This window comes from Pyrgilauda ruficollis, unplaced genomic scaffold, assembly GCF_017590135.1.
Source record: "Pyrgilauda ruficollis isolate IOZ18807 unplaced genomic scaffold, ASM1759013v1 scaffold29, whole genome shotgun sequence".
Lineage (NCBI taxonomy): Eukaryota > Metazoa > Chordata > Aves > Passeriformes > Passeridae > Pyrgilauda > Pyrgilauda ruficollis.
This window is the reverse complement of record NW_024524266.1, coordinates 8,597,453-8,719,447: the sequence shown is the minus strand read 5'-3', so window position 1 is coordinate 8,719,447 and position 121,995 is coordinate 8,597,453. Positions and strand designations below refer to the sequence as shown.

Here is a 121,995-nt window from a genome sequence, read left to right as displayed (position 1 = left end):
ATTTAAAAACACCATTAATTTGAAGCAAAGTTATCTTCCTGCTAACACCTGATGTAGTCTTGCATGTCCACCTGGCTTATTTAAAAAATGTGCTTGTGCTGGCTTTGGGAAAAGATTTGTAGATGTGTAGCAGTTGGTTGCTTATGTGCAACACTGTGCATGTACAATTGGTTATGCACATGGACCTTCAGCTGGATGCATTTGGCATACATCCACGTTGTTGTGCACGTATATGTCAACTGCATGATGCTCTGCCTGTGAGCTCTGAGCTGGGGTGTTTATCACACTGCTTCTTCTCCTGGCCTCCTCGCCTCTCTGCTGGAAAAAATCATTTGTCCTGCCTCTTGCCAGCAAGACAAATTGGGGAAAATCAGCCATCCTGGCTGGAATTCAGCAGCTCTGATCAGGGAATCCAGTCATGTCCTCTGAGTTTGTTCCTGCTGGGTGTCGTGTCCCTTCACTGTACTTTGACGCTGGCCTCACGCAATTCTGAGGGGAAGAACTGATTTGTGGTGTTTTACAGCAAGGAGAAGTGGTGATGCTGTGTATCACACCCAGTTCCATTTGCCTTCTGGCAGCAGGGAAAGAGTGCTTGGCTTTTCTTCTCTCTTCTTAAGTCCTTCAGTGTTTCCCCCGAAGGTAAAAAAAAGTTCATGTGTTCACTGTTGAAGCAATGCACATGGATTTACCATAAAACTGACTGCATTCACATTCTTTTAAGATTTTTTTAAAGTTACAAATGCTACAGAAACCTGATAGTCCTTCATATATATGTACATTTTTTAGTGCGCTCTTTTTGATGTGCACATATACAGCATGTTAATTTAAGCTATCATTAGAAATGAATTCATCACTTTTTTGTTTTCATAAGTATAGATTGAACATCTAAGCAGATAAAGTATCCAATAGTTTTGTGCCCAGACTGGGTTGCCTAGTGAGAGCAAAGAGGTGCCTGGGAATCAGCTTGGTGAATGACTTTTAAAGATGGGCTATCAAGTCCTCTAACAGTGGCCTCTAAAAACAGTTTAAATTACTGAAACAGTAAGTTCTGTGTTACCCAAAAGTCAGAGTATCTAATGCAGTAAATATTGGTTATTGTTTTTCATAAATTCAGCCCACAGTTAAGTCGGATTTTCTTACTGTTTGTCATTCGTGTGAAGCTCTTTGGGTTTGCAGTCTCAAGACACACCTCTTGGTGCTAAAGGACCAACTGAAAGTAATTCTGAAATGATCTTCGAGGTGGGACCTATCCATTAATCAGAGTGGCTATAGGGGGAATACAGCAACGTAATGAAATAAAGTAATCCTGTCTTGCTGCCTAGATTGCAGACACTGTTCAAATACCTGCAATACATTTCAGTTTCTAAATTTTTTTCTCCATGTTTATTTAGTTGTCTTGGTAAACATTTGATTAATAGTGCAGAGTGCATTAAGATATTTTCACACATGTGTGTACATGTATACACAGTGGGTCATGTCTGCAAAATATGAATACATTCCTTTTCAACATGCTTCCTACTAAGTCCTTTATTGCACCTCTGCTTATTCTAGTTGCTACCACAATAAGCCTCTGACAGGAAAAAAGTATTTCTCCCTGCATATAACAGTTCTTTTCATGCAAAGCAATGCCTCTGATGTGGGGTGTTTGTGCAGAACAAGGCATTTTCTCTGCTGGGCTTGAGCAAGGACACAGGAATGGGGCTGGGATGGGGATGGGGAGACTTGCACTGTGCCCATCAGGCTGGCCCTTCTCAAGGGCTGTGAATTCAAGGGCAAGTGAGGGGCAATGCCTGAGCCCTGTTTTTTGGGTCCAGGTATTCTCTATTCGTCACACATTTCTTTTGGTGAAGTGAAAAGGGTGCCCAGTCTTCCCGTATCCTCAAGGAGCCTCAGTGGGGTGTCACTATAGGACACGAGACAACACAACACAGACACACTGCTGCTCTTAAGGCAGGAAAAAGGGAAGTTTATTTTCTGACTCCAACATTTATAGACTTCCAAAGGTGATAGTGGATTGGGGGATGAAAGTGCCACCTCTCCAATGACACCGGACAAACTAACAGTTCATCAAATTTTTCCTCATCCATGAAAGAATGCAAAACAATAAGCTGTTTACAGAAAGTGTGTGAGAAAGTTTGCTACAAGAATGCAAACATCAGAAGGCTTAAAAAATCTTAAAAAATCAGGGCAACTGTGGGGCCGGACAGTTTCCCATGGAAGACAGGTGGCAGCTTCCTTTGGGATCTAGTGGCAGCCAAGCTTCAGATTCACCTGCTGTGGGTAGCAGTTGCCAGCTGCTCTGGTGTGACATCCCACAGACACTTTGTGTGTCTGACACTATGCCTGTGAGAAAAAAAGATTGGCCTGGAACACTCTGTAAAATGTTGCATTTTTCTAAAAAGGAAGAAAGAAAATTAAATACTTGTTGCAGTTTTTTGGTTTTGTTGTTTTTGTGGGTTTTTTTTGCTTTTTTTTTTTACTACAGAGAAAGGTAGTAAATAACTAACAGAAGACAGTTGTTTCTAGTGCCTGTTTTTAGCTAAAATAACGGGGGTTAATTATTAAACCTTTTACTTGGTCGCTCACTTGTGCTCCTGATGCTTTAATCCTGGGTCACACAAAGTTTAAGAGTGCTTTAAAGGGGAAACTCACTTCTTTTTGCTTCAGCCTTTCCATGCTGACGGGATGTTACGGGCTTTGCTGTTTATAATTTCTGTAGCTGCCATTGCTCATGCTGAGCTCTGCAAGCCAGGTAAGATTGGGAGCTGATTGCCATCTTTCTTTAGTTAAAGTAGCTATCAGTTTAGACTACAAAGCTGCCAGCTTCTAAGATCTTTATTTTAACTGGTTGTCTTCAGTTTGAAAATTGAAATGCTGAGCATTCACTTCTTTTATGAATTTGCAAATTAAGTGTGGAAGTTGGTCGCACTTCAAGAGGTCATTGTAAACCTCATTGAGACTCTGTTGGGCTCTTTTCCATGCAAGTAACTTCTGTTCTCCTAAACATGTGATTTCTTAAGACACATTTAGAAACTGACATTTGAGGAATAATCAGGGAAGTAAATGATTTAAAATCCTATTTTTTGTGACTACCAATATATGTTTGCTTTTTTCTCTTTTGTCAGATGCACAGAATGCTTTCAAAGTGCGGATTAGTATCAAAACAGCTTTGGGAGATAATGCAGTAAGTAAAATATCTTCACATATTCTTCGTAACTCAATATCTGCCAAAATAGAAGTAATGTATACTATAAAATTTGTGAATGCAACACAAGCAATTTATTCTGCAGTGTTAATTGTAATAGTTTGCTCAAGTCATGATCCAGGCCTCCATTTCTTGACATTTGACTATCCCACTCCTTAAAATGTCATCCTTTAGGAGAAATATAAAGCTTGCTTGTTCATAAAGATAATTTTCTGGTCAAAGATTTTTTTTCCCCTGGAAAAGTGCTAGGGATGTTACACTTTACGCATGAGAAGTGCTGCATAAATGTAAGTCTGTATTTTGGGAAAAGCACTTCTGCTCAGGAGTGCCAATTGTAAAGTCAAGCATGTTTAGGAAGAGAAGCAGGAGAAGATTTTTAGGTCTTTATGAAATGAGACTATATCAGGCTCTCAGACAAGCATTGACTGTAGAGATCATTCAAGCATGTCTCATCAATTCCCTGCTAATGGAGGGCTTCAGATAGTGGCCTTTCTTCTCTGCCTGTGGTGCACAGGCTTGTCTCATGAAATGCTTTGGCTTAATTCAGATCTTTGGGCTTAATGTAGAAATACTGATGTGAGAATAGAGATATGTAAGAGATTGAGATATTTGATGACTGAGTGGTCCTTCCTGATCTAGAGCACTATTTAATACGTCAGAGCCCTGTCGTTTGTTAGTAGTTTTGAATACTTTGAGCAAATCTGCAGTATGTTAACAGGGCTAAGCAGAAAATTAGGTATGAAACATCCTGGACAGTCATGTCCATTGTAAGTCTGGTGTCTGATGATGTTATGAGCTCTGGGAAACAAAAAGCAGTAGGTCACATGTTTTAAAAGACTGGTGGTACAAGAAACTCCCTATGACTGGAGAAGCTGTTCTAAAATGACCCTGAAAGATCAGGTAATTTAAACTGACATTTGCAGGGACTGAAATTTCACTGGTAATTTTATAAACCAGACAAAGTACAAAGAAATTTTCAAGAGACCTGCTAAACTAAATGTCTCGAAATTCATAGTGAAGTCAATTCTCTCAAGGGTGGGAGACTTTAATTAAACAGCAGTGCAAGCCTAGGGTTTTTTTAAATTATTAAGAATAGAGTAATACTACAGCTGAAAATATGTTAAAATAATTATTAAAGCTCCTCTTGATGATAAGTGCTAATATTTTTATTTAATCTTGGTTCAACATAGTAGCAAAGAACGAAAATTGCAGTTCCTGGTAAAGCCCTTTTTAGTGCCTTTTCCTTTCCTGCTGTAGTAAAATAAGGGGAGGTTGTTTGATCATTTATAATTTTTTTTTTTTTCACTTAAAAAGGGTATGAGACAAATCATTACCCTTGTATTGCTGGGAAAAAAGCCATAACTGAGGAGTCTATTGTTTTTTTGTAGTTGTTTGTGTCATAGAACAAAGTATGTGAAAGCTCAAAGAATGGGACAGTCAAGAACAGCATTTTAGAACAACAGCTTGCTGAAAGTGATATGATGCCATAGAAAATCATCCACAAATAATAAACAATTTATTAAGTACAGAGATGGTAGTAGTTCCTTTTCATAGCCATTGCAGTCTTTTCTGTGAATGAAATTGAAAACTGAAACTACTATGAAACAGAAATTAATTTTTGTTAAAGAATTTGGGGCACTTGACTTCTTTGTGTTGTTTATTTTAGCAAAGAAAAGTGTAATACTGTCATCGTGTCATAGTAGGACATGATCAGCTTGGTTCATTTCCAGGTCACTTCAAGTTCCATGATAATGGAAAGCCAAGATACTGTGGGAATTTTTCCCTAGGAGTGGCAGGATAACTCCAGTGTACATTCAGGGGCATGGAAATAGGCTGGTGCAGCTTTTCTCATGGTGTAGTGCATGCCATCCCCTGTGTGTGAGACTGATGAAAACAGGACACCATTGTTTTTTATTTGTTCACCAGGTAAGCTGTACTCTGAGGCAGGGAGTTCCATTTGGTGTATTTATTTAGTTCTTATCACAATGGAGCTGGAAAGACCAGCTCTGATGCAGTAGGTATTCAGCCGTTATCATTTTATTTGCAAATAATGGGTGTACTTGACAGAGCTGTTGTTTGCTGATCTGTGGGAGGAAACACAGTGCCTGTAGGCCTAAATGGAGGGTGATTTATGGTCTCACTGAGGATGGTTTTGACTTTGTGAGTCAAAATGAGTGGCTTCTGGAATAGCTGCTAGTCACTAGCTGCTTTCTGTTCATGGAGCCAGCAGAGAGGTAGAGTGTTAATTCAAAAGGGACAGAGGAAACTAGAGAGTGAGAAGTGATGGGCACTGACAAGTCTGTATAACTTGGTGTCATTACTCATTTTCACCATCAGAGTCAAAGATCTGGCACCTCAGGAGCTGCAGCCAGCTGAAGTAGACAGTGCCCTTCCCTTCTGGCTTATGTATCCAGGCTGCTTCTAGGGTAGAGGATGAAGAGGAGGAAGGCTGACATACACCTTGTGTTTTGCCACCATATGGGATCCAGAAGTGTGTCTGTGTGTCTGTAGCCACTCTGCAGTCTGAATGGCTGTATAGTTAAGCTCAGAACCATTCAGGAGGGAAGAGATCTTGGATGGTCCCTAGTCCTCACCTGCTCAAAGTCAGGTCACCACTGAAATCCGGTCAGGTTGCTCAGAGGAATCTTTTTAATATTATATTCCCATATCTTAAATTTTGTCTTTTACAGCACTATTACAGCATTTCACCCTGTCAGCAACCTGCACTCATCATCTTTCATGCATTATCTTATCATCTTCATTCAGTAAGAGGCATTTAGGACTGCCTTTCACAGTTAGCTGTGTCCAATTCTGCTCCTCCTTAACATATAAAGAATGGCAAGTGCAACTGAGCCAACATCTTTGTGTTGGTTCCTCTGTAGCACAATGAAGATGGTAAATTTGACAGTTCTAATACCATCATGTAGTGTTTCATTCATAACAGTTATGTTTACAGCGTGTGGTTCCAAATGATACTTAAATATGGTTGCAGATGATATTTAATATTTCCTCTAGAGCAGCAGGAAGTGTGCATCAATAGCTGCACTGCACAGGGACATCCTCAGTCCTCAGCGGTGCTCCAGGCCTTCGCATTTAGAGGATAAAAATGAAGCTGATAAAGCCCCGTAGTAGAATGAATCAGGTCTAGTGGAAGGTGTCCCTGCCCACGGCAGGGGGGTTGGAACTAGATGATCTTCAGAGTCCCTTCCAATCCACCTCATTCAAGGTTTCTTTGCACCTCTGATCAGAGAAAGCTGCTGATTAGAAACCATTTTCTGGAAATTCATGCCCACCTGTCCTGAGTTCATACAGTTAGTTAGCTTAAAGTTGTTCTTGCCTTACTTTTCCTCCTCATTATGTTGCCTCCCCCTTGAATATTTCTGTATGTAGTTATGTACAGAGGTTCTTGTTTACCTGAAGCCCATAGCCATGTCCATCTCCTCTACTTCCTGTTTACTCTCCATTTTCTTGGGGCTTCTTGCCCTTCTGTGCTCAGAAGGTTGTCTGCAATATCTTCTCCTGACTCAGGCAGACCCTTGATTTTTGCTGAGCTCTCTCTGCCAGTCTCCTCCCCCTCTTTCTTGTAGTTTTCTGTTTATTCCATCTCTTTTCCTACTCTTGAAGTGCCTACTCTTTCAACTGGGCCTGGAATTCCTCACTAAAAATTATCTTCCCTGATTGGAGATACCCTTTTTGTTACTCTGACTTAAAGAAGTGCTAGGCTATTGCATTATTTATGAGAGCTGTGACAAATTGTGCATGTATATATGCATTGCACTAAACATAAACATACTGAGTACATGCACTTGGTAGTGCTGCATTGTATTTGTGTCCACGTGAGCATGAAATGGAGTGTGCTTCATCATTGTCTATTTTCAAGACAACTGATTAAATTATCTCTACAGCTGGTTTAATTCACTGGCTAACAAATTATGGTTTTTCTCTCCTTTTGGACCTGTTCTCAAAGACTGCAGATGGCATGAAGGGATTCAGTCAATAGTGCCACAGAGAGAAAAAACAGATATTCCCTTTTAGTAATGCAAATTGTGCTTCATGGTTTAAATACAGATATCTTTAAAATGATGATAAATAGTTCTAGGGCTCCAATCTGTATTAATTCCTTTACTACATGATCTCTTTTTCTTTCAGTACTAGTTGCTCTCATTACTCTCACATTTTCATCAGTGCAGTGGGATCAAATCACAGACTTTTATAACTTTTTTTCCAGAGTTTCTCTCTGGGTTTTTTTCAGTTTAAGTTCCCAGGTTGGCAAGCATTATCACAGTATGCTTACAACCCCCTTCATTCACGAGGCAAGAGTGGTGAGTCAGAATGCAGGTTCTCAGCAGTGCAGCTGCACTTCGGTGCTGCTCAAGTTGTCTGCTGCCTCAGCTTTGTTGTCCCTGTCCTATCTCATCTCAGAGAGCCCATTTCACTCAACATTCGTCTGGGAATGATAAATAAGATCACTTTCTGCCCTTTAAATTACTCCATCCTTCCCTGTTCAGTTTCCCAGGATGCCAGTGCAACATGAGGGCTGCAGATTCACTTTTTTTTTTTTTTGTGGAGAGGTTGCATTTCCACGCATCCAAAATCAGAATTTAAAAATATTTTAATTAAAATCAGAAGACTTATTAAAATCAAATCAAATCAATCAAATTAAGATTTGATTAAAAATCAGAATCAAGATTTGGCATTTTCAATGCTATCTACTGCTTTTTGATGTACATTGTTGGTTTTTGAATGTGTTATAAAGGATAATGAAAAAGTAGGTCCAATTGACAACAGAGCTAAGTGTCCACACCACTGGGTTTCTGGTTTGGATGATTACAGAGCAGATTATTTTTTAATTATGAAAGTTAAAGATTAGATTTGTGTTCTGACTGACTGAAGAAAGCTGTTTCTAACCTCCCTTAATATAATTCCAAGAAACTAATAATCTTTGTAATCTGCTGAAAGGGGAAGAAATTCAATCAGTATGCCTTAGTCATGGCTCCTGTTATAAGAATGTAATAGATGCAGTTCTTACAGGTCATTAGAATTGCATAGGTGAGTGAAAGCCCAGGGGAACCCAGTGAAGCTGTCTCAGAAAACTTAAATTATGAAAGCATGATTTTTCATCAAGACAACAGAGAACAGTTTTTGGAGCCTATATTCTTATTATTGAAGTAGTAAGGATGCTATTTTCTCTCTTTTATCTCACATGCAGTATAATATTTTTTAATATATTTGAGTCTTCTTGTAATCAGGACAGTGTGCAGCAATAAGGCTGCAATCTCAGTTTATTTCCTGGTGTCCTAATGTCCAACTCCCAGAGACCACCTTAAACAATGGTTTTTTATTATTATTTTTGGCCAGAGCCAAATAGTCTTAGAGGGTGGATTTAAACCTTCTACTTTAACTGAGTTTCTCCAGCAAAAGAGGAAGGGCTATGAGTGCAGCTGTGTGGGGAGAATTAGAGTAATATGCCTAGTCTTTGGTATAATAAACTTTACATCTCCAGTTTGGTCAGCTTTCAAAAATATTCAGTTAATTCAATTTTTGGAAACATTCTTTGCATTTTATATTATTTATATTACAGTTTGTATGGCCCTTTTTTTTCCATTAGAAAAAGTTCTTTGTCCACACTAAATAATGGGCATTCATTTTCTTAGCACAACCAGAGAATTTATTCATTTTCTTGATCAATACAGCATTTCAAGTTCAGCAACTCTTTTCCCTCTGTGTAGTGCCACCACTGGTGCTGAAACTAATTATTTTTCCTCTTCCTTTATAGTATGCCTGGGATGCTAATGAAGAGTACCTCTTCAAAGCAATGGTGGCTTTTGCAATGAGAAGATATTCCAGCAAGAGCACAACTCAGTAAGCATCTGCTTGGATTTACCTTATACTTATTAACAATGCTGCATGTAGTGACCTGTCCTCTGCTGTACCGAGCTGTAGAAATCATTATACAGAGATTCTAAAAGCAGGCTGTCCCACTGTACTTCTGACACCCAGATACATATTCAGCATCACACTGTCTCCATCTTCAACAATGTTCAATCTTTGAACCAGTGTCCCTGTGGATGTGAAATGACACAGCTGTGGATCTCAGTCAGATGTGCCAGCTCACTTTCAGCAGAAGGCAGTGGGAAGATTTGGCACCTTCTGGAGACCATACTGGGAGGAGGTGAAGGGACACCCTGGGAGGTCAGGAAAGGCAGCACAGATCTTTGAGTAAGCAGCTCTGGTGCATCCTTCCTTAGAGCTCAGCTTCAGCAGTGTGCTGGAGATGAGCTGACTCAGAGCCCTGGGAGATGGATAGCTATGCCAGTGCTGTGCTCTGCATTCCTATCCCTGATATCACAGCAGTTGAGTTACCTACCATCACGAAGTTTCAGATGTTGTAGTGCAGATAGAAATCAGCCTGTAATTGGTTTTGGGATTCAATCTACCCTGAGGTATTGAATGTTCTTTGCTGGCTTCTGATCCTGGCTACTCTATGAAATTAGATACCAGATTAGACAGAGCACTTAGCAAGCTGTATTTTCACGATGTTCTTATCTTTCTTAAAAGGAAAACCTTGTAAGTGCATTTCCATAGGCCTATTTTTTTTTATTGTGTTTCAATCTGAGATGAAAGATTGACAGTTCTGGTAGGCTAACAAGGATAAGCTTTTCAATTTACTTAAAGATAAAACTGCTTTGGGCTGTCATTGCATCAGGTGAAGCATATTCTACATTTGAAAATATATTAGTTAACTTCAGTCACATGATGATTATTGGGGCTGCTGCCTTTCTCTTAAATAAAAGGGGATTTCTCCCTCCATGTGTTTGATTCCTGCTGTTTAATTTTTATTCCTGAGAGGTGGTCTCCTTTGAGCAAAAGGGCTGTTATATCAAGCTTAATAAAAACAGCCAAGTGTGCTACTCAGCCCAATTAAAATGGCACTTAAAAAAATTAGTTCAAGATACAAGCTAATTACAGATGATTATGTAGGACTTTTCTCAGTTTTTCAAAGCAGCAGAGTTTCCATTCAGCATCTGCTTTATAAAGATTCACTTTTGTATACTTATTTTATTCCTGGGTCCTTTTTTTAAATTATTCTCTTCGTTCAAAGTCATGCTGCTTTCACACAGCAAAAATATGTGTCAGAAGCAAGTGATCTTTTTCCTCTTCAAGCACTGTGGTTTTCTGCAGATTAAAGTAAGGTTGCTGCAGGAATGGAAGGAGTAGAAGTTTTAATGGCAGTTATCTGTACCCACTCTGGGTAATCATAGAATTTATGCTCATTAATTCAATTTCCTATCTAGAGAGTTTTTCTTACGGACAAATATGATGATGCCAGTGTTACTTCAGTTTGGAGGTGGTGTTGCATAATTCCCTGCTACTAAGCTGGTCAGAGAAGTCAGTATAATATTTGGAATCAGCCAGCTGTGGGGATCTTTACCTCTTTTTAGGATCTGACTTTCTCATGAGGTATAACCTGGGTACACCCTTCATGGGGTGTATATTGGAGGTATAACTGATAACTCATGTAGGACTTAGAGACACCTTTGGGGTCATTATAGACAGCATGTCACCTAAAGGAGAGCTGTGCAGCTCTGAGATCTGGCACAACTTCCTAGGCAACAGGTTGAAGAGTCTCCTATGCATAGATCTCTCTCAAATTCCAACGGGCCTCAGAGCCCTTGTTTAGTGATGGAGAGGCTAGATGTACCTCCCAATACACCTCAGATAATCTGCCTATTACATGGGAGCAGGAAGGCTGTGAAGCCTCCATCCTGTTAGAAGTCCGGGAAATAACAATCCTTTCCCCACCCTTGGGGCTGGCAGCTGGAAGGAAGGAGTGCAGTGCTGCTCCATCCCCTCTGCAGCAGGCATGGAGGCATGGGAGCAGCCAGCATCCCAGCAGGAACAGCAGCATGCTGTGCACAGGAACAGCACCCTGGCAGAGCTGGTGAGGAGACTTCACTGTGGTGAAGAAGGAGGCACAAGCAGGAGCTTGTAGCAAATAAATTACATTGCACTGCTGGCAAATAAATTTCATTCCACTACATGAGCTTTTGCAGGAAAATGTCAACAGATTTTCTTCAGGAGATGTAAAAGACCAATGACCAATTATTCTGTCATATAAGGACAAACAAATTGCCTGTGACTGCATTCTGGTAGCATCTGAACTTAGGGAAATTTTGCATCTGGTTAATTGAAGTTTTTTGTCAAAATAAAACCTATGAAAAAGATCACTATTATTTTATGTAAATACTGGTTCTGCCAGGGTATAAATTATACATGTGGCCATAGCCAGGATGTGACAAACCTCCGCTTTAAAACCCTGATTATTTCTAACACACCCACAGCTTGAAGTAACTCACAGCCCCAACTAACTTCCATATGAGACACAAATGCCATTAACTTCAGCAAACTCTATCAAGCCCCAGAATAATTTATCTGGTGGATCAGGATAACCATTGTTGCAGTCTGTCCTGTAATTTTTAATATTTGAAGTCACCTCTTGTTAGGTTTCTGAAGGTGGATAAACGTCAGGCTGTGATGACAAGTATTTCAATGATGCTGTTGCTGCCCTTGTGTAACCGCTGAATGACCCAGCACAGAATGGGGAGGATTGCACGTTACATCTCGAGCTCTCTAAAGTTAATTTCCAAACTGAAATTTAATAAATCATGGAGCAGTGTTTAATGTTTGAAAGAATTGTCAGATTTTCAAGTTTGCACAAAACAGAAGAAAGGTACAATCAATCACATTACTCAGTAACTATTAATAGAGTTACAAATAAATATTTCCTTTTCAGTGGAGCATTAATACCCCATTATTTCCTGTTTTATATATGACCTTTCAATTGATTCTCAATTCATATGGTCATGAACTACGTAAGCCAACCTTTGATCTCTCAGTGTTAAAAAATTATTGTTGTAGCCTCTGTTAGTAACCCTGGTTTCTCTAAACTGTGACTCATTTGAAATAATATGCATCTCTTTTGGGCCTGAGACAAGTTAATCTTTAGAGCAGGAAGAATGTCAACACATTTGTTTTCATTCAAATAACAGAATCTACTTTTGGTGCATCTTTCCCCCGTTTATAGACAAAATACCCTGAAATTTTCCTTACAAAGGGACCAGAAAAAAAAATTCATCAACATTATCCAGCTTCCTAAGACAGGCTTTTTTGATGCTAAAAGTTATGTGACCATTTAGAACAACAAGAGTCTGGAGTAAAGCTGTTAAATCAAAGTGATCCCATGGCTGCTAGGAAGAAAATAATCTTCCTTTGCAGAAGCAGCTGTAGACCCCTGTGTTGGAAGAGGCGAGATGTTTTTGGGAGAGCTGGAGATAGGTACCTGGGACTTGGGGACTGTGGTTCTTCCATGACCTAACAGCCATTGTGGGCACTCAGCTCCCTTTGACTCTGACAGGTCTTTCTTACCCCTAAGCAATCATGTAAATCTCTATAAGGGGCAATGATGGTGTTTCAGGCCAAGGAATTGCCAGGGTTTCCTGCACTCTACTTACTGGTGCATTAAAGGAAATGCAATTTTGGACTTTTGCCATGGTGCCAGAAGGCCGAACCAGGATTTTGTCATTTTGATGATAATAGTCTCCTATAATCTCATGTCAAAAGTCTATCAACTGCTAAGGAAAGGAAAATATGTCCACATATATGTTTACAAATACACTTCAATGGTGCCTGGTGAAGCCAGGTTTCTCAGATCTATACAGTGTGATGGCATATTTGCAATTGTTCTCTGTTGTGAATCAAACCTGCAAGCAAATGGCATGGGAGGAAAAAAAAGTGCACCACTGCACAGAAATTGCCACACGGGTGCTTGTTGAACCAGTCTGTTTTGGTGTTAACTCATCCCCTTGGAACTTCTCATGAGTGCGATTATTCTCTTTGGGGCCTGGAACAGTTTGTGGTATTTGTATTCCACTGATGAAAACGTGGTGGTGGTGAAACCAGAGTCTGGATCCTTGTAACTGAGGATTTTAGAAACAACAGGGAAAAGAAAATAAGGCAAATTTACATACCCTAGTGCAATCCTTTCTGCCCTTGTTTCAGTGCTCTTTGTTCTACAGCGAGATGCTACCCCTGTGGTGACTGATTGCCTTGTCTCATGCTAAAAACCTTGGCACTTTGGGGAAGACCCTAGCTTGAAGAGTCAATGAATGAGGGTATGAAAGTCTGGGTGTTCTGCCAGTCCTTGTCTGCCTTTATCTTTCTTTTTTGGGATTAATCTTTCTTACCCCATTTCAAGAACATCTGTAGGGCAACACCAACTCAAATTTTCCACCTGGCCCAGTTTTTGATTACACCACAGAAAATGCAGCTTCAGGAACTTTGGCAACATGAAGTTTTGGGTCCTACTGTTATAAACACCTAGATAGAAAACTTCCTCTGCAGTTACAATTTTAAATGTTCTGTGAAGTCAGCAAGAGTTTGTCAGCCATCAGCCAAAAGTAGGCATTTTTCCCCTCTCCTGTAAATTTTGTGCTTTTTGTTTTGAAAGAGTAACTCTGCTTTCATCTTCTGACTGTTGCCAGAAACTGATGTGAACATCTTTTCAAATTCCAGAGGATGGTTTTCCTCTTTTATCCATAAAAATTCTCTGTAAAACTGATACTGTTCTAGAGAGGTGAAAGTGGTCATTTTGGCTCTGCAAAACCACTGCTTTCCATTTTATTGCATATCTCTCTGGAATGGGTGCTTATAGCCCAGAAACCAACTGCATCCTGGGCTGCATCCAAAGCAGTGTGGCCAGCAGGGTGAGAGGAGATTCTGTCCCTCTGTTCTGCTGTGCTCTGGTGAGGCCCCACCTGGAGTGCTGCATCCAGCTTTGGGGACCCCAGCACAGGAAGGGCAGGAAACTGCTGGTGCGAGCTCCAAAGAGCCAAAATTAAATCAGCTCAGTTGGTTGGAGCATGGTGCTAATAATGCCAAGGTTGTGACTTTGATCCCTGTGTGGATCACTCCCATAAGAGTTGGACTTAATGATCCTGATGGGTCACTTCCAACTCAGAATATTCTGTTATTCTGAGATTAGAGGACTAGAGCACCTCTCCTTCCAGGAAAAGATGTGACAACTTGGTTTGCTTAGCCTGGAAGAGAGAGAGTTCTGGCATGACCTTATAGCACCTTCCAGTACCTGAAGGGAGCCTACAAGAAGGATGGGAGGAGACTTTTGATAGGGGCATGAGACAGGACAAATGGGAATATCTTCAAAGTCAAAGAGTAGGTTTAGATTAGGTATTGGTAAGAAATTCTTTACTGGTGGTGACTCACTGGCACAGTCTGCCCAGAGAAGCTGTGGATGCCCCATCCATGGCAGTATGCAAAGCCAGGCTGGAGGGAGCTCTGAGCAGCTTGGTCTAGTGGAAGGTTCACTGCCCATGGCATGAGAGTTGGAATAAATCTCTAAGGTCCTTTTCAGCCAAAGCCATTCTATGATTCATGAGATAGACAGATAGATAGATAGATAGATAGATAAACAGACAGACAGACCTCTGTAAAATGATCTATCGCACTACCTGGGGCACCCAAAACATCACTCAAAAAAAGTTTTCATTAGGAAGTAAAACATTTCTACAAAATATCCATAATGAGGCACTGTGATCTGCCTTACAAGCAGATCCCTGGCTGGATGGGGAATGCCCAGGCATGGACATTCTCTCTCCCTTCCATCCCTCTCACCCCCAATCCCACCAGTCCCACCAGTCCCCCCCAGTCCCACCAGTCCCACCAATCTCCCCAATCCTCCCAGTCGCCCCCAATCTCCCAGTCCCATCAGTCCCACCAATCCTCCCATTCCCCCCAGTTCCCCCAGTCCCCCCAATCCCCACAGTCCCCCCAGTTCCCTGAGTCCCCCCAGTTCCCCCAGTCCCCCTCCCGCGGGCCCGGGGCCGTGCTGCCCGCGGCCGGCAGGTGGCGCTGCCGAGCGAGGCGCGCCCGGGCCCTGTCGCGGTGCTGGAAGGGATCGGTTTTCGCTTCCTTCGCTTAAATCCTCGCGATTGTGTAATTTCAGAAGGGTTTTCTGATGTTTCCACCATTTACCAATAGAAATCGGGGAAAAAATCGCGTTTAAAAGGCATTTTGCGGACTATTTTCTTAGTATGCCATGAGAAGCTGCCTGCCTGTGCCCTCCACATTTAACTTCACATAAAACTGAGCAATCTTCCTTTAAAATAGATAATATAAATATTTGATACAGCATAAGCTAAAAGGAAGGGACCAGTGCCAGTAGAATGACTAAATTTAGCTTGTTCTGTCCATTCTGTGCCTGGCTCTGTGAACAAAGATGTCAAAACCTATAACATCAATTCCACTGATCTTCCCTCCAACAAATGTATTTTGTAGAACTGCACGCACTTAACAATCACGTGGGCAATTCTCAATGACTGGTTCCTGTGGTATTTGCTGTCAAAACTAGAATTCTTAGTTCACCAATGCACTTGCTCCATTACATGGCCTTTGTCATAGCCAATGATGGTTGTTATTCAAATATGTATTTTTCCATTTGATTATGGTAAATGTATGTCCAAGACCGTGAAAGTCTGTAATAGATTTAGAAATTTGTTTGAAGACTCATTTGTTCTTCATAAGCTTGATTTCTTTAAAATCATATGGGAAATGGGAAATGCTGTGAGTGGTATTTCTTAACTGTTAGCATTTTTAAAAATAAGAAATTTTTCCTCCTTAGTTGAGAGCAATATTTTAAGAAAATCCAAAATATTTCAATAATTCCATCCATGCTTCTTTAATGATGATTTTTGTTTAAACTGTCTGCAGAATTTCCAATGTGCTGCTCTGCAATGTGACAGACCGGGTATCCTTTTGGTTTGTGGTCACAGATTCTTCCAAAAATGTGACAACTGTTCCTGGAAGTGAGGTAGAGGCAGCCATCAGGTACAGTCACTGCTCTTGCAATGTTTTCTTCCTTGTTTACCGAGGATGTTTTCTCTCTCTGGACCTTTAATGAATGAGCACTGTGCCTCTTTAAGGATGAACTAATGCAAGTTGCTAAAACACTGAGGGCACAGTACTCTTTAATGAATGCGAGATGAGAGGATGTTTAACAGTCCCACAGAATGCAAAGAATGTGAGCCTTGGGATTATAACTTTGGAAAGAGTCTCTGTTCATGCTGGAGACTGAAGAAATCTAGTCCCTTTCCAGAGCCCTACCTGTGATGTTCTGTCCAGTGTGTGGCACACTGCTCTGATCCAGCTCTCATCACATTTCCCAGTGAGACAGGTGATGGAAGGGCACACTTTCTGGGTGGGATTAATATAATTTAGCTTTTACTGCATGCTACATGCACATCTACACCTGGGCTAATGACTGTAGGCTCCCTTTCAGTGCTTCTCCCCAACAGTTCATCTGACTAAATTAGGAAGTCAGTTTTCACATGAGAAGAGCTCGTGTGAACTCCTCATGAGCAGAGCTGGCTGTGTCCCAGCTTGGCTTAAGCAATCTTATGCTCACATTCTTTTCATACCAGCTTGTTCTAGAATGCCAGGCAATATCCCAGTTGAGCATTGCTTGTACAAAGTACAGTGCACTACAAATCACTTTGCCTTCTACTGTCACATTCTGGAACAAGTAAAAGGAAGAATGTGGAGCTGACAGAAAAAAAAGAAAAAAAATGGGATAATCTGACTTCAATGGTCCAAAAAAAACCTGCACCAGGGGTTTATAGGGATGAGTCCCTCAAGCAGCATAACATACATATATTTCTCAAGCATGGAGTGGAAAATGGATCTCTTTGTTTTCAGGCATTCTGTTCTGTCTTGAAAATTTGTGTTATCACTATGGAGGTGTAATGCCTAATTCCTGATGAATGAGTATGCGTTCTTTTGGAAAGATTAATTTAAGCTTATGAGCAGATTAAACTATTTCCTACAGAGACACCAAACAATAGCTTCATAGCATTAGTGGTGGAAGCAGATTATTTATTCACTGAAGCTCTCTGTAAGAGTGGTGGAATGCGGGGGTTTTGCATTTCTGTTATTCTTTGATACATTCAGTAGCATAAGCTGATTTATTTAAGTCTTTTATGTGCCCTGTTTGGCACAGAAATTGGATGCTGTTATTGTTTGGTTTTTAACTGTTGTCTGTCACCTGATAAAGAATATACTGTTATGAAAAGTTTTAATTCCTACCTAATTTAAAAACAAGAAATAAAATGGTCTATAAAACTAAAATGTTTTTTGTTCAATTGCTTCTGATTGCAGGCTTCCATACAAAACCTTTATTATAATTCTTCATGCTAGGGTAGCACATAACACTAGTCATGGACTACAATTTTGTTGTATGAGATTTCTACAAAGTGAGAATAAAGAGGAAGGTAAACCATGTCAGAGCTCTATGTGATACTCAAGATTTTGCATAAATATATACAAGGTATAGTTATGCATATGCAAACATGAAATGCACTTGTAGTTAGTTACCTGCATGTATTTCAGCACATAATTCTGAAACTCAAGCCACTAGATGAGGGTAAACAATGCTTATTTCAGCCATTCACAATGATCCTTTCATATCAGTAAGGAAATCTTTTATAAATGACAGACAGCTTACGGAATTATGAGCCTTAAAACATTCCATGGTTTTCAGTCCTGTCCAGGAATGCTGACTTTCCATTAAGGCTAAGAACTTCCTGTTTAAGGGACAGCCAAACATTATGATTTCCAAGAAGAGAAATTGGTTAAATCTTACCTGTATTTCCCATACATCTTTTCTTAGGAAATACTTACTTTGTGGTAAAAAAAATTGAATTGTATACAAGAGAGAGCTGCATTCATTCATACAACTGCTATCAAAAAGAATCTCTCAAGACCAATGTATGTAATCCATTTGCTTAAAAATTTTTAATATTTTGAAAAAGCTAATGAAAGATACTTCTAAAACCTCTTAAGCCTGCTTAGATTTAGATTCAGAAATATCTTGCAGGCAGTGAAATGCTTGCTGGCAGTGAAAATGGGTGAAGATATTCACTAAAGGATAGCAGTTGTACTACTTCTGTGAAAAAGCATATTTCTCAGACTTACAGTTTCTCATATGGAAATGGAAAAAATATGGAAATTACAAATCCCTTTAGCTGCATCCTGCAGGGAAGAAGGACATGTTGGCAATAGGTGTGGATTCTTCCAGGCCAAATTGTATCCTGTGCCTCATGGATCTAAGAAAATCTACAGCAGCAGGGGCAGATGTACCAGCCCATAACATGCAAGATGGTTCAGTCTGAGGGACTAGGGGACAACTGTAAGTAAATCCTGCAAGCATTGAAGGGTAGATCTGCCTCTCCTGTGCTAATCTAGAATGCTGCATAAGCAAGGCAAGCCTGACAGCTTACAACCTGCTATGTCTTCAGGACATGGTTCAAAACAGACATAAGTAATAATATTGTACTTCAGGTCTCATCTTTCTCAGATAAATGCATACGAAAGTCTGGTGTTCGAAATGTTCTAAGTGTGGGGGTGTCTATGGATTACTGAGGTCTCTGTTACAGTCAAGGTCTGTGCAATCCTGCCAACATCATTGAATCACAGAATCATTTAGGTTGGAAAAGACCTTCAAGGTCAAGTTCAACCTTTGACCAAACCACCACTGTGTCAAGCAGACCATGGCACTATGTGCCGTGAACATTTGTGTCCTGAACACCTCCAGGAATGGTGACTCCACCACTCCTTGGGCAGAGTTTTCCAATGTTTAACTACCCTTGCAGTGAAGAAAATTCTTCTGTTGTCCAACCTGAACCTCCCCAGTGTAGTTTGAGGCTATGTTCTCTTGTCCCTGTTCTCTTGTTGCCTGAGAGAAGAGGCTGATCCCCTAAAGGTAGACAACATCTTTTTCTTCATCATGCTGGATGACATTCAGCCCTGCCTAACTTGCAGTACATTCATGAAAAATCCTTTTATTTTCTACTATCTTTTTAACTTGTAAAATACTTTTATAAAGAGTTGTGATGTTTTTCTGGGTTTTTTTGTTTTTTTTTTTCCCTGAAGGATGAACCGGAACAGAATCAACAATGCCTTCCTACTGAGTGACAAAACGCTGCAGTTCCTGAAGATAACCTCAACCTTATCACCTCCTGTTGAACCCTCTACTCCTGTCTGGCTTATTGTATTTGGTGTTGTTCTTTGTCTCATTGTGGCTGGGATTGTTTTCCTCGTTGTGTCAGGGATCCAGAAGCACAAGAAGTAAGCAGCCTAGCCTTTCTTCTGTTTTAATGGAATACCGATTAGTTAGGTCAGGTGAGCTGGTTTTGTGTTTCAGAGCGGCCTCAGACAGATTAATGCTGTGCATCCTTCCCTAGCTAGGTAAAGACAACCCATCTCTCCTTTTCTGAGGAAAAGACTTAAAATTTTTAACTGTAAGGTACAGATGCAATAGTAATTTTGGGGAGTATCGAGGAAATGGAGAGTGTAAGAATATGATGCTGGAGGCCACCTAACTAGAGATGAGCTTTAAAAAGACAACTGATGTCATTCTTGTGAAGCTTTATTGTGCCACGGGTGAGTCTCCTCTCACAGACCACCCACATAGCTACCAGGAGGGGAAAGGCTGGCAGTGACTGTGTCCCTTCCAGGGCAGTAGAGTCAAAAGCTGGTAGCTAAACAAACTGTGCTACTGCAGTTTGAGAAGACTCAGTAGAGCACACAGTAATGATTAATGTATGGCTGAAGAGGGCCTACGCACTGGAACACAGCAGGGTTTCACTTACCATTCATGACCTGATGAGCTCAAAATGCCCAGCCCTTCACAGTTTCATGGGTAGATCTCCTCATGAGCTTAGGAGTTTTTCTGGTGGTTGGGTTGGAGAGAGATACTCTCTTTTCCTCTACATTTCTGCCCTGCTGGCACTGGTGAAAAAGAGAAGGGTATTCATTCTTCCCTATTGTGAGCATGTGGGAGCAACACAGAGACCAGGTGAAGTTTTGATCCTGACATCTCTGCTGGCTCTGAGTTGAGCATAAGGAATAGAAATTTCTCAGCTGAGTTGAGATTCTGTCATAGAAGTTCAGCTTCTACCATGCTTTTGGCTGCTACAGAGTTTAGGTTTAGTTTTGTAGTTTAGGCTACAAAATTATAACTTCAGCCATAGATTCATACAGGAGCAGCAGATGAACTGAAAAAGGGTAAACTCCTGCTGATAACCAGATAATATCAAAATTATTGACTGTATAATGGATTGTATCCCCAAATATATCAGAAAAAGGAATTAAAATATGAAAAGTGGTATGTTGCAGAAGCTTCTCCTTCCTGCCTTTTTATTACCTTGAAAAATGTTAAAAGATCTCAGAAGAACAACACTTGGGAAGGTTAAGTGCTTGTCACAGAGAACCTTAATTAGTGTAGTCAGAATCCCTTCAGTTATATTTTGCAATCAGAGGAGTTACATGAATTTCCAAAACCCCTTTCTGTTTTCTAAAAAACCCCACAAAATTCAGCAAACAATCGATGAAAGATGCTGTTGGGGAAAGAGTCTGGGAAAGTGTCTGGAATCTGTAGATAGTTAAAACCCTATCACAGCCATGTTGTATGGACTGAATTATTTCATGCCCTAAACATAGGCAGCCTCTTCTGTAAAACTGAATGATGTTGCTACCTGAAGCCCATACCTGCTCTCTGTGGTATCATGGCTCTGTGTTTCTTTACAGTGCCTAACTTTAAGGGGGTCTTTGAACATTTCACGTAAGTGTAATAAAATAAACTAGGATAAATAGCTGGGATTTTTGCAGCTAAAATAATCACTAGTGCTTCATATCATGCTGAAAGACAGGATTTACTCCTGTCTATTATTTTCAAAATAACTCAGTTGAGCTTGAGCATTCTCCTCAAGATGGTGTAAACTGCATGCTCTTATTACCACACTGCCATTCATATGGCTTGCTGCTGCCTGCCTCTGTGCCCTTGGCACCCTCTGTCTCATGCTCTTGTCCTTTTAGTTGCTATGCTTTCTTCAGCTCTCCCTCTGTTTCCCTACTCTACCATTACATAAAACCTTTCCTCAGAGCAGGTTCATCTGTGGCTGAACTGTAACCCTCCTTTCACATCAATAACATCTGCAGGCAGGGGCGGGAAGTAAGAGAGTGGGTAAACCAAGCATATATTTCTTCTATCTACTGTTGCAAGGATGGAGAGGTAAAACGGATGGTCTGGGTTATTTGGCTTATTGGAAAAAAAATCAGAGAAAAGGATTTCAAAAGCACTGATCTCTTTGTCAGACAGTGAAGTGACCAAGTTTTCAAAGACTTCAGCATGTTTAATAATTAGTTTTCTTAGAAGTCTGTCCAGAGCTTACGTAATGGGAGCTCTGTTGCCTAGTAAGCTGTGTTGGAAATCTGACCCCTAGGATGGTGTTGGCTTCTCATAAATCTGGCATTTTGTCTTTAAAGGCCTTTAAAATACCATGTAAATACCTCAGTTCAGATAAGACCAAAAGCACGTGCTCCAGGCTGTCCATGCTCAGGGTGTCAGGGAAGGGGAGTTGGCTTACAGAGGAGTTTCAGTATTGAATTAGACTCATGCATCATTTATTGAACTGAGAGATTTGCTGAATTCAGTGCCCACAGTCAGCTGGGTCAGACACACTGTCTCCCAGCCTTGTATTTGTTTTCCTGTCCTTGCAGCAATAAGACACCTCCCTCTACAGCAATAGATTTGCCACATGCCCAGGGCAGGATCATCCTCTGCAGTCTATCCTGAACTAGCCCAAAGTCTCCCCTTATCCCCCAAAATCCCATCTGCAGCAGGGGCCATAAAAAATTGCCTTGGGAAGTGTGAAAACAGAGTAAGCACACAGTCTTTCTCTGTATCAGTTCTCCCAGGAATTAATTTGCAGCTGTGGGCCTTCCTGAGTTGGATTTGGTCTTCTTGTATGTTTTCTCTTCCCTTCACTTTCTCTTCCCTTAACTTCCCTTAAGGTGTTGAGTCACCCCTTGGATTCATGGAAATTTTTAGTTTTTCTGAATTCCTCTGGTAATGACTTTCACACAGCTACTCCTCTCATTTCTTTTCAACCTCCTTCTTAGTAACTTTTATGTTCTGTCCCCACAGTTTTGTATTACAGAACACTCCTTTTTATCAGTGTGAGAGCAGCCTGAGGTCAGAGGTTTCCGCTACTACACCCCAAGTTTATTTTAACAAGTCTGTAATGTGAAGAATCTCCCAAAGACCTATAAATTTTTATTATTGTTGATATCTCTGTCACTAGCAGTTACTCTGAGTCAGATTTTTACAGTTGTCCTGAGTCAGATTGTTATAGTGCACGTTGTGAGATAGGAAGAAGCAGTGCACCTGACCTTTGAGTTTCTTGTCCTCTGAAACCGCTGATGCTGCAGGCCATAAAGTACAGCTGGTTTTTCAACTATGAACTAATTGTTCTCAAGGTCAGAATAAATCTGGAATTAAAGGAACATCATGATCTGTTGACTGATATTTGCTTATTACATCTTCTAATGATTGTATTTTAGATAATATTTTTAGGGGTTTTTAAAATATAAATAATTTTATTCAACTACTATTATAATATGGTTTTGGAACAGCTGGAGTCTGGAAAAGTGAAAACCATGCAATTGTTTGATCTAGAAAACAAAAGTATAAAATTCTGGGTAGGAAAGTGGCTGCTAATGAAGTTTGAAGAAAAAATGCAGATTTGCAGCATCGTGATTACCTCAGAAAGTAATCATGAATGTTCTGAAGAAGGTAATCATGGATGTGATGGATGGCTCCACATTTGGAGGCTATAGTTAGTCTAAGACTGATCTGTTTCTAAAAAATATGGGGTTTGTTGTACAGATCCTGGGATGTGATCTGTGACATACATTGCACGGTCAGATTACATGCTTAGTGTAGACCTTCATCATGTAAAAATACCCAAACAGATTTAGAGATTTTTTCAAATTTTGTTTTGCCCCAGCTTTTCTTTTGCACCTTCTAGTCATGGTGCAGAATAAGGTGAAATAATATTTAAAACACACTTACAACATGTCTACTTCAGGTTTTCTGGTCTCCAATTCTGAGCTCAAACTGTTAAACTAGGGCTTCCAATCTGTGGATCCCCCAGCTATTGCATTTAGATACACCCATCTGGTATATTTACAACAGCAAGGAAGTACACCAGATTGTGCCTTTAGGAGCATAATCTATTACAAACTTCTAACTAAATATGCAGTTTTCTTTCTGTGGAATCATGGTGGAGTGCTGTAGGTCAACAGAATAAGATGATATTTTCTTTCTTGTTTTTAGAAAGAATAAAGAGTCAACAGAGAGAGAAAATTTAGAAGAGAAAGTTGAAGTGACACTAGAAAATGGGATTCCTTGTGAAGCACTGGATTTAAAAGCAGGCCACATTAACGGAGTCTTTGCAGCAGATGATGACCGGTTCACATCGCTATGAAATGCTGCCACTGCTCTCTGATGGTTTTCTGAAAGACTCCTGTGCCTGCCTTTTCTCATCACTACTCCTGAATGTCAAACATGAAGACAAGAAAAATGTCCTTTCACATAATTTCCCTTGAGAGAACCTTTTGCTTGGGTGAACCTCCATTACAGTTCTTATTCATGAGAAACGGAAATAAAGCGGCCTCAGATAATATCCAGAAAAGATTTCTAGAAGATGTGTGGTAGAACAGGGTTGGAACCTGCCTTGTGCCAGCCATCTCATTTTTAATGATTATTTAAATATGTCCATTGTTTGTTTTTCCCTGACATAAATGTCAAACTGCATTATTCCTGAATTTCACTGGGGAGATCATCTATCATTGTCAATTCTTGATGGGTTTTTTTTTTCAAGCCATATGCAAAACTTTCTCTGTAAAATTTCTTCTGTTTGCTGCTATGTAGTATGCCTTTAGATGGAACAGTCATCAGTGCATGAAAGTTTTCATTTATTGAGAAACAAAAAAGCTTTCACAACCTCTGTAAGACCAAGACAAAATACCTGGATCATGTATAGCTCTGGGGCTAGCAAAAATCTGGTACTAGAAGTGTTTGTCACTTAACTATCAAGGTTACAAGCTGTAACCTTGTTGTGAGCTGGAAATTAAATTTGCAAAACTCTGAAACTTGTTGAAATTAAACAATGCAACAAAGAACAGATTTTCCTTAGGTGCAGTGTTTTGTGGCCCAGCTCTCATTAAATCATAGAATCACAGGCCAGCCTGGGTTGGAAGGGATCTTAAGACCATCTCGTTCCATCCCCCTGTCATGGGCAGGGACACCTTCCACTAGACCAAGTTACTCAGACCCCCATCCAGTCCAGCCGTGAGCACTTTCAGGTATGGGGCATCCACAGCTTCTCTAATGCCTCAACAACCTCACAGTAAAGGATTTTTTCCAAATATCTAATCTAAACCTGCCCTCTTTCAGTTTGACGCCATCCCCCCTTGTCATGTCACTACATGCCCTTGTGAATAGTCTTTCACAGGTCTCTGGAAATGCCTTGCCTACAGTTTTTAATAATAAAACTAGAGTAGATTTCCAACACAGCCAGCCTGGTGTCAGATGAAAGTTCATGTGATAGGTGGACAACTTTTGAAAGGATTCAAGGTGTGAAACACCAACTGCTGAATTTGGTGCCCCTGATCTGGATAAGTGATACAATTCTGGCTGTCTTCAGAAGCTCTGGTCAACAGAAAAGGGGAGTTCTGGGTGTGGGTAAGTGTAAAAACAGAATGGAAATATGTTGAAGCAAAATACGACATCTGCAGTCACTAAAGCATCTGCACACATCACTGGAGGCAGGATTTGACCATTAACCATCCTGTTTCCAGTGTTGTGTCTAGAGGCAATATTAGAAAACATCTTTCTTTATTAGGATTATTTCATCAGACTCTTCACCAACAGGAACAGGCTTAAACAAAGTAAAAGGTGCTTGTAAAGGACCATCTAGTGTCCTGAAGGGTACCAAAGTTTCTTGTTTCCCAGGGTGGAAATCCTTCAGGCTTTTGGCTGTATTGAGCACCTTTGACTTGTCTAAGTACTGGCTCTTAGGACCAGTGTCAGCAGAAAGGGAGGAATGGGAAGGAGAAGGGAAAGCAGCAAGGGTGAAAGGGAAAAGCTGAGCAAGATTAGGGGAGGCAGGAGAGAGGAGAGCAAAATACAAAATAAAACCATGGAACCCACTAATCATTTGCATAATGTGGTCTCATTTGTCACAGTTGTCTTTGATGTCCTGCTGGTGGGTCCCTCTGGACAGGGACTGCATCATCTCTGTGTCCCAGTGTGTGCTGCTCCATTCTGAAAAGGATTAATAAAATTGGTTATATAATATTATATATATATATATATAATATCTCAGTGTTTCAAAATTACCATCCACAACATGTGGATGTATTTCTCACAGGAATGTTGAAGATGAAGCTTGCCAGTGTTGGAAGGGAAATATAGAGTACAGTGTTACTGTTACTCCCTCAGTTGTTGCTCCAAGGTCTCTCATGCGAAGTTTTATTGAAGTAATTCAGATCCCATAATTTCTAAACATTCACACTTTTCCATTCTTTGCATGACAGATAGCTACACCTCAGTGTGACCACAATGGACTGATTGCTGTGTCTGCAGCACCTCTGCAAGAACCTGTAAAAGATTTTGGTGAGAACAGCTTAGTAGTGCAAGAGCAACCTCAAGCTACAGATTAAGAATTGCTGTTTTCCTGTACTGTACTATATGATACTGAAATAAAATTCTCTTGAAATGAAAAAGGGCCAAGCTTATCTGAGCCTACTTCTCAATGCCTGAGTGAAGGTTCAGTTGAGCCCATGGCACTGGCCACCAATTTTAAAACAGATTGAAATCATCTGAACATGACATTATGCAATGTGGGCTGTGGTGGTAAGTATTTAATCACTGTCTTCCTGACAGCTCACCTTTTACAGCAGTTTGGCTTAATTTTCTGCTAATGATGATATGGGAATCACCCAGAGCATACATCTAGCTTGCCTCTCTGCTGACAGAAAATGGTTGGAGAGAAGCAAGTGATACATGAGCAGCCATATACTACATTTAGCAACATTTTGAAGGCAGTGTATGTATTATCTCTTTCACTGAAATAGGTACTACAAATGAGGTTAATCAAGGTCACAATGCTACAGAAGAAATAAATCTCTTTTCTAGTCTGTGCAGTAGGTTCTTATTAGAAAACAAAGGATATGTTGATTTGGTACAGTCTGTCCTCCAGAGCCTGTAAATGGTACAACAACAATTTATATCCCTTGAGGATCTGCCCACATGTTTTATGTAACTTCCACTTTTTTCTTTTTCTCTAAAGCACCTGCATCCAACCTGTGATAATAGACAGGAAAGTGAGTAACAAGGATTATAGACTATATGGTGAACTGCTTCCCAAAACAATGAGTTGGTTCTGATTTCAGTAACATTTTTACTGTGCCAATGAATCTTGAAAAAAAAGGTACATGGTGTGCCCAAGACTGAATTGTTTCAAGAGCTGTATTTAAGAAAAGAGAAGAAAAAGGAAAATTCAATTAAATGAAACAATAAACCCAGAGAAGTTCTGTGTGAAGAGAATCTGCAGTGTTTATCACTAGCTCCACATCCCTGGCAAGTCGACATTTCAGAAAGGACTTTCACAATTCTGTTCAGCTTACTTGAGAGAGAGCATTGATGCTTACACTAGAATGAGCACAAATCATGCACGAGTAAGTTGTTTACACTGTCAGTCATTAGCCAGACATTTGGAGTGCTGAAGAACATTGGTATAAAGCGTCTGTCTGTGGTACTCAGCCCTAAACATCTCTATCAGCCCACCTTGCATCCTGGTACTCACAACTGGACCCGGTATTCCCCTGGGGCCCAGCCAGTGCTGGAGAGCCTGCAGGGATGAGCTCACGGGCCTCATGCACACTATATGCTCCTGTTTGTCCAGGTACAACATTTGCTTCTGTCATACCAATCTTCATGGACAACTCTTTCCTGGCTGAGCCTTCATAAAGTAGCACCTTTATTCTACATCTTGAGGGAAGTCAGTCCATTGTTTCTGCTGTTATTCACAAAAGAGATGCGTGTAATGGGCTCAAGAAGTCTCAGGGCAGGAGTCAAGTCCTGTTCCTTCATCACTGTGAGTACGATATAATTCCCAAATTAATACAAATCACAGTATTAGCACAAGAGCTTTTGGTTTGATAATTTCTTTCAAGAACTGGATGCCAGTTTTGACCAACCAAGGAGACATCACATCTTGACAGAGTTTTTCATGTGTAAACTCCCACATTTGGGAAAACAAAAGAAATTACTTTTGAGGTCAGGGAAGAAGTGATCAGTTTTGACCAACCAAGGAGACTTATCACATCTTGACAGAAAGAGTTTTTCATGTGTAAGCTCCCACATTTGGGAAAACAAAAGAAATTACTTTTGAGGTCAGGGAAGAAGTGAAACAAAGGCATGAAACAACTCAGTGAAAAGTGGGAGTTTTTGATTCTAGATACTCTTGAAACATGTCTCAGATGCCCCAGAAATTTGGTCAGTTCATGAGTGCAGTAACCTGTGACTCATGAAATAAGCTGCTTTAAATATGCCAGGTTTTTATAGAAAATGCATTGACCAACTGTCCACAGTCCATTAGCAATGAACAATCTGTGCTTGGCTTTTTATGAGCAGCTCCTTTTGGCCTCTCATAGTTTTTGTTTCCTTTCAATGTGGCATGCAAGAAGAGAGGTGTGCAATGGAGTGACACCACAGCTTCCTACACAAACAGACAATTGCTAATGAAAAATTTGCACAGTTAGATATGCCTAATTTGATGGACTGAACTTCCTATTTTTCAAACTACATTAAACTAAAGTACATTGACAGTGATGAGTAGTTCTCTCTTGCTAGCACAAATGTATCAGTATGTTCAGTTTTGTGAATACATTAAGCACTGTGGATGCACTTTGCATGAAAGCCTTGTGTTTTAACTGGATATTTTGTGTCTGCATTGATGTTTGCATCAGTCCAGAGTAATTTTGCCCTTATAGCCCAGATCCAGCTTTGTTCTGAGCAAAGTAAACAGCTTTGTTTACTCTGATAGGAACTGAATTTGATCTAAGATCAAAAAGTAAAATTTGATTTTTGTTAGTCTGTCCTCTTCCTTCCTACCATGTTTCCCTTTGCCTTAGAGGTGGCAATTTGAAGCTGTCAAAGCATCTTGCTAGCTACAGCAATGACTAAATGGAAAGCATTTAATTTTGGAAAAACTGCAAGAGTGTTCTTGCATTATTTCTCTATCACCTTTGCTTTTCTCCTATAATGTGAATTAAAATTACTACAAATGACAGTATGTAGCTTTTATCAGTTGTGGACCAACAGGAATTTTAGACTTTGGACTAACATTCTTGATGATATTGTATCTAAACAACTTTGCAGGTGCTGATGTGCGAGCACATGGTCACTGTAAAATGAACTGGGACCACTTGCTTAGTAAAACTGAAGTGAGAAACACATGTGACCTGGATGCAAAGCCATGTTTCAGAAGATCAATACCTTACCTTCATTGTTGGGGCAAGGTGGATTTTTTTTGTAAAGGGCAAGGTGTAAGGGATGCAGAATGTTGTGCACCTGAGTAGTTGCCTCTCCTCTGCCTTTATAGTATATGGTTTTGATTTTTATCCTTCAAAGTAACACTTTATGCTATCCTGATTTAACCTGCCAGTTTGTACACTTATCTTCCTAAAAATCATTCAGCTTCCAAGCTTTCTCCTAAACTTTGCAAAAACACTTTGGTTTCCTGCTGCTTCAGGGAACTGACAGCATCTTTGCACAGCTCCAGATGTCCTCAGATCTGAGGCTGGCCCCCGTGCACTGGGCACTGTCCCCTTGGCAATGCTGAGCACTCTCTGACTTGGGAAACAGCCATCAGCCTGTGGCAACCTGGGAGTCCAATGGAGCTGTGTGGAGGTGACAGCTGTTTTAGGTCTGAAAAATAAAAGCAGGGAGCAAATGGGACAGGAGGTTACGGAGAGGTGTGGATTAGTTGTCCAAGGCATTGGTCCCAGGCTCGGAGCAGTGGGGTACAAAGCCCTCTGTGCTCCGGGAGGTCACTGGGCGGTGGCTGGCAGTGGAACCAGCTGCGGGAGGTGGGTGCTCTGCAGGAATCAGCCTCCCCTCGCTTCCTCCCCTCGCAGACAGGTCCTGAGCGTGGTGCAGCTGGTGGGGAGTCTCTGTGCTCTGCACTTGCTGCCTTTACCTCCACTGCTGCTGGGCAACAGGGAATTCATCCGGCCAGCCACTCATCTGCCCTTTCTCATTCCTGCAGAGGACGAGCCAGCTAAGCCCAGACTGCTGATGTTCGAGCTGGGGCTTGGTGCTGGTACGTGCCCTTGGTGGCCCGGATGGAGCTGGACAGGCGGTGCGTGCCTGCAGAGGAGGAATGTCCCCCCTCCGTGTCACACAGCTCGGGGCCCCCCAGGAGAGCGGACACGAGGATCTCATGAAAGCCTCTTCTTGCAGACAGGGATGTGTCCCAGCTCGGGCAAAGCCCCTGTGGCATGGGCTGAAGCTCGCAGCTGGGGAGCTGGGGAGCCCAGGAGACAGGGAGCCGGGGGGCCAGGGAACCAGGGAGCCGGGGAGACAGGGAGCCGAGAAGCCAGGGAGCCGGGGAGCCGAGGAGCCAGGGAGCCGGGGAGCCCGGGAGCCAGCATCCCAGTGCCAGCACTTTCATCTGAGAAAAGGCGGATGGCACGCATGCAGAAGAGTTAGTCATGTGGGAAGAAGGCTGCTCAGGGGATTAAAAGGACTATTTTCCCAGCCCCCGTTCGAAGCACGAGGAAGAGGAGAGGATGGGGGATTGTCCCCCAGCGATGCCCGGGTGCAGCCGAGGCAGCACGGCTCCTCGCCAGGCGCTGCTGCAGGGACACGTGCGGAGGGGCTGAAGCCACCCCTGGGCTGTTCACTGCCTCCACAAAGCCACTTTACAGGAGACCTCAGAGCAAGGATTTGCCAGGTATTCCACTGAAGCCAGCTGCTCTTTGGCAAAGGGCAGAGGAGTGGCCGAGTGGGGCGGCCGCGGTCTTGTGCAGGCGGTGAGGTGGCCCTGCCAGGGCAGCTCGGTGTCCCTGGGGATGCTCCAGGACAGGCAGTCCTGGCACCGTGCAGCCACAGCCTTTCAGAGCCCTTCTTCACAAAGTGGCCACGGAGTAACGCTTCTGTCCGTCTTTTATGCACTAGGCAGAATGACAAAGTGTAGCAGAGAGCTTAAACAGTGCTCTTGTGTGGAAAAATTGTCCTGATAATGGTATTTAAAGCCATTTTAAGGGTGTGTGGTGCCCAATACACAAGACAGAGGGTTTTTATTGAGGCATGTCCTAACTGCAATTCTCTGTTATTGCAGTCCTAGTTTCATAGCACAGCTCAGCCAACAACATGAGTGGTGAGGCAGAAAACTGCTCTAGCAGAGCCAGAGTACAGATGAACATCGGTGGGCAGCTCTTTCAGCAGATGTCAGACAGCTCGTACCCTGGGGACAGGACTGGGAGTATCAGGTAGGAGCTGGGAGCCACAGCTCCCACTGCAGGCGGGAGGGGCAGGAGGGAGAACTGACACACGGGAGGAGAAGGAGCCTGTGCCAGCATGTCAGGTTACAGGCAGCCTTTGTGCTGTGGCAGTGGCAAACTGACACAGCCCTTTGCTCCTGCCAAGCAGGCTGGCTGCCATCGCACACAGCAGTGGATTTCACAGAGACAGTTTAAACCTCCAGCTGCTCTTCTGTCACCCAAACCCATGGCTGCTGCCTTGCTGCCCTTGGAGGTTTGAATTTCCTGAAAAGGCTCGAGGTACTTCCCTTTCTCAGCTGTTTACTTTTCCTTTTTTGCTGTGTCTTCATGCTCTCATCAGCTTTCCAGACCAGCATGAAGGTCCACCACAAGAAATGCTCCTCATCCAAGTGTGGATGGCCATCACCATCTCTGGCTATATAAATCACTCACAGCTAAGAGCCTGGCCACTGCAGAAAGCCTGTTGTGATAGTAAGGCTGACACAGTCAATTCTCTATCACCCCAGGGGTGGTTGCGCATTGGAACAGGTTCTCCAGGGAAATAATCACAGTACCAACCCTGTCAGAGTTCAAGAAGGACTCAGATAACACTCTCAGGCACATGATGTGAGCCTTGGAACTGTCCTGTGCGGGGCCAGAAGCTGAACTTTGGTGATCCTTTGAATCCTTTTCAACACAGGATATTCTAGGATTTATGATTATACAAATCTAGTGTCTCTCATATGTCTTCTCAATGGGAGCAAATCCATCCCTGAAGGTTTGATGTGCTTGAGGCTCAGTGACTCCTCACTGTTCCTACACAGTTTTTCAAAATGTAGCTGTGTGCTAATTCATCTCACAGCTCATTTTTTCTCTTGTGTAAAGGCACTGGCAAGAAAGGTGGAGGGCAATTATTTTATTATTCCTCATATATGATACCAAGGTTTGCATTTAGGTATGCAGTAGAAAAGAACTTAGAAATAGGGCTGAGAATTTGCAGCATAATTCAGCGTGACTCTGCCTGCTCCATTTCCAGCTCACTGCAGTGCTTGCACACACATTTAAATGCAGGTGCAGAGGCAAACCCTACACAACATGAGGTGACACCCTTCTCTGCCCTGCTGGTATCCCCTAGAAGTATCCTGTTATCTGGGGGCTCCTGGGTCGTGCATGTAACCCTTGGGGTTCCAGGCTGTGCATGGACAGGTGGCTGCAGCAGGTGGGAGTGAGGAGCAGAGGTGACTCCTGCACCATAGCAGGGAGGTGACAGCTACCAGGGCTGCCTCTGGACAAGCAGAGCACTGTAAAGGAGGAAAAATAACACCTGCACGTAAAAAGGGAGTTTTGAATCAGCCAGCCCTGTTTCAGTACCCTAAAAATACCCAGTTCAGTGATTGTGCAATTAACTTGCCAGCACAGAAGAGAAAATAGGAGAGTTGAAGTGAAGGGTCAACATAGTTCCTGTTCTCTACTGAAGAAGAAGAAATCAAGGTAATAAAAGGCATAATTCTCTGCTCTGACAGGCGACAGCTGAAACAACAGCACAAAAACCTTTTATCATTTCACCATGTGACAGTCTCACTGGCAAACTGAGAAGTGATGAGCAAGAGAAGAATCACAAAAGGCACATAATTACTTAGAAAACCGGCTTTGTGGTTCTCAGTCAAGAATAGGGGCATTTTAATACCTTTCCTGGGCTTTACTGTGTCCCATATCATCTGGATGTGGGAAGAGAATATCCATCTATTAACAGGTTTTTGGGCATTGCCAAGCACTGCCAAGGGAGTCCTTCAAAGGATTACAATTCCAAATGATCATAAAATTTTGAAAAATGGACTGAAATCAGTGTGATGCGCTTCAGTCCAGACAAATTGACAATGCAGTAATTGGTGCCACCCTAGAGCCACATGTACAGAGACAAAAAAGGGAATGGCTGAGCAAGTAGCACTACCAGAAAGGTCTCAGCTGGAATATGAGTCGATGTTGGCTGATGTCACCAGAAAGAAGGTGTGTATCAGAGAGGCACTGCATGTAAAGTGTTCCAGGGATTGGATTCCTGGTCACTGATTACAGTTTCAGTTGTTTGCAGATATGGACACCAGCACTTAGGAAGTACAAAGCTTGGCAAGTCTGGATGACATCAAGAAGAGCAACATGAAATTTAGGGAACATGACCTCTGGGGAAGGGTTGAGCGAATGTTGTTAACTTTCACTCACGAAAACTGGCTATCACAAAAATGTGGCTACCACAAGATATTGAAGCCAGCTGTTTCCTCGAGGTCCCTGGTTTCGGGCTGTGCTTGCCAGATGCTTGTTGCTGGTGGCCCTGCTGGGGCTGTGCTGGATTCCCAAGGGCTCCTGAGGGCTGGACCTCCTCTCCAGGGTTTGGCAATGAAGGGCCAATGCCTGCTGCTCCCATGGAGGCAGACTTGTGGTGGTTTCACAGAAACTCTGCTGGGAACGGGAAACCAAGCCTGTGGATGTGGCTTCAGAGCTGCATCTCAAAACAAACCCTGACAAGACCAAAAACAAAACCATCCAAGTGATTCTGAGTAGAAATAGGCTAATTTAAAAAATACTAAGGCATTGTCTGATCGATAACACTCAACCCAAGCTGCATTTCCAGAGCTAATTCATGCATTGATTTTCCCATTGATTTGCAGTAACTGCTAGGTTCCTAGCTAGATTAGCAAAGGTATTTAAATATTAAGATGGAGTCATTTCAGTAGCCTTAGTCACCTTAGTACTTAAATCCAGTTGATTTATAGTTCAGATTAGGTCTCTACACAAGATGCTGTGACCCCACAAAGTCTCTTGATGCTTTTTGATGGCTCAGTGAACCCATTTAAAATTCAGGTTTTATATGCCCCAATTGCTTTGAAAATGAGGTCTGTTCCCCAAATCACCTGGGCTTTGCAAAGCTTTTAAAAACATGTCCCTAAGCACACAACCAGGTACCCTATCTCAGACTCACTGGGGTTTCTTCCTGCCTGGGAGTTAAGGTTCTTGGCTTGGTATTTCACTGAAGTTTCTAAATATTTTTACAGCTTATCACCAACCTGTTAAAGGATTGACAGATTCTGAGCTACCAGAGACACGGGTAGGCTATAGATAAAGTGACCAGCTGTATCATTGACAGCACATTTGGGAAACATTAACCAAAAGTAAAAGCTTTTTATAAGAAGGCCATAAAATGGCAGGAGTAATTATGTTTTTCCAAAGTTAATAATTGACTTTTGTTTATTTGGCTTTTTATAAAAAACTTTTTCCTTTCTCTTTATAATGAATAAAACCTATAAAAGGTCCAGCAAATTGGATTCAGCCTTTCTTCTTCACAGTGGCCATGCTTGAAGGCTGATGAGGCAGAGGCCAACAGAGAAGCTTGCCTGAGGAAACCTACTTTGTCGAGAGGTTCTCATCCTGAACATGAATATGTTGGTCCACTTCTGGCTTCTCTGTGGCCTGAGCGCTGTTGTGACCCCTCAGGATGTCACAAAACAAGCCCAAATGTTTTTAGAAGAGTTTAACAGGAGAGCAGAAGATATCAGCTATGAGAACTCCATTGCCTCATGGAACTACAACACCAACATCACTGAGGAGAATGCCAATGAAATGGTGAGTGCTCCATCCTGCATCCTTACTGTTCTCTTAGGAATGTGACACTTTCTGGTTTGTTTTGGTTCCACCAACTTGTCTGAAATTGGAGTGTTACTTCTCTGGTAGCTGTGCTTCATTTTGGGAAGGGTAGAGGAGCTTGCTTTATTGTAGAAATGCTCACTGGATGTGCCTGGGCCACTACCAGCCTCTGCAGCCTTGGGTTAGTACTTGGACTGCCTGCACTGCAGAGGGATGTCCAGAAGCTGGACTGTCCCTAGCCACCACTTCAGGTCACTCCAATGAGTGGAAGGAAAAGGCAAGGGAGCACTGTGTGTTCATCCTGAAAATATTTGTTGGATGGAGAGAGATGCTTTCTTCTGCTGAGTCCAACACCACTAGTGCCTCCTGGCGCAGTGTTTCTCTGTGGGGTTTCCCTTCCTAAGAACAAAGCATTTCCCTTTCCTCTTGGAGAGGGCATATCCTGAGGGTGAAGATCCTCTCCAAGGGCCTGGGGTAGGTGCTGTCTGTGGTGCAAGGAAACAGGATTTGAACCTTGCACTCACATGAGCTCAAGTCTCCCACTTTCCCTAAGACCGGACAAACACTGTGCTTTTTACTGACACAGGCGGTTGTTTTACTTCTCAGTGAATATGCAAATATTTTCTGGATGCAGGCATTCTGTTAAATGTTTGCTGATGGATTTATTGGCCCACACCAGTTACTCAGTGGTGGACATTTCCCCCTGCCCCCATCACTCTTCTCATAGTCAGGGCTGTTGGTAGACTGCCTGGAGGTATTAGACCGGGAAAAATGAAGTGAGATCACAGACTAGCAAATGCCAGCAGAGGAGATTCAATCGCAGTGGTCTTGCATGTTTGTTTGAAAGTCCATTTCTGTCTGCAGGAAGGACCATAGTACTTATATTTATGCTGTCTTCCAACACAGTTCTTGCTTCTCAACACCAGCCTCTGTCTGCCCCAGCCCTGGGGCGGTCTCTAGGCAAGAACTTGTCAAGAGCAGGCAACCATGGTCTGGCTGGTTACTGATATTGCTATGCCTCAGTTCAGTATCTTGTAAGCTCAAAGCCTTTCAGAATGAACACAACCATCTTGTATTTTGCTTTGTTTTGAAGCGTCACATTTTTTAAAGTTAACTCAAGCCGTAGAGAAAACAATTCCAAGCATAAAAAGCTGAACATCCTACATCTATTTTTACCTAATGGCTGGTCTTTCACTTTGTGGTCATATAACTTAATTAAAACATGTTCTAATTATCATATTTCTTAATTAAAGCAAGGAGACTGGTGGCTGGAAGAAATCCTAATGACTAATCATTGTCAATCTGGAATTTTTTCCAAGGCACCAGACACTTAAACTGTAATGTTTCCAAACACATAAAATGAAAGCCCTATATAGTATTTTCAGCATTAATGAGATGATAATAAAATACATGAGGAGATACCAGCAATAAAACCAATTAGTCTGGTATTCAGAGAGAACTTTTTCTCTCTCTTGATCTCTTCAGCAGCGCTGCTAATAAACCCACTGATTCCCCTCCTCCCGTTCTGCTGGAGGAGAGTTAATGAATACTGTCCCTTCTGGCTCCTTCACATCCATTTTCCTTGTAAATTGTGTCACAAACCCTATAACTATTCCTCTGACTTATCAACCAATTCCTCTAATTGTGGAAATATCAGACAGCAAGATAACTGCTTTCTCCTGGTTTTGTAGCCAGCAAGCCCCCTCTTCTGCCCTGCCACTCCTGAGGCACCTCTCTGTTCCTGCTCAGGACAAGGAGCTCAGGATCATACTGGCACAGCAATGCTTTTCTCTGGGTGCTTATCAAGCTCTTTCCCACTGGGCTCTGCAAGTTGCTGAGGAGTATCAGGACTGTTTGCTTCCGTGAAGGGGAGAGTTTGGAAAGCCTCCCAGTAATGGCTGCCCTCCTGCAGCTAGGATGGAGTTGTGGGGATGGGATTACCACAGCTTTACATCTGCCACCACCCTTTTGTGCTGGAGCCTGGAGCAGTGGGTTCTGTGCCCCTGTCACACATGGGGCTGAACAACTTGGGCACAGCCCCACAGAAAGTGTTGGTCTTACTGGTGTGTCTGCCAGGGGTGAAGGGTGCCTGAAAGCTCCTCAGGCACAATATGACATTGGAGTTCCCTGGTGCCTCAGCACCAGAGATGGGTGTTACAGGTGCCCTATCCACAGCCTGGGAAGCTCTGGTGTAAGCACAATTAAATAAAATCTCCCAAGGACCCAGGTTAATTAGTACTGTTCTTACTGCCATTTGGAATTGCTGCTGATGTGTTAAACTGTGCACAAACACATTAGAAAATGGTGAATAAGACAGTCCCAACTCCAAATTGTGTTCTAATGCTACTACTTTGTGAACTGAAATTTGGGAGTTTCACATATCATGGTCTGTAATTGCAGAAGTGTTAAAAGCAATCTCATGCAAAATGTTGAGATTTTGCACACCCAATTCGGGCACCAGTTTAGAGCCTCCTTTGCCCAGGTATAATCTTTTATTTGCCAGCATTTCAGAAGAAAGTGATATTTGCCTTAAAAACAGACTCACTATCTTGGCAGCTGAGTGTTCCTGCTACTGCAGCAGAAATGGGGATTAGCATCTGGGTCACAGATCTCTTTGTGCCCTGGCTTATTTCTTCACAGGTGGGTGAAGAAAAGCACTAAGGGAAGAAAAAGTGATTTAGAATAGCAGGAGACACAGCAAAGTGATTCTGGATCAATTATAACAACCAAGGTGTGAGTAGACAGTCATGCTTTTTGCTGTTCCCAAAGAAAAATGATTATCTGGATGTGTGAATAAAACAAAGCCAAAAAGCTCTGTAGCCCTTTCACCAGGTGTTGTAAGTGCTCAGCCCACAGTCCATGGGTGCTCTTCACAAATGAAGTTCTTCCTAGAAGTGATGTTTTTGTCCACTGAGTGCATCAGGTCACTCCACTCCCTTGGAGGGATTAATTCAGGGTTGTGTGACCCCCCTGCAGAGCAAGGCAGGCGCCAGGTGGTCTGCGTTTTACGAGGAGGCCTCCGGGAATGCCAGCAAATTCCCAACAGACAGCATCACAGATGACCTCACCAAGCTCCAGATCCAGATTCTCCAGGAACGAGGATCATCTGTTCTGTCGTCAGAAAAGTATAACAGAGTAAGTTGTTGAATGTAGTTCATAATTTTTGGGGGGTGAGTTCAGCTGCCTCTCACAATACCCTCAAGCCATGGTGCTGTCATGCCGCTGCTTGTTTTGGGATGATGCAGTGTATGGTATGGAAGTGTACCTGTTCTAGGTGTTCCCAGCAATACAGGACTATGGGTAGTCTGGCCTAGGAAGCTGGTTGACATTTCTGTCAGCAGTTTTGCCATGGAATAAATTTCAAACACGCCTCAGAGCAGTCCTTGCACTTTTAGCTGGATTAGCCATAAAACCAAAAAAGGACATGTGGTAAGTGCTTGGTGAAGTCCAGATCTAGGGCAATGAGCAGAAAGAGATGGGTACAAGGCCATTCGATGAGTCAGAAAGGTGGAGATGGAGGAAGTCTTTCTTTCTCTGAATGTGGTACATTATGACACTGGGAAAAAGGAGGAACGTTTCATTGCACTGGGCACCCTGGGATGCCTGGAAATGGGGAGGGTTCCACAGAAAGCTGCTGAAGGCCAGAAAGATTTGGCAAGAATCATAATGAGATTTGACATTTGCACTGATAAACTCACCTGAGAGGCAGATATGTGGATAATGACTATATGTGAAATTGGAGTGAGCAGCTATGCAGACTCAAAAGGGATTTATAACCAAACACTTGAGAATTAAATTACTTCCCTTTGCTGAAGATCAAATTGAAACAGCACTGAGTCATGGGTACCTACAGTCCAGGATCCTACAGTCCTAATTACAGAAGAATCCTGAGAGTTTTCTACTAAGGTCAGCAGTGCTAATCACCATGCAAAGGAAGCAGCAGATTGGCTGGATCTCTTGTCTGATCCAAATAAGATGCATTTCTGAAAAACAGATTGTCTTGGTTGGAATGCTGGCAGTTAATGCAAACAAGTATTTATTTTGGATCACAACAGTGCACTGATGGTAATGTTGTCTCTGTTGAGGAGATATGTATTTCAGTACCCTCCCTGTTTAGACACTTAGAATTTCCTAGATAATGGTCTTTGGGGCTGAAGTTGTTGATTCATGTTTGAAAAGTGACTTTTTTATACAGCCTGATGGGGTTCCATAGGAATATCTAAGTATTCTTCACTGACACAAAAATTTGCCTGGGCACTGATTGATTTTAATGCTGACAGAGGTAAAGTTAGATGTACTCACTAATTACTCCTCCCACTGACAGCTCTTCAGAGTTCTGACTTAAATCTCTAAGTGAGAACTTGCATAGTCCTAAAGGGAAAGATAAAAGTGGTACATGTTATCCTTGAGGCATGAAGACGTGGAAACATTGAAAAACATTTAAAGCCACGTAGCACAGGTTCTGAGATACAGCTGAATGATTTCAGGTGCATTTTGGCCTTCAGCTGGCCCAAGACATGAGTCTCTGTGATGGAGTCCAAGCAGATCCATGCAATGTGTGATATGAACACCCACAGGCAGCAGTCAGCCTGGCAGCACCTGCCAAAGGGGCTCTTTTTGCTGCCACTCAAAGCCACAACCTCCCTGCAAAGTTTATGTGTGTTCATGCTTATGAAAGCACATTGAGAATCTTTATTTTTTTATTGCTGCTTTATTTTTTTTATTGTGTATCGACAGCTCTCTCGTGGCAGTCAGTGCTCATTGAATCCAGAGCCCTATCTGACTGGATATTAAGAACCTGTAGGTTATATCATATATTTGGGAGATTATCTGTCTTTTCCAGCTAGATCTGGTTCAGTAATGCATTTAGGCAAATTCTTTCATTAATCTCTCCTGAGCTCAAACATATGCTTAAATATTAAGCTGGTGGGTGAAGTGTTGATTCTAGCTTTTAAAGAATTGGCATAATTGGCTGTAATTTTGCACAGAGTATGTTTCTAACAGGCTGTCTTGCATTTAACTTGCAGCTGGGCACTGTGCTAAATACAATGAGTACCATCTACAGCACTGGGACCGTCTGTAAAATCAATGATCCATCCGATTGTTTGGTGCTGGAGCCAGGTACGACACCAACCACTGCCCCTACTGTGTTCTTCACCCTGAGGGTGCAGAAGGAGAAAGCCAAAGGGTGGCTCCTGACTGCAAAAGAACAGGCTGTAATTTCAACAGATACTTCCTGCTATCTAAAGCTTAGTCATAATTTAATTGCACCTTGCATTCAGGCACCTCCATTGGACCTTCTGCCCACGAGACATACTGTCTCCTTTTGTGGAAAAAAAAAATGGGGAGGCCTGCTCAGCTTGTTTGTCAGCCTGCCTGTCACCTGGGGTTTGCCTGTATCACAGAAAATCAATTTTTTATTCCCCACCTTCAGTCGTGTTGGACTTAATGTTGCATTGAGGCCCGTCCTGAGAATTCTACCAACTTAAGGGAAGCTAATGTGGAGAGAGCATTTAAGAGACTATGAGTCTGTGAGACTATGGATGTGCTCCATGCTTCTTAAAGACAAGAGGGAAACCTTAAATTAGGAAAGGATGCAACGAAATAATGGGATCTTTCAGTATATCGAGTACAAAGTGTTTTCTTCTCTGTTCATGAATTTCTTTCACTTTGGTTTGTTTGCCTGTTATGAAAGAAAAATTCTGCTTTTTCAAAGCCTAGCACCTACTTTTTTGTTCTGACAGGTCTGGATGCTATTATGGCTGGTAGCACTGATTATAATGAGAGACTGTGGGCCTGGGAAGGCTGGAGAGCTGATGTTGGCAGAATGATGAGACCATTATATGAAGAGTATGTTGAACTTGAAAATGAGGTTGCAAGGCTTAATGGTAAGTGAATTTTTGTTTTCTTTTTGTTTCTGGGTTGTTTTTTTTCCCTTCTGGCTTCCAGAAACTAGTAAATATACTGCAGTCTTACCCAATTTTCCCAGGAATTCAAAACACATACATAATTTGCACATAATTTGCTCTTGGTGTGCATGTCTCAAAGTAAGAGACAATGCAGACAACTGCCATTGACCAGTTCAGAGGTTTCCTCCCAGCCTGGAGCAAGAGACACCTTTTTGGGCAAGTTGGCACTGTTCCTTGTTGGCACTTTTCCCAAAGGCCACAATGCATCAGTGATCCTCATTACCCAGCACCCAGAACTGCACCATTTGTGATTTATGGACAGGCACACTCCATTTAAACGGCTTCTGAGTGTTGCTGAGTTTTGACAACATCTCCTCTTTCCTATGGGCCCTGACCTTCTTGCAGCCACAGTCATTGGTACATTTATAAGCATTATTCCCTAGCTGGAATGATCAGATTTGGTAGGCCTGGGACACCAGGTGCAGCTGGATGTTCAAAAAGGATTTTGTACTAAAGGAAGTGTACTTCCAGAGATCTCCACACAAATCATATGGAACTGTCTTTTCAAGGAACAGTAGCAGCTGCCTTCTAATTTTCTTTTGGGGTCTTCTAAAGTAGCTTCTGAAGTAGTTTCATCATCTGTCTCTTGGCCAGACTGCAGCTGCATCACCTGCTTTCCCATCCTCCTTGTTTTGCAAAAACTGTCAGGCTGGTGCTGGATAAGAAAATATGACCCAAAGAGTAAGACAGGGAAAAAAGCCAAACATTAAGAAGGTCATTATGGCCTTCCTTCGTACCACTAAGGAAGGGACTTCAGCTAGGAGCCATTTTTACTCCAGGCTTGATGGAGCTCAGTGGACTGGAATATGTAATGGAACTGGGAACTGAATTTCACTTCTGGTGTCTGCATCTGTCCTGGTGGTTTAGTTTCTGGAAAAGGGGGCCCATATTCAATGTCCACCAAGTTATGCCTTCTGTGAGAACCCATTAGTGTCCAGCCTGAACAGAGGCTGCTGTCCCTCATAGCCCCAGGAGCTCCAGTCAGGATTCTTGATTTCCTTTGATCTCCATTTCCAGACTGAATGACTCTACCTAGCAGATAACCATGACAACAATTTCTGAATTTCTTGGAAATCTCCCATACCTGCATGTTCATGAGGGACACCCTCAGGGAGGCTTTTTCCTCTCTGCTAAACCCAAACCATCTAGAATTTTGCTGCTTTGCTTTAGGGGAAGGCTGCAGGTCTGCATGGGATCTGCAGGGAGCTGCACTTCTCCTGCAGAGAAATGCTGCCTTAGTGGCACTAAGCAGTGCCACTTGTGGTGTCCTCATGTGATGCATCCATGCTTTACAGGTTATTCTGACTACGGAGATTACTGGAGAGCAAATTATGAAGCAGAGTCTCCAGAAGATTACAAATACAGCCGTGACCAGCTGATTGAAGATGTGGAGAAGACATTTGAGCAGGTAGAGGCAGGAAGAGCTCTCAGCTGGGTTGCAGGGTTGTGTTTTGAAATGGTGGGCTCACGTGCTGATGTTATGAATGAAGATGAAACCTGCTTTAAATTGGCTGATTTCAGTCTATGTGGGTTTAACAGAAACAGATGTGAGGAGACACATGACTTTTCTACCTCTGTAGCTGTTCAAGGACCAGCTTGGTCCCCAAAGGATGGGAAAGAGGGAGCTCTGCAGGTCCATGTCTCTCCTCCAGGTAGGGTCCATGGGGTAGATGGCATCCCTGATACTCCAGCTCTAAAGTTAGTAATGCTCCCTCCCTCTTACCTGAGCAGGACTTCTGTGGCTGGAATCTGGACTCAGTGCCTGAGCCCTGAGGCAGGGGGCAAACTTAAGCTGCAGGTTTGGGGGTCAGTTACCTGCCAGGAGCTTTTTGTCAGAGAGAGCTTCAAGGTTCTCTGTTTAGGAGTAATGAGCAGAATAGAGCAAAGTGAAAAATAAAAATGGTTTCCTTCTCCTCCTCTGTCTCCAGATAAAACCTTTGTACGAGCAGCTGCATGCCTACGTGCGACACAAGCTGGGGCAAGTGTACGGCCCCGAGCTCATCAGCTCCACAGGAGGCCTCCCTGCTCACTTGCTGGGTATGTCAACACACCCATGGCGTGCAAGCCTGGCTTTATACACAGCACAGTCACCTACAAGGCACATGGGTGGAGAATAATCTGATTGTTTAATCAAGATATTAGCAAAAAGGTTACAGATAAAAAAAAAAAAGAAGGGTAGAGGAGAAATGGATAAATTCCTAGCAGAGATGACACAAATGCTTAGCAGCAGTAGCAAGAAGGGAGGGCAGGTATTCTCATCCTTGCCAAACCTCACATAGCACAAAACTCTAGCATTTGGCTGGGACATTTCCCTCCCCTCTGCAGAACTTGTCTTCCTTAGAAATGAGAGTTCCAGAGAGACTTGTTTTTTCTTTCAGATTTTACTCTAAGAACCCACATTTCATAACTTGGCTTTCAAATCATGCAGCATTAAGCTGCCATAAGTGTTGTGTACCTGAACATGGCACAACAATCACGTGGACTAAAAAAAGGATGTTCAGTTTTCATACACCTTTAGGAATGTCATCAGTCCTGAAACTGCATTATCCAAGAATTGCTGATATTGGGTAATAAAAGGATCCTTGATCTGAGTTTGACCTATGCATGACCTTCCAGAAGTGCTCCCCTTCACATCTGGATCAGGCCTGGTTAGATGAATAGGAGTCCCTATTTTTGACACTGCATGATTTATAGACCTGTCTGGCACCTTTGAGTAATACATAATAAATCATTCAAAGTATTTCTTTGTTTCTCTCTTTTTCTGAAGGTGATATGTGGGGTAGATTCTGGACAAATCTGTATGCCTTGACTGTTCCCTATCCAGCCAAACCAAACATTGATGTAACTTCTGCAATGGTTGAAAAGGTAAGACATGCCTTCATGCAATATGCATTATTAACAAATCTAGAAGGTATAAAAATTATGTACCACATATCGGCTGCTCTTTAGAAATCCATGGCTGCCCTCAGGCAGACACACTGCCAAAAAAGTGTTGCTTTTTGCATCCTGTTTTTGCTTTTCTCTTTTAAGTGTTTATGCATTTTTCACTGTACCCTTAGCTGTTCTCTGTTTTCCTCCACCCTCTTTGACCCCCATAATCCTGTCTTGAAGTCTATTTTCCTCAGAGACTCTTATCCTCTAAGAGATATATTTTGTACTTATAAATATTTCAGGACTCCTGAAATGGGCTGGTATTAAATATGACCTTTGCCAGTCATTACCATAATCAAATAGTTTGTATATCACAGTTTGTTTCTTTTTTGTCAGTCTTGTTTATTTGGTTACAGCTACAACATTGCAGAAACTGCAGTGCTGCCTGTTATCTTTTGATAACTGCATAGCAGCATAAGGCCTGTGTTTGAGATCTGCAGAGCTAACAGCTGTGCCACCACCTTTACCAGACCAAGAACATGGGTTCTTATCTTCATGTGGAGATAATTCCCTGTAGTCTTGCCAAAGCTTTACTCCTGTTTTAAACTAAAGGGAATTTGATGGAACTAGATGGAATATGATTTCTGAAGTGCAATTATTCACCTGAAATCTACTCTCCTCTCGTAGGCAGCACTCCATGAAAATGTTATACTGGGAAGAGGAGGAATAGTTGAATTTGATTCCTTAGCAGTTTGCACAAGTCTGAATTAATCTCACCTCTGTTTTACACCACTGACCCACTTGTAGTCATAAATATGTGTCTGTTGAAGTACCACTGCAAGAAGGGAAGAATTATTTACGTAGCCTTTGAGCAATGGGTGGGCTCATCCTTGTTGGTGGGTGTGCCCCATTTGGGATTTTCATCCAAATGAGCTGTTTGCCGCCCAGGTCTCTGTGAGAGCTCATCCCAGTGAATGCAGAGCTCCTGCTGGGTAGAATAATAAAACTGCTGAATGGCACAATTATCCAGAACATAACCATGCAGTTTTAATCTGATAAGCAACTCCCATAGATACATTTACCAAATTTTATGGTTCTGGCTGAAATCTCTCATGCTCATCTGCTGGGAATGTAGCTCCACTTCCTCAAATGTGTTGTCCCCAGGCTGACTTAAGTGACTGAAGGGTTGGATCACAGATCTAACATACGGGAACGCATTTTTTATCTTACTTTATCTTTTATTGAGAGCTTCTCTGGTCTGGGTCAGGTGCTATCTGCTGAACCTCTGAGTGCAGAAACCTATTTTGTTTGCAGGGAAAACACTTAATTCCAGTTCCCAGCAGAATTCACAGAAGTGCTAAAGGCAGACACTACTGACTTACTCTCGATAGGCCAGGTGCAGGTGTGAAGCTCCTGGGAAATACGAAGTCAGCTGCCCTGCAGCAAGGAGACCATTGGGAACAGGCTGCATGCAGAAGCAGAGGTTAATGGTGGCATTGTCTCTTTCAGAAATGGGATGCCAATAAAATATTCAGATCTGCTGAGGCCTTCTTTGTTTCCATTGGCCTTTACAACATGACTCAGGGCTTCTGGAACAACTCCATGCTCACAGAGCCAACTGACGGCAGGAAGGTTGTCTGCCATCCTACAGCATGGGACCTGGGCAAAAATGATTACAGGTACTGAAATTGCTATGAGCCCTTTTTGTACTGCCTCCTAGAACAAACCTATTTTCACAAAAGCTGCACCATGCTGTCTTAAGTTATAAATTCTCCTTTTTTTTTTCTGGCTGAAAAGAGGGGGAAGGAAGACAAGAGAGCAGGGATCCTGTGGGACTGTGAACCTTTCTGTATAACTTTTCCTGTGAAGATCTACTCAAATTTACTAGTAGATCTACTGAAGATCCACTCTCAAATTTTAGCTGAGAAGTGACTAACATTTTTATGAATTAGAGAAATAATGGCTATGTTCTAGGGCTTAAGGGATAAGCAGAAATCCAGGTGGATACCAGTGAGATTTGTGGACAACTGCACATTTTTGCAGCAATGGCAGCGGGTCCCTGGGTAGCAAGAGAAAATCTCCTGAAAGTCCACGGTCTATCTTTAGCAGAGTTATCCAGTTTAATGAAAATCCATCAGTCTCTTCCATACTTGGAAAAGAAGTGGGACAGCAAGTTCCCACGAAATGAATACTTGCAGAAATTCTGACCCCTCTTGCAGTCCGCACAGTTACCCAGGGAAAGAAAGAAGCTGGTGCACAGCCAAGCCTTAGTGAAACACATCGGTGTCCCACCTCAGCAGTCTGGGGAAGATGAAAAGAAACCCTGTTTGGAAGACATTCCTTTAGTAAATTGTAAATCCTACATGAGGATGAAGTAGTAGGAGTCACCAACACACAGCACTTTGTACATTACTAAGATTGGTGGTGGTTTACTCACTCCCACACATACAGCGAGTTTATCGCCGGGTTTTAGTGAGCAGCTGTTCTCACAAAACAGCAGTTTTCTCTTACTCCCTGGACAAGTTCAAGGTGGCTGAAGGTGTTTTGCTGAGTTTCCTATGAAGTATTGCTGCAGCAGGAGGATCTGCACTGCATACCAGGATGTAGCTGCCCAGGTTTTGCAAAGGGCATTTGCAAGCTCTGGAGGGGCTTAGCCCCATTGCTGTGGCAAACAGGGCTCAGTCAGCCTTTCTCTGGGCCACTCTCTCTCTAACCACAGACACTTTATTTTGGTGTGTAGGATCAAGATGTGCACCAAAGTGACCATGGATGACTTCCTGGCGGCACACCACGAGATGGGCCACATTGAGTACGACATGGCGTACTCGGGGCAGCCCTACCTGCTGAGGAGCGGTGCCAACGAGGGCTTCCACGAAGCTGTAGGTGAAATTATGTCACTTTCTGCAGCCACGCCTCAGCACTTGAAATCTCTTGATCTCCTAGAGCCAACTTTCCAAGATGATGAAGGTAAATAAATGCATAGATATTATGCATTTATGCGAAAGCACTTTTTGGTCTTATTTTGTAGTAGAAGATCGTGCCTACAAACTCAGCAATCAACTGACAGGCTTCTGAAAATCTTACTCCTCTAATTTACCAGAAATACTATTTTTCCCCAAATCGCATTGTGAAGCAAAGATCACTACTTTGCAATGCTGTTACATAATTTAAAAAGTAGCTAGCACTTCACTACCTTCAACACTGAACAACTCATCCTTTAATCTTCATAGTTCATTTAGATGAGTCTCCAAAACTCTTTTCAATTCTCTTGCATGAATCCATACATATCTCTATCAAGATGTGCATTTAGCAGTTCAAATGAAACTGAAACGTTGAGATTTACGTCTCCCACTTAAATGAATATTGAGTGACAACATAGACCTCATTATAATGCAGTTCATCTGGCTTCTGAGCACTACCTTAGATGGATGAAAATGTACATTTTATACATTTTGAGATGTCTTGAGCTCAAAATTCCTGAGAAACTGGAGAGGTTCTCAGTGATAGGTAACTAAATGTACATGTCAAAGGACTAGGTTATTTAAGGTTTGGGGGAAAGAGACAAAACAGTGTACAATCCTAAATGATGTTATCTCATTTTTTTTCAGTAGTATTCTTCCTTTCACTTTTTCCTTAGTGAAAATCTGTAATTCAAAAAAGATGTAAGCATTAGCTGTTAAAGGAAATTACTTTAGCCATCTAGTCAGGTACTAATTGCTACCATAACCATTACCTTAACTGCTTCTCTCTTCAGAAACTGAAATCAACTTTCTGCTCAAACAAGCACTAACCATTGTTGGAACAATGCCTTTTACTTACATGCTGGAGAAGTGGAGGTGGATGGTGTTTAGGGGTGAGATTACAAAACAGGAATGGACCAAACGGTGGTGGGAGATGAAGTAAGTTTGAGAAACAAAGGGGATTTTTTTAATATGAACCTGCAAACTCAACCCTAGTTACTCAACATACTGAGGTGTTTGAGCCCCATAGGACAGGATGTGTGTCTCTGGATGTTTCTGTAAATACCAATAGAGTGCTCGATAGAAATACACAACTGTGGTGCAGACAATGTCTCATAATGTCTCATGTCAGCCTCCTGATAAAGACAGCCCATGGCCTTTGCATGGCCTGTTCCAGATCAACATTGCTGTCCCCCTGACACATTCCCCAAGACATCTTCACTAAAGTAAAGCTAAAGTACAGCCCTTCTCTAAGTCTCACTGGTCACGTGCTCTGGTTTGCTCCCCACATCCTTAAGGACAAGTGGAAAGTGAAGTTCATTGTACTTGCCAGCCAGAGAAACATGCAGATCTCAATCCACCAAGTATCTGAGCACACTTCTTTGCTTTGTGTTTCCTTCCCACCGTACAGTGCTTTTGGGGGCAAATTGTCTGAAAGATTTTAGACTGAATCTGAAGGACTGAATTCCTTCCTTGTGTACTAAGATACCACCTTCCTCCGTACAGAAAATACAGTTCCCTCGGCAAGTAACAGCCAGAGGTGCCTTTTCAGATTGTGCCCATCAATCAGTATATTTTCAGCACCTTGGAGCACAAGATTAAAAATAAATATGATTCACACTGGAGTTTGTAATTTCCCAGGTTGGTTTTAATATGAGGGCAGAAAAATGCAAAGAAACCAAACAAGCCCCACGCTGAAAATGGAACTTGAACTCTAACACGAACATGAACAGCAAGCCTCCATCAGCAAACAGAATCTATAATAAAAGTTGATATATGCAAGCCTCCTGACCCACTGTAAAAATCAATCAGCTTCAATGTATTCAAAAGTAGCAGATATGTCAGAGAAACAGAGAATGACAAATTGTTCAGGGAAGCTTATCACATCTGTTGCAGTGGCACTGCAAAGCTCTCTGCTTGAAATACAGGTTTATGAAAAATATTTCCGTGGAAGCTTATTACCATTTTCAGAACTCAAGGCATGGGTTTGTTTCTCAGGAAACACAGTCTCAGGAGAGGAAAATAAAGAGAAATCTTATCTCCAGCCCAGTGGCACAGGAGGCCATCTGCCTTTTGGGTTGCCCAGTCCCTGCATGCCCTTGCCCAAAACAAAAAAACAGGTCTCTAAACTCAGGATGGGCCAGGGCATGAGGTGGTTTATGTGAATCTCATGTCTTGCAGATTATTTCATACCACTAATTGATCCGTGCACACCCTGCTATCATACAAATCCCTTCCTTGCATTATGAGTTTCCAAACAGCTTCCTCTCTGTGGTCTCCAGCTGTGAAGCAGAACTCACTAGGGGTTACTGGGAGCTGTATGGAATTCTTCTGTTTGCAAGTGAGAGGTGTCCATATGTATCAGACAAAATAGAAATAAAAGCTGAGTCAGATTACCTCTGCTTATTGTCTATAAACAGAAACACTGTTATTCCTTCATCTCCAGGAGAGCCATAGTTGGTGTTGTGGAACCAGTCCCTCATGATGAAACCTACTGCGACCCTGCCGTGCTGTTTCACGTGGCCAATGATTACTCCTTCATAAGGTAGTGCAGTGTTTAATTCATTACTTAAGTTTTGTCTACAGAACAAGCCCCAGCTACCTAAAACATCTGCTGGAGAGTCTCAGGACCCAAACTTATTTTGTTTAAAGCCCAGACCGAAGGTTGCTGATTCCAATGGGAGTGTTTCTCTGCACATCAGGGGTTGTTCCATAATAATCTCTGAGCAGCGAGGAGGCTGCTGACCTTCTTGCTGAACAGGAAAGTTTCATGCTGCCATCAAACAGCAGGAGCACTTCTGTATGAGTGCTTGCCTTCTGGGGGGTCACTGTGCCTCATGTCATTTGGGCCATGAGCATGCAGCCCTGGATGTCCGCTGTGTCCCGGCCACTTCATTTTAGAGGGCTCAGAGAAGAGAGCTGGACCTTAAAAACTTTACTCTCTCCTGATTTATGTGGCAACAAACAGATTTGAGGCTCTTCTAGTCCACTTGATCTTGGCATTTTGTTAGATTCGAGTTAGCCTAGCTTGTAAATATCAGCTGGCCTCTGTCCCTGCAGTGCAGTCTCCCAAGCAGGAGTGACAGCTGATGCAGCAGAGCTTTCCAAAGGCCAAAGGCTTGCAGGTTTCCTTGACAGACAGCTAATAAAACCTGTGCCTCCCTTTTCCTTGCCCTTCCTTTAGGTATTACACCCGCACCATCTATCAGTTCCAGTTTCAGGAGGCACTTTGCAAGGCAGCTAACCATGTTGGCCCTCTTCACAAATGTGACATTACCAACTCCACTGAAGCTGGGCAGAAACTCAGGTAACGAAGCAAATTTCTCACATGTAATAAATCAGAGAGTAACAAAGTTTCTGGAGTAAATGAGGTTGCATCAAGAATAAACCTAGCCTGGAAATTTAGCCTATACCTGCTCAGTTCATTTTGACAAGTTGACTAAATTTATGTATACTAAGGTTCTGTACATCAAAGGTTTAATTACTTGTTTGTGGGGATAAAATATTTTTATTAATAGGAATAATGGGAGAAAGGAATGAATTCAGAAGCAAAGAACACCTTTATACTGGTCACAGAGTGTTTTTCTCATCTAGATGGAACATGACAATAACATATTACTTCTTGTTCCACATATACAGACAATTGCTGGAATTAGGGAGATCCAAGCCCTGGACTCAAGCACTGAAAAATGTAACAGGAGAAAAATACATGAATGCAGCTCCCTTGCTCCACTACTTTGAACCCTTATATGAGTGGCTGAAAAAAACTAATTCTGACAGATTCATTGGCTGGAAAACAGACTGGACACCATGTATGTATGGCTTGTGGGTGATTTAAGGACATGAGTTATTCTTCACAGCCCATGGTTAACAAAGTGCCTCTCTCTTGTAGCTGTTGGAGGCTCTTCTCCCTAAAAAAGCAGGGTTATGGGAAATAAACACTGAGCTGTAAGTTTTACTCACAGGAAAACCAACTGGCTTCCTCATGGCCAGAGCCGAAGAAGTCAGCACGTGTATTTGTCAGAGCCCCACGCAGTTCTCAGAAGTTGAGGTGTCTTTTTTTTCATGATGGCAGCACTCAGAGTGTGGGATGACTCTACAGAAGGAAGAAAGATTCATAAGCTTGGTCTTGTGTGGCGCTTTCCTGAGAGCAGTGTGCCTGTATTGCAGAGCTGGGAGCCACTTGTCCAGGGAGCCAGGTTAGGGGCAAACCAGTACAAAAAAATTACTGCTATGGTTTTGCTGACATGTGTTAGTCAAAGAGGGGAGCTCAAGGGGAGGAAAAGGAGGAGACTGTGGAAAAATGCGTTTTTCAGCTTATTGTGACATTGAGTGATGAACCAGACAGGTTATATTTGTGTAATCATTGCTGATACTGGAGAGCCTCTTAACTCTTGCAGCCCTGTGCCAGTCTGATAGTGGGATTCACCTAACCAGGCACCAGCATCTGCATCTAAGCTGTTCATTCCCAGTGATAGGAGAGAGGAATTTTCCATCTGCTACAAAACCAGACTTGGGAACTGACAGCTCAGATGAGTGTGTTTGCAGTAGAGGTGATGAAGGGAAACAAAATCAGTCCCCCCAAGCTCTCCAAGGGGAGCAAGGGAACTGTAAGGAAGCTTTAGCCACCTCAGCATTTACCAGGAGCAGACTTTCTGTTGCAGCAGCTTTAACATGGCCCTTGTTTCTTTCTAAACCAGATTCTAGCAATGCCATCAAAGTGCGCATCAGCCTGAAGTCAGCTCTGGGGGACCAGGCGGTGAGTGTGTTTGTGTGCTCTGGCACCCTTCTTACTGCTTGGGCAACAGAAGTGTTGTGGTAATGGCTCAGAAACTGAGTCAGGGTATGGCTGATCTTTGTGTCTGAAGGGTGGCATCAGCTCAGGTGAAGGGTTGTCACATATAAGATGTCTTGTCTAAGTTTGTGGTCAAGACTGCCTCTAAAATTAGTGGAGGAACTTCTGAGTGAGCCCACCCATCTCAGCTAGTTACTCTCTAGACATACCAATCATGATTTTCCACCTCCTACAGAACAGGCCTGGAAGGCTAACATAGAGGAACCTGTGTGCACGAAAATGGCTGTATTTTCCCCAGATTTGCTGATGTCTCCACTTAAAGCTTCTACCTAATTTCTTCTAATTGCCATTATGGTGGCTATGGTGACTGCCTTATTAGAGCAGCTAACTTCACATTTAAAAGCAGGCTGGTGGATCCCACTCTTTATCCTTCAATGCTCTTGGTTTCAAACTAAAACACATCTGTTAACACATTTCTCAGGAGATTTTTGTTTGGCTGTTTACAGTAATATTTGCAGGCCCTGATATGCACAGCTGCCTCCCTGCCCTCCTACCCTGGTGCAGAGACAGCTTTGTTGTTAGATTGCGGGGGACAGTGCAGTGCAGATGCTTCTGTTTCAGATGAGGCGAAGGGCTTTCATTCCCAAGAGCTTGTCTGCTTTCCCCAATTATACCAGCTGGTCCAATAAAATGTATTACAGCAATGAAAAAAAATCTCATCAAAGCTGAAGATGGCTTTTACGATTTTAAACAGAGCGTTGGCTTAGCCCATCTGCTTAACCCAGGCTGAAAATTCACTCCTTATTCTAACTCTTCCTCTTCATGCTAATCTCACGGAGGCAGTGTCGAAGGTTTAAGTGCAGACACTTCATTCCTGTTAATAGCCATTTTCACCTTGCAGGACATCAGTAATTTTCCAAGAATGAGTATGTCATCAGGCAGGCCATTTAGACCTGCATGTTGGAGCCTATTGCACTAGCAAGGACACAAACCACAGGGTGATTTTTCATATGAATTGATGCTCTTGCTTCTATCACTCTCTCATACGCAAGCCCCTCTGGAGTTTTATTGCTTCCTAGATTGCCTAGTCAAGTTAGATACAATTCAAAACTGATATCAACAGCATAAAAAGGCTCCATATTACAACACGTTTATTAGTCATTATGGTTAATGTTTAGCTTAATATCATTTTTATGCCTGCCTTTAGCCATCATAGTCTTTTGTTGTGCAATTGAGCAGCTGTAAAACAATCTCATACAGATTACTTAATTTGAATTATTGCATGGACAGTAGGTTCCTAAGCTCTGAAGAGCCAGCCATACATCTTCCTCTCAAAACCAGTTCACATCACTGATTTGCAAGAAGCCTTTTCTATTCGGTTGCTTTCTGCCTCCCTACAAATTTCCCTTTTGCTGAGCCCCCAGGGACATGGCAGAATGCTGGTATGGCAGCAGCAGGTAATGGGACGTATGTGAACTGGCATAGAGAAAAGGCAGGGGGAATCTCGGGCAGAATCTCAGCCCAGCTAAACACAGCCATGTGTTTTGGGTGCTTTGCACAGCTCACAGTGCACAGAAGCTGTGGGCAATTGTTTGTTTAAGGTGTATTTTGAGTTACTTTACCCTGACCTAGCAGCACAAAGCACTCTGAATATGCCAGCAAACAGCTTTGCATTTGTGCTCGCTGGCTCTGGAAAGAGCAGGCAGGGAAAGATTCCTGCTCTGGGCTCAGGTACAGCTGTGCTGGGGGCCAGGGCAGCTGCAGCTCACACAGGCTGTGACTCAGCCCCAGCAGGGATGTTTTAATAGCCCCAAGTTCTGGCAAATTAAGCATCCAGACTCTCGGATGGGCTCAACGCCAGCTGTACCAGAGCGTGCACTGCTGCAATTACCCTGCTAATTGTTTTCAGGCTGATGAGATTAGAGCTGCAGCCGCAGCATTGCTGGATCACGGGTGCAGCTCATGAGGCTGAAACATCCACAGTTTTGCTTCAGCTGGGGCTTTATGAAAGTGCCCGCACAAGGGAAACTGCTACAAGATCCCCACTGAATTCCTTGGGGTCTGTCATATTTAACATAGACGGTTCCAGGAGCGCCAGCCCCTGACTGCCACTTGAAAACCAGACCCCTCTCCAAACATTATTTCAAAATTCTCTACCAGGTCAATGCCATATGTGTGATCACACTGTAAAGGGCTGTCACACAAGACAGTGTTAGAGAATGGAGAGCTGTCAGCCTGCAGGCATTTAGATGCATTTTGCAATGAAAAATCCTTTTTGAATCAGAGGCCACACTTACACTGTCTTTCAAATCACATATGGGACCTTGGAGTGAACACACTGTAACAGAGCAGAGGTGCCTGGCAGAGTTCTTTTCTGTCTGAAAGCAAAGCAGCTTCTGTAAGGCACAGTGTAGGGTGGGTACCCGAGATGCCATGGGAAGCTGTGTGGGTAGTCACAACTCAAACACAGATCAGAAGCCAGCCAAGTACCTCCCATCCACACAGCCAGTAATAGTATTTATAAAGGCAATTGAGAGGCACAGTGGCAATTAAAATACATTAGACTGAAAAAAAACAAAATACAAGTTAGAGAAATGAAAAAATGATTAAAAAGTTAACATGCTAAGTACAGAAAGCATCAGTAGAGGAATCAAGCTCATTAGATCCTGGTAAAAATAATAACAATAAAAAAGCAGCACTGCAAGCCTAAAGATGTTGGGCATAAATAGAAAATTGGGAAACCCCAACAACAGCCTCTTAGCTGTGATAGTGAACAGTGCCGGCTGCTGGAGGCAGCAGCAGTAACAAGAGGTGCTTCAGTGCAGAGCTGTGCCAGCAGGAGAAAGCTGGGGGCATTTGCCTCACAACGGGAACTCAGCCTCAGCCTTTCCTGGTGGGAACAGCCAGGGCTGGCACAGCCCCTGCCCTTCAAATGCCCTGGGGACTGCTCTGATTGCTGTGGCTTTGGGTACCTGTGCCTTTCCTGGGACCTGGTCCTGAATGGACTGACAGCAGTGGGTTCTTTCTGCCCTTTCCTGCCCTTTATTAATGCAATCAGGACTCTTTAGGTTGTGAGGGACCTTTAAAGATCAGCTAGCCCAACCCAACTGCAAATGAGAAAGGACATCTTCAGCTAGATCAAGTTGCTGTAAGGCTCACCCAGCCTGACCTTGAATGTTTCTAGAAACTGAGTATCCATCACCTCTCTGGGCAACCTACTCCAGTGCCTCACCACAGCAAAGAATTTCCTCCTAGTAACTAATCTAAATCAACTCTCTTTTAGTCTAAAACCATTACTCCTTGTGCTATTGCAACACACCCAGCTAAACAGTTTGTCCCTGTCTATCCCTCATAGATGTCTTCCTCATGGATATTTATACATCTCTCTCATTTTACATCAGTGTCAAGAGGTGGACACATATGAAAAATGTAGCTAGGTTTTATAAAGCCAGTTACAACAGAGCTGCCTTCTACCACACCTTCCTGAATAATGTTCAAGAAAGTCAGGAGCTGATTTTCTATCACTGACAGCATTTATGGGCCTTCCTGCCCAGGTACCATAAACACAATCAAATCTATGCCTGAGTGGAATAAAAAGATACTGCCACAGAGTTCAGCTGGGAATTTTCCCTTCGTGCAAACATGCTATTTCACAACAAACCAGGCTGCTTTATCACCTCCGGTGGTGGTTTTTGCCCCCTGTACAGCTCTTGGTTCTTGCCCCAAAGAAGCTGTTTTTGTCTCCCACTGCAAATAACTTTGGACTCATAAGGCAGGCTAGGAGAAGCCTGCACAGAGGCAATATATTTTTTTTTTTTTTAATATCACCTATCGATTCTCCAGGGAAAAAACCCCAAGTGTGGCTTGCTGCAGAAGTACTGATACAAAGTTTTTACCAAAACAGACCATGAACAAAAATCCGAGCTCATCAAGCAAATAAATTAGCCACTTTCACACAACAACTCTACCACAAAGGTTCTCCTCCTTAACAGAACAGCTCTGCAAATAAACTTATGTGATTAAAACAGGATCTAAATAATGAAATTTTTAGAATTCAAAGAGAATGTACAATATTTAGTAGGAATAGTCTTGCTGATGCTCTTTCTCCCTGTAAGTCAGGAAGGCGTGCTGGCACTGCAGCATCTTCAGCAGTCCCATATAAAGGTGCCAGAGATTGCAGAGGGACAGCATGATATCTGGCAGCAGGGATGCCTCCTTGGTTATTCTACTGCACAGTGCCCAGATTAACAGATCTAAAAGGTTTGGGTTGGTTTCTGATGTGCTATCATGGCACAAATAAATAATACTGAAGTGCATGCCAAGCATTACAGTGGCTATTTCTTTTTAGAAGGATTTCTTAGTGTCCCTGATTTCTTGCCATCTCTGAGTAATTTCTCTTGTGCTGTTTCTGCAGTATGAATGGGATGAAAGTGAGCTCTTCTTGTTCAAGTCATCTGTCGCCTATGCCATGAGAAAATACTTTGCAGAGGTGAAGAAACAGAAAGCTGCCTTCGAGTGAGTGGCTTGCCTAATTGTGCCAGCTATGCCTGCATTGCTTCTGCTCAGCTGATGGCATGAACTGGTGGGATTAATTGTGCCTTCTGACAAATGTAAGGTGACAGAAACAATGTCAAACATTGTTTGTAAAAGGCAAGATGACAGCTTGGGTATGTGAGATCTTTCCCCTCAAGAGCCTGAAGTTTAGGAATAATGTGCTAAAGTTAGGTAAGAAGGCTTTGTTTCCTGCATCTTATCAGTGATGGAGATGCACCTTGACAATTTGTGCCCAACATAAATATATAAATATCAGGGAAGGTAGACTGATTAGAAATTAACATTTCTAGCAATGTATGTGTATCATACTGAATATCCAAGGGGTTTGGGGCTAAGAAAAGATAAACATATTGACTATAAAGCACTACAATTTGGTACAGACTTACTAATCTTATCTAGGTTCACTTACAAGCATAAAATCTTTCACCTGAAAGCGATTTTGGTAAGAAAAACAACCCTTCTCATTAAGTATTTTCAATAATGTTCAGAAGCTATCTACTCAAGCTATTAGGTATTACTTTATAGAACATCAGTCATGTAATATCTAGAATCTACTCTAGAAAAATAAGGAAGAAAGCTATTTTTTTCCACTTTGTACTTCATACATCAACTCATTCATGAGATCAACCCCAACACTCTCTGTTCTGCAAATGATTATGTGCTATGGAAAATTACACCAAGACTTGTCTTAGATATGAGAGAGACTCTCTCCAGCTCAAGTTACAAATTAGCATATAGAAAAAGGGATTCTGGCAGGAAAATAGATTTCACTTCCCAGCTGATATCACTATGCCCCCAGTGTAAACTAAACCTCTGGCAATGTCAGTCAAACACAACTGTTCACTGGCTCGAATTTAAAGCTAATGTCATCTCAACAATGAAAATAACCTTTTTCTTCTGTTTCTCCTTCAGTATTACAGACATTCATGTTGGGGAAGAGACACAAAGGATCTCCTTCTACATTACTGTCAGCATGCCAGGTAATATCAGTGATATTGTGCCCAAAGCTGACGTGGAAAATGCCATCAGGTGAGATTTTGCTTTCTGGGGAAAAAAAGCAAGCAACCAACCAACCAGATGGAAGGTTGGAAGGGAAAGCAGTGCTTAAGTCAGCTGAGGCAGAAGCAGTGACAAGAAAGTAAATTCTGCAGTTAAAATGAAAATAGTGGGATGAGAGATACAAGGATGAAAACTATTATGACAGAAAAAAAAAATAGTCCATCTATCAGATGGTATCTGATAAATAGTAAAAAAGTAAAATGCTCCAGGGTGTTGCCAAAACACATTTCATTTGCATCAGACCTTGCCAGCTGATCTAATTGCTCAGACTTTGACAGGAACTATTTTATATCCTGAAATAAAGAATACGGTAGTAATGTGTGTATGCACACGTGTGTTCTTCCTCTCATTTTTGAAAAGTCAGTGCAAGAATTATTGTTAACAAGGACTCCAGAATAATGGTGTACTAGAAAGACAGCCAGATGTATTTGATTACATAGAAGAGGTCAGAGCAGGAGCTAGTTCCCACTTACAGGTCAATGAACAGCTCTTTTATAGCATGGTGTGACACCACTGTAAGTCATTGCTATAAAAATGATAAGTAAAACTGCAACTCTGCAGAAGATCGTGGGTAATGTGCAGTGGGAAATGAAGAGGGCACAAATCTAAAAGCAGCATCAACCTGAGATGGGGTTGAAGAAGCAGTGAGATAAATGGGTGAACTAAGGGAGAAGAATATGGCTGTGAAAGTAACTCCTGGGTTAGCACTCAGTAGCAGATGTGGAAGTTTAAGGAAAAACAAGGCACAGATGAGACACCAGGAAAAGGGTTTTCAGGGCAGTGAGAAACACACTAATCAAAATTGTGTAAGACTGTAGGAGGGAAACAGGTAAGATGTCAAAGTTGTGGTTTTATGTGGCATAACTAAGAAACTTTTCAATAGACAAGAAATGGTAAAGAGAATGAAGGGCAAAATACAAAGAGAGACGGAGATCAGAAGGTTCATTTAATAAATGTTAAGACTGAGTTTAAGAGTCCATAGAGTGTGTGAACACGTCAGTTAAGCTGAAATAGGTTAAGGGTTTAAGTTTCTGTGGTTGTTACTCACGTGCCAGAAGGAAAATGGGTTTAGCAGTACCTCCTCTGCAGCCTTTTAATTGAGATGTTCAGGGGAACCTTACCATGCTGAAGATTTATAAAAAACTGAAAACTCTTCCTTTCCTTTCAATAAATGTGTGAAACTCTTTGAATTTGCATTCGATGGCAGGATGTCTCGAGGACGAATAAATGAGGCTTTCAGACTCGATGATAGTACGCTGGAGTTTGTGGGAATACTTCCAACCCTGGCTGCACCTTATGAACCACCTGTAACCATCTGGTTAATTGTATTTGGGGTGGTCATTAGTCTGGTTGTCATTGGAGTTGTTGCCTTGATCATCACTGGGCAGAGAGATCGCAAAAAGTGAGTAATATTTTTGGATAGTATGATCATGACTACTGGAAGATGTCCCGATAATTGAATCATCAGGATTTTTTACAGATTAGGCCTCAGTTTATCTGAAGTAAGTTAAGGAATGAAAGCCTGTTATGCCTTTCCCATCAACAGTGATAGCTAAAAGTTCATCTCCCTGTCTCTCACTACAGGACAGCTTTGGCAGCTTAATGCAATTTCCCCATCACCATCAGTTTAACCAATGCTTTGGCCACTGGGAGCTGCAGGGTGGCCAGGCTTCTGCCAAGGAGAAGGGGATGTCCTGAGCATGGTGCCTTCTCCAACAGCAGAATTGCCCACATTCATCAACACCTGCAGTTTTCTGTAATCTGATTGTAGGCTGTACAGTTATGATGTTTTCCTTAAATATTACTGCATTAACAAGTATAGCTTGGTTGGTTTTCTATGTCCCTCCACTAACAGGGTTACTAAGAACATAGCAGATTTGCTATGGTTCTTCTTAAACATAACTCGATTTCTTTTATATAAATATTTGCAGTTAAACACAGTATTATTTACAGTCAGGGATTCTGGGGATCCAGAAGGACTTGGAACAGAACAGGGACCTTCTAATAGAAAATGAATTTTCATTACAGGAGAGCAAGAGAAAGCAGAGGTAAAGCAGGGTCAAATCATGAAGCAGTGAACCCCTATGGTGAAGAGGGAAGAAGCAGTGGTGAAGAAGGAAGAAGCAACCTGGGCTTTGAGCCAGCTGAAGAGACACAAACATCATTTTAAAAGGTGTGGGTACACTAAGGGCTTCTGTTTTTTTTTCTTTTTCATTTCACTCTTAACAATAGTGTCTAGCAAAGGAGCAAAACACCATGGATGTCATCAAACAATGTCTTCTGGTTGACCATTAATCTACTGGTTCATGGCCAATAGCAATTAAATCTGCTGTTTATGTGGTAACTGGAAAACATACATGGCTTTTCTATGAATTATGTGCATAACATTACACACTATTTGTGCTGCTTTTCATGCATGTGCTGCATCCAACTTCTGTTTCTTGTGTAATGAGATACAAAAGCTTGGAAGTATACAGTTGTATACAGACCAAGACACACAAAACAACTCATATAGTCCCAAAGAATGTCTAGATCTTTCCAGATGGAGACCTCAAAAGTGTTTCTGAAAACTGTGATGAAAAAACTATCAGAAGAACCTTAGTGATAAAGAACTCAATTTGATATGAGCTAACTGCAATTTTTGCACCTTCAAGAAATCTGTATCAATGTAAAATGGATAGGGATGAAGACTAACAAGCACTGGAAGTTTATTAGAAAATGATAACATAAGTTATTTTTCTAACTATTTGCTTGATAAGTACTGTAGAGGCGAAGTAGCCCATGCTCCCTCAAAAAAAAAATCTCTTTTGTGTTGACATTAAAAATGGAAACTTCCTTAATACTAAATTATCAAAGTGGTTTTGGTTATTTTTCACTATACAGTTGGCCATTGCCTCCTCTATTACAAATGCTGCCTACAACAAATACAATTGTGCTGTTACATACAAGGGGCGGTAGATTGAGGCTTGGGAAATTCTGGTTGCACCTGAAGAGCAAAGTCTGTTCACATGGAGGATAGAACAACACTGGACCAGGTTTCCTGTTCTGTACTGTGGGAGAGGCTGTAGGATCTCTACCTTTAGAAGTGTTCAGAGATCAGGTAGATGAAGGTATGGATGGTGAAACAGTGGAGATAATCCCACTATGGTGGAAAAATGTGGCTAGATGACCTCCAGAGGACCCTTTCAGCCAGATTTTCTATGATTCTGAGTCTTGCAGGTCCCCCACCATAGCTGCAACCATGCCAGTGTGGTTTTATCTGTACACGTCCAGTCACTGAAAAACACAAGGTTTTCTGATACTCAGTCCTGAATTGCAAGAAAGAGCCAATAACAAACATGATCCTGCGTGAAAAATGCTCAGAAAATGCATGGACTCTTAAAATCAAGGGCCTCCAAAATGACCACAATCTGTAGAAAGCAGCCAAACATATATCTGAAAAGTACATCTGGGCTCTACAGCTTCACAAAACACTGTTATAATGCTGCACATTCATTTCCTATTTAAGAGACAAGATCCTTAAATGAAGCTGTTCAAAATGGTAAGCAGATGATACTAATTAATGGCGAGCTAGACACTAATGCAAAGGAATGAAAATACATTTTTTAAGTTGCTTATCTATACCACATATTCCATTGCCATAACAGCCCCAAACCTTAGTACATGAGCTGGACTTTTAGGATAAATAAATCACCTATTTGTGGTCTTCCTACTTATTTTGCATTAACACAAAAAAGGAATGGCAATTCTGGAGACAATCAAATAAAGTAATTAGTCATGCTGCCCCTCTTCAGATCTGTTGTTAAGAGTAACTTTTTCATTATGGCAAAGCTTTGATTTCAATACAATTAGTTTTTAAAGCTGTGCTCTGAATCAAAAAACACCATTCAGAACTGTCAACATATAAAGCCACTACAAGTATATAGCAGGGTGTTGGAAGACCATAAAAAAAAAGACAATGTTTATATGAAAAAAATCACCTGCATGCATTAGGCCACACCTTCTTTGCTGGGAGAGCCCTCCCTCTCCTGCTTTCTCAGTGTCAGCGCTCCTTCCTGACCCTTTCTCTGAGCCAGCACTCCTAGGACTGGGTTGGTCCATGGGCAGCATCATACCAAGCCTTGCCCCTTTCTCCCACGCAGTTCCATGGCCCCAGGCCTGCACAGGTGCCCAAGGTCATTTGCATGACCCCAAATGCAGCTTTCCCTCAAACATGCCTGCAGCCCCACACAGACAAGGATGTGCTCTCAGAGCCAGCTCCCAGGGCTGGCACCAAGCAATGCAGGCAAGCACAGGAGTGGGAGCCTCTGTCTGGCCAGAGACCTGCATCTCTCTCTCCTCGTTCCCCACATGTCTGCACCCTGCATTTTTTATTCCTTTGGTTCAGGTGAGCTCAAACGAGAGCTGAAGAGGTCCCTGTTAGGACTGGGCCAGCTCCATCAGGGAAAGGGCAAGCAGACATCACTTGGACTCTTACCAGCATCACATGATGAACTAGCTCAGATATGGGGTGAGAGAAAAGGATTTATTTCAGAAGTTACTTTGTTTTAAAACCTCTTTATACATATTAGATCAGCATTTTACAACTATTAATGTCTAAGTTTAGATGCCTCTGTTTTGTAGCTTCAGATGTATCTGTATTTCAAGACTTGCTGAAGTTAGCACTAATTTTTGTAGTGCTGTGCACATTTGAAATTTGGGTGCTCCTATTTAAGCACTAACTTCAGAAGCCAAATTTCAGTGTGTCAGTAGAAAATATTTGGCTAAGCAATTATATTATTAGCATTTTCATTTATCTTCAAATTTTTGCTTCTCAAGTGTTATCGAGATCAGCAAATTTACCATTTAATGTTGCAATGACTGTAGAATTCTGCATAAAACATTTTCTTTATTTCTACCTGTTATTTCAGGAAGCAATAACACTCTACTAGATGCCTCGTATGTTGCTAAATTGAAAATATCCTGAATATGCAACTTAGAATGAACTCCAAATCAAATATACACCCTGAGGGCCAAAACTAGAGTCAATAATACTGGTGAGAAAACAGATATAATATTTTACCTGTAGCAATTTCTAAGTAATTGAAAGTGAGACTATATCTATTTATGTTGCTGTCCCTTGCAGTAGTTCTAAGTTTGACTTTAGGTGTCAGCTTCAAGTGATTATGAAGAAAAAACACATTCAGATGAGTTATGATAATCAGAAAACCCACCAAGCATATATTTCCCTGTTTACATTTCCACTTAAGGGCAAACAATGACAGTTTGGAGGCACTGAAGGAGTGCACATAATTGGTATATGTATCTCAGTGTCTGAGAAGTCTTTTGAAAAAATGCTAACAAAATAAATTATATTCTTCCACAGTATCCTTCCAAAGTCTGTCACTCACAGAGTGTCAGAAATGCTTTCTCCATATGCTTCTTGGTCAACCCCCTGATTAAATGAGAAGGACACTAAAACATAGAATAATAAGGGTGGGTAATGTCAGGCAGATTTCAGGTTCAGCTCTTGTATGGCAGACAGGTGATGTGGAGCCAGAATGCACAGTCATCTGTTTGACTCTTATTTTTCAAGCTCTGTTGCCTTCTCTCAATGCCTCAAAAGAATGGTAACAGCTGATAAAAAGCAGGGCATTGTTATGGTAGCTAAATGAAGCAAAGATGATAGGTATAGTTATTTAATTTTGAAATAATTCAAAAATTGCAATTTGCATTCTTTATTTGATTTTAACATGCAGAAATTCATAGACGGTGACTCACTACAAACTTCTGCATGCTAAAATAAAGTTGCAGGAGGTAAATAAAATTTAACTTACTTTTTATATCTATCTTACTTTGTGATAGTTTAATCTTCTTTCTTTGCATTAATATATCCTCTAATATAAGTCACTTTACTCATTTTTCTGGCAATTATATTAAAAAGCCCAAGAGAACATCACAGTCATTTCATCGTGTCATCAATAATGTGCAAAACAGGTCTTTGTAGCTGGTTAGAAACAAGTCCTGGTCTACAGACAGCTGATCAAAATTTAGGTGAAGAGGAACAATAAATCAGGATAATTTTTGGCACAGGAGATGCAGATCTCAAAACCAGCATGATCAGCATTTGACTCACAGCCCCTGGAAGACTCATGGATGGGGTAACACATCCTTCTGTTGTAAGGGCAGGGTTATTTCACACAGATTTAGCTGTCTATAAAACTGGATGTCTCTTCTAAGTTTGGTGTTTAAAATCTCCATACAGGAAGGCAAATATCTTTTATTCTGTGGCTGCTGAGAGAGAAAGGGCAAATTACCATGGGAAGGTACCAATAATGGTGCTGTATTTGTAGAAGAAATTTAGACACTTAGTTTAGCTCAGCACACAATTTTTAAACTGTTAAAATTATGTGAGAGGAATCTCATCCTGTATTTGTTGATGTTGAAAGGTGTTATGCTTAAATACGTGGTTCTGTAAAGAAAGGAGCCAACCTGCTTTTGTGCCTCATTTCCTGAACTAGATAATATGGAATGTATTTCTTACAAGCAACGGCATTTATTAAAGGATATTTTCATGATGAGCATCAGTTCAGCTATCAGCAGGGATTCCTAGTGGCTCCTGTTATTTTGTTTTCTCCAGTTTGTATGTGCAGATGTACATGGGTACCTCATACCAGCAGCTGTCTGTTATCTGGTAGGTGATGTTTGAAACCTGCTGTGCTCTGTAAAGTCTGTATCCTTGAGAAACTTTCTGCAATCTTCATCAAGCTCATAGGGCTGCTTTCCCAAAGTGAACACCTCCCACATTCAGACATGAAATGAATGCCAATAAATACAAGAGAAGTCTTTTTTTCACAGAACAAGATACACATGCAACATAAAAATGATCAGACTCTGAGAATATTGTCAAAAAAAAAAAAGACTGACAAGTGTGATTCTGTATCTGAATGTAAAACAACTCCTACTGCATAAGAAGATTAATTTAGGTGATAAAGTTAGTTACAAAATATATTTTTTGAAGGCAATTAAATATATTGGGCTGAATTTTCTGCAGAATACATGCAAACATCCTCTTAAGTATGTCTGTGTACACAGAGAGAAGGAAAAACAAAATGACAGCTATAGGTATCTGTGTCTTCATAAAATAATAAGAAAAAAGATACAGATTTTTCTGAGTGGGACATACACTTCTTTGGTATGAGAAAGATTTCCAGATATTTTACAGTGTCAGCTGTATATATACCTTTAAACGATGGAGTACATAGAAGCAATAGAAACACTGAATATCATAATCACTAATTCATAATTATGACCTTGCAAGCAACAATTTTGCTTGTAACTGAATATATGTGATAAATATTCCTACCCTAAAGTAAAAAAAAAAAAAAAAAGGAAATATTTATTTCACAATGATATATAATATTAGCTGTAATTTTCTTTTTAAAGAAATTTATGGCATCTTTTATTTCACTCCAGCTTGAAGACTGGAACATTGTAGTGTCACAGTGACACTAAAATGGCATCCAAATCCCAGCTTTCCTTGATGATAACATAAAAAAACCAGGATTCTTTGTTCTCTGACATCTGCTTTTGGGATATGAATACATCAGTTCTGTTCTTTAGCCCTTTAAAGGCTCTATAGTTAAAAACAATCAAACAAGAACTGACTGATCCCACTCTCCCCTTGCTTCCACTGCATCAATGGATAGTGTTAAACTGAGAAAAATATCTTCTAAGGAAAAATAAAATTTCTCATTGAAGTTAATGCCAATATTGACGCTAATGAAAGTAAAGCCTGGGGCCAGGATTTAATCAATAGGAGCAAAAAGAAAAGTATCACCACAAAATCCAACTTCTGATTTAATTGGATATATTATAAACAACTTGTTAAGGACATGAATGAGTTGTTTCTCTGCCAGAGTGGTTAACACTGGAGGCTAGCTGAGGTTAAAGATAAGAAGCAACCCAACATCCAGAAACACTTTTATCTGCTTTATTCACTGTGCTTCCATGCCAAGAACAGTGGGTTGCCAATCTTTCATCAATTTGACAGCTGCCAAAATTTTCCTTCTGGAGGAGCAGACCCAGATAAGTGGAATTCAAGCCTGTTCACAAAAGGTTTCCTTTCCTTTGACACCTTTTGCAGACTTTTAGAAACACTGAGCAGACTCCGGGGATTTGGAAATCACAGCTTGAAACCACAGAAGTAGAAGTTCAAATGTTTGAAACTCCTGGTGGGAAGTGATCTGCAAACAGATATACTTTTTTTCTGAGATTCAGAGTCCCAGCTCCCAGAGAGGCTCTTCCACAGCTGGGCAACACTGATTTATGGTCTAGACAGACCAAGGATTTGACTTGATCTCCACTGCCAAAGTTTACCATATTGAACACATATGTAGCAAATGTAGAGTGGGCAGAGTTTCTGTTTGCCTAAAAGAAGAATCCTAGGGCTAAAAATCCAACTATGGTAGAGCTTTGCATAAAAATATTGAACAAGAACACAAACTGTAACTGCTTTTTGTGGCCCTTCAGTGTGTTAAATGTCTAACATTTCTGCTTAACAAGTTGATGAAATCCAAATGTAATGGCATATATATGTACAAATTCACATGTGAAATTCCATACGTACCAAAGGCCCATGCATCTGACTTGCTGCTAAATTTGGTGTGGTGAAAAACTTCTGGTACTGAGCACTTCTGTGGAAACTTGTTTCCTAGAGAACTTTGACACAGCTTATCCAGAACATACCTAAAAAGCACAAACCAAACTTGGTTGTGACCAAGTTACAGTGAAATACTATTTACTGCTTGAACATCATAAGGTTCCTAAACAAAGCCTAGGCAGAATCTCAGGTTTCCCAATGTACCTGATAGAGGCATTACCTATAATCTAGAACAGATCATTGCTATCTAACTTACTAGGGAAATAATGCAGAATCACAGGAACAACAGTTGTCAGAACAGATAATCTAGATATAATCTAGAACAGATCATTGCTATCTAACTTACTAGGGAAATAATGCAGAATCACAGGAACAACAGTTGTCAGAACAGATAATCTAGATATAATCTAGAACAGATCATTGCTATCTAACTTACTAGGGAAATAATGCAGAATCACAGGAACAACAGTTGTCAGGCCAGTCTAGCCCAGCCTTCTGCTCCAGTAGGGTTACTCCCAACATCAGAGCAGGTCAGCCATGGCTCTGTCTTCCTAAATCTTAAAAGCCCCTAAAGACTGCCATCTCCCTGGAGAGCATGTTTCACTGTTCCACCACCCTCCTGGAGAAACAACTTCTCTTACTATCCAGCCTGAACTTCCCGAGGTGCAGCCTGTGGCCTGCTATTACATGGCCTGGCACAGAGGAGATTCCATAGCTTTGTGACTGTAAGTGGCTATAGGCAGCTTTTAGATCCCCTCTTTTCCTCCTCTTCTCCAGGCTAAGCAGCTCTCCCTCAGCCTCTTCTCAGAGGACAGGCTCCATAGGCTGCTCATCCTCTCCAACTTCTCTTCATTGAGGCCACTGATTAAGATGCTTGGTCCCCAAATCAGCTGCAAACCTTGTACTCAAAGGAAACTTTGAGATTTCTTCGCAAACATGACTAGTGATTTGCCTTTAAGCCTTAACTTTTTGAGACAGCTGTGTGACTCTATTTTCTGGTTTTTATTCTTATTCCGTAATGACTTATGGTCATTAATGGAAAGAAAACACAAAGCGCTGTATCACACCCCTGACAGCCAGTGCAGCTGATCAATGCCAGTAAGTGCATATCCACCAACATCAGAGCTTCTAATTGTCAGGCTCCCAGTTCTTTCACCTACCCTGTCATCCCAAGGTCAGATACTTTCAAAGTAAGTTTGCTGTCAATCAAACCGTTCCTAGCAGCCTTTGGTGGAGAAATGAAAAGAGATGAGTGGAAAGAACACAAAGAGGACCAAATAACATCAGGAGTTTGCTAATAATTACTGTCCTCCAGCATTTCAGTGAATAATAGCATCTTTGATGCAATTAAGTTTGAAACTGTAAGGGAATAGTAAGTTGCTCTCTTGCTTCACTTTTTGACTATTGAAACGTTCGGTAGCATTATCCCAGCTTAAAAAAAACCCCCAACAACAACAACAACAAAAAAAACAAAAAAAAAAAAAAAAAAAAAAAACAAAACCAAAACAAAACAACAACAACAACAAACTGGGAAATTGAAGGATGAGAAACAGAGGTGAGAAACCCATGTACCTCTAGAAAAACAGCAACAAAGCAGAAACTACACCCTGTCTTTTGAAAGGCTTCCTACTCCAGGCCCTTTTCAGTAATCCCAGAATTTACCAAGGCATCAAGAAGTGAAAAGCATTGATTGGATTATTTGCAGTGCATTACAGAGTGAAAGGCAATTTAAACAGCTTGATTTATGAAAAGTTCCAAAGAAGCCTATTTCTGCAAGTGATCACTTGAGAATTTGTCTAGAGCTGTATTCTCTGTGTGCATGCTCATTAAATTCTGTGATACTGTTTGCATCTACAGTTCTCAACCTGAAATCAAGCTCAGCTTTTACTTTTGCTTTCCCATGGTGCACAGCCATTTTTCAGGAAACTGATTTTATATTTACATCTTGAATTCTGCTACTTAAGTTGTCTGAAATTCCTGATTTCTGAATCAGTTTGTGAAAACTGGTGAAGTATGGGTTTAACAACTTTGTTTACACATAGACAATTCTTTGAAAGCATCAACAATACAACTAAAATGCTACCTGAGGGAATTGCACCCCTATTGGAAAATGAAGCAAGTCTGGAACATAAATTGTCAAAAATCTTCGAGCATGTTTTTGTCTAAAGTCAGGAGGTAAAATATTGCTACTGACTGAAGCATAATGCACCTGAAATTTGGTTGTGTTCACTGTTATTAGGCCAGTAAAATAGTATCGTATTTCCCCAGTGAAGGGAAGCATTTTTGAAAGCTAAGTTTTGTATGAATTTTAGGTACAAGTCCTAGAAAGGACTGATCCCCTCATCAAAAGAAACTTAAAATACTTGCTTGCAAACTGGCAGATAAATGTGGGGGGTTCCCATCATTAAGGCCATGTTTCAGGTTTTGGCTATAAGACTGTAATTTTATCAATACTGAGTCTTTTGATTGTCATCAATACCAAGTTTCAAAGTAATAAGCAGAAGGACACTCAATCCTTTTGAAATGGAGCATTTGAAGTCTGAGATGGGATGATATCCAGTTTCAACAATTTATTTCAGAACTTTGATATTTGAAGAACAAATCTTAGAGAAATGTACAATAATTTATATTTATTCTTTGATTATTTTAATTTTTCCCCTGTTTTTTGGGAAGCTTAATCATCCCAAACACTTTGTGCTGTATAGTGTATGCTCAACATTGTATTCCATCTATTTATTGACTGAATACTTGTCTAATGGCTGTTTGGTCAGCTGCCTAGAGAGTCATAGGAAGGGGCCCTTTCTACCCTTTACCTTTCTGGAAGTATTTTGGATATCTGTGCTGTGAAGTGGCACATTAATTAATTGCTGAGCCTAGAGCCCACAAGGGCAGGCAGCACAGCGTGCTGTGCTGTAGATCTGTCAGCTCCACCCTGAAGCAGAGTACTGTCGAATTTAGGATATCCTGGGCTAGAAGGGACCCACAGGGATCATGGGGGCAGTGCTGGTTACACCTGGCTTTCGTGCTTCCTCCAGAGCTGCCCTGTGCTGAGCCAGCTGGTGTCAGTGGCAGCAGAGCCCGATGCTGGCCGGGGTGAGAGCCAGCACAGGCAGTGCAGCTGATCCCAGGGGAATTACTGACCAGTGGTAGGTCGTGTCCCTGCCCTCCCAGCACCACTTCTCCTGTGGGATACCTCACAAAATCTCCCTGCCTGAACTGACAGCTTCCAGAAACGGCACCAAAAAGATCCTAACATACTTCCATAAAGCTAAGTTGTGCTGGTAGTAGTGTATAAGCTTGGGAATTGACTCAAAGTAGTAATTTTCAGTGGGCTATTTCTTCTTCTCAGGGGTTTGTACACATTTAATGCTTAACTGCTCCCTTTTTACTAATTAAAAACATCACCAAATCAGTCAAAACCTTGCAAAGTGCCTTGCAAAGTGCCTTCCAGCCCTTGTGTTAGTAGATAGTTGTTGCATGAGTTGCAATGCTCCAGCTGGCCAAATAACAAAATATGTAGTAGATGTCACCAGGAAAGCTGTTACATTTGCCTCAGCCTGCTATTCCCTCCTTAGCACCTGGGATGTGCAGTACAGGCTCCCAGCCCATTGGAGGTTCCTGCAGCATACTCTAGTGAAGTCTGATGGTTAGTACTTGTCTCCCAACAGTTACAACACAGGACTAGAGATCAAAACAAAACAAAACAAAACCAAAAAAACCCAAAAAAAACCCCAAAAAAACCCCCAAAAAACACCAACAAAACAAAACAAACAAACAAAAAAAACCCCCAAAAAACCCAAAAACCCAACTAAATTAAAAAAAACCCCCAGAGCTTGAGAGGAAATGCACTCAGTGTGGCTTTGTTCCCAGCCTATTTAGAGGTTCAAAATTTGTTCATTTCTGTAGAAGAGGCATTTTTTGGAAATATGACCATTAATACCAAGTCAGCACAAGAATTTCTAACACTTCATAATACTACAGCTATTTGAAGAGCATCAGCATCCTCTAGCTACACAGTAGAGCAAAGACCACACAGAAACTGTTCTATGGTTGTTCATTTAGAAGCAATAAAGGATATCTAGGACCTTCTGACAGAGCAGCTGTTCAGACTGACCATGGGAGATATTACCTGCATACCAACTACAAAGAGAAATATTTGGCTTTTTATTCACCAGCTGGTTTCTGCATAAAGTGCAGCAGACACACAAAAAATGCCAGACATTGTAAATATTTTCAAAATTGCTTTTGAAAGCCAGAGGGTAGATCTGGGACTTGTCCTGCATATGTGATTATTTGCCATGAAATTACAGGGAAACCACTAGTTCCCATCTGCTTCCCCTCCTCAGCGACTCTCCTTGCCCTAAATATCTGGGTCCATTCTGTGACATTGACTTTTTTGGGTAACTCCTTAGAGGAGGATCCTGCAGCCCTAAAGCTCTGCCTAGAGCTCTATCAGAAGCAGTTTGCTCTGTCTCCTGCAGACCATGACACAGCTGCCTGCCTTAAACCTGGGAGGTACGTAGTTCTCCTCTAACCTTATTATTATTATTATCATTATTATTGTGTAACCCTCTGGTTACATAATATTTAAGTAAACAAAATAAACTGAGAGTTGCCAAAGGGCAAAACAATCCAAACATGCTCTGTCAGATCAGTTCAGGGAGCACAAATGAAAGTCTTTTTAATAGCAGCTCCCTTTCATGAAGCATCACTTTAGTCTACAAGACTCATTTGTCTAAATGACTTTTTCTTTCCCTGAAAACAAATACCTTCATGTCTTCAGAAATCTGTGGGCAGTGATGATCCCAATGACAATATCTATATTTATTGTCATTACTATGACAGCCATACGTAGGATACCGCTGCTGTAGGTATAGTGGACATGTAAAGTGGAAATGCAAGCTCTGCCCAAAGAATATTCTGGTTCTTATGAAGATGGATTCTATAAATTCACTCATGCTTAGCAATGCTCTGCTTTCCTGCCACTGTCAGTTTGCTGACATTGGAGTTTTCCCTGCAATGAAAAAACAATATATTAAAACTGTGAAAAACTTGTGGCCTTTCAATACTTAGAATGGCTTATCCAAAAGATGGAGACAGACTCTGTACTAAGGCCTGTAGTAATGAGGCCAGGAGTAATGGTGTTAAGTGGAATGAGGGTAAATTTAGACTGGATGTAAGGAAGGTATTTTTCATGAGGAGAGTGGTGAGATGCTGGAATTGTTTGCCAAGAAGTTGCCACTTCCACAGGAAGCCCCATCCCTGGAAGTGTTTGAAGTCATGTTAGGTAAAGCTTTGAGCAACCTGATCTAGTGAAAAACATCCTTTTCCATGGCAGGGGTTAGATGATCTTTAAAGGTCCCTTCCCTTGTTCCTGGAACACAAACCATTATAAAATGAAAATGACTCTATGAAAAGGTCCTTTCTTGGGTTAAAAGTAGTGCTACATATACATTTTTTGAGTAGTTATGCCATGGTATAAGGTGAATATTTGAAAAAATTGACACATATGTAATTGTCTGGCTGTTTTATCACTTGAACACTTAAACAACCTTACTCCTCCACTATGCAGTATGTTAGAAAGTCAAATATCTTCAGTGCAAGCCCTAACAATTAATGACACTACATATCCCTTGAGTGACCTTAGGAGGAGATTGCATCTACCTTTTCAAACATTACAGGGAAGCTTTCCAAAATTGCACAGCCCTAGACTTTCCAAACAAATGTCCTTACCATGACATGACAGGAGTTCATGTGACAAAGAGGCCTCTAAAATAACCTCTTCTACACAAACAGTAAAGATTGTTATTTATGATTCTTTCACAGGATAATGGAAGAGTAGAGATTTTTCAAGGAAATCTCTGAATTTTTTCCAGTATGGTTTATTATAAGAAAACCTGTTCTGCTTTATTCAAATAGTTTGGCATACATCTAATTCTTAAAATGTCATATAATCTTACTGAAAAGGGAAAGATGGATCTGATCTGGGCTGCCTTTATCCTGCACTGGACTCACATACATACATACAAAAGCACAGGAGTACTAGCAAGGCAGATTTAATGTTGAAATAAGAGCACGAAGATTGAAATTCCAGCATTATTGAAGTCAGCGATAAAACTCTGCTGATTTAAATTAAACCGGGATGATTTTTATTAATGTTCGAGTCAAGAAGATAAATTTTATCTGATTCTAAGCATTTCAGGAAACTTTATGCTTAATGCTCAAAAGGTTATTTAAAAAGAAAAATATTCCAGAAATGTTGCTTAATCTTTAGTAGACTGGTGTGGAAAACATTTAAGCAGTAGATGGCTGCATATTGATTACCCTTGGCTTATCATCATTCCAAGGCAGCTTTCTCAAGTAAGCACTTGGTACAAATCCTTCATTCCCATAAGATAAGCAGTTCCTGGTTTAGATATCATACATGACTGCCTCTTAAATTGGTCACTTAACACAGGAAAAGAGATTAATCAGAGAACCACTTTTCAGAACACCACTAACAGAAATGCTCATGGTTAAAACATTTCTGCTTTTACTTACCATGCATAAAAATACAGAAGCAATTCGTTGTAGAAAACTGCACTTCAATGAAGAACTCTTTTTGCTAGTCACTGAAATGGTTTCTTCCTCTTCTTCTGTGGTTGGTTTCATCGAGTGGGAGTTTGGAGCAGCTGCTCCAGGATGTCCTCGTGTGCCATCTCAGGTGCTGTGATGACACCAGTGACTAATGCTGCCTGCAAACTACCCAAGGTCAAACACAGAGTCAGTAGGCAGGCTCGGCTCTCTTCCCTGGACAATGCCAGATGAAATTGAGAAGCTAAGTGAATATGGACAGCTGAGCTGCGCTCAGAGCAGCTGGCATGACAGCTCTATGTTATAGGGGCTGACAGGCATCTGTAGATTTAAGGTGGTGGACTGGATGTCATGCCCATCAGAAAAATAAATTGTATATTTGAATATGGGTGGGCACAGAGGGATGAGTTCCTTTAGCACAGATCTCAGTAGCACAAGAAAACTGATAGTTCATAAAAACAGCTGAAACAGGTAACTCTTGATGTTTGTTCTGACTATATTCAAGAAATCAAGATCTTCATTCATTTTTTCAAGCAGAATTTAAAGATTTTTTAAGGGTGTATATGTGACTTTTCCTTATACAATCAATACTGCAAAAGTCTCAGTTTCTCGACCCAAAGGAAAAAAACCTGTAAATGTCCTGCCTTTCCCTGGATGTTTGTCTGCTCCTTCATCCATCTTAGAGCCTCTAATCAGATTCCATAAGCGAAGCTGCCTGTATCATATATTTTTACATAACCATAAATTAAGGTGTTTAGGAGCATATGCCAGCTTACCAATTTATCATTTTCTTTGAGTTGGTGGGGTCATGTGCTGCTTTCTTTATCCACAACTGTATGCAATCCTGTGAGTTACCTCAAGTGGCTTTTTTATTGGTTTTCTTGTGATTGTAAACCTAATCAGGGAATTATGAGTAGATCAAGTAATTTCAGTCCGTTCCAAAGCAATTTGGGCATCTCCTAACTCAAAAACTCTTCTCTTCCACATTTCTATCAAGCACACAAAATTAAACTCAGCTAGTATCCATCATGAGACACACCAGGAACCTTATCTCTTCCAGGCAACTCCTGTTTGTTGTACTGCCTTGGTCTCCAGTGAACTCCCGAAGCTGTTTCTCATTTAATAACTCAGAAAATGTGCTCTTTTCTGCCCCTGATGGATATTAATGAAAAATATCTTATTTTAATTTGCTGAAAGGAATTTCTCTGTTTATGAACCCCTAAAAGAATAATAAACCGTGTGCAGGATAGGGATGCCCTGCCTTTGGGAAAAAGTATTGTTAAAGCTGAGTTGAGACTGAAGTGACACAGGATTCATGCCTCAGCAGTTCTCTCCCAAGCTGTCTGTGCTACTGCAATTGTATGGTGGTGATCTATGGTTTGCATACACACACACGAGGCAACATTTGTTAGGAGAGATTTTGTATTTTTATTCACCAGAACTAAATAATTGGAACAAATGTATATGTTCTGTGTGCACAAGTCCTTCTTCAGGCACACATGAAGAATAAGGCCCCTGGATATCTTAGTTATTGCACTAGGCAGTGACTGCTGTAAATTTTATTCAACCTGCCAGCCAAGGATGGTGATGAAAATGGAGTTGTACAGAAGACAACAAGGCTTGTAGAGCAATGTTTAAATCTACTGAGGTAATTCTAATATAGATCCTGAAAGGTGCCAGGACTGTCTGCAGTCTTGTCTTTGAAGATGAGATATGTGGAAGATCTTGGTCATGGAACAAAAGCATTCTGCAAGGCATATCTACCCTTCCAAATCCCTTACTTTCCACCAGTCAGAATGACTTTCTTGTGACTCACAGTATTTATTGCTTCTGACAAGCTGGATAGCTGAATTTCCTCTGTGTTCGTGGCTGCATTGAGCCACAGCCATATTCAGGGCTGGCTTGTCTGGTGGCAGCCCCTGGGGCAGGACAGGCTTCTGCCACTTCCAGTTTTGAAGACAGAGGACATAAATGATAAGGTGATGCAGCACAGGCTGCAATAAGAAGTAACACATGACATGTACATGATAGCTTGTATCTTCAACATATATAAATGATTAATCAAATTAATCAAAGCCCAGAAGACAGGCACAGGCATGCAGTTTTTTCCTCTATCCAGTTAGAAGGGATGAGGAAAACAGCCCAGCCATTGTTGCACACATGTGAGAGACAGGTGAGCACAGGACCAAGCTCCATGATAATGACACCAGAAGCAATTAACTCTGAGTGGAGATTGACTCTGCTGTAATAGGAAGCCCTCATTACCAGAATTACAGGATAGATCTGACTTATGTCACAATCCTGCCACCTCTGAACTGTTGCACTTCCTGCACTCCAGACACCACTTGACCAAGTTTTGTTTTACTGTACCTGTGATGAGATACTGTTGTGTCAAAAGATACCATCAGAATATTTTAAAAATAACTTTGGGATTATTTTTAATGGCTTTTGATCAATAGCAATGTTATCATCAAGCACAACAAGCATTAATCAACTGTTTATTACTAATCACTGAAAGCAAAAAGCTATGTCAATTCTAAATCACTTCCTTTACATGCTTTTTTTTTATGCTTTTCTGCCAAGCATATTGGATATAAGGAATGTCACTCCTTGGTGCCTAACTTTTCCTGAGCAGAGCTGAATGTAACTGGTATGTGACTGTGGGATTCATCTTATGAGACTTTGACCCATGTCTTCACATGAAATATGTCATCCTACAGAAGTGCCTACTTCTCATCAGGGATTGCTGAGGATGTCTGCACAAATGGCTTGGATGAGAAGCCTGGCATTAAATTTAGGTGACATCAATCAAGTCATGGGCAAAAGCCCATCTAAAATGAAGGCACTGAAATGCATTTAGGAATCAGGGAAATGTCAGACATCACAGTTCTTTAATTAAGAGCAGTGAAAGCTACACTTGAAACACTGACAGCTAAGGATGAGAGAAAATAAGAATGATGTAGGAGAAAAGGCTGCAAATACCACCTATTTATTTATTTATCACTAAAAAATCACTGTAATGCATTGTCAGGAAATAATGCCAAGTGTCCTTCAGCAGGCTGTGATTCCTTTAAATCAAGTCCAAGTGACCATGGCATTGTATGCTTGTTTTCTATTTACTGACATTTCTTAATTTAAACAAGAAGAAAACACAGAACTGGGTTGAATCCACTAAGCCAGAAGACACACATAATCTCTTCTGCAAACAACAAATCTCAATCTCATCTCACTGAGCTCCAATGAGATACTCATTCTTTTCAGAGGTATCTTGGCTAGAAGCAGATTGTTACTCAGTGAGTAATGCTACTTGGTGGTTCCTGTTGGTCATATCTGACCTTGGTGGAAAGGACCTTACAGCTGAGGGCCTGAGTTAGGCAAGATTCAAACCTTAAACTGCCTTTGTGGCTTTGTGGAATAATGACTGAGTTGCCTGCAGTTGTTAGAAAGATGGAAAAAATATAGTACCGGGATTAAACTGTTGTCTCTTTAGAGCACCTAGTGGCATTAGAGCAAATTGATATTCAGTAATCATATTTATGAACTGATGTGCACCTCTGATATTAGGCCTTTGTAATTTTTGAAGAGTTTTGAAGATTAAATTGCTCCTTCAATTTCCTGTGGGTTTTTCTTTTTGGACCTGATCAGATTGTCATCATCTGATGGAACTTTCATCTTTTTGTTAGAGCAGAAGAAATTAGAAAGCATTGGGAAAAGTAAATGGTGTACAGAATTACTATAATGGAAATAAATTTTTCTTTGTCCAACCTGCCAGGGAAAAGAACCAGTCCAAGATGAGCACATCTGTGTTTCATTGCTGGATGTATATTTGACTGTTGCAATACGCTGGAGAGACTTCAGGATATTGTAATCTGTAGAGATTAATGTCCTGATTTGTGTCCATATATACAGCTTTCCATGTCCAAAACTGGCTGAAAGCCCCAGAGCATTTCCTGAGTAACTGAGTGGATCTTATTATTTCCTTTATGCTTGCAGTGGTGCTATTGTGGTTTTCATAATGATGACTGTGCCACTGCCATCTACAGAGAGCCACAGGTGACAGCCTGAGATCCAGCTCTGATGTGTATATCAGAAATTATAATTCTCTGCAGAACTGCATTCCTATTATACATCTGGAAGTGTGTGCCGGATCATTTCAGCTTCCATAAGGCTTGTCCCGTACATAACAAAGAGAAGATATGTGTGTGTTCACCGAGTGAACTTCCCTCTGCTCTACTGCAGCATTGGTCTGACCTACATGAACCACTGTCCAGGCAAAGACAGTGGATGCCAGGCAGCAGCAGAGGTGAAAGTGTTTCTCAGGCAGGAAGCTCCTGCTTCCTGTGGTTTTCAAAGCACAAGGAAGTGCCCTCTGGCTCCCATGAAGGGACCTTTTGTTCCCAACAGGCTCTGTAATGGCATCAGCTTTAGGCACCAGCTCCTCTGTGGGAGACAAGAGGTATAATGCTGAACTGAGGAAAGAAATGGAGCCATCAAAGGTGCAGGATGTGAGAATGCAAAAATAATGCCTTGTACAAAAGTAACACCTCAGGTCAGCTGGGAAGAAAGCACGGGAGAAAGGCTTGCAGAGGCTGGAGAGGTGAGGGACATGAACTGAGAGGCAGGCAGAAAGAAGGCTGGGGGGATGGTGACACCTCTGATGATCAAACGGAGAGATGAAAGGACAAAGTAAAAATGTGCTGAGAGCTTATAGATGTAGCTGTGTCTAAATGTAGACTGTTCCTCACTATGAAAAGTCAGTATTGGCCTTCTTAACCTGATTATATCATATGGCTTTGGAAAATGTTGTCAATTTGTCCTATCTAGATGTGGCATTTATTATAGCTTCATTTACTGGACCTGCTTTAGAAATACCCATCAGAAAAATGTCATGTCTCTGCTTTTTAAATTTCGCTTTCAAAATATCTTCTCTGAACTCAAGCAGATTGTAGAAATTAATCATAAAGACTTAGCAGAATCCAGAATGCAGATTTGCATGGCTGATAATCTCTCCAGATAGACAAAGCATCTCCTGATGGAATCCAGGCATAACAGACCACAATATTCAAAACAAGTTATGCTGCTACATGTTCACAATGCTATTGCTTTCAAATATATTAGAAAAAAACATCAAAAGCTTCTTTGTTCATAGCTGCTCTCTAAGGCTTTATTATTATTTCTTCTCAAAGCTCTATTTTACAGCTCTTGTGATTTTTATCTACTGTCTCTTGACAATCTATGTGTCTCTTAAAGCCCTGGCTGTTCATATCAACCGCATAAAAAAAAATTCCAGCTCTCTTTTTTCTTTACATTTCTTTTTGATTAACAGAGAGAATCTGGGAAATAGACCCAAATCTAAATATAAAGAAAAGATGACAAATTTAAAAAATGCAGGAAATACGGATTTAAAAATCCCATGAATTGAAACACAACCTCTTTAAATTTGTTGGAGGCTTTGTAGTGATAGATGAATACACAATCAGACCCTATTGTTAGTCCTTCTGTTTAAGAGATAAAAACATCATAACTTAAGACACTTTGGTCTCTTCTCTTGTTTTCGTTACCTCCTTCTCACCTACAAATGTCAATAATTAAGTTGGGCAGTTAAACTAAGGTCAAAAATATTACTATTGCTGTAGCATTTGTCCAGGAGGAAGAGATAGATGAGAAAATAAACAGAGAAGAAAATCTTCAAATTTACTTCTGTTCTTAACTCTGTCAGCTCTTGACCTTCTTGACCAAGCAACTGCTATGCTGGAGGGCTCAGGCTGAATTGAATGTGAGCAGTACTTTTTGGCATCCTGGTGTCCTGTGAAATCCTGCCTTTCTCAGATGGACAGCACGGCCCAGCAGCTGCTGCTGGGACACCGCACTCGAGTTTCTGACTGATCTGAAGCCTGGATAAAGGCAAGAGCTCATAAATAGCTCAGATGCACCTCTCAGTTCATTAACTTAGAGGCTGCCTCTGTAAAGCTGGGCTGAACAGACATTCCTAAGAAGGCTTCTGTACTCCTGACCCAAGCCCAGAAGAGCACAGCTTGGGATTTCCTGAGAGAAATGCAGATCCCCAGCACTTCTCCCCCTGCAGAGCAGGTATAGCTGCTCACAGGCCAGGCACAGTGTTCACCCTGCTCTGGTTTCACTGGGGAGGGTTGTGGACAGGAGATTTTGGGATCTCTAGGAATGGGGACTTCCCACAGACTAGAGAGCTAATTTTGATGGTATTCCCTGATCCCTCTGGAAATAAGCCTTTTACTTAATACACATTTTGGCTGTAGCTAGTATTGCTACCAGCATTGGCCTTCTCATCCAGCTGGGCACACAATGGCTCATGTTCAGCTGGCTTCAATTTTATTGAAGTTTTTTTTAATTGACTTTTAGTCTGTGAATCAGTGATTAAGAAATACTGCTTTGAATTAGTCACTGGTCACCAGCTCAAGGCTGTTTGGAGCCATCCCTTCAGAGACAGTCTCCCTGTGCTCCACATATCTCTGTTAGCAACACCAGGAACTTATTTAGGAACAAATTTAGAGTAGACACAGCACATTATCATGCATGCATTATTATCTGACATAACTGAAGAGTTCATTAAGCAAAAATTCTCTTTTTAGTTATTCTCTTGAGTAAGCCAGCCATGACTCGTAATGGGGAACTTTCTTGCCCTGTCAGCTGAATGGGGGTTTCATGGCCTTATTTGCTGTTGTAACAAGTGATTTTGAAGGTACATGAAGCTCTTCAAACTACTATTACAAATCAACTGACAACTCTGTACAGTATTAAGTATTCTATAATGATGAAACCCGTGATAATAGTAAATAAGCAGTATCATTAATTTCAATTTTCAAAATTGATACAGGCAGTCTCACAATCATAAATCAAGTTCCCAATTGCTCACCTCTACATTTTTGGATTAACTTTTAATTTTGGGTTCACGCTTTTTTTACTTTTGACTGTAAATGCTTAAGACAAATCAATCTACCAGTGTCCTACAATTTCAAATAATCAAACTTTAGAAGGCTGAAGCCCAAATATCCATTAACTGCTGTTCCCTCTACCAAATGTGGTCTTTCACTGTTAAGCATGTGCACAGACATGAGAGAATTCCCTTCTGAAAATGTGGCACCTATGGGGGCACTGTTGTACAAATGTTCCTCTCTAGGTCTATACCGATAAAAAATAAAATCCCAAAATAGATGCAATTAAATTGTACAGAAAATATGTCAGAAAAGCATGTTAAAATAAATTATGAAAATGAAATCACATTGTTGAGAAAAAAATATTAATATAAGAGTTTAGCTTCTAAAACCTTATTGTTTTACACTCACCCATACACTCTCTTTTGCACAATTTGTATTGCTCCTACCTCTCCAGCTTATGGGACATTATGACTAGAAAGGTCTTACAGCCAAAGACTAGAATTTAACTAGAGATATTAAGAATAAGGACAAAAATAATTCCATCTGGTTTATTTCATAGGTAGAAATGTCACTAACTTTTTGATCAATCATGGCAGATATAATTCAGTGTTTTATTTCCCCTCGTTATACTAAAAGCTGCATTGTATAGTAGCCATGATGGTAAAAAAAAAAAGCTTAGCTCACTCAAGAAAAGATATAAATTTAAATAATATTTAAATAATTTGTCTTAGCCAAAGTGTCCTAAAGAACAGTTGCAGAAAAAAGTATGGCATCAAATATTTCTGGATATTCCCATCATCTGTGTACAAAACTCCTTATAGTCCACATGCAAACTCTTTCTTTCCACCTCAGTTTTTCCACATTCATCCTCCAGATTCTGGCTCATGTTACACTAGGCCAGATCAAACACTCAAGTCCAGGAACCTGTGATCCAGTAAAAAATACTGAGGAAAAATATCTCTGATACTGTACAGCTTCTCCAGGCAGCTGTACAGTATCAGAGAATCCTGATCCAAAGGTGGTACAGTTATACCTAATACCCCTTGAGGGGTATATTTCTACTCTGAATTCATTGTTACCTTTTTAAACAAATAACTAGAATCTGTAATATCCTTCAGTAAGTATTCCTACAGCTTAACTATTACTAACAATATGAACAACCAGCTTTTTTGGCCTGTTTTCAGCCTATCTTCCTTCAATTCCTACCTGATAATTACTAACATCTGCTTTGCCTTTTAGATCATGTTTAGTACTGGCCTGTCTCTGTGTGTGTCTGCCTTAGGTCAGGTTTTCATTTCCCTTGTGTACATTGCTTTTCAGTCATCTGCACAGCATTTCAAGTGCCATTTGAGTGCTTTTGTGTGTTAGCCCAAAGAGCCCTTGTTGAATGTTTGCTCCTCCTGGTGAGTACACACCCATGGATCAGTGTGCTTCCTGTCTCCTTAAGGAGAGCTTTTCTCTTTGACACCTTACCCATCCAATCCATCAGTCATTGTCAAGCCTCTCCTTTGACATCTGCTCAGGTCTCAACATCTTTCTTCAATTATAGTCACCAGAACTAGACACAATATTCTCTTGGTGATCACACAGTGTCAAAACACGTCGAGTGCTTTTGCTCAGTACATGCCTGCTTCCATGTCCAAGGAGGCCATTAGCTGAGCTGCTTTGGCCACAGGCTCACAGAAGGAATTTATCTTCAGCTCTCAGGATCCTAGAATCTTTTTTAGAAACACTGTTTTCCCAGTCCCCGATCCTGAAACCATAGCATGCACTTTCCTCTACTTTACTGAATTATGCTCTCCTGACATAAATACATTAATTTAATATAAATGTGTCATTTGGTGTCACAACATTGTGAGAGGGAGAAGGAAAAAGAAAGATTTGGAATGACACCTAGGATCAACCACGCAGTTAAATGTTAAGTATCTGTCATGGGCTTGCTCTTGAGGCAAGGCAATTATTGCAGGGTCAAGAATTACTGCACTATTCAGTAACCTGTTACTCACTGTGGCAGCCTGCTGCTTGTGGTGGGGCAGTCTGTCACTGGCACTGCAGCGAGGAATCTGTGACCACCTCCACATCTGCTTGTCCCACTGCCCATAGAATTGGCACTGATGGAGGCTCCAGGAGGAACTTGAGTCGGGCATCTGAAATTGATGAAAGGCAGCAAGTTTGAAGTTACACTTTCCTCATGACATTCAGTTTTTCAACAAATATGCTTTGTGCAGCTGCATCTTCTGATACAAGGCACAGCCTTGGATTTCCTGAATGTGGCACATATGAATGGTTATCAGGAAGTCAGGGGGTAGATCTTGCTCTTAGCATTGAGGCCAAAAAAGAGGAGTGGAATTAGACAGAGAGAATCAAAATAAGAATTTTATGTGCTCAATTCTGCTTTAAAATAAATGATAATCACACATATATTCCAGATAAATCAAAGCAAGTATCTGATAGATTTGTGAACATAAAAGAAACAAGACTTGATTTAAATTCCATTACAGTCAATGAAAATATTTCAAGAAAGTTGCAGCTTCACTAATAGGGACTGATCCTTTCTTTGCTGTAAATATCTTAGAGTAACAGAATTGTTTAGGTTGAAAAAGAGCTTTAAAACCATTGTGTCCAACCATAAAGTATCAGTATCAGCAGCATTCAGCAGTATCAGGTTAGGACAGGGACACAGAGGGTAACCTTAGGATAACTGGCATATTTCACAAGAAACATAAATGAAACAAATCTAATGGCTAACCCAAAAAAAAAAAAAAATGTCTTGCAGGAGGCATTGTTTCCTCAATATTCACTATCTTAACAAATTGGATTTTCTCTATCCTAATTGACCCCCCTGCACTTCCTTCTTCCTAAGGCAGACAACCACAGCAGATTGTGAACTAATGTTAACACAACATAAAGTATTGCACTTGGAAGATTTTGGATAATTTTGTGCTCCAAGTTGTACAAGCCATAGCTTCAGGTTTGTCAAATTTAAAGGCAGTAAGAAATCTCCTTGATGCCCTACCTGCATCTAATAAGTGGATCAAATTCCTTTCTAAGTCAGTCACAAGACTCAGCCCTACACCTGAGAAAGCATCTGCTGTAGCTGCAGGAGGGCAGGGCAGAAGGGGGGAATAGGAGGAAAACAAGGAGGAATTAAGGGGGAAACACCTTGAGTGCAAGCCAGAAGCCTACCTGTGGCATTCGTAGTTTTGGCAAGGTAATGGAGTTTATTCTCAGTGAGCTTCCCTGCAGTTATGTAATGGGATGTAACTCACAGCAGGAGCTCAAATGTATGAAAAGGAGAAAAAAAATCAAATAAGTTGCCTGGAACATATATTCCCAATGGGAGATCTTTTGAGTGAAAAGCCACCTTTTTGTAATATACAGTCATTCCTTAGGAAACAAGGACAGTTTAACCATCTGCTTTGTGCAGCTGAGTATGAGATTCTGCACTAATTACACCTCATACAGGTAAATTCTGAAGCCAGTTATTTACATCAGTTGAGAGCAAAGCCTCAACAAGGAAAACATCCCTATCCAAGGCAGTGTGTAAACATATGCCAATGTTAATTACTTGCTTAAGTCCTCCTTGGAAGGACACAAACAGATGCTCAATGGTAAGCACAACTGTAGGGGTTGTTTGGAATATAAATATTCTTAAGCCTGGGAATAAGTGTTTTCCTGACATGAAACTAGGATTTGATACCTTAAAATTCAACTCAAATCAAAGTACACCTGTTGTTCTAACACATCTAATCAAGTTTCAAAGAAGAAAATGAGAGTTGCACTGGAAAATCTTAAAATAGCTTCCTTTAAAAATATATTTTATATGCCTTTGTCATATTCATAATCAGAAGTACTTGATTTTGTCTGAACAAAGAAGCTTTTCTTGTAATTGATTAGTGATATTTTACTTCTGTTGTGACTTCTTTAAAAGTTCTTCCAGAATTGTTTCCTTCTCCATTATATTTCCCTAAAATAACATCACAATTACTTGTATTGTCATTATTAACTAACACTATTTATTACTACTCTTCTATTACCACTATTAACATAAAAACCAACAACTGTAGAAACTGTAATAATAAACATATAATAATTTTCTTCTACATGTTTTATATGTGGGCAAAGGAGGAAAAGCCACCCCATTTCAGGAAATTTCTCAGGCACTACAGGGCAGGTACTTGCCCTGACTGGCTGCAGCAGTAGATGGTCTGAAGTTAGAAGTTAATTCACCATAGCTTAGAGAAGCTGTCATTGCAATTAAAATATCAGGTTTGATAGAAACTGTAAAAAACCTTGTCATTCCCACTGAAGTTCATGGGGCTCACAGGGTACAGGAGGGCAGGAAAAAGGATGGGGGAGATGGAGCTTCAGCCAGTTTTATTTTAAAGCACTACTTGCATGTCCTTTTCCTAGGGTTGTCACAGTGATCTTTACAAAACTTCTTAACCTACTGGTGCTTGGATTAATCAGATCAATTGCTTGAACTGTCTGGGCTGATGACATCGAGCATGTGAGACCAGGTGCCAAATCCACATCAGCTCTAACACTGTGACCACTGAGACAGAATCAGCTGAAGCCTCATGGAATGACTATAACCTACATTACTGGGGCTTAGAAAATAGGCCAAGTACTTCCATTACTACTAGTGGAAACACTAGCAAAACAGTTTCTGGGTTTGACAAAGCTGTGCCAAGAAATGAGTAGAGACAAAAGGATTTATCATAATATTAAATATTAGAGCCGTATGTTTTTCAAACTGAACCTCACAACACTTATTTATTAATAAATAATATTAAAATGCAGGGAGATCTGTTAAATAGATGTAAATCAAGCTATGAAATATTAAAATCCTACAAGATTCATTAAATATATTTAATATTATAAATAATTATATCATAATTATATAATAAAATTCTAAGTACAGTTAAACATAATAGTTTAAATTGTGTTTTCTCGATAAAGGACACATACTCTTCATTCTAAGGTAATTAGCTGAAAAAAAAAATTCTGTTCCATTTAGGTACCTGGTGTCTGTGGATGTGCCCTTGCACAGTAAATGACATCCTGGATCACCCTGTGATCTAAAAGCAAGCCTTGTGCCTCTTTGTCTGTGGGCCTGTAGGAAGCACATGACCTAAGGGTGCAATAGAAGGTTAAAAGTGCAGGTTAAAAGAAACACCTAAAACACTCAAAAAAAAGCCTATACTTTCCTTGTTTCTCTGAAACAGAATACAGAGTATTCAGCCTTTGAAGGAGCAGCTGCTTGCATTGCAGAATGTATAAGCCACTTCATTACTGCAGTGCTCTGGCTGAAGTTTAAAAAAATGTTACCCAGATTTTGAGTTCTAATTACAATTCAAGAGAGAAAAAAATTTCAATCTCTAAAAAAATCTTGACAGAGAAACTAAACAATTTCCTGTCCAGATCCACTGTACAATGCTCTTTTTTTTCACTTCTGGAAAAGAAACCAAAGAAATTATGCCAGATGAAATGTTCAAATTTTCAAATTTTCTCTCTCTCTCTCTTTTTTTTTTAACTTATTTTTTTTTTTAATGAGGCTACAGGTCCAGGAATAAAATATGTCTGTGTTGCACTGCCTTTTTCCTGCTCAGGCTGCCCTTCCTCTGTGAGCAGAGCCTCTTGTGCTGAGTCAGGTCGTGCTTGCATGGTTGTGCTGAAGGGGATGAATGATTCTTCAGGGCAGAAAGTGCAAAGAGTGGCTTGTGCTGTGTACAAATTTCTGCAAGGTATTATAACCTCCGTTTTATTCTGCCTGTAGCTCAATTCCTTCAGCTGTGAAATCTAATTTCTTCCTGGAAGAAAATAAAAAGCCATGTGGAATCAGCTGTGAATATTTGTTCTCTATGATTTGAAGAAACAGGAAAGATCTAAGGATCTCTGATTATTTTTCCAAACTTTAAATTGTACTTGTACCGAGGAGAGTTGCATTTTCTTTGCCTTCTGCAACACAGGGACAAACATAAAAGGTTTGTTCCCCCGACAGATCTCAAAAGCTGGGCTTGGAAACTTTTCCTGTCCTTCTGAAAGATGGTTGTTGTAAGACAATTTTATGGAGTCATAGAATCATAGACTATTCTGAGTTGGAAGGAACACACAAGAACCACTGAGCCAGCTCCTGGAAACTGGCAGAAGGGCCGAGGACATCCTGGAGGTTAGAGATCCTTAGCATTCTCTAGCTGCTACCTCTGTTTCCTTCTCTGGCCCAGTGCTTTGGATATGGTGGCCACCTACAAGCATTTTCTGATGGCAGAGTACTCTGGCTCCTTCCCTCCTGGTACCTCCTGGTTCAGGAGAGTGGGTAGCTGGAAAACTAAGATGGAAAGGGACAGCAGCTGTAACAGGGGAAGCTTGGAGAGGAATCTGACTAATCTAGGGTGGCTGGAGAAATAGCCCTGTCAGCAGCTCAGAAATGGTGAGCTCAGGGTGAAGCTCCTGACTCCCAAACACACAGAAACACGTCCTCCACCCAGCTAAGGGAACACACTGCTTGGGAGGTGCCTGTCCTTGTGGCTTGGCTCTACATCCTCAACAGCCCCAGCCAGCTGCGGAGGGCTCTGTGTGGGGGTCGAGGAGCCGGGACAGGATGGTGGGGTGCGACAGGGCAGAGACAGTGGCAGAGCTGGTGGGACAGGGGAGGGACAGTGGCAGAGCTGGTGGGGTGGGACAGGGCAGGGACAGTGGCAGAGCTGGTGGGACAGGGCAGGGACAGTGGCAGAGATAGTGGGACAGGGCAGGGACAGTGGCAGAGCTGGTGGGACAGGGCAGGGACAGTGGCAGAGCTGGTGGGGTGGGACAGGGCAGGGACAGTGGCAGAGCTGGTGGGGCAGGCTGGGCAGCAGGGAGCAGAGCAGGATGTGGGGATGGGACAGAGGAACAGGCAGTGATGGGAGCACAGCCTGCAGCAGGAGGGCCTTGGGCAGCTGGTGGGGAGGTGGCAGGGCAGGGACAATGGGCAGGGCACAAGGTGGGCTCGAGGAGGCAGGAGAGGTGCCAGGCAAAGGCAGGTGGTGGGCAGGTGTCAGTCAGGGTAAGCTGTCTGAAAACTGGAGTGCTCCCATTCTGCTGCTTGGATATCGATGAGGAAAGACTCCATCACCTCCCACCCCTGACCCCAGCGTGTGTAAGGGCACTGCAGCAAGCCCTGCTGGCATTCCCTGTGCTAAAGAAGGCAAAGACCCCTTTGTTTAATAGAAACAGCTTTTATTTTTATTATACCTTTAATTATTAATACCTTTTAAAGGTGTTCTTTCACTCAGATTGAGAGAGAGCTTTTTCCTTCATTCAGGTGAATTATTTCACCTATCTGAGCTGTTTATTCAGAGCTCTGAAAAAACACAGAATTTGGAATATTACAAATTTTCTTTTAAATTCCAAATAAAGTAGATGTAGAAGGCAAGAGCTACTAATTCTATGACTTCCGAGTTGTGGATAGACCTGCAAAACCAATAATCTCTCATTATTTACAAATTCTATTCACCTTCCTGATGAGACATAAAATTTTAATGTTTGAATGTTTTGATAAACTGACCTTTTTCAATCCACCACACTTGAAGTACATTTTAGTTAATTAAACCAGTTGCAAAACACTGTCTTGGTGTTTATAGTTTGTGATTAAGGTGATTCTAACAAAAACAGTGCATGAAAAGTGATCTGAAATGAGGGAGGTAATTTATTTTAGTATGATAAAAAATATAAACATAAAAAATGCGTCTTCTTGCTATTTGTTTTAGCAAGTCATATTTAGGCTTATGGAAGGGACAGGTTCCTGGTCCTGATGTAATTGAAACCAGTGGAAGAGACAGTTCAAGTACACATGGAAAATAGTCCTAATAATCTTAATGTTGTTTGCCTTGTAATTTTAGAACACAATTTTAAATAGTGTTTTAAATTATCATGTATTTCAGCCCTCATTTTTCAGTAAAAAATGTAAAAATGTATTTTTCCTGTCATGACAAGACATACAAAATCTTTGCAATATTATACTTACTGGTTTGTGTGTTAAGTGGCAGTCTCATTTCGCTCTATGCAACAAGCTCATCTGCCCCCCTGCCCCCGAAGCTCTCTTGTTCCATCAGTCTTTTGTTCTGTGCAATTAAAAATTGCTGAGGGACAGAACTTATATACACAGGGTATAAAACCAGAAGTACTTCATGGGGACCTGCCACAATTATTATTTATGAAGGGGTATTAGTGGGATCTAGCCTCAAATCCCTTAAAAGATGATCACTGAAGTGTGTTTAAACATGCATTTAATTTACTCAGGTTTAGGATTAGCCATTTGTTTACAATGTGCCAGATGAGTTCTATGTGAAATGGGATATTGCTCCATAGGGTGACCAGCTGCAATGCTGCTTGTTTGTGTCATGATGCAGCTGCCCAGAGCTGGACCTGTGCTCTGGACAGGAGGCTGAATTCCATGACCCCTGAAAGTCTCTTTCAGACTGGACTGTTCTGTGGCTGCTTTTGATGGTTGCAAACACTGTGCAAGCAGCACATCTTGCAAGAATAGGTGAGAACCTATTTTCTTGTTTGAAGGTCCCATCAGTCCTGCACTTGGTGGCACAGGGCTGCAGCTGAGGGCCAGACTTGCCTTACAGGAAGCAGGAATACTCTGGTACTCTCATATGAGCAATATTCTACTGTTTTTGTGACCCAAACTCCCTCTGAAAGCAGGATGGATTTAATATATCTGTTATCCTGTTAACCTGCCTTTAAATCACCGAGGTTTTGCAGAATTTCTTAAGCAGCAACCTAGACAAGTGTAGCTAACAATGTAAATTATATACATTTGTATATATCAGGTGTGAAATAATATCTTCATATTATTGCCAAGCAATCAAAGTAACAGATGTCAAATGACCATAAGATTGAAACCAAAGATCATTGTAAGGCTTTTTTTTCAGAACACTTAAATTTTTTTACACAAACTTGAAAGCTGGTTTTAACATTATGAGAACAAATAATTTTTACATACTTGCCTGGTTTCAGTAGCAGGAGATAAAGCAAACCATGAAATGCCTTGGAATTGCTCTATCAAGGATTTAAATAAGGTATTTCTGACAGACCTATGCATGTGTGTAACTACCAGCTCTGGCTCTGTGCTGAAGAGCAGAGCTGGAACAGCACACCACCAACAGTAGTATGAAGTTGATTGTGGACTGTCTGTTCAAAATAGAGATAAATATAGAAGAAAAAGATCGATGGGTCCTGCTTGGGTATATTTCAGAGTGCTGAGAACTTGCTAATATCATTGCAAAGATATGTTATCCTTTTTGAAAAGTCACAGAAACTAGAGGGTTTTCCTCTGGAAGAGAAAAGAGAAAAGAGAAAAGGAGAGGAAGAGAAGAGAAGAGAAGAGAAGAGAAGAGAAGAGAAGAGAAGAGAAGAGAAGAGAAGAGAAGAGAAGAGAAGGAGGGTTGGAGGGAACTACTTCCAGTCTTCAAATATTAAATTAATTAAATATCAAATACTAAGAGGTATTTCTGGAGAAGGTGGAACACTCTTCACAAAGATGCACAAGGACAGGACAAAAGGCAGCAGACAAGTTGCCTCGGGAAATTCTGTCTGTATATAGGGGAAAAAATAGTTTCCTTTGGGAAGAGTTATTATTGAAATTGTCCAGAGTCGGGGTGGAAAGAGCCGAGACGCAGGCGGGGCCATCCTTTGCGGCAGGGGTTTGGGTCCCCGGAGGTGGCTCCCGGCCAGCCTGTGTTTCTCGGGAGAGCCAGAAGGTGGCACGGCTCAACTGCAGGAACCGTGCAGGGGCTCCGAGGGCTGCTTCACTGGAGTAAACGCTGAAAAACCCATGTTGAGAAAGAGAAAAGGGGCTCAACGAGAACCAATTCTACTTCAGAGAGGGTAAGTAAGCAGAGTTTAATAGAAAAGTTCGCTTTTTGGACAATTTTGTATCAAAGGTGTGTTCTGTGCCTGCGTGCCCAAGCCAGGTAACACTGCTCTGTTCTGGTAGCCCTTCCTGGCACAGGGTTACCCTGCAGCTTAATGGTGGCTTTCCTTGGCTCTCCTTTCCTGACAGGAAGGCCATGTGACAGGTTAAGGAACACCTAAACAGCACCTATAGGTGCTTTATGGGCAGGCACTTTCAGTCTCACGTTACACACGTGTCGAGTGAATGCAAGGCATCGTCCTCCAGCAGAGCAGGGCATTACAGGCTGATCCTCAGAGAAGTGCATCAGCAGTCACCAATGGGACTAGAACGTGGAACTCGAGGAGAGAAGGCATTTGAGACCCTGCTGCTTACCTGATTAGCCCATATCTCATTCCTGATGTGTGTCTGAGGAGTCCCTGGGAAGCACAGAGGGAGGGAGCAGGCTGCACTCTGTGTAAGGTTATCTTCAATTGAACAGAAATGGTTGCTAGAGATGATTAGGCTCCACCTAATTTTGTTGTTGATTTGTTCTGCTGTTGGTGTTATTGTACTCTTATAGAAACCATGAATATACCACATATATGCATCACAACCAATGTAAAAGGTCAGACTATTTGTGTTGATGCAAAAGAGTTCGGGTTGAGCAATACTTGCCTTGGTAAACAGACATGGATGAAAAAGTGAGTGAATGATCACAATGTACCATGTTCAGATACATCCAACGTAAGTGAATATTGCAGCTGAGAGGTTTTCCTAAGCTCTTTTCAGCTTGTATGGATACATTACCTTAATCTCAGGAGGAACTCATGGAAATGAGCAGACATGTAATGTAAACGTTTTTTATAAGCTGATGACTACTCACACCTGAGGGCTTTGGGATTACTGTCAGTTTAAAAAAATTTAGCTGACTGCTTGAAGTAAAAGCTGATTTATCTTTTTAATGATGGATTTATAGTATTGAAATGCCATTGCTCCTAATTACAGGACAAAGAGGCAGGTCCAAACCAAGCAGTTCAAAGATGTTTAATATGATGACATAGAATACATTTGTATGAATGTTTGAGGAGAACAATGTGATCTGATGGAAGTGGTATTTGATAGATTAATGGTGGTAGTGGGGTTAATTTGATGAAACTTGTCTAAAGTTAATTCAGCAACAAATTTTAAATGACTTAGTGTTAGCCCTGGAAGCTCACCCTTGTAACAAAGTGGTCAGAGTATTTGTTTTGAGGAGTGGGAAGAGAGGAGCCCCTTTCCTTAAGTTACTTATTTGCCAGGTTTGAGAGGGAATTTGAAACGTGGTCCTGTGGAGCTTGTTTTGCTGTAGGCTGCAGGGAATTCAGGGTGGTTTCTTCTGGTCTTTGAAACTGCTTCTGTGAAATATGTACTGGATTAAGAGAGGAAACCAAAACCTCCCCAAAGAATTTGTTAATCACCATCACAATGTCAGTCTCTATCTCTGTGGCCTGTAGTTGTCTGGGTACTGGAACTGGTGGGAAAGGATGAATGTGATGGTTCTGCTTTGCTCAGAGCAGGAGACAAAGCTTTAGTTCAACCTTTTACTCACAGTGAAGCAGAGAAAGAGAGTGAGCTGCACTCTTCTGCAAAGCTGCCAAGACTGCTATGCAGGACATTAGAGAGATTTTTGGTTTGTTTCTGCCTCCTAATGAGTTTAGCCTCGTGTATTACAGAAAATACCAACAATGACATGCTTAAGAGGATTGTGTCTGGGGTTTTTAATGTTGTCTTTTGCCAAAATCACTATTTTAAAAGTTTTGTATTAACAGAAATGAATTTTTGATTTGATTTAGCCACAAACCCAGGAATCTTGCATCGTGGAAATACAATAACTGCATTAATATGGTGCTTCTTGGCAAGGGTAATTAGCCCATGAATAATGAGGTTCTGATGTAGTTACACTGCTGCTTGTTCTGGAGCTCGTTTATTGTGTGACAGTTTGAAGGCCTTTGTGCCATACTCCACTGCTCAGTGTAAGGGTGCCCTCAGTCATCTTAATGTCTTCCTTATGTCTTTTTCACGCTTTCGCTCTGAAAAAAAAATGACTGCTCCCTTTCCTCTTAATGTTTAGTGCTTACTGAGTTTTAGCAGACAAGGTGGAGCTTTAAAATTCAGTCAATGAAATGAATTGGTGGAAATGTGCAGCAGCAGAGGCTGTCTGGTGGCCAGAAATGAAGGCGAAATGGAGAAGAACAGAACATTTCATTCTATCTTCATCAGAAGACAGCCTGTAGAGTCTGTTGGGTCACTTAACACTTAACTGTGTGCTGAAGTAGGAAGCTCTTTGCCTTGGGGGTGCTGGAATTTCAGAAGGTTTGTTTGTCATCAGCCTGATAATGTCAGAGCTCCTGCACCAGGACCCAGCCGTAGCAAAGGGTCGTGCAGAGTAACATGCGGTTATTTTCAGTCTAAATTCCCTTTGAAGTAAAACGAATGCCATCAAATAAGGCTAGAGTGAAGACAGAGAAGGGGGACGAGGAGAAATAGGATGCATCCTCAGAGGTGGTTCAGGGCAGAGGAAACAAACACACTCACTGTGGATGTATACACTCTTCCTATGGTGTATGTACCCTCGTGTAAGGATGGCAGAGAATGTGCACACCACCACCCCTTCCTAGAGGAATAAAAAAATCTTAGTCTGTCCTTTAACCTATCTGTGTTTTCCTCATCTTTAAACTGTGTGAAATGGCAAAGTGAATGATAGGGCTTGCTCCCTGTTTGCTGAATTGAATCTTTGGATGTGAACTTAGTGCGGGCTGGACACACTGGTGTAGCTGTGTAAATGAGGGAATGCTGACACCTAAGTAAAAATGCTGAAAGAGCGCAGAGGTGGGCTCAGAGTTTGCTCAGGGCTAGCTGAGGTAATATATAACCATAGAGTAGGCCAACAGAACTCTTATTCCTGAAACCACAGCAAGGAACTACATTATTGCTCAGTTATTACTCTGCAAAATAGGCAGGATCTATCCCTGGAGTGATACTGCTGGTTTTGCTTCATTCCTTTATGAAACACCAGTTGAAGAGGTTAAAAGCTTAGATTTCAATTTATGGTATTCATGTTTTTCCAGACTTTCTGTGCATGTTAGCAATCAAATTTTATCATTCTTATTGACTCTCTCTGGACTACATCAATGTCCTTTCTCAAAAAGGCAGCCAAATATTTCAAAGAGGATTATGAATGTTTTAAAAGAACCACATTTAATTCTCCCTTCTTGTTTATGTGTAGTCATTTGTTGGTGTTGATGTTTTCATGAGTCTTCCTCATACCCAGGCCCTCCCTCTGTATTTGTGTAATATAAGAGCTTCAGCTTTCATGATGTGTGCAGCAAATATAGGAAGCAATTCTGCAATAATACTGAAATTCTAAATGAGGTTCAGCAGGTACAAACCCATATGAAGTTGAGAGAAGAAAATGTGCTGAATTTCACACAAATGAGAATTATGCAGTGCAGCACATTGTTGTTGATGAGGTTTGAAATAAAGTGCAACATCCCACTAGCTGGCTTATTTGAACTTGAATTGTGTTTGAGAGTTGAGCCTAAGTTGCATAATGTCTTTGTCAAAACAAAATGTTTGCATTTATAAATTTGTTCTTTGGAAGAATTCCATATTCTGCATTGCACATGTTCCAACCAAAATGCTGAAATACATGGAATTAGTACTTAAAATGAAAGCAACTTTTATGACCTATTCTGAGGCAAGTATGAGCCTTATGATTCAGAGCCCTGAACCTGTGAAAGATTTGAGCAAGGGGCCAGTCACTAATGTATTAGGCCATGCATTCTTTGTATCCAAGACAACCTTAGTTTTTCAGATATGTCTGCTTTATGTGAAGGGCTGCAGTAAGGCTAAATGTTAAATCTCAAGATTCAGGGATAATAGCAAGAAAAATATCTAGAAAGGGTTTCTTGATTTTATTTTTAACTATAGTGGAATTGTGCGATCTCTTATTATTTGAATACCTTATCAATGATTGGTCAAATTGCAGTTCTTATATAACAAAAATACTAGCTGTCTGATACCTCTGCATCTGAAATGTACAGATTTCACTTAAAATGAATGATTTCACTTAGGAGATGAAAACCAGATTCTGTGGAGGGAGCAGCCTTTGCTGTTGCCTGATCTCAACACTTCCTGGTGCACGTGTCCTGAAAACACAGAGAGCATTGGTGGAGAGAGCCTTGGCTGTAGCTGCTAAAGACTTTGATAATACTTCCTAGAATATGAAAGGTTTCATATTCTTCAGGAAATGGTTGTTTCAAATGAGGAGTTTCTTAGCATATCAGGCTTCCAATTTAAACTAGGAAACCTTGAGAAGAGTGCCAAGTGCAAGGCTAGGAGCTGGATTCCCACTATTTGCATATACCTATCCCACTTCCAAAGATCCAAATTGATTTAAATTTGTCTTTCTAAAAGTGCTGGTTCTAGAGGGAACATCTGTCTGAGACTTAAACAGCATGTAAATAAAATTTACTCGTGTTCAAAATCCAGACCAAGGCATTGAATTCCAGCTGTCTGGGAATGCTGAGCTGGTTCTCAGACTCCCATCTTCTGTAGAAATATTGTGCTCAGACCTTGTGCAGGTTTACACGGCAGAGAAATAGCTCAGTGTTGGAAGAACTCAGCAGCTGTGCAGAGGCTGAGACAGCCCCAGAGCAGATGCTGTGCGACGCTGGCCAGAGCCTCGTGTGCTGGAGCAGCGAGCTGCCGGTCACAGACAGTGGCCACACTGCTAGGAAGAGGCTGCTTACCTTTTCCTGCTTAGCCTCCAATTAACTGGCTTCTGGTGAACTACAGGAAACTGAAAACATGGGAAAACAAAAACAAGTCTGGCCAAAACAACTGGTGAACATTCAGAACAAAAACACCATTTCTAATAGCAGGCCTTTTTCTAAATGACTCTCATTTTTGAAAAAGGAAGCTGAGGTAAAGGACAAAATGATCTCTGCAGGGTCACTCAGATTGCTTTCTCCTTGGCAGAGGCTGCTGGTTAGTGGCTCACCTTCTGCTGTACTGTTTTGACTCACTAGAACAACAGAAGTGTCATCAGTTATTGCCAGGCTGTTTCTGTGCGTTGCGTAAGGTACGCTGGCTCAGAGAACTCTGAGGAGCAGCGTAAAAGCTGGCACAAACAAGACAGCAGGGAGTGTGCAGCTGGCAAGAGCAAGCTCTTGTGGCAGCTCACCACATGTCATGACACTGCTTCCGACACAGTGCTGGTGGCAGGGCACGGCAGAGGAGAGCAGGTGTTCTCACTCTTCATTAATTGTTTCTTTTCTCTGGGAGTAGATAAAGCCAATGGCCTCCCTTTTAATTCCATAATATTTTGCTTTGTTGTGGGCATGTGTGCATATAGAGAGAAAACCACCTCTATTCTGAGTTGCTTTCACATTATATTGACAGGAGCAAGTTGATTGTCTTTGGGTAAAACCATGGATAAATTGGGGGAAAGCAACCCAGTGTCCTACCTAGTGAAATTTACACAGGAATATTGCAGGTATAGAATTTTGTGCTATTGTGTCAGTCCACAAAGATGTGAAACCAGCCCTTTAACAAATGATTGATTTCAGGCAGCATTTTTGCTTCTAGACTTGTCAAGTCATCAGGGTTCACATTATCAATTGTGCTTTCATAGCACAATTTTTTTTTTTAAATTTGTTTTTTAATGTACGAGTGTTTTTCTTTCTACCAGAGCAGAAGGGCTATCAGAAAACAGAATTGTGAAATTCCCATTACTGTGGCAAATGCAGCTGGTGCTGAGAGGGAGCAGATGTGCTGGGCCAAGGCCTGGGAAGTAGTTCTGGAGAGCCAGGAGCCTGGCTGAAGCCAGCCGAGCTCTCAGGAGGGTGCTCTGCAGTGTGTTTTCTTTGGACATGAGAAGCTTTTGCCCTTTCTCAGCTCTTGGCTGCTCTCTGATGTTCCTGCAACCCTCGCAGTTGTACTAACATAACTGTGGGCTTTGCCATAAACTCATTGCTATGTGCTAAAGAGAAGCTTCATTTCCTTGATAAGGACTGGGAATTTTGATGCAGTGTTAGACATAAGAATCTGAGAAGGGAGGAGATGGCTTCCTCTCTCCTGCCCAAAACCCGAGGTGGCGAGGCCTTCCTGCTGCTACCCGTCAGAGGAGACTCTCTAATCCCGCTGGCTCCTGCTCTGTGCCTGCACGTCCCAGCCACGCTTTCTAAAAGCAAATACAGTCACAGCAGTATTAGTGTGAGGCACATTGATTGGATTCTTCTACAGGAAAATAAATCTCATGGAATTAGTCTCGCTTCATTTGTGCCCAGAGCCTCGTGTTGTTTCAGAGCAGCAGTATGTGTTTGTAGGAGGATGGTCATGGGAGCAGTGACCTTTAGTTGGAAATATTGCAGTGTGCCTTCATCCCTTGCCTCAGGACAACAGCTTGCTTTCTTTCTTTTTTTCTTTTTTTTTTTTTTTTTTTTTTTTTTTTTTTTTTTTTTTTTTTTTTTTTTCCATTCCTCTGAGGAGGATCTGGTTTCAAATTATGTTAAAAGACTTAAGGTTTCTTTTTTTTCCCCTTGACACTGCCCCAAACAAATATTTTCCACTGGCAAAACCCCTTAATTTTTTAGTTACTATTGAAGTGGTTTTTATTCCTCCTTCTCCACCTTTTTTAATATGGCAGCATCTCCAAGGCAGAAAATTAAGGTCTGGTTAGATCTATAAATCTTGCTGTGGGCAGAGCATTCTGAGTTGCTGGGACTCTTATCTGATGTCTGTACCTGATTTAGCTATTATGTAACAGAATTTGTGTAAAACTTTGATCAACTATTAAATGAACAGCAGTCTCCTTTGGAGGTTCGGCTCATTCATTGCAGTAGATGCTATGGTTAAAACCAAGTACTGTTTCAGGGTGAAGATGTGGCTCTATCTGATGATCTTCATAAGGCACTTGCTTTAAACTTGGCAGAGGCTTCGCTGACAAAAGCGGTGACTAATGCATCTGCAAATTGTACTAGTTGTGCATTGCATTTTAAAAGGCCTAAGCACACCAGGAGTAACCCTTCTGCAGAGCTAATTCTTGTGGAGGAGCAATGGGTGCTTGATATCACCCTTAGAAAGTTTTGAATGCCTCTGCAAAAGAGAGGTAAAATTTACCTCTTACCATTGGATCTTTTCTCTGCTGTCCTATCTCAGTAGTACCTCATTTCAGCAAGATCCAGGGTCAGCTGCTCAGAGCCATGAGAGTTGCATTTTTTTGGGCTTCTGTAGCATTCAGACTCAGATGAGCAACCTCTCTGCCAGTGGCAGCTCTGAAACTCACCTTAAGGAGATGACCCAAAGGTATCTGCATTGCCCTTAGTTCCGACGCCAGGCAGCTCTTGCTTTTGAATTTATGCACATCTCTAGACTAATAGTTAGCTTTAGTTAAAAATCAAGCTGGATCTCTTAAAGAAAAATCTGTGTAAAGGTGTTGCAAAAAATTCTAAAGCAGCTTAAAGTGAACCTTTTCATATAACAGATTGAAAGGGTGAAACAAAATCTGTACAAAAGTTCTTGTCACAGATCAATACATAAAACTTTTCTCTCATGTGCATCATTCAAGTGCCTGATACAGCATCAGTTTTGTAGTGATGTAACACTGCTGACCTTTTCCACTGCAAAGTTTCATGCATAAGTAAAGGAATAGCTCTCCTTGTGCCTTGGGAGAAATAATAAAATGCTAGTTTTAGTTGACAACTGATGATTAAATCATTCAAACATCAAAGGAAGCACATATTAACTACGTCTCGGTAAATTTAAGGGCTAATAAATTTTTATACAAAGTGGACAAGACATGGCATCCAAAATTCAAATAGAAAAAAGGTGGAAAATCATTGGAGAAATGCTGCTTTTAGATTACTAAAGTGGCACTGAGTAAAGATGCAATATTACAGATTGCAATTCATAATGAAAAGCATTGGGAGATGGTGAATGAAAACTGGGAGATGATAAACACAGATTTTTTTGTGTTGAAACTGCTTTTTGGTCTTGCTACATAATCCAAGTTAAAGTAGTGGTGTGTGCTGAAAACAGGATAAGGATTAGATAGAAATTACCAAGTTCTGTGTAAAATAATACATGTCCTGAAAAATTACATTTCACTTGATGCATTTTGTAGTACAAACACCATAAACCACAAAATTCTAACTTCAGAGAGTTAAAAATGTTAGCACCACTCCTACGATTGAGTTATACTTTAAAGTAACTTTTTATATGTCCAGGATAAATGCTAGAAGTAATTCAAGTTGAAGTTCTTTGATAAAAAAGTAAGAGGGTTTTATTATAACCTTATAGGTGAGTTGAGTAAGAATATTCATGTATATGTATTTCTGGAGATGGATTAACTGTCCTTAAAATTTGACTTTCAGCAGCCTTTTTATGCAAATGTTGAAATGAAGTCATAGTTGTACAAAATACTGCTGCATTGTAGCACATAAACAAATGCATGCCTGTTAAAGAATACAGATGTTTTTTGTGGAGGTTGTGATCATTTTGCAGACATCTTGCAGAAACTGTTTTGTAATATTTTGAAATAACTTTTCTTCATAAATTAAAAAAAAATATATTCTGGACCAAATTCACCTATGCCATAAGTGAGCAGTGAGCATATAATTTTTCTTCTCTGTGACATGTATCTGAATTTAGTCCAGTGATACTGAGACTTGTCCCTAATTTACATGTAATTTCCTTACTTCTGACCTCCATCTCAGTTCTTATTTCCTCATTCAAAATAACTGTATTTCCATCACTTTCAGTGACGTCAGAATGGAGGCAGAATGGCAGGATGGCTGTCATTTATTTTACTCACTTAAAGTCACTTACAACTTATTTTCAAAAAAATGAAACAAACCAACCAACCAAAGAGAACAAAAAGGAAAACTTCATTCTGGAGATGGGATAAGTGGGATGTAGTGTGAGAGGGATGGTATAATGCAAGTGTGTGGACAGACTGAGGAGATGGAGAAGGGGGCATGAGAAGGTGCATGAAATAGAATAGATGAGATTAGAGGAGACAGGAGAGGTTGCCTAAAATACCCACCAGCCTGATGTGGGGAATTTAGGTGTCATAGCTGGAACTTTCCTCACATGGAGAGCAGGGACTGTTGTTTACTGCTTCCCTTTTGTACTGAAAATTGAACTGTTCACTTACCCACTGAAGCTGAAGCTATTTTTCCAGGAACTTCCTGGAAAAATAATCAGACACAGTATGCAATGTCTAATAATGCACAAATATTTATTAGAGCAGCACTATTTCTGGAGGCCTGGATTGTGGTTTATAAGTGTTTTGGATGGGCTGTATTGAGGCTTTCACTTGGAGTGGACAGAGTGGACAGAGGCTTTTTGATAACCATTGTATCACCTTCTGCATGGGAGATTACATTTGGTTTAACTGGCTCTTCATTCTGGGTGCTTCTAGGTGCCCATACAGGCTGCTTTATATTTGACTTCTGACCTTCTCTCCCATTTAATTATGCTCAGGGACTTCCTCAGTTCTTGGCTTTATTGTCTCAGATCTGTAACTCATTCGATCAAAGTTTTGCTCAAACTACACCTTGTTTTTGAAGCTGAGCCAGAGAGAAGATAGCACAGCACCATTTTTTAGCTTTGGATATTGAGGCTCATCTGAGGTGAGCAAAAGCAGGTGGAGAGATGTGTGAGCCTATGCCCAGCTGGCAGCTGAAGCCAACTGGGGCCCAGAGATGCTGGGCCAGTGGAAGGTATTTCTTGCCTCAGCAGTTACAATCCAGCTAACCAGTGAGTTCAGCAGCTGGTTCACTCAGATTTAATTTGCAGTTCTTTGAAAACCTCAAAATGAATATTATGTGCTTGTAGGAACAGCCAGATCTGCACACTCCTCTGCAGATGTCTTGGCAGTGCTCTTTTCAATATGCTGCTGCAGGAAAAATTGACCATGGCTTGTGTTGTGGTACTTCTCCTTCTGCTTTCCTCATTGAGGACAGGCTTAAGAAAATGTGCAGGTTTTGCACTAATATTTTAACAAAAACTGTAAAACTGTGGTTTTTAAGGTCCTTGCTCATTTCTTCTCCTTTTTCTCCTGTTCTAGAAACAAAACAAAAACAGAACAAAAAGAGGAAAGTATATAGATGTAAGAATGAGACAGCAGAAAAGGTAGAAAGGCTTAATAAAAAGAAAAGAAATGAGGAAATGAGAAGAATAAAGAAAGCAAACCCCAAAAGTCTAACTCTTCACATCACATGTAGAAAACTATACAAATTGATTTCAGCTGTTTGCTGCAAAGGACTAGACTATTTCTTTTATACTCTGCCTTTTCTATTAGAATATGTATTTTTCTTCTTAGTGTAAAGCATTTGAGTTTGTGATAATTCTGAATGTATGTAGCACTAATTGAGTTATTCTGTATCCCTTGTTCTTCAAGGTTTCTTAACCATTAGAGATTTTATGGCTTATGAATATTTTGGTGGACATGTAACTGAACTGAAGCTAAGCTTTTTAAGGCAAGGGAATCCTGACAGAAAGGAGCACTTGATATTTAAGAGGATCCATCTGCCTTGTGTGAATTGATGGAGAAATTGCAGCCTAAAAATATTGCAGGTCTTTGTTACCATAACTCCCTGGTGTGTTGCAACCAGCTGTTGAAGTCAGCCAAAGCATTGTATTCTGCCCTCACATATGTAGCACGTTTACATCCCAGATGAGTTCTCAACATGCCTTGCTTTACTGAAAATCTTTATATTTGAGCTGCTTAAATGTCCACCAGCAGTGCATTGTCATGATTTCTTGATCTGCTAAACCTCACTAACATTTAAGGAGTATTTTTCCATGCACTGTTCCAACACAGAAAAATCAACAGATAATAGATATGAAGTGATTGCATACCTGATTTACTTTGAAATCAGGTGAAAGCCTCACCTATATTTTTCGCATCAAATGCAATTCTAGTATTTATTTTTCTCCGCCTGCTTCCTTTAATGTGCTCTCTACAGTTGAAGGAGAATAGAATATTTATGGTGCCTTTAACACTGTGAGATTTCTACCTGTATCACCAAACTATACTTTGTCTTTTAGTATTTTGTTGTGAGTCTCTCTTACATTGCAAAATGTTTCATGGCATTTCTCCCCTTCTGTCTTCTAAGATTCAGTGGCTGGCTGATGACCTCAGAGGTGGATGCAGTGCTCCAGGTGAGGTCTCACAAGAGTGGCGTAGAGGGGGAGAATCCCTCTCTGGACCTGCTGGCCATACTGCCTTTGCTGCAGCCCAGGACGTGTTTGGCTCTCCAGGCTGCAAGCACTCATTGCTGTGTCACGTCCACACACTTTGCCTCAGGGTTGATCCTTTCTGGGTGCAGGATTTGCATTTTCCCTTGTTGAGCTTCATGAAGTTCCTGTTGGAGCATTTCTGCCACCTTTGGAAGGTGACACAACCACCTGGTGTCAAACACTTCGTGTTTCTTTACTTGTTTTTCTTTCCTTAAGAAGTATAAAGAGTGTTTACAGACAATGTAAAGACTTGTATTAGCACCCAGATTAGAAGGTCTTCAGTGTATTTAAGATGTATACAGTAAATATATTTCAGAAGTATAAATTCCTTTCCATTGACCTTTAGGAGAAGTTTTCTTTCTTAATACACACTTGTAACTCATAGTAATGAAAGTTATGGGTATCAGAAAGACAGCAACCTTATATGCTTCTTGTTAGAAGTAAAAAATCCCACACATTTTTTTCCAAATGTCTGGTCAAATAGGAACTTGGCTTGGAAAAATTTCAGTGGTGTACTAGGGTAGTATGAAATGGAAAAATTTAAATAATAGCAAAGAGAAAAAACCTTTTAAGTTAACCTGGTTATGTAATTTCCTATCCTCGTAGCTTTCTTGCAGCAAAGTGTGCCTTTTGTCAAAAGAAAGGAAGCACGATAAAAAATGTTTTTATTCATGTTTGACTTTCTGTTTCTGAGCAATTAAAGAATTCAATCTCTCACGCCTTTTTAGTAAGAGGATTTGAATGTGAATGAGTCAAGATGCTCATTTTCACTCATAAATTTGGGATTAGAATTTAATGTGTTATTAGGGATTGATTGCACAGATCAAGACAAAAAAGTCCCTTTCTTTAGTACAAGGTTTAGGTATAAAAGAATGCCTTTGTGATCTACAGAAATGTGTCTTGTCAAAGAAAAATGAATTTTTCTCTTTGCTGAGAACCAGAAGGATATTTTTATTAGAAAAAAGTTGGGAAGGAGAACAAATATTTCAGGACAGCTTGCCAGTGCCCATGCTCCTGCTCCACCCTCCTACTCCCATGTGCAGCCCTGGCCTTGGCCTCTGCATTCATCCCCTCCTGTCACCCCAGGAGCTCTGCAGCAGTACTGGGGCGTGCGAGCATCTCTGCCTGGCACACGCGTCCGCCGTGCCCAGCCCTGGGTGCAGGAATGTGTTTCTTGTTGACAGAGCGATAAAACTATCCTTTGTCTCCTTAAAAAGGAAAGAAGCCTAGAAAAGCTGAAAAGTTACTTCATAGGACTTTGGAGACTTCAGAGTTAAGGATAGCTAATTGGACAGAAACTAAAAAATCTCGTCTGAACAATTTAGTAGAAAAAGAAGAGAACAAAGGAATTAATCGCTTTTGTGAGGTGTTTTACCAGGAGCGAGACCTCTTGCACCTGGCTCGGTTTTTCTGTTTGTTATTTTGCCTTTTATTAAACCTTTTTGTTTTCAATACTGCAGCAGAAGCTATCCTGCTTATTTTTATGCCTCCAAGGGTAGCTGAGCTATTTTGAGTGTGGAAGCCTAGAAAAGCTGAAAAGTTACTTCATAGGACTTTGGAGACTTCAGAGTTAAGGATAGCTAATTGGACAGAAACTAAAAAATCTCGTCTGAACAATTTAGTAGAAAAAGAAGAGAACAAAGGAATTAATCGCTTTTGTGAGGTGTTTTACCAGGAGCAAGACCTCTTGCACCTGGCTCGGTTTTTCTGTTTGTTATTTTGCCTTTTATTAAACCTTTTTGTTTTCAATACTGCAGCAGAAGCTATCCTGCTTATTTTTATGCCTCCAAGGGTAGCTGAGCTATTTTGAGTGTGATATAGGCCTCTGAGAGCTTATTAGACCTGGCTCAAGGAAGCTACGATATCACCTAGGGCAGCTCAGCCCAGGTGCCCATTCAGAAGTGGCTTTAGAGGAGACAGCCTGCAGAATTAGAAATAGTGTCTGTGCAAAAAAAGCAACACGTGTGAGGAAATGTGCAAATCACATTATACCTTCTCATAAATGCTTTTGCTTTCCTCCTTCCCACTGCATGAAGATGAAGCTGTCTGTGGCAACTTTGAGTGCTCTAAATAACTGCCTGTGTCTGACTGTTCTGCCTCCAGTTCAGTGAGGATGGATAAGAGGTATTCTTCAGACAAATGGCATCTCCAGGCTGTAATTTTATCCAGTCAGAAAGCTTGTTGGTTCTGTATGTTTCCTGTAAAGCTGGTAGGGTTCTACAGAAATTAGCTGAGCATCTGGACATCACTGAGTAATTGATAGGAAAAGAAGATTCTCTGCATTTTACATGTTCTTAGAAAGAGATAAACTGGCCTCGTGTTTCTTTTTCTTCACTATCCTTAGAAAAAGTAAGGCAGCGAGACCTTTTATGTAAAACCCACAGATCTGCTGTAGTTTTTTGGAGGCTGACATTAGGCTGGGGGTAAATATTGCAGTGTTGAAAGAAAATAAAATGTATAGGTAGAAATAAACTGTATACATGTAAGTAACTGGGCACCATATTATCCAGCAAGTCTCTGCTCACAAAAAAAAAAAAAAAAATTATATAAAGGAACACATCTATCCAGTGTTTTCAGACTGATGTGTGATTTCCCATCCACAGGATGCATGAGCTGGTTCAGGTATGGAGCAGGGGATCTGTGCTGTGCTCAGTGGTCAGGCTTAGGTATTTTTCACTGGGTATCCTTGGCTTTATCCATAAGACATCTGCTCCGTAGCTGGCTTTCATTTGACTTGCCTGCTGCAGGGACAGAATTCACTGACAACTCTCTGGATAAATGCACCCAGGAGATCTGAGGAGCAGTACAAAGTGTACAGAGGGACCATTTCCTAACTGAATAATTGGGTGGTAGTGCATTCCATCTGTAATTGCAGGCAGATAAATGAAAAGCAGAAAAAGCATCAATCATTGCAGGAATGTTTAGCTTTTTTTGGCTGTTGTAATTTGTTTCTGATAGGCTGATATGAACTAGTTACTGTAGACTGTGGATCGAAAGGCATCAATTTTTTTTGCTGCACACTGTGGCTTGGACAGGATATTCCTTCCTCTTCAAGATAGATAATAAGAGTGTATACAGATAAAAAATGCACAAGCTTTTTCTCACTTGACATCAAGAGCATTAGGGATGATATATTAGAGTTAATGAAAATAGACCTATCCCTGCTGCAAATCTGAATCTATGAATTTACAGTAAGGTTATGCCACAAAACCAGCACAAACCAGAACTGCTTTTAAAAGATGCAATATGGTAGGAGATGCTAGATTACTTCTAAGGGAAAGAGCTTGAGAGGTTTTCTGAGCATGTAGTAAAATAAAGGACAGGCCTGCTCTCATTCTGATTTTAGCTCCTTACTACCTCTATTTAGCAATGTCTGTAGTCATTACAGACTTTCTCAATTAAGATAAAGAGGCACCTCCCAACTGTTGTGCAGCCTTGATAACACCAAGAAGTACCTAATTCTTTATTGTCTGGTTGGGGTGGCTGGAGTTGCAAGGCTCTTAACTTTGAAACCTCAGCTGGGTGTATAATGAGTCTCAGGCTTGCAGATATGCAGCTCATATGAAATGCTACGATTGAATTTCTTGCATTAATGGTGCCTTTAGAAATAAGCAAGCTGTTTAGGAAATTATTTTATTTCATCTGTGTTACTGGTAGATGAATAGGGAGAACTCCTTTAACCACAGAAGACTGCACCAAGAGAGAAATTCAGAAAGGACCAGGATCTCAGGAATAGACTGAATGTCCCTCAAGAAGTACTTCCAATCCATGTCTGTACTTCTGCAAAAGCAAACAAACAAGCAAAAAGTTTTTGCTGTCACTGGCTTCAGTCTTAAAAAACAAGTTTTTCATGACTGCTCTCTTTTAAGGAGAAAAAACAACTAACCAGACTTAAAATTGTAGACAGCTGAATATCTTCTGGTAAATATGCAATGAGTATATAATGATCACCTCATTGTGGGAATAGACAAATGGCAGCTAAAAGGACAAATGGCAGGATCAGGGTCTATTCCTACATCCAGAAGGCTGGACAGATGAGGGCTTGCTTGCCAAAACCTCTTCTGAGAGTGAAGAAGAGAAATTCCAGCTGAATTCTAACTGCTGGTCATGGTAATGTTTCTGAATGGTCTATGTTTAGGGCAGTAGCTTGGGATACAAAACCCCTTTGTGTTTAAAATGTAAATTAATTGATGATGATTTTTATCTATATATAATTATATATAGATATATAATATATATATCTATAGATATATATATATTATATCTATATAAAATATTACTATATATATATATAATTATATACTTGTAAATGGAATTTGCAAGTAGAATTTTTGCTTGGTTTTTAGTACCACAGGTAAGTCCCACATGTCACATTGAATGTGCCATACCATTTGAACAGAAGGGAGTTAGAGGAAAATGAAAAGTAATCAAGGATTTTTTTAATGTATAGAAGATTAAAAAATTATATACAGAGATATTAGAAGTGAGCAAATAGTGGGAACTAATTTGTATTTTAAATAGGATATGGCAGTTCACTAGATCCAGGAGCATTTGGTTTTCTGATGTTAAGAGACAAGAAGGGGCCATTCAGTGCAGATCTGGAGTTTGCAAATTGAACACTGATATAAGATAATGTATTTTTTTTTTTTTGACCAAAAATTAATTTAGGCTTTGGAACTCAGGCTGTAGGAGGTTGTTGATGTTGAGAATTTAACAAGATTCATAAACCATTTGATAGCATTACAGGGTTAATAAATTTTCAGGACTATGGTGATTATTTATTTAAAAAAAAATCAAAATTCTATTAAACCACATCCTTCTGAGTTTTAGACAGTCTCTGATGGAAAACAGAAACACACTTAATCCGTCTGATGTGAGGTTTGTTATGTTTCCTCTGGAGTGCCTAATGATTGTTGCTACTTGAAAAAATGATTCTGAGCAATTGAATAGATGCTGGACTGATTGATTTAATAATTCCCTTTCCTAGTGCTCTACATGCACATTTATTTAAAAAGATCCCTGAAAGAGTTCAAGGCAGAAGATATGAGTCTTTTTTTTTCTCTGGGCATTTACATATGAGCATGTAATGCTCCTGTGATGTTCCTGTTAGCATCCTGTTCTTTGCCAGGCCACTGGCACAGTAAATCAAAAAAGCAGCGCTCATCTTGTATGCAAAGATTAGAGCAGTGCAAAATCCAGATGTCTGTCTGAGTTCAGCCCCTCAGTTCTTCTGTCTCCACTTCCAACAAATTCCTGAGGAATTATTGATTGTATGCATCCAGTTATTTCATAGATCCCCAACTGCTATAAGGAGCAGTTTCTCACTAATGAAAATAGCGATGAAAACAATTTAATGGGGAGTGTAAAAGTCTTTAATGATTGATTTTATCTCTGACACTGATGATTTCTAACAGAACCTTCAGGTGCAGGCTTACTCCTCAGATGGTTCTGTGCATTTTTATGGCTTTGAAAATCCCGTGAATTACAGTCCCAAAATCCGTGGAGCTGAAAGAGGCTCTGCTTCTGCCGGCTCTCACAACCTGTCTCTGCCTTGCTTCAGCTGTGTCCATGGAGTGGTTAACACAGCACACACAGATCATTTTCCAGAGGAAGCTGGAGAAACCAACATCTCCTTGTCTTGCCTCCTTCTCCCAGCCCCTTGGTGCCCAGCAGTGTCCCAGTGAGCACACTGGGGAGGGTGTGGGGACGTCTCTGCACATGGAACTCCAAATTGCATCTTGTGTCACTCTGGGTATCACAGTGTAATAGGAAGGGCTCTCTACTTTGCTATTCCTGCTGAATGGCACAAATTACCCATTTGTGCCATTCAGCACCACTGTCACTGTGTCTCCCTCTTCTTATTGTATGTATCAGTTTTTCGGATTCCTTCCTTTCCCCAAGAAATACATTTCTCCTAGACATGGTTTCACAAAAGCCTCTCACCCTCTCCTTTTGATGAAAGACTCTTTGCAGGATTTCTCCCTTCTTACTGGTAGCTGACATTCCTCCTGGTTTAATTACATCTAAAAATGACATTTATGTGGTATCCCCTCGGTTTTCCTGATCATAAATGCATACTTTAAATAAAACCAGATTTACACTGATGCCTATATCTTCCCTTAGCTGTCTCCCCTGACCTATGTACTTTGATATTTATCATTACCCTCGCTTACGTGCATGGAGGTTTTCAGTCCATGTGACTGTTTTGTGCTGGCTGGCTCACATTAATTTTGCAAGTGAGCTTTTGTAAGGCAGATTGGTGTAATGCTGGTATTTGCTGCATTCTTTTCCTCCACTGATCTTGTATTTCTGGCTGAAAGCCATCATAAAGAGGCAGTAAAATCAGTGCTGAAAGACAGAAAGTGCAGCTGAGTTCAAAATGTGCAGCATCATGAATTTACAGACTAATACAGAAGAAATACTGTTTGTAGATGAGACTTTCACTGATATGTGTGCAGAAGTGTTTTCCTTCTGCCGTTTTTGTAGATACAGCCCATCTGTGTGGACTACTGCAAAAATGCCAGAATAGCCAGTAGGGTTATTATTAAGGGAGATTTGTGGTTCTCCTTGCCAGATGGAGCAAGTACATGTTTACAGAAAGGCAAAGACAAGGGTGTAACTGAAGTTTCAAAGACCACAGATGGATGTTGAATAGGAGGACACTGGCCTTGATGCTGTATGACTTTTTTGGAAACATAGGAAGTGGAATTATTTCACCTGATTTTGAAGGTCTCAGCTATCACTGGAGAAGATAAGGATTTTCTTTTAAATTTGGATTTCCATTTTAGCTCAATCTGAATCAGGCCTGTTGACCTCAGGAAGTAGTTTAAATGCAAATGTCTGCATTTTATATGACTGCTTTTGATCAAAAGAAACTGTTTCCTGATGTTACTAGGGAGGGGGAGCTGTGTTATCCTGTGCTATACCAAAAGAGAGAGGAAAGGCAGGCTCTCATTTTTATACATACCATTCCACAGGTCACTTTCCACATTAAGAACAGCTGTTGGCAGTATTACAGATGTCACTTCAAAGTGTTCCCCAAATGCTTCTTCCTGTGCTAGGGAATGGTTCATGGCCTGGCTGTCACCTCCTTCTTCACATGAAAGTGTGAGATAGGGCTGGAAACCTGTTTCCCTACACTTTCACAGGTCCTGGAAACAGAGCTGGAGATGCACCACTATGAACACACTTTAAATTATTTCTCATGACAGTGGATAAATGAAGAGGTGAAGCTTGGGAACTCACGTTTTTCATGGACTTGTTGGACAGAACTAATAATTAGTTTAAGAAAACTCTGCCTTCTCTAGCTCCTTCTCTTCTGCAGACAGTATTGCCAGGTTGGGTAGCCTTGCCATGAGATTTTAGTCAGCTTGACTTTTCATTTAATGCTAAAGTATTGATGCTGTTTTGTCCATCCAAAACAAAATCTTAACTGCTTTCTGACCGTTCTGCCAATATTTTGGAGGCCACAGAGACTAAAGCTTATAAAGAATTCAGCAAATCAAGATAAGAGTCAACTATTTGTTATCAACAGAATGAAGCCAGATTTTCAACACAAGTGCCATGGGAGACTTTCATTGCCAGAAGATAATTGTTGCTTTGACTCAAATGCTCATGGCATTTTGCATTTTTCTCTAGTTGAAAAGGCCACTGCAATTTAAGCTGTTGTCTCAGTCAAAGGACTGAATTAATGCTCATTAACTAACCAGCCCCAGTTAATAACTCCCTAAAACTGAACATCCCATTACCTCTGACGTAAGCGCACTTCAGGCACTCTTGCTGCATGATGTAAGGCAGTCTTATGTAGCTCCTCCATTATTATTTGTTTTGCAGAGATGAATGGCTCTGTGGTTTTATTATCTTTATTAAGATTAACCTTTATGAGGGAAAGAGAAGCTGAATGCATATTGCAGTAACACTTCTATAAGTACTACTAACATTGTAATCGGATGCCTTTTATTTTTTCATTGGTTCTCTCAGGTAATGATGATTAAGCACACACTCTCATTGTTCTGCAGCTGTGATGTTTGTCCATCTGTGGGAAAGGAACTATGGCAGTGGTTGGATGTGGAAACAGCTCAGTCCTCGGGATCTCTGTGATCAAGCTGGCAGCACATTTCCAGCTGACAGTGGTTGGATGATGTTGGTTCCTTTCCTACTTTTATTTATTCACCCCCCAAAAAAGCCCTCAAAAAACCAGAATTGTTGATAGAGCAGTGAAAATCTAAACCCCTAAATACCAGAGAAAGCACAAGTTCTGTGATAGAGATCCTCTGGGGTAAAAGCAGTGAAGAAATAACAGTGGGCAAGGCTGCAAAGATAACATTAACTTGGCTGCATTACATTCACCTTCTATCTTTTATAGTCCTTTTTTTTTTCCTCCCAAAGTAGTGATAAAGTGTGTTACTCCTCAGTCTTTCATCAGGGGACAGTGTCTGTGAGCAGTTATAGCGTGTTGAACATTTAGGGGCTGCCTCCTGTACCTCTGCCAGATAATTTGCTTTGACTTGGAGGAAAATCACTTTGGCTGCCTACCTCTCAGATGGTCATGGTCCATGCAACTTCATCTATTGCACTTTATAATAAAATAGAGAATAAAGCTATGATGTTTCTCCATGATCCTTCCCTGCCTTGCTCCACAGTCCCATTGCTGCTGATGAGTAGGGTATAGATAAGGGCAGGAGTCTGCACAATCAGATCTAAATTCAGCTGGTGTTAAACAAAACCTGTAGTGGTAGGCAGTTCTGGTTACATTCATAACTTCATTTCCAGTAAGAATTATACTTACCTACTGGGGCAGAGCACAGAAGAATTTGTAGATATATTTTTTAAAACCCCTCAGGCTTGTGTCTGCTTATACTGTTAAGATTTCTTGTCCCTGCTTCCTTTCCAAGGCCAGATGCTTGTTCTCAAAGGGTGTCTTTGAACCAGTGCAAGAAAAACAGCAGCCGCCCAGCCTACAATTAGAGCATGAGCTGTGGGATGGCCCTGGCCACCTCTGACAAATGGCCACTGGAGGGTGGGTGTTTATACCCAGGCTCAGCAGTTTGTTTGTTCAGTGACCTCGCTGGTAGTATTAAGAAAGGAATAAATGAGAGCAAACAAACATTTGGGCAGGATATGCATTTTTATGAGGTTAACTCATCCTTGGGGAAAGAAGGAAGGCTCTGATCAAAGCGTAGCCGTATTGCAGAAATCTGACTGCAGGGGCAATTTCGTTTGCACAGGACTCAGTCTCTAGCAGGCAGCAGCCTTGAATGATTTAAGAGATCTGCCCAAGAGAAAGACAACAGACAGGAAGGGGTTACCACTGCTGGGACATTTAATAGTTCTGAAGTAAACTGGTTCATTTTCAAAACAGGAAATATACTACAGTGTTGACATTTACTGCCCTCTGGCAAAAACGTAGTAGGTCCATGTGGTAGGGTTGGGATGTTTTTCCTGGGTTTTCTTTCCTCCCTAGCAAAAAAGGGAGGAAATCTTCTGCTTTTTTTTACCATTTGTTTGTCTTTCCCATATCTTCAGCCAGTAATGGGAAAAAATAATTGGAAAAATCACAAAAAAGAGGGTAAATGAGGGACACTACACCAATTATTAGGTCCGTTAATGGATAAGGCAGTGTCTATCCAACCAGATAATTGGCAGAGAAGCTGAATATGGAAACTGATGTCCTGGTTTGCTGTCCACAGTTTTGTCTTCAGAACAACCCTCTTACTGCACTATCATTGCATCTTGCTGTTTTGTAAAAATATCCTCACCTAGGCTTTCTTAAAGGGATACTCATTTAGGCAACAACTCTACACACAAATCAATATTTTACATTGTTGTCAATAAAATCCATTGAGGAGGTTGTTAGGGTTTGGGTTTTTTCGTATTATGATTTCTAATGACATAAATTATCAGAACAATTTTGGGGTGAAGTTCTGGCCCTTCTGACATCAGTAGATATCTTGCCATCACCAGATGGAGAGAATGTTCTGTGTGTACTGCCTGCCTCAGGCAGGTGACATTCACATACAACATGTGAATATTGTGTCTAACTTGCTAAAAGTTGGAAGCTAAGTCATGATTCCTCATTATAAAAATTAAGTTTCTGGCACTGCTGTCGCCTGTACATGCAGGAGCACTTTCTTTGCAGTGAACTCTGTAAGGCATCTGTAGCCTGTAACTGGCACCACTGTTTGCTAAAAATGGGGTGAGGTAATCAAGTAATGGGAAAACCATCTGATTGCTCACCATAACAGGCCTGGCAGGGCACAAACAGAAGAAAAGGGTAAAAATCACTAGAAAAGGGAGCTAAAAGAAAGCTTGTGTTGTACATCTGGGCTGGATAAGTCATTGCTATATAGGACATTCAGGAGCCTCTTCTGAGCTTGTTAGAAAATATTTTTATGTTAGCACACCAATGTAGAGTGCCTGGAATAAAAGAAAGCCTTTCCTCTCCAACTGAGTTATTTTGCCCCCAGAACGTTATCCATGACTTTCTCTCTTGTGCTAAGGGGCAGCCCCCTGTGAAAGAGGCAACCTGGATCCCACTGTTCACCCTGGACTGGTGAGTTCAGCCAAATGCTGTAATAGTGCACCACTAGGCTACAAGAGTATACTGTGGCCACTTTTTTTTCCAGAGAGGCATCTTGACAGAAGTTAAATTAAAGTGCTAAGATTCCATTTAGTGACTAACCAGCCTGCTTGCCAGCCCCAGTTGTTTGTGCACACTTTCAATTCCTCTTAAATTGATGGATTAGTTTAAGTCCTTACAATAGTTGTATCCAGAACTATTAATTTACACATGTTTGCGTTACTTTTTCATAAACCATCTGCATTCAGGCACTTTTATAATGACTTCTGTATGAACATAATGTTCATACATTTGTTCACATATATATAAAGACTCACAAAAAGTATTTTCAAAGATAGGTTAATCTAGCTTTAACTTTGGAGATTTTATCATAAAGAAGGCTTTATTTCTTTGTGGGTTCATCAGTTAAACTTACTACACAGCTCTGTAAATAGCCAGAGTAGTTATATGTATATACAGCACATGATTCTGTGAACTATGGTTCTATAGGAAACTGTACATAAATCATAGTAAATGACATATAACATAGTATATAAAAACTGTAGTATAGTCTATATAGTAAATTATATATAAACTGCAGCAAACTTCAGTGTTTGGAGATTACTTGGAAGAACATACCTGTGTGTCTACACCATAAAAGGAAACAGTTGTACTTTCTACACTTGGAATTTTCCTCTTAGTCCTCTTTTTACTGGTAAAGTAACCTAATCCCAACAGTCACATACTTTTTGGACATCTTAGCAGGAAACCATTCATTGATTTGGCATGGAGACTAACCTTTCACCCCTTGGGGTGGTCCCTTCAGGACATAAGAGAAGGCACATAAGTGGATTGGTGTGTGGAGCATACGCTGCTGACAGTGATTTCTACGAGCACCACATTCTCATAGTTCCAGCAGCAATGCAGTCCTGCCTAAGTGAAACTATCCGTCTATTTCAGCCCTGGTTTTGTTCTGTTGTCTGTCAAAATTAAGGGTTTCTGCTGAATTCATATCCTTAGTGAATAGTAACATCACACAAATATAACTAATGAAGAGCAGTACCCTAATGGTGTTTTAAGCACTAATGGCCAACAAGTTGACTATTTCCTGGCAATTAATGGCCATCTGGAGCAGATCTTGATCCGTCTGGTCATTAACTGCCAGGAAATTATTGACTTGGAGGTTGCTATTGCTCTTAAAAATGAAATAATTTTTTTCTTTCTCTCTCTCCCTACCATCCTGCTTGCAGTCCTTAATTACCATCTTCAGTGGCAAATCTTTTCTTGATTGCAGACATTTTTAAGCTGTCCAAAGTGTTTTCTGCACTTCATAGAATCTCACAAATGTGTTCCCTGTCTGAAACAATCTATAATGTAGGGCTACTATTTTGCATTTTTATGTACATAGAAAGAATCTTAAACTGGTGTGAAATTATGTTTAGCTGAAGGGAGTTCTATGTGCAAAAAGAGGTTTTGATCCTTCAGATGAAACTGATGTATACCTGATAGATTTGGGCAGAAGGGATATCTGTTGCAAGAACAGAAACCAGAAAGCAACAGGAGAATGACAGTAACAAAATGGTTACAAAGATCTGTCTTAAGAAAAACAAAAATTAATATGGCTAAAACTAAGAGTTGCCTTGTCCATCTTTGCCTTGACCCCACAATACTTTTTATATTTGCTATATATTTAGATACAACCATCTTGTACCATTTAAAATTTTATATTTGTTAAGTGTAGTACTCATTTAGTGAAATCTACATTTCCAGATCTCTCCATAAGAACTAACTTGACCATGCTGTCTGTAACAAGGTTGACAATAACTTGAGTTTGTGCTGAGCCCACTCCCTATCATCACCAGATTGCCTTACTGTTCTCTCTCTCCCCCATTTGTCTGTGATGATTTCTGTCATAAAGATCATCCTTACATTCTCTAGGACTTGAAGTCTTTGTGTTTGTGCAGGTCAGGGAAGAGTGGCTCGCAGGATGCCTGAGGGACATGGATGGTAAACGACTGCAGAGCTGCTTGAGTAAAGCTGGGCCCAAGACTTAAACGATTTAGGGAGAGAGCAGAGGGGAACTAAAAAGAGAGGATGGCTGTGGAATGGCACCTTTGGGTCATGATTCATTGATGCTGAAGGAAGGAGAAGAGAAGAAAGGGAAAGGTTAAATGGGTGAGATGTACAAGAGAAAAACAAAGGCAGGTGAAGCAAGGGGTCAGGTAAAAAGAAGTTAATGCTGCAATATATGAATAAAAACAAAACACAGATTGTTATCAACATATAGTTTACTAACAAGCAGCAATCATTCTAGAAGGTGCAGTGATCTGAGTCCCACAGAACAGCTGTTGACAGAGTGGGTATGTCCAATACATAGCATTTTAAGAAGCAAAAACTGGACAAAGTCTTGGCTGGTTCCCATGCAAAGCACAGCTTATAGTATTCCTGGAATTATGAATAACTGATTCTTCCAACCCAAACCATTATAGGAATCTGTGGTTGTAATACAGATTCTGTATGCAAACTATTGATTTCTTTGTTCTGTTAGGTAAGTATTACTAGAATAAAAGGAAAAAATCCAGGGAGGAAGACTAATTCATTTTTTATAGTGTCTTAAGACATGGTGTTTCATACCTCTGTTGCAAATTATACTTGGGGCAGGAAATTAAATACAATACTCTGTAGAAATCTAAAAAATTGATCAAGCTTGAAGAAAATATAAAATAAAAATACCTTTAAAATATAACTGTAAAATAGTTATGGATACATTTAAAGCCACATGTTGAAAAATTTATGACTGCTCTGGTATGCAGACCCCACTCTGCTTCAGCCTCTCATTGATTTCATGTTTTATATTTTGGTTCACTTTGGCAATAAAATGGACATATTAAAAAAGGTTCATAAATCATTTCTAATTTGCAGGAGGGGAATTTGGTGTGGACATACATACTCCTGCCTCTTGTACTTGTGCTAGAAACTCCAGTGCCTTCCTGTTGGAGCAGCTGGGATTTCAATAGGCTGCATAGCTTATGTGTGGCAATGTTTTTTTCTTATAATTAAGAACACATTTACAAATAAAACCCAGGAAAGTAAGGAAAGAATGTTAGGGGTGATAAAATTAAAGACTTCTGAATGGAAACTCTTTGAAGGGCACACAATATAGGGAATTCTTCATTTCGGAAAGGGTATTTATAATTCAGTTTAGTCCTGATTTGCATGTTTTCTGCATCAAGACAGTGCATTTGGTTACGATGTGAGACTACTTGCTAAAGGCCAGTTCCTCAGCTGTTTCAGTCCCTAATTAGGGAACTATGCAGTGGTGGTGACAGAGATTGTATTGGCAAAATTGCAGGAAGGAAAAGAACATGAAAGAGCTTCAATTTTTACATCATTTAACACTTCATTAAGAGGTAGGGAGCTTGCCATCTGCCTGGACCCAGGGTATTCTGTGGCCTTTTCTGTTCCTCAGCAGATTCTCCAGTTTTGAATGGTGACCCAAGACCAAGACAGACTGGGGAATTTGTCAGCAATGGAAAGTCCATCATCCTCATCCCCCAAAATAAATGTTCTGGGAAGTCTATGAATCACAGGAGAAAGAGCAAACCTCTTTGCCCAGAAGGAGATCTGTAAGACTACAGCCTAGTCTTCTGGTGTTTTCACTCTTAAAAAATGTAAGTCTGTCTTTCCTTGGTCTGCACATATAATTAAGTCTCACAGTGTGTAATAAAATGTGAGAAATACAGGCAGGTCAATCTTGCCTTGGTGCCTGGCAGGATCATAAAGCAGATTCTCCTGGAAGCTATGCTAAGACACATGGGGAATGAGGTGATTGGTGACAGCCAACACGGCTTCACCACCAGCAAATTGGGACTGATAAATTTGGTGTCCTTATCTGATAAGGTGGTTAGAGGGAAGAATGAATTGCATGACCTACCTGGAGTATTTGGGACTCTCTTGCATGATATCCTTGTCTCAAAAGTGGAGAGAGACATGGATTTGACAGGTGGACCACTCAGTTTATAAGGAATCTGCTGGATGGTCACATCCAGTGAGAGTTGTGGTCAATGTCTTGATGTCAAAGTGGAAAGCAGTGATGATTTGTGCTCCTCAGGGGTCAGTACTGAGACCAGCACTCTTCAGCATCTTTGTTGCAGACATGGACAGTGGGATTGGCCATTGTATGAACTGCATAGGCTACCTGGAGATGTGCTGGAATCTGCATCCTTGGAGATACTCAAAATCTGACTGGATGTGGCTTAAGTGCTGCTGTAGCTGCCCCTGTTTGGGCAGTCTTCAAAGGTGCCTTCCAGCCTCAAAGACTCTGTGATCTTGCCTGTGCTGTAAAGCAGATGCTCACTCATTTCTCTTCAGTTTTTTTCCTGTTTTCTTTGATGATTTCCATTGTCAGACTTTCATTTAAACACATGTAGACTATGCTCAAGTGTAACATATCCAGTAAAACTAGGATGGTATTTATCTTCCCAAATTTAAGAAGTCTGTAGTGGAACATGTACTGCGGAGTTGGTTGCCATAGATGCTCCTTAAAGTATGTGAGAGATTTTTTGGATTATGTTCACAGGAGTTTTTTGTTCAAGAGAAGATGAATAACTCTTTGAAATCTCTGTTTCTCTCCATCAGCCAGAAAGGCAGCCAAAGGTGACTATCTCAGACTGTTCAGGCTATTGGAACATTTTGTATTGATTCGTTGAGGATTTTTCCTCCAGTGTCTTTTTCAAAAGTTCCAACTATGATTTCTCCTTGCCATTAGTATCCAAATTTCATGTGCTGAATGAGCCAGGTGAGTGTAATATACCATTTTGTTATTTCAATGGTGTACAAGCACTGTGTTATTTATTAGTAATAACTCATCTTCTGAGGCTTTGACACCCAGAATCTTTCTGAAATCTCTGGGTTTTGTGGGCACTTTTTTTTAATGGAAAAAGTAGACAGACATTAAGCATTTTGAAATACAACAAACCTTACCTAAGAGCACTGGAATACATTGCATACATTTATTAAATGGTTGCAGCTCTAGATTAAGTCTAAGTTTTACAGAGCATTGCCACTGTGAATTCTGAACTCAATTTATTCATTTTTATCCAATACATATAAATAAAGAATGCTGCAGGCTATGTCTACAAGAAATTATCTATAGTAAGTACTATGTTATATTGGTTTTGTGATTTCACTGAAATTATCAACTCAGTATTTTGATGAAATAGTTGATGAAAAGGCAATTCAAAGCAACTGTGATATGACCATAAGCATATAACTTAGCTCAGGAATTTACCACTGTCTGGTTAGACTGTCCAACCTGTCATGTCTGGGCAGAACACAGATGCTGAAAGACTATTTCTTGCACATTTTCAGTAACTGCTGTGCAGCCTGGCACCCACACAGTCCAGTTTGTTTGTTTGCTTGTTGGCAGCTGACTTTCCTGTCAAACAGACATATCAGCAGCTGAAATCAGTCATCAGAGACAGGAAAGTCATGTCTGTGACCATGCAGTATGTATCTGAATAATCTCTGTGAGCACAGAGGAAGTCTGTGCTCCTGCTTTACTGTTCTCCAGGCAGTTCTGGTCAGTTCAATATCTGCTTTTCATTGTGGCTGTGGATGGACAGATCACTGCCATGTGAAGCCTTCTGCAGTCCATGAGGAGTTATGAGGAAAACTTAGGGTGTGACAGCAGGGGGGTGAAACAATGCCTTGGGGGCTCCCTGAAAAGCTTTTTGAGCTTTGAGTAGCTTTCAGCTTTTTTCTAGAAATCTTCAGAAGAAATTTAATTCTCCATTAAGATACTTCAACTTTTCTCAGTGATTTGCTCTGGGTTTTGCTTTGCACATTAGATTCAATAGGCCTTCAGAAAAGGACATGATCTCAGCAGCGTTTCTAGGAATAATCCCTAAATTGTTAAATTTGAAAAGAAGAAAGCTGCACAAGAATTATAAGGTGATCAAATACAGCAGCATTCCACTGAGGAAAAGGTGACAGAGAAATGTCTGTCAGCATTCAAGCCTAGGCAGGCTCCTGCTGACCTCCCAGCCCTGTTCTTTACAGCTGAGTGGGCCAGTGCTGCCTCAGTCCCTCCCAACACTACCTGGGCTTCTCTCATCAGCCGCAGAGGGGAGGGCAGCAGGGCCTTGGGGCTGTTGTACAACACTGCAGGAAGTTCCAAAGAGTTCTCACTGCTTTTCTTTTGGGGAGGGCCGATGTATATTTTGGAAAACATCAATGTCTAACTGCAATGTGCTTATACTGTCTTTTTATTTGGCGGAGGGAGGGAAGTAGAAGGCTTTTTGTAATGTGCATCTGGATTTGCCTCTTAACTAGAAATATTTCCAAATAATGGTAAGCCAATAAAAGATGCACTGGGAAAAAAAAAAAAAAAAAACAAAAAAACAACTTCATTGCTTTAAAGATGCACTGGGGAAAAAAAAAACAAAAAAACTTCATTGCTTTTCCTAATGGATATTTTAATTGATTTATGTATTCAAGTTCTAGTCATATCACTTGCATGGATGAGATTTCACAATTGTTATTGATTTCTATAAATAAATTTTTTGTTATAAAACAAAATGTGATGTAACACTTTGAATATTTTTGCCAGTGAATATCAGTCCAAGGGTGGTGATTCCTCTAGTTTGCCAGTAATCTCTAAAGACAAGCATAATATTTTCAGTGAAGTGTAATATTGGTTAGAATTTTAATTTTTCTAAGGTTCCTTTAATTTGCTTCACTGTCCCATTGGTGACAGCAACTAGTCATTTCTTCATGCATACTATTAATTTCCCTCTTGTTTCAAATTCCCTGTTTTCTTCTGAAGAGTTCATAGTTAGATAAATACTTCAAGAATACAGAGAAAAATTATGTAGTGCAGGAGCTGTCAGGCTGAAAGAAGATAAAACTACTGTGTATGACCTCATTCCTTCATCATGGACATTATATACTTCAGTTTAGTGTACCTGAGGAAGTGTATTGAATGTTGGCCTAAGCCAGATTTCCCCTTTTTTTAACCCCTGTTTGCTACTTGGCTTTTCCTTTTACAATTATTTTTTCTCTGTTTCCACATTATGTTTATACAGCTTCCATTACAGCTTCTATTACTACACCCATACTGCTAAAAATGTAGAAATCTTCCTCAATTCCTACTCCATTTACCTGGGATATTACAGCTGACTTCCAAAGAACAAAGGAAACTGATTTTGAATTAGGGGCCCTGGACATCTTACAAATTACAAACTAGCTTCTAAGTATATAAACAACATTTTTCTTCCCTGTTTTTATCCTTAGCCACATGCAAGTACCTGGGCTTCAAGCTGGACAAAGAAATCAAGCACACACGCTTTCTTACAGATAGGAACGTTATTGGTTTTGTGGGAGGAGGAAAGTGGGAGAAGAAGAATACAATGAACTGCGTGTGATTCATAATGAGATAAAATATTTCACCTTTATAGGATGAAAAGCATGTTAATTTTGCAGTGTTCTGCATTCTGAGTGTTTGGTAACATATTGAAAAAGGCAGTTACCTGTTCCCAAATCCTGCTTTCAGGACGGAGCAGCACAGTGTTTGATGGGGGCTGGGCTCCTCTGTATGGGGGTAGAATATCTCTATTGATCTAAAACTGCACTCCAGAACAGCTCAAACTCCACTGACAGAAAATCAACAAGAATTGAAAGATGTAAGCCTTGCCTACTAAGTGTGAGTTTGAGCTGTTGGACTGGAGCATAGGAACACCCTTTTTATAATCTAAGGTGGCTTGTTTGAAAAGAGCTTGTTTCCTTGGAAGGGTAATTATGAATTAACACCAGAGCTGATTTTGTCAGGTCTTCATTGCTTTCTGGATAAAAAAAGGTCAAAGCTCAGCAGAAAGACTGAATTTCTTTGTCCCAGCTGAAGATGGACTTGATGAGAGAAGAAATTGTCTTCTGCATAGAAAAGCCTGCACTTGATGGTTCAAAACACCCTCAAGTGAGACTGTGGGCTTGTGATGCCTTTAGTGAATGAAAACTGCTTGATTCATGCTGATTAATCAGTTTAATAATTTCACTTGGTACGAATTAAAAAAAAAAAAAAGAAAAAGAAGAAGAAGCAAAGGTGTAGTTGGCAGCTATATGAACTTGTGAGGAGGCATTCCAAACACCTTTGTACATACCGGCTGTATTAATGTGAGAACAGATGAAGAGTAGGCATTTGGGTGAAAGATTTAAACACAGACAGCTCAAACAGTAACATTTTTCATGTGGTAGTTCAAGTATGTTGTTTCATTGTTCCCTCATTTTTTGGCTTCTGTAGATTTCTTAATTGTCAGACTGCAACTGGAAGATTAACTACAGATGCTAATGGTAATCAGATGTTTTCATGTATTAATCTATTACAGACAGACTTTGAAAGAGAAACAGAGTGGGACTGTAATGCCTATTTACTTCAGTCTGGAGTACTAAGAATATATACAAACAATGTATGGCAAACAATATCTTTACTTTTTTTTTTTTTGGGTAGACCCAAGTAAGACCCAAGTAAGGAAGACCTTACTATGTGAGTGTACCTTTGGTGTCAGTCAGTTCAGAAGAGGAGATGGCTCATGAACAATTATTCAAATCATAATGCAAACTTACCTCAGATGGGATAGATGGAGGCTCCATTAAGAGCCCTGTACTGAGGAAGGCAGCAGCTGGGCTCCACTCTTACCTCCCCCACGAGACAGGGTGTTGCAGGTGCCCCAGAACCGCAGGGAAAACGTCACTTGTAATCTGCACTTCAGCAACATCTGAGAATTCACATAAGAATGAAAGGAAAAAATAAATAAAAGTTGACACACATCTATTAGAGATTTTTTTTAGGGAACTAGTTGTTTTAATTGCCTGAATGATTCCTTTAAACCAGTACATCTAAGAGTTAAACAGTTGGTCAGTGGTTTTGGTCTCATAGAAAACAGATGTTTCAGCACAGCGCGAGAGCAGCAGAAGGCAGGCTGGGGTTTGAAAGCAGCACATTCTGCGTGGCTTGGAGAGAACCCAAGGCCACATCCTGCAGCCTGCACCCATCTGATAAGCCTTCCTCTTGGGAGCAGCTCCCCACACAGCATGCGCCAGTCTCGGCAGTCAGTGGTTGCCCTCAGGATTAGCAGAATCTCAGCATTGCATAATTCTTTCAGATTTGTAGCACATTTCTTCCTGCTAGCTGTATAAAAGGGAATTCCCTACTATCGACGGCAGTGGATTTGGTTTGTACCTGAAATCAGTTTCATTTGCAGTACAAAAGTTCGTTTTTAGCTGCTTTCAAATAAAAAGGTCAGATGAAGAATAATGTTAATAATTACGAGCATGTAGCACATCCAAAGAACTCTTTTCTCTTTATGGTCATAGGTTACAAATTACTTACATATTAGAAGAGCAATAAAGATGGGAAGCTGGGTGAAGTGAATCACCCCAAATTACACGTTAAATGCATCATACAGGTGTGTATGAATAGCCCTGTAGATGAGTGGTCAGGATTGTATTCCATTGCTGTAATCAGCATGCTGGATCTTGGCCCTGGATTCCTGGAAGAGTCACTGGAGATGGTCATGGCATGTGAAGTAACAGGAATCTAGAGAGAAAATATTTAACATTAGCTAAGAGTCAGGTAACAAGGTGATCCATGAATGATCTCAAGCTGTGAATGAGTTAGAAGACAGTGGCTCTGATTTAGCAGATCACTTTAATCTCAATACACTTATCTCTCCTTGCATGATGACAGCTCCATGCATATTTGTAGAGAGAGTTTCTAACCCAGCCCCCTGTGAATGCATAAATGCAGTAAGTGTAGGTAGTTCAGCAGTATTCTAGTTGCCATAAAACAAGTCACTTTTGACCCGCTGTTTTTGAGGTAAACTCAATATCATGGGGATTTTGAATTTAATAACATATGTAGGTACACCTCATCCTTTTAAAAAGAGTCATCTTGTATTTCTTCTGCCTCTGCATATTAACCATACCCACAAGAGATAATTGCTTTCAAAATGCTGAGTAGGAATTGATATAATGTCTTACCTTAATGAAATCCAAAACAGGGAAAGGTTTGATTTGGTGACAATTTTTATGAGACTCTCTTGTATATTCCAGCAAAAACTATAGTTATTTTAGCTGAAATGTCTCAAAAAGAAGTGACATCCCAATTTTCTTTATATTGCAGCTTCACAGCAAGGCTACTGTTTTTTGTTACCTTTGCTCTAATTTTTCATCGGATGTTTTATCACTACTTCTGGCAGATTTGTTAGTTTGCTTAGTTTGTTTGTTTGTTAGTTGAAAGTATAGTAGGATGATTTTCCTACCTCTTTGCAGACAAAATATAATAGTTTGCAGTTAACTTATGATAATTCAGAATTGTAGATAAGAACACAAATAGAAGCCAAACCAGATAAGGCTGATATATTGTCATAGCTCTAGGTGAGAGAAAAGAAAAATTAAGCAATGCCATGCAAAACAAATAGGTCAAGTCCTTTCAGTTTTCCCAGTCAACAGTTCATCTGATGGAGAAGCTGGAAGATGTTTCTTTATCCCAAAGTACCTTTCTAAGAATAAATCATTTGGGAGGATACAGTACTCTGCTGTGGGTTTATATTATTCTTGGAATCTGAGTTGCTGTAACATTCTCCAGTGACTCTGGAGGGGAAAAATGGGGGTGTGAAAGGTATGAGATGACATTTTTGAGAATTCCAGCAGTTAAGGACTACACCTCTCCCTGCTGTCAGAGGTGATCACCAAGAAAAATGATTTCTTGTGCATGGCAGGTGAAGGGAATGTAGAAAATGTGTTCAGTGTAATATAGTGGGATTACCATCAGCTGATTTACTGCAGATATATTCCTGATAGCAAATGTATTCCAAAATAGAACTGGGTTATTTATTGGCTTGTTAAGTAGTTCATGAAGGTATATGCATTATTTACATATGAATGTTTCTCACTGTGGTACTAATTGAAAATTTGACACACCAAAAATCCTTTTAGTGCTAAGTTATAATTTGATTGCAATATTAACTCACCTGCATTGGTGATCAAAACATGGAAAAATGTGCAAAGGACACTCAGCTTAAGAATTTGATTAATATTTGAAAATAAGCTGCTTTTAGAGTGTTCTGATACTAGAGAAAAAATACTCCAGTTGAGGAGTATTGGAATTTAACCAATGTGTATGTAATATTTGGAATAGCATCTCCAGTAAGACTACATCTCAGATAGTAAACCATGTCTTCTACTGAATGGAATAATTTCTTACAGCAGTACTGCAGCTTTGTTCAATACAGAACAAAAGCTGATTCCTTACCTTTAAGGAATCTCTGTTGAAGCCTGCATACCTTGGGAAAAAAAAAGTGGTAATAATAATAGAGGGAAGCTTTCAAATGTGAAAACAATGTTCTATCAAAACAAATAGATTAATAAAATAGGGAGTAAACTGATCTAAAGGGAAATATTTTGCTAGAGGTGAATGCTACAGGATAGCAACTAGGATATAAAGAGTTATTAGGTATTAGTCTGAAGTTATTTAAGAAATTGAGAGAATGTCTGCAAGCCTAAGGGACCTGCATAAAATTTTGGGAGACCTCATTTCACCTTGAGAAAAGAAGGACGCAAATATTTCTAT

At 40.8% G+C, this 121,995-nt stretch overlaps 2 protein-coding genes and 1 long non-coding RNA gene across 3 annotated transcripts; 2 read left to right on the top strand and 1 right to left on the bottom strand.

The window, feature by feature from the left end:
* The first annotated feature begins 2,685 nt into the window (after positions 1-2,685).
* On the top strand, positions 2,686-23,601 carry CLTRN (collectrin, amino acid transport regulator). The gene is made up of 6 exons (XM_041472474.1): positions 2,686-2,752; positions 3,126-3,184; positions 8,982-9,067; positions 15,989-16,105; positions 19,205-19,399; positions 23,451-23,601. Exons 1-6 carry the CDS (start codon positions 2,686-2,688, stop codon positions 23,599-23,601), a joined length of 675 nt encoding a protein of 224 aa, XP_041328408.1.
* A 1,733-nt stretch (positions 23,602-25,334) lies between these two features.
* LOC121356214 lies at positions 25,335-71,779 on the bottom strand. The gene is made up of 3 exons (XR_005955525.1): positions 71,693-71,779; positions 50,067-50,199; positions 25,335-25,442 (listed from the first exon to the last, which is right to left on the bottom strand). It is a non-coding gene; the product is annotated as an uncharacterized LOC121356214 (long non-coding RNA).
* Positions 34,091-58,681, top strand: ACE2 (angiotensin converting enzyme 2). The gene is made up of 18 exons (XM_041472401.1): positions 34,091-34,282; positions 37,280-37,438; positions 39,331-39,424; positions 40,048-40,191; positions 41,568-41,680; positions 42,201-42,309; positions 43,040-43,137; positions 44,653-44,822; positions 45,884-46,110; positions 46,898-47,042; positions 48,550-48,648; positions 49,288-49,410; positions 49,743-49,915; positions 50,804-50,862; positions 55,313-55,413; positions 56,365-56,481; positions 57,719-57,913; positions 58,540-58,681. Exons 1-18 carry the CDS (start codon positions 34,094-34,096, stop codon positions 58,679-58,681), a joined length of 2,457 nt encoding a protein of 818 aa, XP_041328335.1. The 5' UTR covers positions 34,091-34,093.
* Positions 71,780-121,995: the final 50,216 nt, after the last annotated feature.

Bases quoted from the DNA above. Each gene is read 5' to 3' on its own strand.
- CLTRN (XM_041472474.1), top strand. From the start codon at position 2,686: ATGTTACGGGCTTTGCTGTTTATAATTTCTGTAGCTGCCATTGCTCAT. The intron at 16,106-19,204 runs GTACAGTCACTG...TTTTCCCTGAAG, and splicing joins GAGGTAGAGGCAGCCATCAG to GATGAACCGGAACAGAATCA. The intron at 19,400-23,450 runs GTAAGCAGCCTA...TCTTGTTTTTAG, and splicing joins GGGATCCAGAAGCACAAGAA to AAAGAATAAAGAGTCAACAG.
- ACE2 (XM_041472401.1), top strand. From the start codon at position 34,094: ATGAATATGTTGGTCCACTTCTGGCTTCTCTGTGGCCTGAGCGCTGTT. The intron at 40,192-41,567 runs GTAAGTGAATTT...CATGCTTTACAG, and splicing joins TGAGGTTGCAAGGCTTAATG to GTTATTCTGACTACGGAGAT. The intron at 48,649-49,287 runs GTAGTGCAGTGT...CCCTTCCTTTAG, and splicing joins AATGATTACTCCTTCATAAG to GTATTACACCCGCACCATCT.